Below are 130191 nucleotides of genomic sequence, written 5' to 3' on the forward strand. Positions count from 1 at the left end.
CCTAGGACCCTGGGATCCTGACCTGAGCTGAAGGCAAATGCTTAACAAGTGAGCCACACAGGCGCCCCTCTATAATGTTTTAATGTTCTTTTTTTGCCCAGATTGTTCTGGCTCTTCCTACAAGTTTATTTAATGTGAAACTTTCTATCAGTCTGTGTCCCCCTCCTCAAAAAAGTTACATTGATTTTGAGATTTAGAGGTAATTGACAACTAAAAATACTGTCTTTCTCTCAGAACCACCCTTACCCCCATCTGACAAAAACTTTTCCATTCTACTGATGGAGGAAAATGCTTCTAGCAGTGAAACTTTTTTTTTTTCTTAAAGATTTTATTTGAGAGAGAGCATGAGAGAGGAGAGGGTCAGAGTGGGGAGAAGCAGACTCCCTGTGAAGCTGGGAGCCCATGTGGGACTCCGATCCCGCTACTCCAGGATTATGACCTGAGCCGAAGGCAGTTGCTTAACCAACTAAGCCACCCAGGCGCCCAGCAGTGAAACATTTGATAGGAATTTTCTACAGATACAACAGGTTCAGGTAAGGAATGCCTGAAAGAAACAAAATTTCAAGCATAATCAGTCATTTATTTTAAGTAAACTCCATGCCACACGTGGGACTCAAACTCATGACCCCGTGGTCAGGAGTCGTATGCTCCACCGACTGAGCCAGCCAGGCACCCCATGGTCACTCTTAAATCTAGCTGAAAACTACTTTTTATTTTTAAATAACATTCTCCCTGGTATCTAGAAATAATGTATAGACCAGATAAGTTTTTAAGTATTCTACATTGGGATTGTCTTACTGTTATTGGCACCTTGAGGGGAATTGATAAAGACCACATCATCTTTCTGTGCTCCCACCAGCACTCTGGATGTGTTTTTGAATAAACACACAAAAGGAGCAGGTGTACTTTCTGTGCCCTGTCTCCAAAATGTGCTTGGTAGAGCTAGTGAGACATGGTCCTTTATCCTCAAGAGGCTGATAGTAGAAAAATACACACTCCCAGTATAAAATGGACAAGCTGTCCATAGTATAGTCCCTTCCATTTAGGCAGAAGGGACAGGGAGGAGATACGTTTGGGGGAATTTAGGGGAAGGTATGCAGAGGGAAAAGTGTATTATTGGAGCTGAGATGTGAAGGCGTTTTCAGAAGAAGGTGCATCCTAGGAAGAAGAACAGTATTTGCAAAGAAAGGAAGAGGGAATAGTCAAGGGCTTACACAAGGTTCAGAATTACCAGAAACAGAGAGAAAGAAGAGAAACAGGTTAAGTGAACCGTGGTCAGATTACAAGGCCTTTGAAGGCTATACTTGAGTCCTTAGAAGTCATTCTGGGCAGGGGAAAGGCAGGAAGGACATAAAAGTGGCTAAGGGAGGATCATTCAGAGGTCATCTCTCTTTGGATGTCAGGGTATCTCTGCCCAAGGAATATATAATGTAAGCAGAAAGCATGCGTCTGGTGGAAAAGCTTAGAAGCCCGAGAGGGCTTGTGTGACTGCATGAATTCCATGGAACCTACCTTCTCAAGGAGAAGCAGCTACAGGATATAGGGCATAGCTTATAGTACCATTTTTTTCTGAGCAACACAAGGTCTGAGACTGGGAAGCAGTTTGAAGGGGGGCAGGAGATGACAATGCAGTCCATCTGCACAATGTCTTATTAAAAGGATTGCTGTGGGTTTTGCTCATATTTCTACTTTTGAAGCTGCTGAACCTTAAAACCACCCGGTTAAGTGGCTCACAGAACCACCAGATGAGGTCCGTACTTGTATCTTTCCACAACAGCCAGGTGCAGGGTCTTCCAGTGCTCTGATGAATTCCTGATACTGGGACAAGATGCATGTATTTCCATCTTAATTAGAGACTTGTAAGATTCATGTGGTCTCTAACAGTGCAGAGGCCTGATGAAGAAATCCCGCCTGGGCAGAATAGAAGATCCTGAGGAGTTCTGTGGACAGTGAAGGTATACAGGCAAACTAGGCTTGTTTTGCAGAAGTGGAGCAAGTGGTAACTTGTAGGTCAGAATGCAGAAATAGTACTCAATTCCTGTTGGCCTGGTTGTGTTTTCCCTTGCTTGGAGTGCTTACAGTACTTGTATGACAGAAATGTCACACAACAGACGCCAAGAATCGCAAGAGAAAAGAGTACGTACAAAGCTGTCTGGGCTTCTGTCGCTCTTAGTGTTAACCCCAGGAACTGCACTTCCTCCTCTCTCATGGGGCTGACGGTAGGTCCAGCATCTAGGAGAGGAAGACAAAGGGCAATTTATGCACTCCTACAGGTCTGGTTATCAGATCAATGGTAACCGATGTTAAGCCCAAGCTATGTCCTTAGAATAGAGTCACACAGGTATCCAGAGCGAGCTCATTGCTGAGGTGACGACAGGATGTAGCCCTTTCACTGAACCTGTGAATGAAGGAACGTGGTTGTATTTTTTTTTAAATCTGTCAACAGTTGGAGTAAAGTGGATAATTATTTCTTTTCTGTAGTAATAATTTATGCTTTTTCGGTCATTCAAATATTGGGCCCCTTACATCATGCCAAGCACTGTTTGCAGTCAGTATTGTGTGTTAGACCCTCATGTCCACCTGGAGGTGTGTGCCTAGTTTCTTGCCTCAGGTTGCACAGTTAGTGGTAGGGCTAGGACAAGAATCTAGACTTGCTCTTCCCAGACCAGGGTCTAGTTTCCAGATGTAACATTAATCCTCGGTTCCTTTGATTCATCCTAACAATGTCTGGAGCATTCAAAGAAAATACTGGTTGAATGAATGAATGAAAAAGTAAATATTGGAGAGGCACCTGGGTGGCTCAGTGGGTTAAGCCTTTGCCTTTGGCTAAGGTCATGATCCCAGGGTCCTGAGATCCAGCCCCGCAACGGGCTCTCTGCTCAGCAGGGAGCCTGCTTCCCCCCCCCCCCTGCCCCTCTGCCTGCCTCTCTGCCTACTTGGGATCTCTGTCTGTTAAATAAATAAATAAAATCTTAAATACATACATACATACATACATACATACATACATACATACATACATACTGGAAAGGCAGAGAGGAGGGGAATAAACAAGAAGAAAATAGACTGAAAATGTCCCTCTCACCCTCCGGTTTTAATCCCTCCCAGAGCCACATCTCACCTTCTTCACCTTCTGGCTGGAGACAAGGGTGTGGCCCCCCAGCAGGGTCAGGGAAGCCGTTGCACCGGGCTATAGAAGCAAAGAACTTGGCTGATGCTTTTGGGATTCTTGGAAGAGAAGGGTCCGTGTAGTTCACAAAATGCAGACCAAACCTCTCTGCGAAGCCTGTGGCCCACTCAAAATTGTCCATCACGCTCCAAACCGTGTATCCTCGGAGGTCCACCTTATCCTGCACAGCTGCCCAAATGCAGAGGCCACAGCATGAGCTTCCTTTGTCTTACAAGAGCCCATTCTACCAGGCCTACAGAAGCCACACCTGCCCACAGCTCTCCCACAGTCCCCACCTACAGGTGAAGAGTTGGCCGTGGATGGACTTAGAGCCATCAGCATTTTCCCAGAAAGGCTCAGTCCTGAATGGGAGTGCACGGGTAGACTACATTAATTCTGCTCAGTCACCTGCCATCCTCTCTGTCTCCACATATTGGGATACAAGTCTTGGGGATTGCCTTAAGTGTTCATGCTTTTTCCAAAAGTAAGTAAGTGGCCCTTGGGAAAGATTTCCACTGGACTAGGACTTTCTGACCATTTCTTTCCGCTGCTGCAGCACTCACTCTTTCACTCAGCGTTACTTACAGTCCCTTATCCTAATCCCATCCTATCCCGCCCCATCTTGCTGAGCTGAGGGTCTCAAACTTTCACTTGAGGAACAGAAGACCCTATAGACTGCCCCCGCATCTTCCCCCCTCCTCCCCCCAGTGCCTGCTTTCAGCAGGCCACTACTGTTCAGGGACATCAGACATCAGGGATGATCTGGCAGAGCTGATGACTGCCAGGAATTCAAGTCTCCCTGTATCAGGCAACTGGGTTTGCTTGCTAAACTTACATCTAAGAAGGAGAAGACTCAGAGTGCAGCCTCAAAGAAAAGCTTAAGCCTAACAGGAGGGAGAAGCCACCTCTTTCTCATGATGGGGTCTCGTGGTTGCAGTATTCCCCCAACTGGAGATGTTAGCAGGTGTTTCCAGTGGTAAAAGGTGCACAGGGAGGAGGGGATAGGCTTGTCCTACCTTTGAGGGCTTCGTTGATGTAACTGCGGAGGTAGTAGATTCTTAGGGTGTCATTGAGGTCTGTTTCTCCCCGTTGGGACACTCCATTCTCTGTTACGTAAATTGGGGGGTTGTTGTACTCCTCCTTTAGCCAGTTCAGTATCTTCCTGAAGCCAAAAGGTGTCATCTTCAGCCAAAAGGAACCAGAGTCAGGCCAAGAGCGATCTGTGATGGAGGCCACTCCCCTACAGGTTCAAACACAAGAGATAGGTCTCAATGTGTAAATCCCAAGAGGCCCTTTGCATAAACACAAAGCAGGGTTTATACTAGGAAAAGCATTAGGTTTAGTCTAGACTTAACAGTCATAGCTAACCGCAGATGAGTCAGGTTGCCTCACATTCTTCTCTTTTCATTAGTTCTAGTCGTACTGCTTGTTGCTGGCCTAGCTGTGACAGGCCACCTGAGCTGTTTGCACCTCTACAGATGAACGGCTTCACTCATGGACTGTACCCTCCAAAGGGTGTGAAAGGCTCTGGGATTCCCTGATCACAGTCTCCAGTAGGATTTGAGTGCTGTGTTGGGAGAGAGAATGGGCTTCCCTGCATCAAGGACATCTAGTCAGCACCACAGGTGTGGCCACAGGCACCCATGGTTGGGACCCCCATTTGTGTGAGGACAGGGAACACATAGGCTGGGACCTGCTTTACGTGCCCAAGGCCCTGCCTCTGTCCAATGATGGACCTGGAGAGGGCAACATCTTGTGCCAAAGAAGCAACTGCTGGGGAAAGCACAGAAACTTGAATGTCTCCAGAATCACACTTTTTTTTTTTAATTGTTGTTTAATTTTGCTTAACCTACAATGCAGTATTGGTTTCCACAATAGAATTCAGTGATTCATCACTTGAACACCCAGTGCTCATTACCACAAGTGCCCTCCTTAATCACTCATGCAGCCCATCTCCCACCCATGTACCTCCACCACCCTTCAGTTCTCTTTCGTTAAGAGTCTCCTATGGTTTGTTCCCTCTCCTTTTCTCCCCTTCCCATGTGTTCATCTGTTTTCCTTCTTAAATTTCTCATATGAATGAGATCATCATATGTTATTTGTCTTTCTCTGCAGAGTCATACATTTCAAATAAGGACCAATTGTTTAGATCTTAATGTCCAAATCCTTCAGAAAAAAAAAAATAGTCTTATCAGTAACAATTTCTCTTGCTCAGCTGAACTGGATCCAGAACATTTTTTAAGTGTGAACACAGGTCACAGGGAGACAGTGCCAGGAATCATGAGGCAGCAAGAGTCCTGTGGGTTCTCAGCTCTGTCAGAGTCCAACTCTAGGGGTTGCAGAATGCAGTGGATGGGTAGGTGTTTGTTTTAAAGGAACCTAGATAGATTCACAGCTGATGTGGAAACATGCTTGTTACAAAAGGAGCAAGACAGTGTGTATATATATATATACACATATAATCTCGGTTTTGGGTAATATATTTTTATGTATAAATTCATAACTACATAAACTATACTATATATCTTATATAGTTTATATAATGTATGTACTTACATGTTCTATTTATGAGGAGAAGGAGAGGTAGCTTACCCTCTATACATACACATAAACTTCTGGAATGACACCCACAAGAATTTCCTATTCTTGCTTTCTGATGTTTCCACCATGACTGCATTTGTGTAATGCAGAAATAATAGTTTCACCTTTACCCCAAAGTGGGGTGGGGGAAAACCCAATCTTACTGTTTGATTGAAATGCATCTGATAATTGAAACAAATCTGACCAAAGAAGAAAACCAAGGGAAGAAAAATATTTAAAGTCTTGAACATATTTGACAAAACTCCAAGCATGTCTGTCTCAACAGGAAGCACCTTGGAAATGCTAGCCGGTGTTATCAGCAGACTGACAGAGATTTGATTAGGTGTCTCAGGAGTGGACTCATTGTCAAATTCCAGGATGTATGGCATCAGGAGGCAGCTTTCTAGGCTGTGCAGTTAAGAGCTGGGCAAAGGGGCACCTTGCTGTCTTCTCCAGAGACTGCTCCAGATGCCCTGTGGGCCGACTTACCTGTCTGCATCAAAGGAAGAGATCCAAGAGGCATAGTCAAGGTTGTAGGCCAGGATGGTGGTGTAGTGATTAAACCCAAAAAAGTCATAGGTACCATTGATCCTCCTTTTCTCACTCTCCGTGAACTCTGGGAGCCTGGGTAGAAGGAGCCATGAGACGTGTGGGGCTTAAGCATCATGCTTTGGGGAGAGAATGTCCTGGGGCAGGATTTGGGAGCGCTCTCACTACCCTGCCTGGGCACCTGGCACTTTCATCTTGACCGAGATTTTTGCTGCCAGTAACCTGGTGGATCAAAACCTTCCCCGACTGGGGTTTCTGAAATGTTGGGAGAAAACTAAAGCCTAAACCCCTCATGCCCCTCACTCTCCTGCCCAGGAGCTAGCAGTAGCTCCTTAGGGCTTGTGGCATCAAGGCTGAGGCCCTGTGCCTGGCCTCCAGGCTCTCTGCCCTGTGGCCTTGCCACCGCCCATTGGCCACTGGGCCAATCCCCCCAGCTCTCAATTGCAGGTATCCCACTCATTCCCACCAGGCCAGCGCTCACCCTTCCCCTCAGTTGGAATGCCCTCTGCTCTCCCACACACTTTTCATGGTTAAGACCCAGCTTAACTGGTGTCCCACCTTGTCCATGAAGTCTCTTTGTTCTGCCCACCCTCATCTCATCTCTTGAGTTTTCTTTGTAGGGAGAAATTAGGGAAGAGAACTGTAGTGGTGAGCTTACTCTCTTCCCAGCTGGCATGTCGGCAGCTTGAGGACCCAGACTCGGAAGCCTCTCCTTATACACACCTTACTGACTTGGCCCTGATGTGGGGACATGGTAGGTGCTCAGCAGAGTTGTGTCAGAGAGTGCCAGCTTGCTTAGTGGAGACCAGAGTTAGCACATCAGACCCCGAGGCACAGCCCACTCCACAGAACTTACCCCAACCGGGGCAGGAGTGCGTTGTAAGGATGGGGACTGGATTATTGAGACTGCACAGCTGGGCTACATAAGGGAAAGACTGGCGAGCTATGTTAAGAATTCATACCTTTGGAATTCCTTTTACCCTCCCTGCTCATGGTCCCATGAGTCCCCTTGGAGCTTGTGGGTGTATTCCCATAAGGCCAGGTCACTCCCCTTCCACACAAAACACCTCTAATCCTAGCCAGATGATTCTTAGACTCAGCGTGTGGGCCCTGGAGTCAGCTTGGTTTCAAATCCCAGCTCTAATTCAGTAGCTGGATAATCTTGCCGTAATATTTTTTTTTAAGATTTTATTTATTTGACAGAGATTACAAGTAGGCAGAGAGGCAGGCAGAGAGAGAGCGGGAAGCAGGCTCCCCGCTGAGCAGAGAGCCTGACGTAGGGCTCAATCCCAGGACCCTGGGATCATGACCTGAGCCGAAGGCAGAGGCTTTAACCCACTGAGCCACCCAAGCGCCCAATCTTGCCGTAATCTTTGTGCCTCAGTTTATCCCTCTTTAAATACGACTCAGAGTGCCAATAGAAGATGGATAAATGCTAGGTGTCCCTGTTGCTATTACTCCTTGACTGGAAGAGGAGTGGGCCCGAACTAGGACTACTTTGGTGCAACCATTGCCCCCTACTGGCCAAATGACAGAACGCACATGCCTGGCAGTCACCCACTGCTACCCACATTCACTTGTAAGGTGATGATGATGTAGTAAGTAGGATGAGCTGGAGAGTTTGTCCTTGCATGAGGTTGTGGGTTGCTAAGAAGTGGGTGCCTTTGAGAAAAATTTCCTGTCTACCTTTTGTCAAACACATAGCAAGGCCCTGCCCTGGGCTGAGGGCTTCACATGCACAATCATGTTCAGTCTTCCCAGCAGCCTAAGACCAGCCTCTCTGACCCCAACGGCCACACACTCACCACTGAGCGGTCCACCAGAAGCCACAGTTTGGTATCACAGACCAGACTTCCTCCTGACCTTTTCCTGGCTGAGTGTTTGGGCACCAGGACCTACCGAGACTTGCTGAGGCCTGCGGCCAAGCTTCTGTCACGGATCCGCGTCTTCATCACCTCGTTGTAATCGCCATTCTTGAAAATAGGATGAGCAAACCAGCCTCCCATAAACTGCAGGTGGGGTGGGGGTGAGAGCCTGGGTATTACCGGGGGGTTACACTAGGAGACAGCAGCTCTCCTGCTCACAAGTCATGGACCTCAGAACCCTCCCCTTTCTCCGAACCCCCGCCCCATCCCGGGCTTAAACTCACATCTCCTCTGCAGCTATTTGCATGTTGCAGAGATTCTCAACCCCTGCACCCCAAAAGGAGATGAACTGCACTGAGCACTGCCTCAGGACTCAACAGACTGCCCTTGGCAGGGTCTCGCAGAAGACCAGAGACTAGAAGCCTCCAGGCTGTGGATTTCCTCTCACCACAGAGCAAGTCCTTCCCCATCATCCTGCCTAAGGATCAACCAGAACTCTTTGGGGACGGCGGAGCTGTGAGGCTTTCTTGGCTGCCCAAGGCCAAAAGTTCCCTGTGGAATTTTCCAGCTTATTTTCTTGAAAGGGGTCCAGATCATCCTTACCCTTAGGGTGGATATGTGGCACCCAAATGCTATGATGCTGGGGTACTGAGAGGCTTCTTCAGTCTCTCCTCATCGCCCCCCCACCCCACTGGCTAATGCCTTAAATGTGGGGGAGGGCAGCCCTCCATTCTCAGGCAGCTTTGGAATACACACACCCTGGTGAAAGAGGCTTTGTGCACTCGAGGTAACAAAGTGTTCCTTTCCGTGGAAGCTGATTTTAGGGTATGTGTATACTGTCCTGGGCCTCAGTATCACGGTTCAGCAGGTGGCTCAATCTGATGAAATTAGAGCCTAACCTTTCCTGAGGGTTTGGGGATTTTGATTTCAGGATAATTACTGCTCTAATTTACCAGTTCTGTGAGTCTAAAAGGAGAGATGCATTATTTTTGTCCCAAGAGCTTTTCCCCACCTGGCTAACAAATGGGAAAATTATGCTCTTTTTGCATTCATTAATTTGATTGCTGTTACCAAGTTCTCTTGTGAGAAGTCTGGCAAGCAAAGACCCATGTTTTCGCCTCAGAATACTGCTGCCTTCAAGCTCCTCCACAGAGCCAAAAGTGGGGGCTGGTGTGGAGAAGAGACACTTGCCTTTTCTGATGCTAAAACATGGGAGAGGGTGCTTTCTAACCCCATCGGAGACACTAGCAAGAGCCAGGGAAAAGCTGTGCCTGACAAAGACCATTCTTTTCTCTCCTCACATCAGGGGCACACACTGAAGGAAGGATGGGCTGTTTTGTTGGCGTCTGCTTACTAGTGATTCTACTTTATTATTTTTTTTTTAAGATTTATTTATTTAGAGTGTGAGCAGGGGGAGGGACAGAAAGAGAGGGGAAGAATCTAAAGCAAACTCTGTGCTGAGCACGGAACCCCATACAGGGCTCCATCTCACCACGCTGAGGTCATGACTTGAACCAGAATCAAGAATCTGACACTTAACCAACCGAGCCAGCCATGCACCCTGTGCTAGGAGCAGAGTTCCATGACCAAAGGTGCATGTCCTTATGTTAAACTCACAGAAGTGGAAAATTATGGGCACTAATGAGTTTCGCAGAATCCAAAGGCCCCCAACTCAAGTAATTCTTACACCAAATAAATAAAATCAGATGGTGACACCTACAGGTGAAGTGTGACATTGCAGCCCAGCTCTATCAGCTACTATAGTCAAACCAGAAATTGAAGAGATGGAATTTCTGTTAGTTACCTTCAAACCATGTTGCATGCAGCAAGGACCACAGGTACAAATCATTTTTAAGACTTAAAACTCAACCTCAAAGAACTCTGATCACAGCAAACCTATGATATAGATAGGTCGTCTCCGCTTCATAGATGAGAAAACTAAGGTACGAGAAATGTTTAGGTGATTTTTCCAAAGCTCACAAAATCGGGTAATAGCAAAACGGGGTCTTGAACCTAAATCTTTGTTTTGCCATGTAATTCCATTTCCATTCACTCAAGAATGGAGGGAAAGACATGCAAGACTATTAACGATGCCCAGAGGAAAAACAAACCTGAACGTATCTCCTGGCTGCCTCCACATCCTCCTGGTTGGAGGGATCTCTGGGCTCAGCCCAGTCGCTGCTGATGGTGATGGAAATCACGCCGCCTTGACTGGCACGGTACGTGGTGTTGTACAGATGCCAGGCCTCAGCATGAGCCTTTATTAGGTTGTGGCCAACAATGTAGGGGGCAGTGCCAGGCCTAAAGGAGATTCCTGGAAACACACACACAGTTGTCAACAAAGAATGAACATGACCAAGAATATCACACTCTCCCTACAGATGGTTTCTATGTTGGGGAGAAAGAGTTGTAGATTTTGGTGTTAGAAAGAAGCAAATTCAAGTCCTCGCTGTGTAACTTTGGTTTCTAGCTGGATGTGTAACTTTGGATAATTCAGTCTTTTAGGTTCCTCCTTGGCCAAGTGAGCAATAAGAAAGTTCTTGTGAGAAGGAAATGAGAGCACGTATGTGAAAACCCGAGCAGCACTGTGTCTGGTAAGAAGATACTTGGTAAATGTGGCTCCTACGTCTCAGGCCAGATACCCAGCAGAGTATGTGCCTTCGGAGTTGACATCCTAGCACTGTCTGGGGACCCACAGTGGAAGTGAGGGTTGGAGAATTCAGCTGATGGAAGCAGCTGACGGAGATTCCTTGGGAGAAACGTCATGAGAAAGGCCAACTCTCACGTGTTGCAGGAAGTTGAAGGAATGGTAAACCAAAGCACCAAGGACCAACAGAAGATAAATGTGGTAACAACTTGTGGCTCTTTCCAGCTTTTACACGTGATCCCAAGGAATCATCTGAACACAAATTCACGTCTTGGGCTCAAAATTAGAGAAAGGATTAATTGGATCGTTCTAAAGGGACAAGGATAAATCCACAATCCCTTATTCAAAATCCTTAGGGATTATGTGGTCCAGACGTGTAAGGGTTTTGTGTCTTGGAGAAGTACTACCTGGCAGATAGTATATTTACACAGCACCCCAACCAGATCCAGGAGAGCTCTCCGTAATCAAGGACCCAAACATATCTGTCGCAGAAATGTCTACACTAAGTGAGATCATGTCCATGAGCAGACCCCCATTGGTTCAAGTCAGGATGAGCTCAGGTTGGCCAAATTGATTCTTAGAAACTTGGGTTTTGCAACTGCAGAAAATACACTGTGGACCTGTATAGTCCAACGGCTCATCCTTTCCTACAACCATTAGTCCCTGTCCCTGATCTCAGGAAGCTTTCCATTTGAGGCAGGGCAAAAGAAAAAGCACAAAGAAATGAAGCCATTTGGAGGTATTGACACGTAAAATCCGTATTTCATCAGAAGTGGTGTCAGAAGGGGAAATCTGCTGCATGTCAGGCAGCCTTGAACAAGAGGCAGGGATTCTGAGGCAGTGCCACCAAGCTTTCTTGGCCTCCTCTTTCAGGGCCACCTGGATTTCAAGTCTTGGTGGGGCTCAGAATGCCATGCTCCAAAGAGCTGGCGAGTTGAGACTGGGACCCTCACCTGGAGCTGATGTCCCGTAGCCATAGCCCTGGTTAGCGATGACAAAAGGCTCATTCAGGGTGATCCAAAACTTCACCTTGTTCCCGAGCCTCTGGAAGAGCACATCTGCATACTCTTTAAACCGCTGCACAATGGTCTCATTCTCCCAGCCTCCAACATCCTGCAGTGCCTGGGGCAGATCCCAGTGGTAAATGGTCACCTGTGGAGAAAACAAGGCCAGCAGCTCCATCCATCTGCTTTCAAGGGAAATCACTGCTGCTGCACACATGAGCACAAACGCTACCACAGCTGAGAACGAATGAGGAGACCAAGCAGCTCAAAGGTTCTTTGGTGGGAGGGGGAGGGCAGCAGTGCTGAAGTGAAAGAGTCAACATCCCGGTCAGAGAAGACCCGGTTTGAGTGCCGACTCTGCTGCCTGCCAGCTGTGTGACCCTGGCTCCGGCACGAAGACCTGCACATCACGTACCAGTATGAGGGAAGAAGTCCAGACAGCGCTTTATTGGCCGGGGTGGGGGTGGGGGGGCAGGGGGGTGGATTGTAACCCTGGAGGCGACAGTCTGGCTGCAGTATGTAATCTCAGCAGAGGAAATGCAGACGTGTCCTTAGGCTCACAAGTAAAATTTTGGTGAGAGCCAAGTAAGCTCACAAGTGAGCTTCTGTATCATTATTCATAATAACTCCCAGCTGAAAAACATGTGCCCTTTTGCCCCAGTAACTCTGCTCCTAGAACCACAGCCTACAGATCAATTTATAACAAGGCAAAATTAGGAATGTCTGTGACGACTCACTGCACTAGAGATTAAAATGGCAAAAGACTGGAAACATCACAGGGAAGAGTGCTGCTAAACAGGAAAGTAATTCTAGAGGTAAGGTACAAACAACTGCATGTAACTTTAAAAAAGAATCAGTGAGGAAACTAGATATGGGTCAGAAATAGTTAAATAAAAGCAAGTACTAAGCTGCATATATGTGACCAGTATGAAAAAAGGCGGGAAAGGAACAAACATGCACACATGTATACATCTTCTAGCTAATCAATGTAAAAGAAGGACATGAGAACCTAGCAAACTGGACTGCCTTCTTTAAGCAGGGGAACTGGATGGCTGGGGGTCAGAGATCAAAGGAAAATCTTCACTGTGGACTCTTCTACGTTTAAAATTCTGCACTTTGTGAATTTCTGACAGTTCAAAAACTGAATTGGAAAACAGCATTTTGTTTACGGAATAAAGAGCCCCCAGCTCAGCTGGGTCCCGCACGTGGACTTGACCAGAGCCTGGCTGGGGCCTGACCTCACCTGGGGCTCGATGTTGGCAGCCAGCAGCGCATCAATGAGCCGCTCGTAGTAGTTGAGACCCGCTTCATTGATGTACTTGGTGGTTCCATCCGGGAGGACACGAGACCAGGCAACAGAGAAGCGATAGTGGGATACCCCCAGGTTCTGCAGGGCGACCACGTCCTCAGCAATCTTGTGGTAACTGTCACAGGCCACATCGCCGGTGTCATCATTCCCAATCCTCAGTGGTGTGTGAGAAAACGTGTCCCAAATACTGAGTCCTTTGCCATCTGCTCTCCACGCACCTTCAATCTCAAGGTGACAAGACATGGTCTAGTTAAGTTCTGCAGCCAAGCCCCCACAAGTTCCTTTCTGTCAATGAGGGTGTCACAAGTCAGGATGTAAGTCAGAGTCACCTCCCCTGAGAAAGTTCTCTGGCCACCCTCTGATTTCTGAGCTTCTACAGCCTTCTGTACACACTGTCTGTCCATGCCACACTGTCACACTGCATCATGCAGTTGTGGGCGTGCTGATGGACTTCCCTTGGCATGGGGTCTTTTGGTCTTGGTGTCCCAGCACTTAACAGGGCAGTGTCTGGTGTATGGCAGGGGCTCACTACAAGTCTGAATGAACAATGCCCCATGCCTCCAACCCCAGCCATGGTCAAACAAATACCGGTGATGCCAGCTGTGGAGACAGAATTAATTTCTTTCTTTCTTCCTTTCTCTTCCTTCCTTTCCTTTCTCCTCTTTCTTTTTCTTTCCTTCCAAGATTTTGTCAGAGAGAGAGAGAGCGAGTGAGCGAGCGCACAAGCAAGGGGAGCAGCAGGCAGAGCAGAGGGAGAAGCAGGCTCCCACAGAGTTGGGAGCCCGATGCAGGACTCGATCCCAGGACCCTGGGATCATGACCTGAGCTGAAGGCAGCCGCTTAACCCACTGAGCCACCCAGGTGCCCCTGGAGGCAGAATTCCTAATCAGGACCTGTGTTGTGGCTCCTGTGCCTCCTTTCTTTCCTACCTACCTACCTTATAGGGAAATTGACCATAAGCCACTAGACAAATGCCTACTTACAGACTTAGGTAATGGAACAGGTACAAGTTCTATAATTTACTTTTTTTTAAAATATTGATTCATTTTGGAGACAGAGCAAGCATGCACGAGCCAGGTTGGGGGGCAGGGGCAGAGGGAGAGAAAAAGAGAGAATCCCAAACAGACTCCCTGCCAAGTGAGGAGCCCGACAACAAGGAGCTCGATCCCACAACCCTGAGATCATGACCTGAGCTGAAATCAGGAGTTGGACGCTTAACTGACTGAGTCAGCCAGGAGCCCTTACTTTACTTTAAAGCACTACAGCACAGATGCTGTGATGTTATATGACTGGATGCCGCTAAGGTAGTGCTGGTATCCCAGCCAAGAGCACATGCCCAGGGGTGGCCTGCACAGCCCCCAGGCGAGCAGCGGGCCCAGGGCCAGCAGGCACACACCAGTTCAGGAGATGGCCTTGGTGGCTGGGAGATTAGTTAATGTAGGGAAATGGAGAAAATAAGTGACAGCATTGACGCTCTTAGGAGCTAGATTTTTCACCACTAGAGAAAGGAGATACAAATAAGGGTAATGGAAAGGCTAGCATTAAGCCTGTGGAGTTGGATTGGAATCAGAGGTATCAGTATGAAGTCACTATTTTTCAATCTACTTAGAGATGGGGTGGATGTAGAAATACAAGTGTGTGCGTGTGTGTATGTGCATGCATGCACATGTTCACACTTGTATTTCCTGGCTCTGTCTGCTGCAAGGGCTGAAGAATGCTGACACCTGAGTGGCAGTGAGCACACCCAGCACCTAGACCTTGGGTTCTAAATGCCCACATCCAGTCTAAGAGGCTGGGGCTCATTTGGAAAAGGGATGGTTACAGGACTGGGGCAGAAAAGGCCCAAGATGAGCCTGGAGCATCTTGTACCACAAAGAACTAAGGAAGTGCTCAAAGAATGAGCACATGGCTCAAAGAATGAGCCATGTAGGACACAGGATCTGGCTAAAAGGCAGTAAAATGTGGGAAAATGTGAGCATTAAAATACATAATACTTTAAAAAATGCATAATACTAGCAAAACTATAACTCATTGAATAAAACAGGACTCCACGAGGCCATGCATGCATATTTATAGAGCATGAATAATTAGGGGAAAACCCAAAACTTGACCCTTCTGTTGGATGCTACCTCATAAATATAAGCGGAATGATAAAATGAGAAAATCACTGTTGGCTTTCACTGAATAATCGATTCAGGCAAAATTTATTAACAGTTGCTAGAGTTAGTGGGTAAAATTTGATGAGGAACAGGTTACTTACAAGGTCTCCAAGTAGCTCCCCACAAAATACTTATTATTTATAACTACAGAATACTTACTAATTTTAGAGTAGAGAAACCTGGCCAACACCTTCTCATTCAAGTGATAGAATCAGTTTCATATACATGTATCTGTGTGCATGTATACACATGCACAGAAAATAAGGCAAATGGTAAAATTTTAAACAGTTGAGGAATATGGGGAAAAGGTTTATAGGAGTCCTCTACTATTTTTGCAACTTTTCTCTGTTCAAAAAGATTTCCAAATAAAAGGTTTTAAAAAGAATGCATGTGTAATCAGGGGTATGGGGGTACTGGTGCAGGCAGTTGAGAGTCTTTGACTCTTGGTTTCTGCTCAGGTCCTCATCTCAGGGTTGTGAGATCAAGCCCGGCATTGGACTCCGCGCTCAGTGCAAAGCCTATTTAAGACTGTCTCTCCCTCCCTCTGCTCCTCCCCTCATAAGTGCTCTCTCTCGCGCTCTCTCTCTCAAATAAATCTTTAAGGAAAAAAAAAAAAAGAATGTACAACCAGGTGATATCTAGCCAGATAGCTATAACCCGCACTCTAAGCACTTCACATCAATTTTTATATGTGACACTTTGCTAATTAGACGATTTAAGGTCACAAATGGAGAGAATTGTGCCTGCCAACCACCTATAAATAGAAATGGGGGCTTGCAGATGCTGATTTAATCATTCAAGATGTGGGCTGGCTAAAAGCTTTTTAAGACACTCCTATCCCTTGTACAGACCGCATTGAAGAATCCTGTAGGGTCTGTAGCCTGTGCCCTAGAATCAATTCCTAACCCTTCCTGTGTCCAGCTGTAAACATGTGGGGTAGTGGTTTTCCTCCAGAGGCTATTTTTCCTCTGAAGAGACATTTAGCAACCTCCAGAAACATTTTTAGTTGTTACAAGTTGGGGAGGAATGTCCTGCAATCTAGTGGCTACAGACCAGGGAGGCTTCTAAACACCCAATAGGGTAGAGGAAAGCCCCACAACAAGGAATCATCCATGCCAGTGTCCATCAGGCTGAACTGGGGAAACCCTGGACAGTGGGTTCTGTTGGCCTGAAGTGAAAGTAACAGAATATGGTCTCTGAAATCTTGACATATCTTTCAATGATTCTTTCATGCAAGGTGTTGGCCCTAGCGCTGAAGAGGACCAAGAACTGGGGTTTCTTCCAGCCCACAGAACAGGCTCCATGAAGTTTCTGTGTTTGTACATTTACTTAATCACATCTCAACACGGCAGAATTTGGTCTGAGACTCCACTGTAAACTAGCAGGGCGGTCATCTGGGGGTACCTAACCCTCACCTCCCTCAAAAACATTTTCAGCAGCTCTATCTAGAACACAGCCAAGGGCTAAGAACACCCAGGGTCACATCAGCTCACAGTGCTGATCCTGAGCAGGTCCCACAGGGAGCACACAGATCCCCCACTCCTGCCTCAAAGACAATCAACGGAGGCAGAAGATGTAAAGCAGGGACTCCCCACTAACTGCCTGGGCAAGTCTCTCTTTCTTTTTATCTTTCATTTTTCTGGGGGAAAAGCAAAACCCTTATGTTTTCTGTATCGGTGAGCTTCATTTGGCATGAATAAGCTCACACTGGGATGTCGTCAGGACATCAAAACAGGCCCACGCCCCTGTGACAGCCACTGAGCCAACTGCCTGCTTGGAAGAGACTGGCTGATAAGAGACACATTCTAGCAGAGAAGCATCCTGTTCGCATGTCTCTGCCTAAGTGCTGGTGCTTAACTTTACCTGCTCCATTTTGCCTCCCAACTCCCATCTCAGCACAGCCCTAGAAGCCACGCTGGTCTGCCTGAATTAGGGAATGTGAAGAAGCTGGGCTGCCCAGGGAAAGGACCTCCGTGACTCCCCACATGGCACCTAGTACTTCCCTCCCACAGGTCTATGAGAACCCTGTGCTCTTACCTGACCCTCCCCGCCCTGCCCTTGGCACTGAGCCCACAGCCTGGCACTTAGGAGGTATGCAACAGATGTTGCTGAATGGTCCTGGACTTCTCACCTGATACGCGGCAGAAGCCGCACTCCAGATGAAGCCCTCAGGAAAATGTCCATAGAGAAACTCGTCTTCCCTGGGCAGTGGCATGCCGTTGTTGGTGATGACCTCTGTGTAGTACCTGGCCGAGGCTCTTGCTGTGCGAGGCCTGTTTGTGTTGTTGAAATCAACATGGTACAGTCCAAACTTGACTGTGTAGCCATTTAGCCATTCAAAGTTGTCCATCAGAGACCATGCAGAATAGCCTCTAAGGTCTACACCATCGAGTCTGTAGGCTGGGAACATCCCAAAGAGAGAAGAGAAGAACTTTACACCAGGAGGGTGAGGTTCCCCAAGAAGCCCAGCCAAGACTGGCACCTCATTCAAGACAGTAGTCCTAAACTGTTACCTTCTACACACAAGTAATGTATGCCCAGATAGACAAATCACCTTGTCTTTTTTGCCAGCACCGATGCCCTCAAAACAATGACTAATGGCCAATCTTTGCAAAATCAAATTCTTTTGTTGAGGTAAAGGGACGTGCCTCAAATCAAGAGTCTCAGCCCACTTTAGAAGTTAAACATACAAATGTGAATTAGAGAAGAGTTTCTTGTTCTGGGGTGCATGGAACTCACCAGAATATAAGCTCCATGTTATCTTTTCGTTCACTGAACTTAGAATAGAACTCGTCACACAACAGTTGCTCAGTAAGGAATGGATGGACCCATGAAAAGACTCTGTATGTGTGGGAAGATGACCATAGCTTTTTTTCAGATTTCCAAAGGGATATGTAACCCCAGAAGGGAAAAGAATTATTGAGTTAGGCCCTAAGAGAGACTTGTTGATGGTCTGTAATCCACTCTGCCAAACCATTTCAGGCATGTGACATATGGATGCTGGAAGACTCCGTAAGGGGGACATCAATGCTCACCTACCTTTCAAAGCTTCATTGATGTAGGTTTTGTGGTAAAATATCCTGTCGGTATCTTCCACTTTTGGATTGGTGAGCGCCACTCCATTTTCAGTGATGTAAATGGGGATGTCGCCATACTCTTCCTTGATCCAGTTGAGCAGTCTTCGCGTCCCCCAGGGTGCAGCTCTGTCCATTGCTGTGGCAGGCCATGAAGAGTCCTCCGTCTCGGTTGTCTCCCGGTCATCTTCATAGGAGGGTGGGTTTAACCTGGGTGTCCTGTGCTGCACGATTCTGGAGTAGTAGGTGTTAAGGCAGAACACGTCGGCTGTACCCCTGATGTACCTCTTCTCTTCCTCAGTGAAGCTCGGCAGGCGGGAGGTGGCTAAGTGTTGAAGTTCACTCCTATTGCCCACTTTCCACTTCATGGCATCAGGATAGTCTCCATTTCGGAAAATGGGGTGGGCAAACCAGCCCAGTGAGAACTGCAGTGCTCGGTCAGCTGCCTCCACCTCCCTCGGGATTTCTGGTGACTTGGGCTCTGCCCAGTGCGTACTGAGACTCAAAGAGATTACCCCCTTCTGTTCCTGCCTATATTTCTCATTGTAAGTGTGATAGACTCTGGCATGAGCTTTGATGATTGCATGGCCAATCCTGTAAGGTGCCCAGCCTGGGTCCTTCACCTGTGGAGGAAACTCCCCTGAGCCATAACCTAACCATGCCTGGTATGTGGGCTCATTAAAGGTCATCCAGAACTTTACTCTGTCCCCAAAGGTCTGGAAACAAAAGTCCGCATAGCTGTTAAACAACTCAATCAAGGAAGAATTTTCCCAGCCTCCAATATCCTGGAGAGCCTGGGGCAGGTCCCAATGGTACAGTGTCACCATGGGTGAGATGTTGCTTGCCACCAAGCCATTGATCAGCCTGTTGTAATAATCAACACCGTGTCTGTTGACAGAATTGTTTCTTCCCGTTGGGAAAATCCTAGACCAGGAGAGAGAGAAACGATAGGCCTTCACCTTCAAAGCTCGAAGCATATTCAGATCTGCATCCAGTTGGTTATAGCTGTCACAGGCGATGTCTCCAGTGGCACTGTCTTTCACATTGCTCCCTGGTGTGTGGGTGAAGTTATCCCAGATGCTGGGGCCTTTGCCATCAGCATCCCAAGCACCTTCAATCTGATACGCTGATGAAGACACACCCCACAGAAAGTCATCCCGGAAAGTGCCACGGTAGAACAGATCTCTTTCAAACTTGGGTTGGTTGGAGAACTTTTCCCAAACAACTTTAGCTTTGGAGGGCACATCAGATGGAAAAGTGAAGGCTCTCATTTTAGGTGGAAAGTTTGATGTACTGGGTGATGGCAGTCTCTTTACTACCTTGGGAAGAAAACCATTCTTTTCAATGATGCTGGTGAAAAAATAGGCAGACTTCCTGGGAGTCCTCGGCTTGCTGCTGTCATTGAAGTTGACATGGTGCAGCCCAAACCTCTGGCTGTAACCAGAGGGGCCTTCGAAGCCATCCATGAGGGCACGAGCAATATAAGATCGAACATCCACCAAGTCATCCTTGATAGCTATAGAGAGAAACAAAACTCGGGATTATTTTAAAGTCTCCGTTACTGATGTTGCTATTTAAAGGTTTTCCTTTTGGGGCGCCTGGGTGGCTCAGTGGGTTAAGGCCTCTGCCTTTGGCTCAGGTCATGGTCCCAGGGTCCTGGGATCAAGCCTGGCATTGGGCTCTTTGCTCCTGCTTCCTCCTCTCTCTCTGCCTGCCTCTCTGCCTACTTGTGATCTCTGTCAAATAAATAAAATCTTTAAAAATAATAAAGGTTTTCCTTTTGATATACACAGTTTGGAGGGGACTTGGGTTACCCCAAAAATGCTAACCCTTTTTTCCTTAGAATGAATGAAAGAAAAATCCACAAGGCCCTACAAATCATCAGGCCACATCTGTGGTCATAAATCTCAATCCAGAGGAGCATCCCTGCCTTAAAATGAATACGAGAATGTGTTCCATCTGCTTTTATCAGGACTCCTTGGTTTTTTATAGAATGAAAAATATCTCAAATGTACTTTTGCTTTTCCTTATGTTTAGTAATACTGACATAAAATGATCACACATCCCATCTTAGAAAAGAGAAATAAAGCCTACAGTAAGGTATTCCCTGGTAAGTGGGTTGAATAGAAGTCCTCAAAAAGATATGTCCAAATCTTAACTTCCCATACCAGTGAATGTAATCTTATTTGGAAAAAGGGTCTTTGTAGATGTAATTAAGTTAGGGATCTTAAGACGTGATCATCCTGCAAAACTGGATGAGTCAGAAATCCAATGACAAGAATCCTTAAAAGAGAAACAGAGAAGGTCCACATGAAGATGGAGGCAGAGATCAGGGTGATGCAGCCACTAGCCAGGGAATGCTTAGAGCTACCAGAAGCTGGAAGAGGTGAGGAAGGAGTCTACTTTGGAGACTTTGGAGGGAGAGTAGCCTTACTGACATCTCCATTTTGGACTTCTGGCTTCCAAAACTATGAGAAAAATGAAAGAGAGAGAGAAAGAAAGGAAAATAAAAGAAAGGAAGGAAGGAAGGAAAGAAAGAAAGAAAGAAAAGAAGAAGAAGAAAAAGTCTGGTGAGTCAAGGAAAAACCAGCCTCAGAGTAAAGCAACAGCTTTGGGCTCAAACTGGGAACCAGCAAAGTATTAAGTCCTATTTTTATCAGATTACACAGACTCTCAACAAACACTAACTGTATAAGAGGCATAATTCATATACTATGTATAGTTTACTTAATCATTACTAATTACTAATCATTACTGAATTACTAATCATTCAATAAATAATTTAATAAGCACCTACATTGTCCCAGGCTGTAATAGGCTCTGGAAACAAAGATGAATAGAAGCCTCATAGGTTTGTGGGTATTGCTGAGACAGAAATAAAAAGGCCTCTCACTGGCTGATCAGGCACATCATGTAATCTCTCTGAGCATTAGTTTTCACAATTGTCCCATCAAGATAATATCTGCCCCTACTGTGCCTAGGTGGGTCAGTTGAGCGGCTGCCTTTGGCTCAGGTCATGATCCCAGGATCCTGGGATCAAGCCCCACATTGGTCTCCCTGCTCACTGGGGAGCTTGCTTCTCCCTCCTCCTCTGCCTCTCCCCCAACTCCCGGCTTGTGCACATGCTCTCTCTCAAATAAATCATTTTTAAAAATATGCCCCATTTTCTGCACAAGGATGTTTCAAAGATCACTTGAGATAATCTCTTAAAGGGATTCCAGGATTGTGAAGATTACAGAATTGTAACCGTGATGCTAAGGGTACAAGCAAAGTATAAGAGAGAGTGTCTGGCCTCAGGAACAGTGACTGTGTTTCTCCATTCCTTACTGAAGTTCCTAGGGCAGGTATTACTAATCAACTCTTTCCGTGAATCTAGACAAGGCCTTGAAATCTTCTCAACATAGCCCCCTAGGCAGGTGACTAGCCACTTATCAACTGATTTGCACTGACATATGAGATGAAAACTATTTGCCATTCCTTTTTACTTAGAATAAAAAGGCATATGGGAAAAAGTCTCTTCAACAAATAGCATAGTGAAAGTTAGCTACATGCAAAAGAATGAAACTGGACCAGTTTTCTACACCATACACAAAAATAAACTCAAATGTATTAAAAATGTAAATATGAGACCTGAAACCATAACAATCGTAGAAAAGAGAGAGCATAAGCAGTAATTTCTCTAACATTGGCCATATCTACATCTTTCTAGATGTGTCCTGAGGCAAACAAAACAAACCCAGAAATAAAGTACTGGGCCTACATCAAAATAAAAAGCTTCTGCACAGCAAAGGAAACCATCAACAAAACTAAAAGACAACCTCTGGAATAGGAAAAGATATTTGAAAACTACATATCCAATAAAGAGTTAGTATTCAAAATATATTAAGAACTGATATAACTCAATACCCCAGAAATAAATAATCCAATTTAAAAAATGGGCAGAAAAAAAAATGGGCAGAAGACACAGACATTTCTCCAAAGAAGACATACAGATGGCCAACAGACCCATGAAAAGATGTTCAACATCACTCATCGTCAGGAAAATGTAAATCAAAACTACAATGAAATATCACTTCAGATCCATCAGAATGGCTAAAATAAAAAACACAAGAAACAGCAAGTGCTGGTGAGGATGTGGAGAAAAAGGAACTCTCATGCACTGTTGGTGGGAATGTAAATTACTACAGCCACTGGGGAAAACAGCATGGAGGTTCCTCAAAAAACTAAAAATAGAATTACCCTATGATCCAGTAATTCTACTACTGGGTATTTACCCAAAGAATATAAAAACACTAATTCAAAAAGATATATGTACCCTGTTCATTGCAGCATTAATTACAACAGCCAAATTATGGAAGCAGCCTATGTGTCTATCAAAAGATGGATAAAGATGATGTGGTATTTATATATACAATGCAATATTACCCAACTATAAAAAAGAATGAAATCTTACCAATTGCAACAACATGGGTGGATGGAGGGGGTATAATGCCAAGTGAAACAGGTCAATCAGATAAATACAAATACCATATGTGGAATTTAAGAAACAAAGAATACAAGAGACAAACCAAGACTCTTAGCCACATAGAACAAGCTGATGGTTACCAAAGAGGAGTGGGTGTGGAGATGAGTGAAACAGGTGAAGGAGATTATGAGTACATTTATCATGATAAACACTAAGTAATGTATAGAATTGTCAGATCACTATATTGTATACCTAAAACTGATATAACACTATGTTAACTATACTGGAATTAAATTTTTTAAAAAATTTAAAATACATTTGAAGCTTTGTTAGGCAAGAATGATTCTGTAGGTATGAATTAACTGGATCAAAGTTAATGGTGTGGAATGTAGATGTTATAGCTGGCTAAAGAAGATGGAGATTAATGTGGTCAGAACAATGAAGGAAGATTTAATGGGTTGGAGACCCATCTTACAATGCCATTGTCATCCTATATTGTAACTTCCTGGGTTCCTCTGTAGACTCTGAGTGTCCTCTGGGAAAAGGTGATATTTGTTCAATATTTTACCCCTACAGTCTTGTGCAATGTGTGGCACATAATAGGCACTGAATACATTTTTGTTAAATGAATGCATTAAAAGAAGATGATTCCTAATCAGTGGATAAGACTCAGATGGGCAGAATGGAGAAAGAGGCATTATAGGGAATAAGAACACAGGAGCAAAGACTTGAGGCTTCTGGGGGAGACAGGAGAGTAATGTAAAGGATTCATGCTATTACTACTACTACTACTACTTTTGGCTTCATTTTCTTGGAAGACTATCTTTGTCTCATTAAACAAAACTCTGAAGACTTGGAGAAGTACCACCTACTTTCCAATCACCAACATATCCATCATTCTTACCCTTGAGCACCTCGTTGATATATTTATTGAAGTAGTCCACTCTCGAGGAATCCTCAAAGAGATCTTCGGTCTCCCCTATGGGCATGCCATTCCCAGCCAGGTAGATCGGAACTTTTCCTCTTGTATATTCTAAATATACAAACTGCAACAGTCTCCTTATACCCCAGGGTACCACATAAATCCAAGGGGATGAGGTCTGAGGCCATGCAGGGTCCACATGTTGGGAGAAGCCTCCAATGGTATCATAGCTGGGGATGCAGGAATCTTCTTGGGTCTTGCTGATGAGGCGGGAGGTATAATGAGACAGACCCAGAAAATCAGCGGAGCCTTTCAGAAGCTGCTTCTCTGCTTCAGTGAACTCAGGGAGCTGGACCACAGGACTGGAGCACCGTTGGTTCATCTGTTGGATCTGGGCCTTCAGGGCAGCAGGGTAGTCTCCATCCACAAAGATGGGGTGTGCAAACCAGCCCAGCATGAAATGCAAGAAGCGTTCAGAGGCTGTGAGGTCCTCGGGCCTCTCTGGAGACAGAGGTTCTGCCCAGTCTGAGTTCAACACAATGCCCACACGTCCCTGCTGCTGTAGACGATAGTGACTTTTATAGTGGTGCCAAACTCTGGCATGAGCCTTGAGGACCAAGTGAGCCACCTTGTGAGGAAGAAAGAAGGGCATACAGTGCTTCATAACAATCAACAGCAAAGCCAACAACCATAAGCCAATATCAAGTTTACAACAACATCAACAAGTTAACACCAATGTCAAGGTTACCAATATTAATGACAACATTAACAGTGAAAATGTCCACATCAATAAAAAGAGTAACATAAACAACATCAGCAAGTCATCAGCAAGTTAATGCCAATGTCAACAAGTCAACAATATCAATAAGAAGTTAAGACAGATGTTAATAATGTCAATAAATCAAGGACATGGACATTGTTGACATTGACAACACCATCAACACCAGTGCTGGCAATATCAACAATGCAGACAACAGAGACAGTAAGTCAATGACAATGTCAATGAGTCACCACCACCACAGACAGGTCAATAGCAGCAGCATAAACACCATATTTCATAGTAAACATTGTTAATGAATTCTCTCATGTATTTCTTACAACAACCTTATATGGCAAGTATAATTATTATTACCACTGTACAATGAGGGAAACAAGATCCAGAGAGGGTAGAATGCAGGAAGTCTGACTCTAGGCCTGTATTGTCCCAAACGATGCTATTCTTCCTTTGCCCTCCATAATCCTTGTTGACTAATTCATCAACAACGAATTTGGGGGGATCGCAAGGAATGGGATAATGGGATAATTCTAACCTACCTGTCCTCCTTTCTATAGTAAAATCTAGAAAGAAAACCCATGCCCAGGAATCTCTTTGTAGACTTAACTCAAGGTCTTACAAAAGTCAACAGCTTCCCTTGGCAGAGCACCATGGGAAAATAGGCAAAAGTGGGGTGCCTGGAGTATAATACACATAGATTTTAATCTTGACTTTGTCACTAACTTGCTCAGGAAACTCAATCTTCTCATTCAGTTTCCTTTTCTGCAAGAAGTGGTAATTATGGATCCATTTAGAAGCACTAAAGAAGACTGTGGATATGGGTGCCTGGGTGGCTTAGTCATTGGGCATCTGCCTTCAGCTCAGGTCATGATCCCAGGGTCCTGGGATCGAGCCCCACTTTGGGCTCCCTGCTCAGCTGGGAGCCTGCTTCTTTCTCTCCCACTCAACCTGCTTGTGTTCCCTCTCTCTGTCAAATAAATAAATAAAATCTCTTTTAAAAAGTGTATACAAGCACCAAGTGGAAACCTGGAGTGCAGGCAGGAGCTTGCTGCTGCCTAGCTTCCTTTCCTTTTTCATTTTTATCTTCTGAAGATGATGACACTTATTATTGAAGAATTTCATATCAAAATAGGCCCTAGAAGTGAAATTCCTCACTGCTTCTCATGTTCCAAATGTTAGTCTTTAACGGGGTCCTAAACTCCATGGCAAACTGCTCTCCTTTCCAAAAGATAGGACTGCTTGCCTCCTAAACGAGTCCGTGTAAGGCAGGGGGCTCAGTGGGCTATCAGACCACTAGCAGAACCAGCCACTGTGGCCGCGGAACACAGAAAAGTGTTAATGACAAGTCAAGTGAAAAATGGGCACTGGGTAATTGTGATGTGTCAGTGTAGGGTCATCAAATGTAAAAAAGGTACCATGCTGGTAATGGGCGGTGTTGATAATGGGGGAAGCTGTGTGGGGGGGGGGGCAGACAGTATATGGGAAATCAATGTAACTTCTGTTCAATTTTGCTATGAACTTAGAACTACTATAAAAAATAAAGTCAACTTAAAAAAATGCACTAAATCGAGTACACTGTGAATGCAAGGGAGCCAGGACTGGAAGGAAACATGGGCATAATCAGGAGAGAAACTTTTTCTATGAAATTTTCCCTTAAAGGCATTATACTGTTTTAATTAATACATAAAAGCAAGATGTGAAGGACCAAAGTGAGGTAGGCTTTCCAGGAACCACACTTGTAGGGATAAGAAGCCTAAGGAGAAAAGGTTAGTATGAGTTTTACAATGAAGAGATGAATAGAAAGGTTCCAACCTTCCATTTTCAGAAGTGTTCTCTTTCAGTGTGTACGGTCACTTGCTGAATGAGAACAGAATAGAAGCCTTGACTTCAGTGCTATGATTTTTGGCATTTCATCAAGTCACTGATTCCGATTTTTCTCTCTCATTGTGGACATTTGAAACTGTTCTCTAATTTTCTTTTTTAAGATTTTATTTGTTTGACAGAGAGTAATCACAAATAGGCAGAGAGGCAGGCAGAGAGAGAGAGGAGGAAGCAGGCTCCCCACTGAGCAGAGAGCCCGATGTGGGGCTCAATCCCAGGACCCCAGGATCATGACCTGAGTCAAAGGCAGAGGCTTTAACCCACTGAGCAACCCGGGTGCCCCTGTTCTCTAATTTTCTTATGTGTATTTGTATCATGTCCTCCAAAAAGCTTTAAATCTCAAGGACATGATCCATGGTGTCCTCTTTAACAACCAGTATGGGGCAAAGACTCCTATTTCAGAAGAGAACCCCAAGTGTGGCAGGAGAAGCCAGACTAACCAGTCCATCCTGAAGAAGGCTGCCAGGGAAGGCTGAGATGTTGAAGAAATATGGAAAGGACGGAAAGGACCTATATTAAGCCATTTATGTATTTATTTTTTAAAGATTTTATTTATTTATTTGACAGAGAGATCACAAGCAGGCAGAGAGGCAGGCAGAGAGAGAGGAGGAAGCAGGCTCCCTGCTGAGCAGAGAGCCCGATGCGGGGCTCAATCCCAGGACCCTGAGATCATGACCTGAGCCGAAGGCAGAGGCTTAACCCTCTGAGCCACCCAGGTGCCCCTATTAAGCCATTTAAATTGTTGTCTCCAGTATATACATCCCCTTCTTATGGGACTGCTATGCTGACTAGCCTCTGGAAAGCTGAACCCTTTCTCCCTCCCTTCCTCTCAGGCAGTGTGTGAAGGGTAGAGCTGGCATCGGGGCCCAGACCAGCCAGTGCATTCCAGTCCCCTAGCCTAGACCCAGTGACTGGTTCGGGGACGGGCATGCAACCCAGGCAGCAGCCACAAGACACAGGAAGGCATTTGCTGGGAATGCCAGAAGAGAAAGGCAAACGTGCTTTCCTGCTGGTCTTGAAGGAGGAGAGCAGGGCCGCTGCCATCTGGTTAGCAGGCAGTTCAAGTAGAAAGCCAGTAGGGGGGGCAAGAGAAGAAGAAAAATTGAGTACTAGTGGCATTGTTCTAGGTCTGATCAAGCTCCACTGTGACCAGCTAAAACCCAGACTTTTTGGTTTCCTAGGGAGACAGATTCCCTCTTTGCTTAGGTTAGTCTGGGTTCAGTTTTCTGTCACTTTCCACATGGAGAATGTGCTGGTCCAAATTCTGGCCCCAAACGCCGGCCCTCTACTGATACCATTGGAAGCAGTTTCTGTTCTCCCACCTCCAATTCCCTCAGCCAGCAGCACTGTGCCAAGGACATAATGACTGTTTTCCAAGTACCAGCACAGCGTCTGGACAAAATAAGGTGATTAACAATTTCCAGTGCCTTCCCTCCCCCTTCTGGCTTCTTTTAAAGGACAAAAAGGAAAGTCTTGCTGAAGGGAAGAGAAAATGACTTACACCCAGAGAAATGTCTCCCCAGTGAGGTGGCCTCACAGGGCCCAGACATACCTTGAAAGAGGCCACCCCTGGGTCTGAGAGGCCTGGCGCATGGCGGCCAGTGCCATAGCCGGCGTAGCTCATCACCCACGGCTCGTGGAAGGTCACCCACAGCTTCACGCGGTCCCCGAAGTTGGCGAAGCAGAAAGCCGCGTAGTCCAGGAACGCGTCCACCACGCTGTCATTCTGCCACCCGCCGTGCTCCTGCAGCGCCCGGGGCAGGTCCCAGTGGAAGAGCGTGGCCATGGGCTCGATGCCCGCGGCCAACAAGCTGTCCACGAGCCTGCTGTAGTAGGCGACGCCCTGGGGGCTGGGCCGGTGTCCGCGGCCGCTGGGGAAGATGCGGGACCAGGAGATGGAAAACTTGTACACCTGGGCTCGGAGGCCCCGGAGCAGGGCCACATCGGTGTCCACTTTGTGGTAACTGTCACTGGCCACCTCCGGCGTCACTGCGCCCCGGGCGGGGTTCAGGTGCCCCAACGGGTCCCAGACGCTCGGCCCCCTTCCGCCCTCGGCCCAGCCGCCTTCCACGTTGAAGGCTCCGGTGGAGACTCCCCAGAGGAAGTCTTCAGGGAAAACATCCCGCAGGAAAGCATCTCTCTCAGCCCTGGACTGGTTGGCAAAGGTTGCCCAGACTCTCCGGTAGGCCGAGCCTTGCGGCGCGGAGCCGGCTGCGCGCCCCACGTCCCGCCGCGCCGAGGCCTGAAGGGACCGGCTGCCCCACCAAGAGCAGGGCCCGCTGCAGGGTTGGGAAGACAAAGGGACACAGGGATGACTCTGCGGCTTACTTCCGCCGTGGGACAGATGGATAGCGACAACATGGGACATCAGGGGAGGTTCCAGAAACACGGAGTCAAAAACTATAACCACAAAGTTGTCCAGAGGAAGTGACTGGTGGGTGGGGATATTACTATTATTGCCTGTTCTTAGGTCAGTTATTATTGCTCCTGCAGGAGTCAAACACTGTGCCAACCCTACTGTTCCCTGTATTAGCTTGTCCTTGAGTACTGTCTTTGGTTCTATGCCATTTTTTTTCTTATCATTTATAAAAAACATAGCTAATTGGGGTGCCTCTGTGGCTTCTTGGGCTAAGCAATGGACTCTTATTTCTGCTCGGGGCATGATCTCAGGGTCCTGATATCAAGCCCTGTGCTGGGCTCCTGCTTAAGATTTACTCTCTCGGGTGCCTGGGTGGCTAGTCGTTAAGCCTCTGCCTTCTGCCCAGGTCCTGATCCCAGGGTCCTGGAATTGAGCTCTGCATCCGGCTCCCTGCTCCACGGGAAGCCTGCTTCTCCCTCCCCACTCCCCCTGCTTGTGCTCCCTCTCTTGCTGTGTCTCTCTCAGTCAAATAAGTAAATAAAATCTTGAAAAAAAAAATTTACTCTCCCTCTGCCCCTCCCCCACCTCAGTCTCCATAACTTAATTAACTAAATAAAAACAACATAGCTAATAATAATGATGGCTTTAATTCATTATGCCTTAATTCTGTACTGGCCACTATGATAGGAATGTTGGTCTCTCATTTAATATTTACAGATTTATGAGATAAGTACTACTATGTAGTACGATGTAGTACTATGTATCCTTATCCTGCAGAAAAGGAAACTGAGACTTAAAGAAATGAGTAAGTTCTGGGCATCAGGAGACCAGCACCTATTTACCAGCTGGTACAGAAGCAGTTCAATAATTGAGCTACTGGTATAGCTCTACTGATATGCACTAGCTAAATATTAACTCTAGCCCTTCCACTGGGACCTGCCCTGGGGCACTGCAGGAGCATGGTGAGTGGCAGTCCTTTCTCTATGATGCCTGGACTATGGACATAATAGTAGGAGCTCAAGCATCCATCCTACCATAAGGTAGAAGCCTTACTAAGGATGACAAAACGAGATAGGAGCCTGGATTCCCGATGATTATACCTTCTCTAGATTATCCATCTCCAGCCTTTTTAATGTAAATGAACTCATATCTCATTTTCTTTTACATGAGAACTCCTTGATCACACACTTTGCAAGTCGTAGAGCAAAGTCTGCGCTTTTAGGGGCACCTGGATGTCTCAGTTGGTTAACTGTCTCCCTTTGGCTTGGGTAGTGGTCCCAGGGTCCTAGGATCAAGCCTCGTGTTGGGTTCCTTACTCAACAGGGAGTCTGCTTCTTCCTCTCCCTCTGCTCACCCTCTCTCTCACCCTCTCTCTCAAATAAATAAAATCTTTTTTTAAGATTTTATTTATTGGGACACCTGGGTGGCTCAGTTGGTTAAGCGGCTGCCTTCGGCTCAGGTCATGATCCCAGCGTCCTGGGATCGAGTCCCACATCGGGCTCCTTGCTCTGCAGGGAGCCTGCTTCTCCCTCTGCCACTCTGTCTGCCTGTGCTCACTCACTCTCTCTCTCTGACAAATAAATAAATAAATAAAATCTTTAAAAAAAAAAAAAAAAAAAAAGATTTTATTTATTTATTTGACAGAGAGATATCACAAGTAGGCAAAGAGGCAGGCAGAGAGAGAGGGGGAAGCAAGCTCCCTGCTGAGCAGAGAGCCCGATGCGGGACTCAATCCCAGGACCCTGAGATCATGACCCAAGCCAAAGGCAGAGGCTCAACTCACTGAGCGCCCCTCAAATAAATAAAACCTTTATAAACAAGTGTGCTTTTAACCATATATCACTATATTTGTGTGTATTTATGTATTTTTAATATTTCATATAAATAAATTCAGATAAATATAGATTTGAAATAAAACAGAACATAAAAATGCTATCCTTAAATGAATAGTCTATTTTCTATTTTGTTTTATTTTTAGTCAATTTCTCTCCTTCTGTCTTTCCTCCCTTCGTTTTTTTAAATAAAACATTTTTTTCTAATATTTCAAAACAAATCCTGAATTGATTTCCCAATCTCCAAGTACTGCCCTGCGGGATGGAAAGCACGGTTCAAAAGCATGTGGCAGTAATGGGCAGAGGACATGAACAGACATTTCTGCAAAGAAGACATCCAGATGGCCAACAGACACATAAAAAAGTGCTCCACATCACTCAGCCTCACGGAAATTCAAATCAAAACCACAGTGAGATACCACTTCACACCAGTCAGAATGGCTAAAATTAACAAGTCAGGAAACGACAGATGTTGGCAAGGATGCGGAGAAAGAGGAACCCTCCTCCACTGTTAATGGGAATGCAAGCTGGTACAGCCACTCTGGAAAACAGCATGGAGGTTCCTCAAAAAGTTGAAAATAGAGCTACCCTACAGCCCAGCAATTGCGCTACTGGGTATTTACCCTAAAGATGCAAAAGTAGTGATCTGAAGGGCCATGTGCACCCGAATGTTTATAGCAGCAATGGCCACAATAGCCAAACTGCAGAAAGACCCTATATGTCCATCAACAGATGAATGGATAAAGAAGATGTGGGGTGTGTGTATGTGTGTGTGTGTATGTGTATATACATGTGTATATATATGTATATGTAATGGAATACTATGCAGCCATCAAAAGAAATGAAATCTTGCCATTTGCAACGACGTGGATGGAACTAGAAGGTATTATGCTAAGTGAAATAAGTCAATCAGGGAAAGACAATTATATGATCTCCCTGATATGAGGAATTTGAGAGGCAGAGTGGGGAATTTGTGGGGTAGGAAAGGAAAAATGAAACAAGATGGGATTGGGAGGGAGACAAACCATAAGAGACTCTTAATCTCATGAAACAAACTGAAGGTTGCTGGTGTGGAGAAGGTGGTTGGGTTATGGACATTGGGGAGGGTATGTGCTATGGTGAGTGCTGTGAAATGTGTAAGCCTGACAATTCACAGACCTGTACCCCTGGGGCAAATAATACATTGTATGTTAATAAAAATAATTAATTAATTATAAATAAATATAATAAAATGTTTTTAAAAGCTTGTGGCAGTTATACCACCGGAGGGCAACCTTGAGGAAGGGTCTGTGGAGCTGGGTGTGTTTGGTCCAGGGAAGAAAATACATGGGGTGGGGTGAGGGAGGCCCAAGGACGTGCAGTCCAAGAGCATCTCCTGTCCAAGGGCCATCTTGTGGAGAGAAGATGACATTAGTACTAGGTTGGCACAGAGCACAGAACTGGTAGAAGTGACAGGGACACTGCAGAGGGACCTCCATCCCATGGAGCAAAAACCTCCTGTTTTATGAAGCATTAGCTAATACATTTGCTAAAACAGCAGTAGGGGGGAAATGATCTATAGTTATGGATTATCCATAATATATGCAGGTCTCTGGAGCACAATCAGGACACAAGTGACACCCACTCAGTGAACAGCCTCAGCTGCTCTGACCCAGCCCTCCTGATCCTGTCTGTCCTCCTAGCTTGGAAGGAATTAGGTCTTGAAGAAATAAACAAACAGCCCCTGGACAAAGTACAGTGTGCTCTAAAGGCTTTTCTTTTTTTTTTAAGTTTAAAAATTATTTCAGTAGGGGCGCCTGGGTGGCTCAGTGGGTTAAAGCCTCTGCCTTCGGCTTGGGTCATGATCTCAGGGTCCTGGGATCGAGCCCCACATTGGGCTCTCTGCTCAGCAGGGAGCCTGCTTCCTCTTCTCTCTCTGCCTGCCTCTCTGCCTACTTGTGATCTTTCTCTGTCAAATAAATAAATAAAATTTATTAAAAATAAAAATAAAAAAAAGAAAAAAAAATATTTTAGTAATCTCTATACCCAAAGTGGGGCTGAAACTCACAACCCTGAGATCAAGAGTCACAGGTTTTTCTGACTGAGGTAGCCAGGTGTCCCTCAATTTACTCTAAAGTTGTTTTTTTTTTAAGATTTTATTTTTATGGGCGCCTGGGTGGCTCAGTGGGTTAAGGCCTCTGCCTTCGGCTCAGGTCATGATCCCAGGATCCTGGGATCGAGCCCCGCATCGGGCTCTCTGCTCAGTGGGGAGCCTGCTTCCCTTCCTCTCTCTGCCTTCCTCTCTGCCTGCTTGTGATCTATATGTCAAATAAATAAAATCTTAAAAAAAAAAAGATTTTATTTTTATTTATTTATTTGACAGAGACACAGCAAGAGAGGGAACACAAGCAGGGGGAGTGGGAGAGGGAGAAGCAGGTTTCCCACCAAGCTGGGAGCCCAATGCAAGGCTTGATCTCAGGACCCGGGGGATCATGACCTGAACTGATGACAGGCGCTCAATGACTGAGCCACCTAGGTGCCCCTCTTAAAGGTTTAATGCTGGGAGTCTAGGGTTTGCCTAACTTGGGAAGAGATTTAGCATACAAAGCCTCTATCCCTATGCCCAGGCCTTTCAGGTAGCCCTCCTCCAGCTGTCCCTCCCCTGTCCCCAGCCACCTCGGATCATCCCAGATAATGCTCTTTCTCCCCCATCTGGGGAGCAGTGCTCCTCCCACAGTCTGGCATTAGAGTCATTTGTGGGCCTGTCTCCCCTCTGAGGTCTAAGATTCTCGAAGAGAAAATAATGTTAGTCCTGTTGGAAACCCGCCGTCCCCACTTGTTCCGGCCCCCAGTAGGCTCCACCAATGTCCACCTGAGTGAGGACCCCTGGCTGTCAGGTTAATGTTAGCCAGGGTTGGACTTTTGCTTCAGCCCAAGGTTTAGAGGGAGAACCTTGGAGCAGGTGTTACATGACATCTTGTGGTTTTGCAGGCACTGAGCTTTCAGGGTAGCCCTTCTTTTTATGGCCTCTTGAGTACTATTTTCTGAAAAGATGTGGCCAGCATGCCTCCACTGACTCCAAGCGTGGTCAGGGAGTGGTTCTGACCTGTCTCCTCTTTCCACCGTTCATACTCCCAGGACAAAGCCTCGCATGCAGCAGCTGCTTTGGGCTTGTTGGTGTGACCTGCTGGCTTGAAGTGAGTTGAGAGGACTGAACAACAGGATATACAAGTGCTGGGAGAGGAAAAGGACAAAGAGGTGGTAGCAGCTAAAGTGTATGACCTTGGACTGAGCTGTCCTAAGGTGAAGGACAGAAGTCTAAGGTGAAGGACAAGGAGAGCTCTAGCTGAAAGTCTGGGAAGCCAAATGTTTCTTTCCAGTCTTTGTCCTTTGTCAACAAATGGTGCATAAACTCATGCATGTAACACACCTGTAGAAGGCTGAGGGATCTAGGGAACGACCTGTGGTGTTGCTCACCACACCATCCTTTTCTTGTTCACTTGAGAAGCATATCAGACTATGAGTGTGTGAGGGTGTCATTATGGGGGTAACCTCATATCCAATCTAATTTTTTTAAATATGCCATTTACAAATTTTGGTACTTCAATCATTCAGTAAGAAATTATTTGCAACTGCACCATAGATTAAAACTTTTCAGGGGCACCTGGGTGGCACAGTCTGTTAAATGTCTGACTCTTGGGTTTGGATCAAGTTGTGATCTCATGGGTCATGGGATCAAGCCCCGCATCAAGTTTTGCGCTCAGTGTGGAGTCTGCTTGAATTTCTCTCTCTCCTTCTCCATCTGCTCCCCCGACCATTCACTCCCTCTCTCTAAAACACATAAATAAATCTTAAAAAAAAAAAAAACCTCTCAGAACATCCCTGAGTTAGGCTTCTGCCTCACCGCAACAGCTGAATCTCCAACCTACACTGCTGTCTCCTTGCGGGAAAGTGGTTTCACAGTTCACAGAAGGAAACGGGTGCAGAGAACTCCCCTCACTTGCTCAGGTCATGTAACTTCAATGGGGCAGTCAGATCTATCTTTAACCCAGCCTTCCACAAACACACACTACCTCCAACAAGATCTTCAACTAGAAGGCAGGGGTTCCAATCCCAGCTCTGCTTGCTGTGTGGAGTTGGGCAAACCACCAGGCTCACAAGGGCAGAATGACAAGGGAGGATGCAGAAACACGTGAGCCCAGAGTCCGATGCAGTAGGAGACTGGCTCTCTCGCTGCTGTCCCCTCAGAGCCTTCATTTCTCATCCGGATAAAAATCACTGGCCAAGAGGCAGATGACAAGAATCCCTGCGAGTACACGCGTGAAAGAGCATTCTGCAAGTACCAGCTATTGATAGTTAAACAGGAAATCTAACATTACCTTTTCTTGGAACTTGGTGAACAGCTTAACAGAGTATTAACATCAGAACCAATGGTGAGAACCTGGTGTTCATTTATGGCTGTAAAACAAGAAGTTTAATTAAGGCTCCTGGAAGCCCGGCCAACAGTGTTTATGGCTGCAATCAATTATTTTCTTATTTATTCCACACCCAAGCTCCAAGCAATTATTCTAAGCTCCCTGGAAAATACCATGTGCTATAGAGGTAAGGTCAGAATTGACTCCCATGTAGCTAGAACAGTGGTTCTCAAACTTCCCTGTGCATCTGAATCACCTGCAGACCTTGTTAAACACAGATTGCTGGGCCCACCCCAGAGTTTCTGAGCCAGTGCATTTGATGTGGGGTTCGAGGATTTGAATATCTAGCAATTTCTCAGGGGATGCTGACCCTGCTGGTCTGAAGACCACACATGGAGAACAACTGATTTAGAAGAACTCAAACATCAGAAGGAGATGGAATTTTTAAAATTGTTGTGAACTATGCATAAATAATAAATTGACCATTTTAGCCGTTTAGAAAGGGATGGAATTTAAGAACAGAAATCATTATGCCATCAAATGTGAGTTAGGGTGAGGGTTATTAAATTGTATCTGTGGATGAGTGTCGTGAGGTCTATGAAGCTGGCTCAGCACTGGTTACAAGTAGTAGAAAGGGCATTACTGACCTGTACTCTACCTTATAGGGTGACTGGAATGAATACCAGGACACCCAGGAACCTGCCCCTCTCTAGTAGCCCTCAGCCCCTGATGCCTTAACATAATCCACCTTTCCCTTGATGTGATTGGACCCTGAGTGATCCCCTGATCCATGGTCCACCAATCAGATTCACTCTCATGAATGTGAACTAAGAGACACAGAGAAGATGGTCCATGAGCTGCGGGTCTTAGACCTGAAGGCTTCAGTAAGGTGCTCACCAGGGCCATGTGCAAGTTGAGGTAATGGGGAAAAGAGCAAGGATAAGTGGAGGGTGGCAAAGGTGAGAGATATTAGAGGAAACTGTAATGAAAAGGGACACTCAGGCACAAAGCAGTTCCCATACTTATACCTGAACCTGGAAGCCTGATGGTCTTTATTTCCACAAGACCAAGGCATCTTTGTCATCTTTGTACAGAACCTCTCTTCTTTCTCAAGTCAATGGGGGCTAAGAGACCAAGAATACAAAGGCAAGGGACACTAAGCCCATCTGGGGAGAACTCTCAGACCTCTTCTGGTCCCTCCTCTTACTGGAACCTCAGACTTTAAAAACTGCTACTCCCCAAGCCAGTGCACCAAAAAAAAAAAAAAAAGCAGAACCCTCTTACACTGTTGGTGGTGAAATGCAAACTGGTGTAGCCACTCTGGAAAATGGTATGGAGTTTCCTCAAAAAGTTAAAAATAGAGCTACCCTACAATCTAGCATTGGCACTAGTAGGTATTTACATGAAGGTTACAAAAGCAGTGATTTGAAGGGGCACATGCACCCCAATGTTTATAGCAGCATTATCAACAACAGCCAAATCATGGAAAGAGCCCAAATATCCATCAACCGGTGAATGCATAAAGAAGATGTAGTGTGTATTATTTAGCCATCAAAAAGAATGAAATCTTGTCATTGGCAACAACATGGCTAGAACTAGAGTATATTATGCTAAACAAAATAGGTCAGAGAAAGCCAAATACCATATGATTTTACCCATGCAGAATTTAAGAAACAAAACTGATGAACATAGCAGAAGGGAAGGAAAAATAAAATAAGATAAAAACAGAGAGGCAAACCATGAGACTCTTACCTACAGAGAACAAACTGAGGGTTGATGGAGGGAGGTGGGTGGAAGATGGACTAAATGGGTGATGGGCATTAGGGAGGGCACTAGTTGTGATGAGCTCTGGATGTTCTAGGTAAGTGATAAATCACTCAATTCTACTCCTGAAACCAATACTGCACTGTATTAACTATCTTGAATTGAAATAAAAACTTGGAAGGACAAAAACAAACCTCTCCAGCAATGGTCCACTCACCCTCGAGAAGGCTAAAGAGCAGCCCGGTTGAGTTCTTCCTGGTGGAAGGACAGTCTTGGAATCTCAGATTGAAGATAAAAATTTTCACTTTTGGCTCAATAGTCTGAAAAAGGTCAAAGCCAGCAAGTGAACGGGAGCTGTCTAGAGTAAGTCTTTTGATAACAGGGATAGAGCTCCAAGATGAGAAGCTATAAACACCTGGTTTGAGAAACGTTCTCCAGCCAGGTCAATTAGTGATGGGAGCAGACCCTAGACCCTGAGGGAGAACAGTCTACACTTTTCAGTAACATCAGCCATTCTCCCCATTGACCCCCGGCCAAGAGACAGGTTCAACATCCTTACAAGTCTCCTCCTAGAACCCGGCCCTGTGTTGGGACCAGGAACAAGGCCATCCACTCACGTTAGGGGCCTCTATTATGACAAGAAGCTTAATCAGGTGCCACCATAACAGTATTTATGAATGTCTGGGGTTTGCGTCAGAACAATCTGGCTTGACAGGTGCCTGGGTGGCTCAGTCAGTTAAGTGTCCCGCTCTTGATCTCAGCTCAGGTCTTGATCTTAGGGTCATGAGTTAAAAACAACAAGAGCAACAAGAAAGAAACGCCTAATCTGGCTTGATAAGGGGAAGGTAGGTGATAGATGGAATACAATTAGCCATGAGTCAATAGATTTTGAAGTTGGGGATGGCTTCATGACACTCTCCTGTCTATGTTTGGATATATTTGACATTTCCCATGATAAAAAGCTAAAAGAAGAGGTCTTCATTCAAAAGGAGCAGATGTGACTTTTCTCTCATTTCTAGGCCATTTCACCGTGGAAGGAAACATTTGAAGGTTGGTGTAAGGGCCTACTTAGCCAGAGGGAGCCATTTTGTTGTTTATGCAGTAAACTTAGATTGACCCTGCCCCTCCCAGAGGAACTTGCTTAAAAGCAAGTCGGGGAAACCAGTCCCAGGTAGCAAAGCCCAGATACAAAGGCGGGTCAGGCCAGGTGGAGACATCCAATCAGTGGGGCGCACATACTGTCTCCCTAGCTACTAAGGAGAGTGGGCCCCACCTTTTGGGCGCCAATTCTGACCAAGGTTATAGGCTAGTTCAAATATCTACTAGGGTAAATTGAAATTCAATTGGCCACCCATGTGTGATCTAGCATGACTGTGCAGCTTTCTCTGAGTGTTGCCATCTCATTGGCCACCTGTGTGTGGCCAGGCTCAACCACATGGCCTTTGCTCTAAAAAAGTTAGTCTGTGAGGCTGGGAATCATCGCCTCTTTGCAAGAGACGGCCCTGACTGGTCGGTTTGATTCTCGATGCTTGGCGCGAAATAAAGCTTTGCTTGACCTTCGCTTTGTATCAGTCTCGCTCCTTTGATCATGGACCCATTTTGGGGGGACCAATCTGTTGGCATACCACTTGAATTCACCTTTAATAACCTTTTTTGGGGAGGCTGGCTTTGGTCATTTTCCCCACACCAAGTTTTCCTTCCTCGGAGGAGTTAAAGGTCAGTGAGAGATACCAACACAACCACTTCCAAAGAAGGTGGGCATGTTATTTTCTGAGTCACCTGCAACAGTGTCCCTTCTTCATAGATAAGGGGTCTTCAGCTTGGCAAAGCTAAGTGGCCCAGGACCACAATTAGTGGAGCTGCAGCTCACACAGCCCTTGTCCTTTTCCTGTGCTGGGTCAATGCGGGAAAGCCCAACTATTAAGGAAACAGAGAATTTTCTCTATCCTTAAAGGTCAATACACAGTGGGGGCGGCTTGTACTATCACAGGATGGGAGAGCTGGAGGAGTCTTCTGATGAGCAGAGAATTCCCTGGGTGAACAGAGCCTCTCCTACTAAGAGGATGTGAGAGGCTGCTCACGCACCTCCCGCAGAATTCGGAATTCAGATGTGCTGTGGCTCTTTATCGAGATGCTGGCCCTGAGGATGGCCTCCAGCCCAGAGCACCTGTGTGCTGGTGGGAGGAGCAGTGGCTGCTGGACCCTGAGGCTCAGAGAGGGATGTGCACGTGCTCTGGTGAGAGTGGAGAGAAACGGGAAGGGAGAGCACACCTGCTCCCTGTTGCTCTGCATTCAACCCAGCAGGAGGCAGGGGGCCTGCCCTAAGGAGGGACGGTAGGCACGCGGGGCACACGGTGAAGGAAGCTGTGGATGGTGTGATTTGGGTTCCTGGGTGAGAACTCAGCTGTTCTTCCTGTGCTGGGGGGCTAAGTGTGTGGGAACACTACAGGCTTGTAACCAATGATCATGGAGAGGGCCGGTCTCCTCTCCAGCTCAGTTCTGTCCTCATAGCTGGAAATCCGAGTAGCCATCCGGAATCTCTGGGATGCATCTGAGCTGTCAAGGGCAACACATGGAATTTAATTCCTACCTAAGGAAATAAAAGGAACAAAGAATTGCCACAGGGCAAAACCAAGGGCAGCCGAATTTGTCCAAGGCAGGTTTTACTGTTCGGCTGGCCAGCTGTTGACTCAACGTTACAGCTCTAGCCAGGCACTGGTGAGGGCAGGTCTTCTTGAACATGTTTTGATATAAAGAGGGAAACCCTGTAAACTACATTCTCAAGCAGAAATGAAGCCCAGGCAATGTTGATGGGCTCGCTAAAGCATGCTACGTCTGCATAAGCCAGACAGTTTTAAAATGTCAGCGTTGTCTGAATCCATTCACTGAGCAACAAGCTCTGGCCGAATTCCTTAAGACAAAAGACAGGTTTAGTTATCACAGGCTTCGGAAGGCTTCGAAGATGCTACGTAAGCGGCCCTGAAGGACCAGAAATCTGGCTAGCAAGACCACCAGGGCACACTCTGGGTCAAGGCAATTCGGGTTCAGGAGAGAAGACAGTTACAAAAATAACTAAAATTATACGTGATTTTCAAAAACGCCACCCTCATTATAATGTTCCCAACAAAATGGAATTATTTTTGTTTTGGAGAGGCAGTGTGGTGTCATGAGAATGTCTGCTTCCAATCCCAGCTCTGCTCCCTACCTCGTGTCTGATCTTGGTTAGGTTTCTTATGGGTTTGGGTTTGCTGTGGTGGGGGTGGGGTGGGGGGCGGGTATTGTGAGCATCAAGTATCCCACACAGAGCTGGGCATACAGCGGGCACGAAAACCACAGCGGCTATTACTCAAATGTCTTGCAAATGCATCTGCTGGCTTTGATTATGAGATCATATTCTTTGTAGATAATCAAAGCAGTGGTGCCTGCAAGGGGTGGGAGGAAAATCCAGAGACAAGAGGTAGGAAGGATGCTAATTCATCCACTTCCAGCTTCCAGCCTCAGGTCAAATGGAGATCCCACCAAGCTGCTGCACTGAGGGTTTGACACTGATGAGCTTGGCCTCTCAACAGATAATTCCTCTAACAATCCACCTGGCTTGGCAGTGGGGATGTTGGGATTCAAAACTAGGAGACACAGGGCGGAAAGCAGAGGGGAGCGGCTCTGTGCCCACCCCAGCAGGAGCAAGAGGAAGGCATGGGTGAATGCTGGTGGCCAGACATCCCCAGAGAGGCCTCTGAGAAGGTAGCTCTTCAGGGATAAGTATGGAAATACGCTAGGACTTGGAAGGTACAATCCGTTCTACCCTATCAGGAGGTGGGAGAAACAGTCAGGACTCCTGGGAATTTGGAATTTGTCTTCCACAAGAAGTTGCTCAACAGTGAACAAGCATAAGGGAGAAAGCTAACACATAGGTAGGTGGCAATCAACACACTTTCTCTAACTAGTCACAATCATTATACTCGAGGAAAACAATCCTGGGAACAGGAAGAAAGGGCCTGAGGTTATAGGAAGGTTCTTATGGCTGGCATCTGATTTAGCAGACCTGGGTGTGAAAGGTCTTTTCTTTTTTCTTTTCAATTGTGAAATACATATATAATTTACTATCGTAACCGTTTTCACATGTATAGTTCAATGGCATTAAGTCCACTCACGCTGTTGGGTAACCATGGCCACCATCCATGAAATGCCTTTTTAAATCTTAGAATACTAGAATTTCAATTCTTAGATTTCTACACAAGAGATCACGTAAATACTTACCTTAACAAGATAAGCCTCCTTACCCTTTACAGAGAAGACTGCCGACCTCCGCCCCCCCACCCCTCCTGTTCTCCAGCAATGCGACGAGGGAGATCTCCCTGGTGCAGTTCTGCCTCTCTGCCAGCTGTGGGGGCAAGCTCAGTTTGCCCATCAGCTGGGCATTAAATGTTTAATATGCTGCTGGGAACCGTCTCCATTCATCATCGATATGGGAAATGGCTCAAATTACCTGCAGTTTACTCAGCTTCTGTGGCAAACTCGCCTCACTTTGGCATTCATAAGACAAATCGAGGGAGAGGAAATCGACAGCACCCTAGAAATAAGTAAACAGGGTCATGAGAATGTAAGCAATTTCAAGGCAAACTACTGTTCAGAAATATCCCTTTTTCTTGCTCCTATTCCTAAACGGATACTCTCTGAAGGGAGATTTTCCAAGGGACAAGCATGCAGAGGACAAGTGGGGACAGAATGAGAGTGTGAGTGTGGGATGTGCCTGCCTGTTTTTGGGAATACATCACCAGGTGCTCAGCAAAGTGCTTAGAGCACAGTACGTGCTCGATCAATGTATATGATTAAATGGGTGGATGAATGAAATGCGTCGTGCCAGAAATGGTGGCTTCCCACCAAACAGACGAGCACTAAGGGAGTCAGGCCAGAGCAGCCCTGGTCAGCACCCTCCTCCCAGCCCTCCCATTTTGCTGAGATGGAGAGAGTGGAGCCCTCAGACACCAACAGAACCCTCAGGGATCCCTCCAGACCCTACTGGGATTTGGGGTTTCATTTTAATTATAGGCTATAGACACTGGCTACCATCAGGCCACAGTCTCAAGTCCACCCCAGTGGACCCTAGCTGGGCCCAGAGTCTTATCAGAGAATACAGCTGTCACAGTCCTGGCCATGCCCTTCAGAACGGTCTCTGGCCTCCATACGTTCTAAGAAATTCAGATTCGCAGAGTCTAAACCCATCGAGACACCACTGGGCTTCCCTCTCTACCTTTCTCATAAGTCATCCTATCCTTATCAGGACTAGATATCACCCTGCAGAGATGATATGTTCCCTCAGGACAAAGACCCTAATAATGACAATGGCTTCGGAAGACAACCAAGTGCCCTGTGGACCTTCCGTAACTGACTCACCAGGGTTTCCCTGTGGTTTTCCTAATCAAGTCATCATCAGTGTTCACCAAACAGCCCACGCCTTGCTCCGCTTTGCTTAGTACCACTCCAACCCTTCTCTCCCCACCTCCAGCTCTGACTTTCTTCTGTCGATTGTGTGCGGCACCCAGTCATTGAGTTCCTCCTCTGAAATCACTGTGCTCAGTGCAGTGGTTGAGGATTCACATTTAAAGAGGCATAAGAACCACAAAAGCTTACAAATAGAGAGTGTTAGCAAGTGTGCCAATGACATGAAAAAAACAGAGTTAGAAACATGATAAGCAAAGTCCACCCTAGTGGTCGTCAAACTCACTTGGGAACTGGGGAAGCCTATGAAGACCCAGGACCGTCCCTCCACATTCGGCCGTGGCCCTTACGTGCTTTACTAGCTCTCCAGGTGATTCTGATACACAAGGCTTGGGAAGTGCTGGTCTAAACAAAAGGCTAAGTGTTCCAAATGGAGAGAGAGCACATCAGGTGGAGCAAGGGAGTATTACTAAATAAGGCCTCCCGATGGAGAGCATATGCACATGTACATTGTAAACGAGTAGAATTTTGCTGGAAGAGATTTGAGCAAGGCTGGGATAGGAAGCTCACACGAGCTCGCATGCAAGAGGACAGGAAGAAAGCCTAGCATACACGCTGGGAAAAACAGGAGGGGAGACCTGAGAGAGAGAGCAAGACAGCCCGAGCAAGCCACACTCTGGAAGGCCCTGAGCAATTTGCACTAATTACTGCAACCTGTGGCAAAATGCACATAACATAAAATTTAGCAAGTTCAGGGGCATTAGGTGCATTCACCTTGTTGAGACACCGTCGCCACCATCCACGCAACACTTTTTAAAATCTCAGAGTGAGCACTGAGTGTAGCTTCCCAGGAGAAAACTGATAAAAAACGATTAAAAAACTCTGCACTCAGAAATTCCAGAATCCGTGGGTGTCACCAATTGGAGCAAAGAGACTAGTTCATAGGCTATTGCTCAACAAGCACTTTTCTGATCAGCACTTTGGTCTCCTGAGCTCATAACTGATAGCGGTTATTGCCCCGTGTAAATTAATTTAGACGGCATTCTAGCCATCCAGTCAGCCTCGGAGCTGGTTATTCAGAATCTTATCACATCTGGATTTTAAGTTCCTGAGCTGGTAAATCTGAGGACCGGACCCTGACCCACGGAGCCTGCATCATCACACAGACACTGGTGTCTGTCATATGGCCCCGTGCTATCTACATGGCACCCTGTCAAATGCCACAGAACTACAAAAATCAGCTATTTTTTCTGGTGACCTTCCATACGGCCCAGCTGCCAAACTTACAGAAGCCAAGGCTGTTTAATTCTCAGATTTTTTTTTTTAACTTTTTAAAACTGTAGTTAAAAAGTTATGTTTAGAGGAGGCAGGAACCAACATGGGACTCCAGGGAGCACATTATTTAAAAAAACAAAACAAAACCCTTTACTCTTCCTTGTATCTGTTTGCTACAAACTGGCCACTCCTCTTAAGAAGCTATTTTGGACTCTTAATAAAAAAAATCAGAGCAGGGTGCCTGGGTGGCTCAGTGGGTTAAAGCCTCTGCCTTCAGCTCAGGTCATGATCCCAGGGCCCTGGGATCATGCCCCGCAATGCATCATCGGCTTCTCTGCTCAGCAGGGAGCCTGCTTCCCTTCCTCTCTCTCTGCCTGCCTCTCTGCCTATTTGTGATCTCTGTCAAATAAATAAATAAAATCTTAAAAAAAAAATCAGAGCAAACAGAGGTGTTGGACTTTTGTGCATAGGCAAGAGCTGGGACTGCAACAAATGAGATTTTGTTTGTAAACATGAATCTAGAGAATGGACCACATTCAGAAGAGGCACCTTAAAAAATGTCAAGCCAACAGACGAAAACTTCTCTTGTGCTCTAAAATTAAAATCCCAACTTTCCTCAGAGGTTACAAATGCTCTTTTGAGAGGCTGTCATCACCTTGGCAAGCGAAGATGTGGATGGTTCCAGCAGGAGCTCCGAGACGGCGTCAGCTTGCAAGACCAGAGAGAGCTTTCCACCTAAAACCAACCAGAGGAATCCGCTGCAGGTGAGTGAGGCGGAACGCTGGGACCGTGGGAGCTGCGTGGGGACTCCTTTCCTGTTCTTTAAAAAGGATCTGGCACCTGGGTGGCTCAGTCAGTGAAACGTCTGTCTTTTGCTCAGGTCATGATCCCGGGTCTCAGGACTGAGCCCCGTGTGGGACTTCCTGCTCAGTGGGGAGCCTGCTTCTCCGTCTCCCTCTGCTGCTTGCTACTCCTGGCTTGGGCTCTGTGTCAAGTAAAATAAGTAAAACCTTTAAAAAAGAATGGGGGGAGATTTCTGAAGAAAATCACTGACATGACTTACCCTTGCTGAAAGATTTTGGATAACAAGGTGGCTTTAAAACAGCAAAGTCCCCTTAAAGAATGTTTCTTCTCAAACGGGACCCTGAAACGCAAGACACCTCTACGTCTTTTAGAAAAATAATATCAATGACCACGGCCTGCCCCTTCACAGTGTAGAAGGCTGTGAGGGGAGAACTGCTTCCTCACCTTCTGTTTGAAGGCAGGGTACTCTCTGCAAGCTGCGGTTCCCGGGTCCTCATTCCCTGTACAACAGCCATTCAGCCCCCACTGCGCATGCACGGAGGGGTTAAAAAAACGGAGGAACCGTAAACACGTGAAGCGTGTACCTACGTGCTTTGATATTTGATTACCTGCAGTGGTGCTGGTACACGTGTGCGTCTCAATCCTCTGCGTGCTTGTCGGCAGACAGAGCCCTACAGCGAGTGCACTTCAACGAGCCTCCCAGGTGCTCCTGACAGCGGTCCTCACCCTGCCTTTCCAGGAACACCACCGCGGAGGAGGGCCGCTTCAGCTGTTCACCTTGCGCGCTAGGACTCCTGCATGCGCGTGAGTCTTTCCCACTGCACTGTGTGCTCGCTGAGGAGCAAAATTTAAAACCTTTCCTCAACCCCTCCAGATATCAGCTTCAACACTGGGTGCGTAGCAGACGTGGGGGTTTGGAACCACTAAACAAAAACTGAATAGTACTGGAGTTTGAGAGTTAAACTGTTAGGCTGTCTTCCTGACTTCACTTTGATCCAGATTCTCTACAGGAGGAAGCTGTCCTGAGACAGTGAACCACCACTAACAACTACAAGAGTGCTTGGCTTTGTTTTGTTTTAGTAATCTCTATGCCCAAGATCAAGAGTCGCTCCCTTTTCAAACTGAGCCACCCACGAACCCCCAAATGGGCTTTACTTGGATAAACATGATAGAACTTTGAAATCTTCTGAGTAGGGAATATCACTTAGAGACATTCAGTCCTCGTTCTGATAAGATAGAGTTATTATCTAGTTATTTAGTTATTGTGCCTGATGGGTCCCTTTCCTTTGCACAGATATCCGTGCTTTCATTCTTCATCACGTCAGCGCACATGGAACATACAGTTTGTGCTGAACATTTTAAAATGTACAGCTTAGTGTCATCTCTAGACCAATAAATGAAACAAGAGTACAGTTAATCATTTTTATTTGACTCTGCAAGCTGCTTTTAGAATTAGAGTGAACAAATGTACTTGACGTTCCAGAAATTCTTACATCATACAAAATAATCAAACTTCCCCACCATGGTTGCCAAGCTATTCCCAGTGCAAGCAGTTATACTTTCTAAAATACTGCAAAATGCAGATTGCTCAAAACCAGATTCTCACTCTGAGCTTGCAGTTTATGTTTTGTATGGGTCTGAGAAGGGGGTAATTACTCTGCTTTAGGATAATTTATCCTGCAATTTTTGTTGGATGTAATTAAAGATAGGTGTTCGTGTATATAGAGCTCAAAATTGGTATTTGCTGTGGGTTGAGAATTGTTTAAACCTGTGTATAAAATCACTGCATAGCATCGTGTAAGTTCATGTTCCTTCTAGGTATTGCTAGACCTCACTAAAGGATAAGCTCACCTGTTTCCACCACAAAGGGAAGTCATTCCACTAAAAATCATTGTAGTCTTTTATAGAAAATAACCCCCTTCCTTTTGCTCCTTCCCCCCTTGCCTCAAATGAGCCAATAAAAGTAATCTGGCCAATATTGAACTGTCAATATCAATGCTTCAAGTTACTACTGCTGTTTTGGGCAGGCTGGCATTACTAGTGTTATCCAGGGTTGTGTCCTGCTGTTGTACAAGTGGGGGATGCTGTGTGCAATTCTACTCTTCCCATGAGAGGCAAGTTCCCACTTTCCCCAACCTCCATTTCTTTCTTTTTCTTTTTTTTTTTTTAAAGATTTTATTTATTTGACAGACAGAGATCACAAGTAGGCTGAGAGGCAGGCAGAGAGAGAGAGGCGGAAATAGGCTCCCTGCTGAACAGAGAGTCCGGTGTGCGGCTGGATCAGGACCCTGGTATTGTGACCTGAGCCAAAGGCAGAGGCTTTAACCCACTGAGCCACCCAGGCTCCCCCCCAACTTCCATTTCTGCCAAGAATCCTCTCTTCTTTTGAATCCTTCCCAGTGGAAGCACAGTGAACACATAAATGGGATGTTTATAATAATGAATATAGAAAGATTAGAAAATAATTTTTTTAGGGGCGCCTGGGTGGCTCAGTGGGTTGAAACCTCTGCCTTCGGCTCAGGTCATGGTCCTGGGGTCCTGGGATCGAGCCCCGCATCGGACTCTCTGCACAGCGGGGAGCCTGCTTCCCTTCCTCTCTCTGCCTGCCTCTCTGTCTACTTGTGGTCTCTGTCTGTCAAATAAATAAATAAAATCTTTAAAAAAAAACAAAAGAAAAAAGAAAATTTTTTTTAATGGTAAAACTTATATAACATAAAACTTACCATTAAGTTTTTTTTTTTTTTTAAGATTTTGTTTATTTATTTGACAGAGATCACAAGCAGGCAGAGAGAGAGAGAGGAAGGGAAGCAGGCTCCCGGCTGAGCAGATATCCTGACATGGGGCTTGATCCCAGGACCCCAGGATCATGACCTGAGCCGAAGGCAGTAATTTAATTGACTAAGCCACCCAGGCACCCCCAAAATAACTTTTTTCTGTAAGTATTTTATTTATTTGAGAGCAAGAGAGAGAGAGAGCAGGAGCTGGGGCAGAGGGAGAGGGAGAAGCAGACTCCCTGCTGAACAAGGAGACTGATCCAGGGCTTGATTCCAGGACCCTGCGATCATGACCTCAGCTGAGGGCAGACGCTTAGCCGACAGAACTAGCCAGGTGCCCATAGAAAAGATCTTACAAAAACTACTTATTAGAGAGAGCATAACTTGGGCACCTGGTTGGCTCAGTTGGTAGAGCATCCAGCTCTTTTTTTTTAAACTTTTTTTTTTAAAGATTTTATTTATTCATTTGAGAAAGTGAGAGAGCATAAGCAGGACAGGCAGAGGGAGAGGGAGAAGCGGACTCCCCACTGAGCTGGGAGCCCAAAGTGGGCCTCAATCCCAGGACCCCGAGATCATGACCCTACTAGAAAGCAGACGTTTAACCATCTGTGCAATCCAAGACTCAGAGCATCCAACTCTTGATCTCAGAGTAGTGAGTTTAAGCCCCACATTGGGCATGGAGCCTACTTAGAAAAAATAGAAAAAAAAAAAAAAAAGGTGGAGCATAACTCCTCAATCATTAAGTGTGAGCTGTGTATGGTGACTCCTTTCCAAAGAATGCAGTATGGAAAGGAGGAAAAAAGAGTAACTTTACCCTAGAGATACCTGACAAATACAATCTCAATTAGGTGATCAGGGTCAACATCAACAGTATAAATCATGTTGATAGTATGTAACTTTGATATGATATGATGAAAATAGCATTTTATTCTGTAATCTTCCTTCCTAAAACTCATAATCTCAGCCTTATCCATGAGAGAAATATTCAACAAATCCCATAGAGGTAGTCCCAAAAGACCACATTTTGTATTATTCCATTCATATGAAATGTTCAGAACAGGGAAACCTATAAAGACAGCAAGTTAATTAGTGGTTGTTTAGGGCTGAGATGAGAGAAGGGAATGGAGATAGTAGGATGATAGTTGGAACCCCGTACTGGGTACAGAGACTACTTAAAAATAAAACCTTTAAAGTATACAGTTCAATGGTTTTTAGTATAGTCACAAAGTTGTACAATCATAGCCACTATTTCTTTTTTTCAAAGATTTTTATTTATTTGACAGAGATCACAAGTAGGCAGAGAGGCAGGCAGAGAGAGAGAGAGAGAGGAGGAAGCAGGCTCTCCGCAGAGCGAGAGCCCGATGCGGGGCTCGATCCCAGAACCCTGGGATCATGACCTGAGCCGAAGGCAGAGGCTTTAACCCACTGAGCCACCCAGGCGCCCCTCCACTATTTCTTTTTTTTAAAGATTTTGTTTATTTATTTGCGAGAGAGAGAATGAGACTGAGCGAGCACTAGAGGGGGAAGGGTCAGAGGGAAAAGCAGACTCCGTGCTGAGCAGGGAGTCCGATGCAGGACTCGATCCTGGGACTCCAAGATCATGACTGGAGCCGAAGGCAGTCACTTAACCAACTGAGCCACCCAGGTGCCTCTAATCTAAAACAGTTTCATCACCAAAAAAAGAAATTTCTTATCCATTAGCAGTCACTTTCCATTCTCTCTTCTAGCCCTAGACATTGCTATACTACGGTAGCATCTCTATGCCTAGTCTGGAGATTGAATATAAATGAAATCATATCAGTATGTGGTCTTCTCTGAGTAGCTGCTTTCACTTAGCTTCATGTCTTCAAGGTACACCTGTGTTGTGCCACATATCATTCCTTTTTGGGTATTATGTATACACCACATGTTGTTTATCCATCAGTTGAGGGACAGTAGGGTCATTTCCACTTTGGGTTATTATGAAAAATACTGCTATGAATGTTTGTGCTAAGTTTTCTCCCAGGCATTTGTTTTCATTGCTCTTGGACATATACCTAGGAGACAAATCGTTGAGTCATAGGGTAACTCTGAAGTTTATCTGTTCAAGAAACTGCCAGACTGTTTTCCAAAACAGTTGCTCCACCATTCATTCCCACCATTCATTCCCATTCAGTGGTGTGGGTTCCAATTTCTCTACATCATCACCAACACTTCTTTTTGTATGTTTTGTTTTTTTACAGTCATCCTAGTTGATCTAAGGTGGTATTCTATTTTAATACTATTATATTAATACTACTACATATTAATACTACTATATTAATACTAGTATTAAATACTACCATTTAATACTATTTTAATTCTATTGAGAGGTCATTCCATGGGTATTTGTTATAATATTCTGCTTTTTTTAAAAAAAAGCCTTCAGTAATCTTTTTATAGTATTTTGCTTTTAACCAACATATTTTATACAATTTTTTGTGTATATTAGGCGATATATTTTACAAAGAACAAAAGGCTATGGGATGGACTAAAAAGGGAGAGGAGAATAAGACAGAGAAAGAAGAAAAACCACCTCTCTGAATAGGAAGGAACCTGGAAAGAGAATTTATTTTATGTCCTGCATTATAATGGGGTAGAAAATCTAGTGATATTGATGAAACACAAAATGAAGGATGGGAGGAATGAGCATCAGAAGAAAAGGAAAGTATGAGCTTATGAAACAGTCTTTAGTAACCTGATTAAGATTTAAAATGGGCTCTGCAAACATTTTAATAACATGTTTATATAGTTTTATAATCAAAATAAGTCTATGGAGTTTGTCTTCAAAACAACATAGATTTTCTTCTGTTTGAGATGAACCAAGTTCAGTCTCGCCTTCTTTCAAAGTTCATTTACCCACTGCTTCTTCAATAGAATTACAGCCAACAAACATTTACTTGCTCACCCTCTCCAAGGAGGGTTCCTTCTTCTTTCCAAAGACTCCAGTTTCAAGTTCAGCCTCTCCTCATCTCCCATCCACTACTCCCAGCTCACTAAACTGACTGCTGGGCTGGTCGCTGTCCCCCTGCAGGGGCTCTTCTCTCTGCCTGGAATCCTCTTCTCCTATCCATTTGCTTGCTCCCTCCCTTGCTGTCCTCTCTGAGGACAACCCTCCCGACACCCCTATCTGAAATGGCCCTGTTCACACTCATAATCTTTCTTCTCTTGCCCTGCTTTCATTTTTAATATAGAAAAAAAGAGTTTGATCTCTTTATAATCAAATACATGCAAATGAAGCCTATTAGGAGATAGTAATTTTCAGCTGTCAAATTACCAATAACAGAAATGATTATATCATTGAAGACAGGCTGAATAGGGTCAGAGCAGTTTTCTAGCTATTGGTGTATACTATTAAAACTTTTCTGGAATTTAGCAACATGCTTTAAAGTTCTTAAAGAATGCACGTTTTTTGACCTAGTAATTTCAATTCTAAGAATCAGAAAGAATTAATTGGAAGGTAGGCAAAGATTTATATATAAGAACGTTCATTGTTATGTAATTCATAATGGTGAAAATTAAATAAACTTATGTATAAGTAATATATATGGGGCGCCTGGGTGGCTCAGTTGGTGAAGCCTCTGCCTTCAGCTCAGGTCATGATTCTGGAGTCCCACGATTGAGGCCCTCATCAGTCTTCCCTTGAACAGAGAGTCTGCTTTTCCCTCTGACCCTCTTCCCTTTTGTTCTCCTTCATATAAATAAATAAAATCTTTAAAGAAATAAATATTTCTCTCATTTATATATATATTATTTAATTTATTTTTAAAAAAGATTTTATTTATTTATTTGAGAGAGAGAGAGAGCACAAGCTGGGAGGAGAGGGAGAAGAAGGCTCCCTGTTGAACAGGGAGGCCTACTGGGGGCTTGATCCCAGGATTCTGGGATCATGACCTGAGTTTAACTGACTGAGTCACCCAGGTGCCCCATGAGAGAAATAGTTAAAACTCTGATCCATTCATATGATGAGAATCTATAAGAACACTGAAAATCATGCTCTTGGGGTACCTCAGTGGCTCAGTCGGTTAAGTGTCTGCCTTCAGCTCAGGTCATGATCCCAGCGTCCTGGGATCAGGTCCTGCATCAGGCTCCTTGCTCCTCGGGGAATCTGCTTCTCCCTCTCCCTCCCACTGCCCCTGATTGTGCTCTCTCTGACAAATAAATAAATAAAATCTTTTAAAAAACTCATTCTCTCTTTCAATGAATTTTTAGTAAAATGAGAATATACTCATAAAATACCTTAAGTTTAAAAAGTAGGATATACAAATATGCATATATGTTATTTATTACATATACAAACATACATATAGTACATAATAAAAACCAGAAAGCATATATAATCCAAAACTGGTTCTTAAAATTAGTGTACCTCAGCTTCACCTAGGAATTTATTAAAATCACAAATGTACTGGCCCTGCCCAAACCTACTGAATCAGAACTTGAATCAGAATTAGCTTTGAAGCAGGAATATGGACACTTGCTATTACGTTCTTCTCACCACCTATCAGCATATCACTATTTTATCTGTCCTCTTTGCTGGAATGAAAACTTCAGCTAGAATGCATAACTTGCTTTGCATGAGAAAAAGGAGGGACTGAGGGAGGACAGACAATCTTAAAGCCTTGGAGAGTCGGGAAGGGAGGACTGGAGAAGGAAGGGCAAAAATATACTCTGTGATGGCACGGACTCAAGACTGTGGAAGGAGGGCTTAAAAGATATTTTCAAAGGAAAAGCTGGGCACTATCCAGTCTGAGCCACCTCTGCCTCTCTCCATCGGGAAGTTTTCAGTACCATGTTATTTTCTCACTAATGAATACATACGACACGATTATTGAAGGGGAGTGGGAAGAAATGTCAAGTCCTACTGTAAGGAGGGTGGGAGAAGGTGGGTGATGAAGACTGCCAGTGGGTCAGCCATCAGGGTTGTGTGGACTTACCTTGAGAAGCATATTTTTCATGGTAAATCTCATAGGCTCTTCTGTGGGCATCAGCGAGGGTCTGGAGACGTGAAGATCTTGATTCCTGTTGGGGAAGCTCTTTCATCACCTCTTCCAAGTCACTAAACGTGAACCAGATCTGAACCAGGTCCCCAAAGGAGTGGAAGGCGAATGAGGCATAGTCCGCAAAGAGATCAGCAAAGACTTCACTTCTCTGGACAGTGTTGGGAGGGAGGGTCTGGTGATGCAGAACGACCAGGGGTTGAAGCTGTGCAGTCTTGAGGGTCTCAAGGAACCGCTGGTAGCACTGCACTGTTTTGTTGTCTGGGTTCTCAGAGCTTCCTGCTGGGAGAAGTTGTGCCCATGGCAGAAATACTTTATAATGGGTGATCCCACTGGCATAAACATGCCTGAAGTACTCCGGCAGGAAAGCAGGCAGTGGTTGTTGACAAACATAAATGCTTTCGTCCTCTGCTGCAAATTTAGAACCCTGGGTTCCCAGTGGACTACTCTGGTAGAGCAAGGCATTGGTGAGAGGACCAGCAGCTGAAATGAAGTTTCTATTGGATTCCCAATCTAATCCCCGGCATGAAAAGCTTAGGAGGACAATAAAGACTGCATTCCAAGCCAGCTCCATTTTCAAGGACCTGTTAGGAAGCATATGGAATCCGTACTTTTATAACAACAGCTAGGTTGTAAAATGCTGAGTGATTGTTGACATTTAATATTTAACTGGGTTATCTATGGTAATGAAATCAGGGTGCGGCTTACCAGCAAAATATCAAAAATTTAAAGACCACAGAGATAACACGAAAACCTCAAACATCTCACATAATTTGTGCGGATGAGCCTGGAAAATGTCTGAAGGGAAAAGTTCTCCATGTCTTTTTCTTAATTATGAATTATTTTAAAATTCACTTACATAATAAAACAAAGGTGAGTCCTTTTCAAGCCTTTTCCCCCTTAAAAATATGTAAGTAGGGGCACCTGGGTGACCCAGTTGGTTAAGTGTTAGACTCTTGGTTTTGGCCCAGGTCATGATCTTGGGGTCCTGGGATTGAGCCCCACATCGGACTCTGCACTCAGCAGGGAGTCTGCCTGAGATTCTCTCCCTCTCCCTCTGCTGTCCCCCCTGCTCTAAGACAAAGAGAGAAAATCTTTTAAAAAATTATAAAACTTAAAGAAATATATATAAGTAAATGATGAACACAGTGTGTAAAAAATTCAATTACAGAACCATATATGAAAAACCTGCAAATTCCCCTTCCCCAAGCCCCCTTACCTTCCTTAGGTAAGTACTCTCAACACTATGCTTCCTTCCAGTTTTCTTTCTTTCTGGAGTTTAATGGTTATTCAGGAGTCAGAATGCCTGAGTTTAAATCTTATCTGGTGAAAGTTACTTAGTTTTTCCATGCCTCTGTTTCCTCATTGGTAACAATGGTGAATAGATAAGTTGTGAAATGAGATCATTCTTTAGCATCTTTAGAACAATACAACTCAATGAAAGCTATTACTAAATACATACAAATGCAAATATATGTAAATGTATAACATTTTAAACATATAACTTAACATATATGCAATTATGCCTTATGTATTGTTTCTCTGATTTCTTCTTTTCCACTTAACAGCTCTTGGAACTCTGTCTATATCAGAATATATAGAAATACTTCTTTTTTTTTTTTTTTAAAGATTTTTATTTATTTATGTTGAGAGAGAGAGAGACAGAGTGAGAGAGAGCATGAGAGGGGAGGTCAGAAGGAGAAGCAGACTCCCCATGGAGCTGGGAGTCCAATGTAGGACTCGATCCCAGGACTCTGGGACCATGACCCAAGCCGAAGCAGTCGCTTAACCAACTGAGCCACCCTGATGCCCGAAACACTTCTTTTTAACAGATGCATAGCATTCCACATAAGGATGTACCCTAATTGAACCTCTAGCATATAGAACACTGGTTGATTCCTAATTTTATTTTATTTTTATTTTTTATTATTTTTATTTATTTTTTAAGATTTTATTTATTTATTTGACAGACAGAGATCACAAGTAGGTAGAGAGGCAGGCAGAGAGAAAGGAAGGGAAGCAGGCTCCCTGCAGAGCAGAGAGCCTGATGTGGGGCTCGATCCCAGGACCTTGGAATCATGACCTGAGCCGAAGGCAGAGGCTTAACCCACTGAGCCACCCAGGTGCCCCTATTTTTATTTTTTAAAAGATATTCTTTATTTATTTGAGAGAGTACATGAGTAGGGGAACGGGGGAGCCTACCTGGACAGAGGGAGAGAGAGAAGCAGACTCCCCACTGAGCAGGAAGCCTGATATGGGGCTCTATCCCAGGACCCTGAGATCATGACCTGAGCTGAAGGCAGAGGCTTAACCAGCTGAACCACCCAGGTGCTCCTGATTCCCAATTTTAATGTGTTGCAAATGAATATCTGTATCTATACATCTTTGTCTATATTCATTTCTTTAAGACAGAGTCTTAGAAATTAAGTTCTGGACTCAATGTTAATTATACACATTAGAATTTTGACTAAGTCCAAATAGTTTTCCAAACAGGCTTCTTCAAATTTAAATCCTACCTAACGTTAAAAGGATGCCTAAATCTCTGCTTTGGTATCACCAATTATAAAACTTCATATTTTTGATACTTTGAAACATGAAAATACTATCTCCTTGTTGATTTATCATTTTTCTGCTTAAAGGGGATAGCTAGCTGTTCATGTTATACTGTACACGTGTGGGTTTATTTCTGGGCTATTTTGTTCCATTGACATATGTGTTTTTAGGCCAATACCATACTATTTTGATTAATGTAGCTATGTAATATAGTTTGAAATCAGGGAGTGTGATCCCTCCAGCTTTGTTTTTCTTTCTCAAGATTGCTTTGGCTAGTCAGGGACTTTTTGGGTTCCATATATATTTTAGAATTGTTTGCTCTATTTCTATGAAAAATGCCATTGGAATTTTTATAGGGATTACATTAAATCCACAGATTGGGTAGTATGGACATTTAACAATGTCAGTTCTTCCAATTCATGAGCATGGAATATCTTCCCATTTGTTTGTGTCTTCTTTAATTTATTTCATCAATGTCTTACAGTTTTCCGTGTATAAGTCTTTCACATCTTTGGTTAAATTTATCCCTACGTATTTTATTCTTGATGCAATTGTGAGATTGTTAATTTCTCTTTCCAAAAAAATTTTTTTTTCTCTTTCCGATAGTTCATTGTTAGCATATAGAAATTCAACACATTTTTGCATATTGATTTTGTATGCTACAACTTCACTGGATTTGTTGATTCCTTCCAACAATTTTTTTGGTGGAGTCTCTAGAGTTTTCTTATGTAATATCATATCATGTGAAAACGGTGACTGTTTTACATCCTCCTTTTTGATTTGGATTCCTTTCATTTCATTTCCTTGCCTAATTGCTCTGGCTTGGACTTCTGATACTATATTGAATACAAGAGGTGAGAGTGGGCATCCTTACCTCCTTTCTGACCTTAGGTGAAAAGTTTTCAGCTTTTCACCATTTGAGTATGATGTTAGCTGTGGCCTTATTGTAGGTGGTCTTTATTATGTTGAAATACATTCCCTCTAACACCCACTTTGTTGAGTTTTTATCACAAATGGATGTTGAATTTTGTCAAGTGATTTTTTCTTCATTTTATTAATGTGGAGTATCACATTGATTGATTTGCAGATATTGAACCACCCTTACATCCCTGGAACAAACCCCACTTGATCATGGTGTATGATCCTTTTAATGTATTTTTTTTTTTTTTGAAAAGCAGGCTCCCCGCTGAGCAGAGAACCCTATGTGGGACTCAATCCCAGAACCCTGGGATCATGACCTGAGCTGAAGGCAACAGCTTAACCCACTGAGCCACCCAGGTGCCCCCTTTTAATGTATTTTTTTAATTGGGTGTACTAATATTATGGTAAGGACTTTTGTATCAGCGTTCATCAGAGACATTGCCTGTAATTTTCTTTTCATTTGGTGATCTTGTCTGATTTTGGTATTAGGGTAATGCTGGCCTTATAAAACAAGTTTATGTGTTCCCTCCTCTTCTATTTTTTGGAAGAGTTGGAGGGCTGGCATTAATTTTCTTTAAATGTTTGGTAGAACTCACTATTGAATCTATATAATCCTGGACATTATTGATTCAAACTCCTTACTTGTAATTGGTCTGTTCAGATTTCTATTTATGTCTCAGTCTTGGTAGGTTGTGTATTTCTAAGAATTTCTTCTAGGTTGTTCTATTTGTTGGTGTACAATTGCTCACAGTAATCTCTTAAAATCTTTTGTATTTTTTTTTCTTTATTTGTCAGAGAGAGAGCGAGCGAGAGCGAGCGTGAGCACACAAGCAGGGGGAGCAGCAGGCAGAGGGAAAAACAGGCTCCCTGCCAACCAGGGAGCCTGATGCAGGGCTCGATCCCAGGACTCCGGGATCATGACCTGAGCTGAAGGCAGATGCTTAACCGGCTGAATCACCCAGGCATCACACGATCCTTTGTATTTCTGTGCTATCAGTTTTAATGTCTCCCCTTTCCTTTGGATTTTTTTTTTTTAAAGATTTTATTTATTTGACAGACAGCGATTACAAGTAGGCAGAGAGGCAGGCAGAGAGAGAGGAGGAAGCAGGCTCCCTGCCGAGCAGAGAGCCTGATGCAGGGCTCGATCCAAGACCCTGGAATCACGACCCGAGCCCAAGGCAGGGGCTTTAACCCACGCCACCCAGGCGCCCCTTTCCTTTGGATTTTGAGTCCTATTTTTTTCTTGGTGAGTCTGAGGGTTTGTCTTGTTTCTCTTTTCAAAATCCCGCTGTTTCACTGAGGTTTTCTATTGTCATTTTAGTTCTTTATTTCCTGATATTTCCTTCCTTCTACTAACATTTGTTTTCTAGTTCTTTGAGATGTGAAGTTAGGTTGAGACCTTTATTTCTGGATGTAGCTATTTATTCCTATAAAGTTCCCTCTTAGAGGCGCCTGGCCGGCTCAGTTGGAAGAGTGTATGACTCTTGATCTCTGGGTCATGAATTTGAGCCCCATGTTAGGTATAGAGATTACTTAAATCAATAAAACAACAAAAAAATAAGTTCCCTCTTTGAACTGCTTTTGCTGCATTCCATAATTTTTTGTATGTTGTATTTCCATTTTCATTTCTAAGTATCTTAGAATTTTTTATTTCTTCTTTGAAATTGGTTGTTTGGTAGCATGTTTAATCTCCACATATTTCTTGATTTCCTAGTTTTTCTTTTTTAAAGTTTTATTTGAGAAAGAGAGATTGAGAGAGCGAGCGGTGGTGAGGGGTAGGGAGAGAGGGAAAAGCAGATTCCTTGTGGAGCAGGGAGCCCATCATGGGACTCAATCCCAGGACCCTGGGATCACAACCTGAGTCAAAGGCAGATGTTTATCTGACTGAGCCACCCAGGCATCCCCATTTTCTTCTGTAATTGATTTCTAGTTTCACACTGTATTATGGTCAGAAAAGATGCTTAATGATTTTAATCTTCTTAAACGTATTGACTTATTTTGTTGCATAACATGATTTACCCTGGAGAATGCTCCCTTTGTGCTTAAGAAGAATGTGTGTTATTACTTTTGGATGGACTATCCTGTGTATGCAAGTTAAGTCCATCTGGTCTAATAGGTCTTTTAAAGTCAATGTTTCTTCACAGGTATTTTGTCTGGATTATCTATTCACTAATCAAAGTGGGTACTGAAGCCTCTTACTATTATTATATTGCTACCTATTTTTCCCTTTAGGTGTGTTAATACTAGTTTATATACTTAGGTACTCATATATATATATATATATATATATATATATATGTATATATATATATATTTTCTTATAAAGGTACTCCTATATTTGCATATTTTTTCCCATGTTTCCTGGAGGTATTTCCATTTCAAACATATAGGTTTACCCTATTTTGTTTGAATATCCTACAGTACAGCTGTACCACAATTTATGTAGTCATTTCCGCACTGATGGTATCTGTGGGGATTTCATGGGAAATAATACATTATTGATCAGTTACCTTATAACATTCAAGTCTTCCAATTCAGAAACATGTTAAAGGGATGCCTGGGTGGCTCAGTCAGTTAAGCTGCTGCCTTCAGCTCAGGTCATGATCCCAGGGCCCTGGGATTGAATCCCGTATCGGTCTCCTTGCTCAGCAGGAAGCCTGCTTCTCTCTGCCACTGCCTGCCACTCTGCCTGCTTGTGCTCTGACAAGTAAATAAAATCTTAAAAAAAAAAAAAACCAACCACACACATTACATCTATCCATTTACTTAACATGTGTCTAATTTCTTCATAAGGATCTCTACATGCTCCATCATCCATTAGCCACTTTACCTCCTTGACAAGTAACATGCAGAGGAAAAGAATAAGCACACTTATTCAGACATGCAAAAACTGAGGCTTTATTTATAGTAATGACCTCACTTTGCTCTGGAAGCCCCTACCCAAATGGCGAATTTGGGAAGAGGAGGATTCACCAAAAAACTCATCTTTCCTATGCTTCAAATTCCCTTTTAGGTAAATATTTGATCAAATTAAAGTTCAAATTTCTGTCAGTCGGTTTTTTTTCAGGACCTCCCCATCTCATTTTATCATGTTGGGAGTCAGGGCAGAGAAGGGTTCTTGCTGTCCCAAGTTTTCACTAGCTGTTACTGAATGTCCTGCCTGTTATTTGTCTGTGCCTTATGCTAGCATCTCCTAACTGCCTCAATAGGAAGCTTGATATCCTATACCCTGAAGTTTCCTCTTCCCAACAGCTTCTACCTTCATTAATTAGGAACGTATCTTTGGAAAGGAGTTTATAGTCTGCATCTGCTAACTGTGCAATTTCTCCATCCATTCCCAGTTCTCCTCACTCTATTGTTTTCAAGCCACTGGAGAGTGGTTATTATTAGTGAACTCACATACAACATGTAAACATTCCCTAACTGGTCCTGCAGGCCCCCAAATGCCATCTGTTGTTAAAAGGTGCAACAGTGTGAACTGCTACACCATGAACATTCTAATGATGAGAAAAGTTAGAATAAACTTTTAATTTTATAGACTGTGTTAAAAAACAAAACACAGAACTGAACTTCATTTTGGAAAGTAATCCCTAAAGCCCCTTATCCAGTCATACTAATTCTAATAAGGACTCCTCACAGGAACCTTATCTTAGAGGCTTACAATGCTATACACTTCCACCCACCGGCCTCACGTTAAACAAAAGGGAAAGACTCATGTTTGTGAGTACAGCTGCGCCCCCCTCCACCAATAATTCAAGTTTGAACAGTATGGGTCCATTTATACATGATTTTTTTTCAATAAGTATATTGGAAAATTTTTTAGAGATCTACAATTTGAAAAAACTTGTAGACAAACTTTGTAGCCTGGAAATATTGAAAAAATTTAAGAAAATGTATTACTTTAAGAATACAATATATAATACATATAACATAAAAATGCATGTTAGTCACCTATATAAATTATTAGTAAGGCTTCCAGTCAACAGTAGGCCATTAGTAGTTAAGTGTTTGGGAAGTCAAAAGTTATACACAGATTTTTGACTGTCTGGGAGATCTGGTGCCCCTAACCTCCATGTTTTCCAAGGGTCAACTGCAAATGAAAGCAGTAATTAGAGAAGGGAGGAAATAAATCCAACAGACAACTGCAGGACACATTGTTTTATTCTTATACAAAAAAGCAGTAGCTGGCAATTGTAAAGTTATTCACATACCATAAAAGTACTGGACCTTTTCCTATACATGTGAAAACAAGGTCTTGCTTACAGAAAGCACACACTGGGTTCCAACTTCATTTAGACAAGAAACATAGCTTATGTTAATATAAAAGCATATTATAGGAATGTGACACTCAGGATACCAACTAGGCTCTTATTCCTCCAAATAAATCTTCCTGAACCCTTGCTCCCAGAAACATTTCTCTGGCTAGTAGAGATACATCCGGACTCCAGGCCAAGAAGTAGGGGCCATAATCTCTTGGTTAATTACTTTCAATATTTCAATCTTCAAGCAAGTAATTAGGATTAACTACCAAGTAGGGATCTTCTTCATAGCTCTCACTTCCTTCTGTGGAGCCTTTTAATCCAGCTTGGGTGAGCTCAATTAGAACATGATCCTGTGAACACAAACATGTGTCTTCAGCTTTCCAGCGATATTGCAGAAATGCCCCCATCCATAGAACTTGACCCTCCTGAGTGTTTGGTATTAGCATTTTCTTCCATTTCCCCTTCAGAAGAACTTAGAAAAAGGACTATCCCTGAAAATCTTTACCAAGGTTCTGTTAAAACTCCTTTCCCACTAGGATACAGACCTTTTCATCCCATAAACCTCTTGAAAAATTACAAAATACATAGATAAGCTCAGCAGACATTGTGATTTTAGTAAGGCTTCCTGGCACACTATAGCTTGTAAATATAATCAAAAAAGATAAGACAGGGGCACCTGCATGGTTTAGTCATTTAAGCGTCTGCCTTTGGCTCAGGTCTTGATCCCAGTCCTGGGATCAAGCCCCGCATCAGGCTCACTGCTCAGCAGGAAGCCTGCTTCTCCCTCTCCCTCTGCTTGCTGCTACCCCTATTGCTCACTCTCAGTCTCTCCCTGTCAAATAAATAAATACAATCTTAAAAAAAAAAAAAAAGATACAATGCATGAATTTTAAGATTATGCAACTGTGCAAAATCCTCTTGATAAATATGCTTATCATTGTTTATCACTAAGTGTTTTAATTTCACTTATGTTAATTTTTAATCACTGGCCACTGAACTCTTTCATATACCATCCATTCATAATTCAGTTAGAAGTAGAATCTAAAGATAATTAACATGGAAAAATTTTCACTCTGAGCTATGAGCTAATAAAAGGTAGAATATGCCACATGTACCTATAAGTCACTCTAAACTACGCAAACAAATGAGGGGCACATGGGTGGCTCAGTTGCTTAGGCATCCAAAGACTTTTGATTTCAGCTCAGATCATGATGTCAGAGTTGTGACATCAAACCCCACATCAGGCATGGAGGCTGCTTAAGATTCTCTCTCCTTCTCCCTTTGCCCTTCTCTCCCCCCCTCTCCCCCCAGGGCATGTGTGTTCTCTTTCTCAAAAAACCAAACAAGACAAACCCACAAAGGAGAGGGACTGCCTGCCAAACCCATAGAGAACTCAGGAAATAGTGATTTGATCCAAAGAAGGCAGAAATGCTCCACAGTATGAGCACTACTCTCACGAAGAGGGACTTTCAAGAGCTCACTTTATGTACTAACACACCCTCGTGGTGGGGAACACTTCATCAGCACAGTATAATTTCTCTAGTCTTTTGTAGTGAGCTAGCTCAGGTGGTGTAACCTTAAAAACATAGCCCCAATTTAGATCAGCTAATTTCACCAGGTGTCCCAATGTGGATTTCTTGTGTGGGTTGTTTTATCTTACACTGATCCCAGGAGACATTAGGGAGGAAGGACTGGCCTGGTGCAAACATACTGCCCAGCAGAGAAAGACCTCTGAATGTACACCACCCCAATTTAGCTTTATTTTCATAGATATTATTAAATTCTGATCTGAGCAGCTGTTTTCAACAGGCCCCTTCAAATACACAACCACCTGTAATCATACACTCATATCTACTTCCACAAGTAAATGACTTTACAGATGACACAACCCTGATATGTGACATCCATAATATTTATACAGTGGACACTAAAGTAAACTGTAGGATAGCCGAATCTGCCATTTAAACACAGAAATTCAATCATTCAACAAATATTTGACCTCTCCACATACCAGGCACCACAACAGATCTTGGGGATATAGTAGTTAACAAAACAAAGTTCCTGCCCTCTTGGTGCTTGCATTCTAATGAGACAAACTGAACACCTACCACCAGACAATGATAAGCACTATCAAGTAACATGAAGCAAGATTAGGGATTGATACCAAGGAGGCTCTTATTCTGACAGCCCAGGCAAGAATCACCTCTTTGAGGAGGTAACATATGAGCAGACATCAGAATGGAAGAGGGGATCTGGGTAAAGAGACAAAGGACAAGTGAAATGTCTTCATTATTTTGGTGTGTCTAAGAATAGCAACAAGGTGACCACCCCTGAGTAGCAATAGGAAGAGTCCTATGCAATGAGGTGAACAAGGGATTTGATTGTGTAAGCTTTGCAGGCCATGGTATGGAGACTGGATTTTATTGTAAACATGAGGGAAGGACTGGAAGGTAGGGCCCGAAAACACTTTGATTTGTTAAAAGATCTGTCTGGCTGCTGGACACAGAGCCACTAAACAGGAGGACAGTTAAGATGCTCCTGTCAAGGTCCAGGAAAAGGAGCTAAAGATGTAAAGGTGGGGAGAACAGAACACAGAATACACATACTGAAGGCAGGGCTCACACAGTTTGCTGCTAAAAGGAGAAGCTATGAGGGGAAATTGGAATCACGGATGATTCTAAGGTAGAAGGCTTAGAACAAGTAAGTAAATGGGAATCCTGAGGGGGGAAGAACTGTTTTGAACACAGTGAGTGTGAGATGCCTACAGTTCACAAGTAGGCAGCTGGCTAGACATCTGGAGTTTAAAGAAGAGGTTTAAGAGCTAAATCTGGGAGTCATTAGTGGATGGGCTTAAACTCATAGAACCAAATGAAATCACTCAGGTAATCAATGTAAATAGAAAAGAGGTCTGAGGACTGAAATAGCACTCCATTTAAAAAGTTACAAGATTTGAGAAAAGAGACTAAGTGGAAATAACTAGCGAGATAGTAGAAGAACCAGAATATGATGACTTAGAAGGAGCAATCAAAAGTGACAAGTGCTACTGACAGGCTGAATACAGAGAATGACCAACTGATGTGAGTAGGGAGGAGGTATGCCTGTAATGGTCCCATATGAGAGTGGGAGAAGTCACAGCACTGGGCAGTGCCAGTGTGAGGTTGTAAGATGCAGTAAACGTTGGTCCGTTTGAGATTAGTGGTCATGAATTTAAAGTAGGACATGGCCCGTGATTGTCTGTTTTCTCCAGATACTTTTAACTGCTCAGATGCAGTATAGAAGAATTTTATTTAACCAATGCAGGGTTTTCACCAATCAAGTAAAACAGAGAGATTACAGCTTAAAGTTTGAAAAAAGAGTGATCATTGGGACAGACCACATGTAAGCTGAGTGATGTAGGAGGATATGGGGAAGAAGAAACAGTAAAGAAGAGATGGGGGTCAGAATGCTTGCAGGTTTATGGCTAAGGGAGTAGAAAACAAAAGTTAAAAACACTCAGTAAGATCCTAATTCCACCTTCCCAGATTTAACTTAGGTTCTGCTGTTTCAGCAGAGGAAAGAAGTCAATTAACTGCTGTAAACTCTCTTTTTTAACAACTCATAATTTTGACTAGATCCCAAGAACACACAAAAAATGAACATTTATGAACCAGAGGTATAAGGCATAGACTCCCGCCCTCATTAATAGTTACGCAAGAGTAGTTCTGTACATACATAGTGGGTGAGTCGATGAATGACCTTCTCTATGATTCTCTTTTTATTTATAAGTTCCTCTTCAGAATCTATTTCTGATTCGATTTCCTTCAAGTACCAGTTAACAAGCTCACTCCTCTTTAATGCCGACTCATCCTCTTCTGCAACAAAAAATACATTTCAAAAGGATTAAATTTTCCTTCTAGCAAACTATATTGCCAATCTGTAGGATTTGCATATACAAGATAATGTACAGATTAGATAACCATCAACCTGTCAGAAAGTGTATCTGCTGAAGTAAGATTTGCAATGTTTCAGCATAAGCTTGAAATAACCTGTCATATCACTTGTATTAAATTATGCTTCACTTTACCCTGAGGAAAAAAAATATAATAAAATAGAGATTATAAGAAACAAGTTTCTAAAAGCTATTAGGATTTCAAAGTATGAACGTATTTCCTTCACCTTCTATGCTTCATCACCCATGCGAACGTTTGCCAATAGCAGCTGAAAGCATAAATTAGCAACAGCAACAAAACTTCTTAAACATAACTCTTTCTCTTTGGAACAAGGAAGACTTTATGCAGCTGGGATCAACCAAGAAATGTACTCAAAATAAAAAACTACCAATTTGGGGTACCTGGGTGGCTCAGTGGGTTAAAGCCTCTGCCTCCGGCTCAGGTCATGATCTCAGGGTCCTGGGATCGAGCCCCACATCGGGCTCTCTGCTCCGCAGGGAGCCTGCTTCCTCCTCTCTCTCTGCCTGCCTCTCTGCCTACTTGTGATCTCTGTCTGTCAAATAAATAAATAAAATCTTTAAAAAAAAAAAAACAACTACCAATTTATTTCAGCAAGGTCTATCTACACTGAACGACTGTCTACTTAAGAGTTCAAAGCAGAACTCAAAAGTCATAAGAAAAGTTGGAACTTGGATAATATAACTACTACAGAAACAAAGTATAATAAAAGAAAACTACTTAGTCTTGACTGTAGCTACTGCTAATAAAGTATAAAATCAAAACAAGAAAATTCCAGCTTAAATGACAACGCCTTTGAAAAGTTTTACTATACATGTACTGAAGCTTCATTATCTAAATGTTCTTGGTAAGTGACCTTCTTGGTTTAAGGTTGTGTTCCCTGTACAGGGCACCTGTACAGGGTGGCTTAGATCAGTCTCACATCCCCACATTGGGCTTCCTGCTCAGTGGGGAGTCTGCATCTACCTCTGCCTCTCCCCCCAGCTTGTGCTTGTGCTCCCTCTTGCAAAGATAAGTTAATAAAATCTTAAAAAAAAAAAAGTTGTGCTCCCTGTGCTAGACTAGAAAACAGCTGCCCACCCGAAGACTGAGAATTCATAACTTACTTAACTGGGTGAACAGTATCTTTTTTTTTTTTTTTTAAAGGAAGACCTAGCAGAATTTATCTGTGGAATGCAGATAGTGTCTGGGTGCTAACCATATCTCTGTTCGATTAATGGTTTGCCATGTTTAAAATTCAGTTGCATGGTAAAGAGAAAAATGAAATACAATGTGAACATGAGAACATGTGAACTCCCAAATGTTTTCATGTGAGAAGAGGGTGGGGCTAACACCTGTCTGCCCTAGTGGCTCTTTACTGCCTTCTCTCTTTCCTCCCACTGGCCTACAGTTCTAAGGAAACAAGGGCAAAAACTACAGGGCTCAAATCTTTAGTAAGGTAAAACAATCTGCTTCTCTTCTTCCATCACAGACAGGATACTGATGAGAGTATATTTTGGGAAGACAGCATTTTAAGTAAGAACTACCTGATGGCTAACCACCAAATGAAAAGTTTAAGTTCAACCTCTTGATTTCATCATTTTCCCTTCTGCCTGGGGATTAATGATGGGCATGTTAGAAAAGCACAGTAAAGCAGTCAAGGTAGGAAGTGTGCTAGGGGCGCCTGGGTGGCTCGGAGGGTTAAGCCTCTGCTTCGGCTCAGGTCATGATCTTGGGGTCCTGGGACTGAGCCCCGCATTGGGCTCTCTGCTCAGTGGGGAGCCTGCTCCCCCGCTCCCCCTCCTTCCTCTCTGCCTACTTGTGATCTCTTTCTCTGTCAAATAAATAAATAAAATCTTAAAAAAAAAAAGAAGCGTACTAGTTTCAGATATCACACTTTACCTATGGAGAAACAAGGATTTTACTTCATTTGTAGTAGAAAATAACTGGCTAATATGGTCCTTTCAGTTCAATTACTTGCCTATGAAATATAAATAACCTAGAGTCCATCCATTTGAAGTAAAGTTATTCTAAGGAACACTGATTTTGCATCTGTATAAACATTTGCTAAATGCTTCTTTACATATTATCAGATCCCAACTTCTGCTTTCAAAAAATATTAAAATGGGCTAAGAACATTAAACAAATGACCTTTGACAATGAACTTATGGGTAAACGTTCAGACTGTCAGATATAATGATATCCCAAAGATTTTCTTTGCCAAAATGAGCTTATATAACAATTTATTATCTGACAAAACAAATCTTTAGCAGGAGAATTGGTTTATGCAAATAAAACTTAATGACTGAGCATGTGCACACACTAGGTAGAGCCTTACCTTCCTCCATCTTTCTGAGGTGAAGAACAATTAGGTTAGAGATTCGGCAGTACTCAGGGAAGCTCAGCCTTAGGGATGCTTTAGGAACCAAATCCTGTTTTATGTCTTCACTGTGGCCATTGATTCCATTCACAGGAGCAGGGCTGTCAACATGACCTAAGTGAAATTATCAACCATCTGAATCTTGTTTTTGTGCCTCCAACACTCCCCTCTCAAATGTTTGTAAGTATAATACATCTGTTTTAATACTAACTTCTAAATAAGCATATAGTTATACTTAGTATTTAGTAATTCTACAAATAAATTAGAAGCAAATTTGTAAATGTTACTAGTGAAGACAAAACTAATTTGGAAGGGGTTGCTTGGGTGGCTTAGTCGGTTAAACGTCTGACTCTTGATTTTGGCTCAGGTCATGATCTCAGGGTGGTGAGATTGAGCCCCACGAAGGACTCCATGTGTGGAGTCTCTTTAAGATTCTCACTGTCCCTCTTTCCTCCGTGTGTGGGTGCACTCTCTCCCAACAAAAACAAAAACAAAAACAAAAACAAAAACAAAACAAAGAACAAAAAAAACCTAAATGGGAAGGATGGCAGATACAAAGATTTCATGATCTAAAAGTTCATTTGCAGTATTATACACAAAATTTAAAAACCTGGTATTTGTCTGGTTCAGTGTACTCAAGAACAAGTGTTTAATTCAAAAGCAAAATAACAATAAATAAGGCTGGGGAATTAGGTTCACTCTCACAATTTTGGTGTATTTTCTTTCAGTTTTCAAGCATATATATTTTATATATGTATATATACACATATATAATTTATAATTGTATTTTATTTTGTAAACAGTACAATTCAATATCCATTTTTTCCCCTTTTGCTATACAAGTATACTTTTACCATAACATCTCAGAGAACACTTTGGTCCCTAACTCCAGAACAGTAAATAAGAGTCTCACCATTGATGCCATCTGGGCTCTCATCTACCTCCATCTGGGCCTCTTCTTCTTGATCTAGATTAACATCAGGTGTTTCTACTCGGATGATTGACTTATTCAGTAACCTGAAAGCTTCCTTCACATGTTTAGGCTGGACCTAAACCAATTAAGAGGAAGTAAATCAGAAAGTCAGTGTTCTTGATATACTACACAGATTTTCTCCATACCAAAAAGTAGCATTTTAGTTTTCTCACACACACATAAAACATGAGTTAGCACCATAATTTCACCAGAATGGCTTAAAAAGACTAGTAATATACAGTATTGAAAAGAATGTAGAACAACTTTCATTCACTGCTGGTGGGAATGCAAATTGATACAACCACTATGGAAGCATTTGGCAGTCTCTACTGAACTGAACACACGTACGACCTATAACAATTCTACTTCTAGGTGTATACCCAACAGAAATGTACACACACCTGTATACCATGTAGACCAAAAGACATGTATATCCCAGTAGAACCCAAATCGGAAACTATCCAAACACCCATTAACAGAAGAATAGGTGAATCATTGTGACATACTGACAGAATATTACACAGCAATGAAAATGGGCAAACTACTTCTACACAAAACCTAGATGACATCTTATAGTGTTAATGCTGTATGAAAAGAAACCAGACACAAGGGGGGACATATTCTATGACTGCGCTTATATAAAGTAATGGTTATCCTTAAATCCTCACATATATGGTCAAATTATTATTATTATTATTTTTTAAAGATTTTATTTATTTATTTGACAGACAGAGATCACAAGTAGGCAGAGAGGCAGGCAGAGAGAGAGGAGGAAGCAGGTTCCCGGTTGAGCAGAGAGCCCGATGCGGGGCTCGATCCCAGGACTCTGGGATCATGACCTGAGCCGAAGGCAGAGGCTTAACCCACTGAGCCACCCAGGCGCCCCTGGTCAAACTGTTTTTGACAATGGTGTCAAAACCACTCCTTGGGGAAAGCAGTCTCTTCAAAAAATGGTACTGGAGAAACTGGATATCTTATATAAAAGAATGAAGTTAGACCCCTACCTTATATCACATAAAAAGTTAACTCAAAACAGACTGAAGACCTAAAACTATAAAACATATGTAAGAAAACACAGGAAAAAAAGCCTCAGGACACTGGATTTGATAGTGGTGTCAAAAGCACAGGCAACAAAAGGGAAAAATGACAAAGGAAACAATATACAATTCAAAAACTTCTGAGCATCAAGATAATAAAGTCAAGATAATGACTTTATTAATATACATCCATATGATGATGTAGATACAAATCATGAACACTACTCCATTCCCATACACATAATTGCACACGAGTAGCTCAAGTTCATGGACATAAAAACATACACAGTATCTATTCAGACTTTTTACAGCAGAGGACGGCGTGCTTATATCAGTTAATTGGTAATTATTTTTTCTGTAATTATCTGTGGAAAAAGGAAACTGTGAAACTTAAAGAACCTACAGAATGGGGTAAAATATCTGCATGTTATATATCTGATAAGGGATTAATATCCGAAACATATAAATACCCATGTTCATTGCAGCATTATTCACAAAAGCCAAGAGGTGGAAGTGACCCAAATGTCCACTGATGATCAATGGGTAAATAAAATATGGTACACAGTATACTCTCAGGGATTTTGTTCCAGACCCCCAGGGGATCCCTAAACTACAGGTAGTATTTAACCTTACTTAAACTGTTTTTTTCCTATCCATACATACCTATGATAAAGTTTAATTTATAAATTATAAATTGTAAATTAAATTATAAATTAGGTACAGTAACAGCATAACAATAATGAATAATAAAATGGAACACTACAACAATATACTATAATGAAAGTTATGTGAATGTGGTCTCTCTCCCAAATAACTTACTACACTGTCCTCGCCCTTCCTGTGATGTGATGATGTAACTTTAGTCTACTACTGACTTTCTGACAAAACTTCAGGAGGATCATCTACCTCTTAATGGTAACTCACCTCAATATGTACTCCATAATCTATAAAATGATTATTTCACATTAATCTAACTGTATTCAATATATGCTTAACAGCAACTTTCAAGGGAGAAATCCTAGCATCATGTATCCTATGAGCATTCAACTGTCATACCAAAGATAAAAACATGCTTATAAACCAACAAATCAATTGCACTTTCCTCCCATTATTAAAGTGACTTTGATACCTCGTCACAGCAGTGCATTCGAGCCATTGCTTCAGAGAGACGGATCATGCTCTCAAGCTGTCGCACTGTAATCCTCCACGAAGACTTGGTTACTCCAGAGCCATCCCTCTGGCGAAGACGTTTATACTGTTCCACAATGAAATCCTCTGACTCTTTAGAAATCTGTTTCAGAACATCCCCAAAGTCAGAGCTTTTCTACTTAATGGGAGCTGCATTAAACATAAGTTTAAGAGCCTTCCAGGTTGAGACACTCTGGGGAACTGAGAGGGTCAAAACTTTGAAGTCAACAAAGAATTAACACTGAAATGCATTTTATAAGAAACTAAACTAAGGACACCTGTGAATTTCATATACTAATTTTATAAACAGGAATACAACAGGGTATTTAAGCGAATGCCATTTCTAAAAGACACAAAACAAGCTGAAGCAGTGGAATGGGATGTAATACCTTTTAAGCCCAAGATGCCAAAGCTCATTAAACGAATTAGTGCTCAAACTATTCTTGAAACTCAGTTAATTAACTTACGCTTTGGGAAAAAGAGGTCTATACACTCGCACGTACACACCAGCTGTTTCAGTAAACCTTATTATTCGTTGAATAATAACAAAGTGAGAATACTAAAAGAATACTCAGTTTTTCAGAGTGAGAAACTCAGCCTAATTAAAGAAGCCTGCTAAGGTCACAGGACCGGTACACAGTCATAGAGAACAAAAGCCTCCTTAAACACACATGACCAATAACCCTTAGTTTTAAATGTCTCATTAAGCTTCTTTCAGGACAGTGAGAATCAATCCCAATATTATGGAAAATCAGTGAAGGTGACAGATAATTAAAATCTAAAAGGAACTCCCAAAGTTGAAGCAGACAATTGTGTAAAAACTTCACCCATAATCCAATTTTTCTTTTTTTGGTATTCTGTTTTAGGAAAATGTTGAAAAAAACAAATGGATTACGAAGTTTACTTTTAAAATAAATGTCCTGGATCCAGTATAGATTCAATTAAATGAACTACATCAATTACTGTAAAATATTAAGCCACGTTCATCACAATGACCTAAAGGAACCCAAATTTTTCCTTAGAGAAAGATTCAAGAACATTCAGTAGACTACTGATTTGAGCTCATATAATTTTAAGATTCTTAGGAATAATGACTGAAATAAAAGTATGTTCTACTTTATTTGGTTATCCAAAATTCTTCATCCATTAAAAATTTTTTATTAGCACCTAACAAGAAAAAGAAAATTATTCACATTTTTAGAAAATTTCCTCTTCTCAACTCTCTGAAGAAACATTGTTCTCAAAACAGAAAACCTCAAAAAGAAAAAAACAAGTACAGGTTCAGTTAATTTCCACAGAACCATTTTTAATGCCCTCTTAAATACCCTATTCCAGTACAAAAGGGCAAGTTACCTTGGGTTTAAACTGTCTTGCAAAGAGAAGATACCTCCTGATATCATCAAGAGAATAGACACGATCAATCGAATCCTCAATTCTTGAATGCAAGTCTACTATCCGTCTGGCAATAGCATAATCTGTAACCTAATTCAGAAGAAGAAAATCACTTTGGTCAGTCACAACAATATCCACTCCAGATGATCCCTGGCATTAATAAATTATTTATAGCTAAAAACAAGCTCTAATGTGCCACTAAAAGCTATATTAATGGGTACCAAGTTTCTGAGCAAAGTTTGGTACCAGTTTCATTTAAAATCAAACAGTTTAATACATACCTTTGCCCCACTCTAAGAATATTCTTGAAGAAATTAACGGACTTTAATATTTCTTGATGCTCCGTATATGCCAGGCACTGTTGCCTTAAGTGTGTCAAGAAGCATTTTTTTTTAAAAGATTTTATTTATTTATTTGACAGAGATCACAAGTACACAGAAAGGCAGGCAGAAAGCGAGAGGGGGAGGCAGGCTCTCTGCTCAGCAGAGATGTGGGGCTTGATCCCAGGACCCTGAGATCATGACCTGAGCCAAAGGCAGAGGCTTAACCCACTTAGTGACCTAGGCGCTCCTGTCAAGAAGCATTTACTCATGTAACCCTCACAAAAATCTTATTAGGTAGGTAATATTATCCTTATTTTACAGATAAGTAAATTGAGGCCCAGAGAGGTAAAATAGCTTGTCAGACATCACAATACATAATGGAGCCAGGATTTGAACAGTCTAGGTTCAGAGTTCATGCTCTTAGCCACAACATTATACGGCCACTTGTGACTATATGAAGATAATCAGAGAATTGTTATTAACATAAAAAAAGGGGACACCTAGGTGGCCCAGTTGGCTAAGTGTCTGCCTCTGGCTGAGGTCATGATCCCAGGGCCATTGGATCAAGTCCCACATCTGGCTCCCTGCTCAGCGGAGAGACTGTTTCTCCCTCTGCCTGCTGCTCCCCCTGCTTGTGCTCTCTCTGACAAATAAGTGAGTAAAATCTTAAAAACACACACACACTAAAAACAAGCAACTTTCTCTCCGACAGTACAAAAAAAGCACCATATAGACATGTTAATATGTGAAATAATGGGCACAAGGGTGCTATGTGCACTATTCTATTTCTTGCAACTGTTTTGTAAGTTTGAAATTATTTTCAATTAAAAAGTTTAAAAGCAGGGCGCCTGGGTGGCTCAGTGGGTTAAAGCCTCTGTCTTCGGCTCAGGTCATGATCTCAGGGTCCTGGGATCAAGCCCCACATCGGGCTCTCAGCTCGGCGGGGAGCCTGCTTCCTCCTCTCTCTCTGCCTGCCTCTCTGCCTATTTGTGATCTTTGTCTGTCAAAAAATAAATAAATAAATAAATAAAATCTTAAAAAAAAAAAAAATCTTCAATCAATCAATCAATAAAAAATAAAAAACAGGGACGCCTGGGTGGCTCAGTTGGTTAAGCGGCTGCCTTCAGCTCAGGTCATGATCCCAGCGTCCTGGGATCGAGTCCCACATCGGGCTCCTTGCTCGGCAGGGAGCCTGCTTCTCCCTCTGCCTCTGCCTACCACTCTGTCTGCCTGTGCTCGCTCTCTCTCTCTCTAACAAATAAATAAATTAAAAAAAAAAAAATAAAAAAAAAAATAAAAAACAGTAGCAAAAACAACAAAAAACTCAATATTCCTTAACACAATTAGGAGGAACCAGCAATTAAAGTGACCTTATTTTGATGTGCTTAATAAACGTTTTGCCCAATCTTGTGCCATTCTGAGAGGAATGAAAGTCAGTGTGAACATATGCACCAGCTGTTCGAGAGTACATCCTATAGTCTTGTCTCCTTCAATTAATCAAACTGGAAATAACAAAGGAAGCCAACAGTGACAATTCACAGTTACCTCATTACATTCATCCACAAGTATAAAGAAGAGATCAAATCGGGACATGATGGGAGCTGACAAATTTATATTTTGTTTCAAAGATTTTGATCTGTCATAATGCCCACCAATTGGGTTTGCTGCTGCCAAAATGGATGTCCTGGCATTCAGAGTAGCCTGACCACAAAAGAAATCATTGTTAAAGGTTTAAAGAGACATCTGGAATGGCCAATAAACACAAGACAAAATGCTCAATCTTACTCATAATTAACTAAATGCAAACCAAAATATTAAGGCATCATTTTTCACCTACTGAATCATCAAAACTAAAGTCTGATTGTGTATAGCAAATAGGCACTCCCATATTAATGGCGTTGATACAACACACACACACTCGCTAAGCCAGCAATCTGTTAGGAATTTATCTTGCAGCTAGGTACAGGAAAATGCATGTTCAAGGATGTTTACTACACTATGGCTTATAATCAAAAGGCTGAAAATGACCAGGAATCTAGTAAGCCTAATGAACCAAACTGGGGTACACAGACTTGAAAACCATGTGGTAACATAAATACTAAAATGGATCTAATATGTACTGGTATAGAAAGAGCGCCAAAATAGAATTATGAACCTAAATGAGCAAAGAACTAATTTACATGTATTATACCTATTTATGTATGAAAAATTTCTGCAAGTGCCATAACTTCTGAACATTTATTGGTGACAGGAGTTGCAGGGAAAGATTTCATCCTTTAATTTATATTTTATTCCACTGCTTAAATTTTCCTTACCTACTTGAATGCATTACTTTTATTTTAAGAAGTTTGGTTTCTAAGTTGGTTAAAATACTGTACTTATTATTTTCATTTAAATAATCTACTGACTTTGATTTTTTTTTGTTACAATTGGAAGCACACATTATCAAAGAATACAGAAGCTTGATGGAAATTCTGAGAAGTGAAATGCTAAAAATTTCACCAATACTTTCTCTACTTTCTGTCATAGCAACACATTTTCAAAGTACCCAAAAAGTGCCTGTAATTTGGATTAATAATGCTCAGGGCTATGTTTCCCATTTCAATGATCAGCACTTCATGTTGAAATAAAGCATTTTATCCAAGTGAACGTCTCTAGAGCAACATCAGTCTTTAAGCCTAAGGCATGATGCAGAATAGAAGCGAACGCACATACCTTCACTCCTGCTTTAGTGATGGAGATGGTCTGCTGTTCCATAGCCTCGTGAATAGCAACTTGATCCCGCACATCCATCTTATCAAATTCATCAATACAACATACACCCTTGTAACCAAACGAATTAGCATAAGAAACTGCCTTTGAGATGCCAAATGGCAAACATAAACTCAAGTTTGCTACCGCAGAGACCTTTTCATTCTCTAAATAACTCTAAGGTAAGTAAGAAATCTTAATTTCCTCTACTAGAGTAGGATAGTTCGAGAGATTCCAGAGCTAGAAGACACCATATACATTGACTCATTTTAACCAAGAGCAAGATTACTTATATTCAGTTATACTTATATATGGTTACTTATTGCATTCTTATTCAACATCAAAACCTTGTGTAAATCTCTAGGTCAAATATTCTGGGTCACCTGAGCATTGATTTTAGACTGGGGTAGTGAAGCGTAAAGTTGGAACATAAAGTCTATAAAGCGTCTATAAGCTTTATAAGCCTATTTGCTATAAGTGTCTAGGTATAGCCTATATGCCTTTACAGATCTAACAGATGTCAAATATATGTCAAATATATGTAAAATGCAAGAGACATACCCATAAAGGTGTCATGGTCTGGAAAGGAACAAATGCTGGGAACTATTATTCACGACAAACACAGGCTCAGGGCAGGCAATACATTCCAGAGCAGCTCAGAAAATAATTAATAATTAATGATGACAATCTCAATTAAATTCTAGATTAATTATGAATCGTTTACTAAAAATGTTTTTTTTAAAGGGTATCTCTTTAATAGAAAGTTTTTGATAGCGTAGGGGCTATTCTGATTTCTTTATAACCCAAAGTATAAAATGTTCTTACATTATCAGCCAACATCAAAGCTCCAGCTTCAATAACAAATTCATGAGATTCTTCATCTCTTACAACAGCTGCTGTTAAGCCAGCAGCACTGGATGCTTTGCCACTGGTGTAGACAGCTCTGGGGCTGAACTCCTCCACATGCCTGTTCAAAGTTATCAAATTCATTAACACATGATTACAAGCATCCTTTCTAGAAATGTCAGCCAACAATCTTATGTCAATCAAAAACTTAAATTTCTTAAAGAACATCTGAGAGAGGTATTAAACATAATCAATTCATAAAGATATATATCACAGAATAAACAGAAAGCCTTACATCTCCTTTGGTCTTTTAAATCAACTCTTAAATACATTCCTGTCAAATGGAAGATGAAGTTCATACATGACAAGAACATCATTTTAAAAGAAGTCTTTAATAATAAAGTTTGGCAGGGTGCCTGGGTGACTCAGTGGGTTAAAGCCTCTGCCTTCAGCTCAGGTCATGATCTCAGGGTCCTGGGATCGAGGCCCGCATTGGGCTCTCCGCTCAGCGAGGAGTCTGCTTCCCCCCCAACTTTCTCTCTGCCTGCCTCTCTGCCTAATTGTGATCTCTCTCTCTCTCTCTGTCAAATAAATAAATAAAATCTTAAAAAAAAAAAAAAAAGATTTAAAAAACAAAACAAGGGGCGCCTGGGTGGCTCAGTGGGTTAAAGCCTCTGCCTTCGGCTCAGGTCATGATCCCAGTTCCTGGGATCGAGCCCCACATTGGGCTCTCTGCTCAGCAGGGAGCTTGCTTCCCTTCCTCTCTCTCTGCCTACTTGTGATCTGTCAAATAAATAAACAAAAAAAAAATCTAAAAAACAAAACAAGACAAAACTATACCTGAAATTTATTCCAAAGCAATGGGTTGGTTTAAGATCTAAAAATCAACACTATGCTGTATCAACAGAATAAAGGATAAGAAGGATCTCAACAGATGCAGAAAAAGAATGTGACAAAATCCAACACCTTTTATAATAAAAAGTCAACAAACTATAAATAGAAGAGTATTTCCCACAACTTAATAAGGGCATCTTTGAAAACCCACAGCTAACATCATACTTAATGGTAACAGAATGAATTCTTTCTCCCTAAGTTCAGGAACAAGATACAGATGTTCACTCTTGCGATTTCTATGCAACATTATACTGAAAAGTCTAGCCAGGGCAATTGGGGAAGAAAAACAAAAGGCACCTATATTTGAAAGGAAGAATAACTATCACTATTCCCAGATAACATGACCTTGTAGATAAAAAAAACCCTATGGAATCCACTAAAACAGAATAAATAAGTGCTTGCAAGGTTGCAAGATAAAAGATCCACAATCTATTGTATTTCTATACATCTGCAATGAATAAGCCAAAAATGAAAACAAGAAAATGGTTCTATTTACAATAGCATGAAAAAGAATACTTGTGAACAAATTTAAGAAGCACTAGCTTATACTGTGAACACTATAAAACACTGTTGAAAAAATGGAAAGATATCCTATGTTCATGGATCAAAAGACTTAAAATTGTTAAAAAGACAATATACCTCAAATTGGTCTACAGATTAATGCAATCTCTTAATATCACAACTGGCTTCTTTGTAGAAACTGACAAAGCGAATCCTAAAATTTATGTAGGGAGCACCTGAGTGGCTCAGCTGGTTGGGTGTTTGGTTCTTGATTTCAGCTTGGGTCAGGATCTCAGGGTTGTGAGATTGAGCCCCATACTGGGCTCCAATCTGGGTGTGAAGCCTTCTTGGGATTCTCTTTCTCTCTCTCCCTCTGCTCCTCCCCCTGCCACTCATGTGCGCTCCCTCTAAAACAAACAAACTAAAAAATAAATAAATAAAACAGAATTCATGCGAAAACTCAAGGTACCCAAGATAGCCAAAACAATCTGGAAAAAGAAGAGTTGGATGACTCACAGTTCTGATTTTAAAACTTACTACAACACTACAGTAATCAAGATAGTGTGGTATTGGCCTAAGGACAGACATAGAGATTATGAAATATATCTGAGAGTCTAGAAATAAACCCTGATACTTACAGTCAACTGATTTTCAACAAAGGTGCCAAAAACAATTCAACAGGGTAAAAGAATAGCCTTGGCATTCAAACAACTGGATATCCACATGCAAAAGAATAAAGTTCCCTACCTCATACTATGTAAAAAATTAACTCAAAATGGATCAAGGACCTAATTTATTTGTTTATTTATTTGAGAGAGAGTGAGATAGACCAGTAGTGGGGGCAGGAACAGAGGGAGAGGAAGAAGCAGACTCCCTGCGGAGCACAGAGCCTGATGTGGTGCTGAACCCAGGACTTCAGGATCATAACCTGAGACGAATGTAGATGCTTAACCAACTGAGCCATCTAGGCACCCCAAGGACCTAAATTTTAAGAGCTAAAATTATCCCAAAGAATTGCAAGCAGAGACTTCAACAGATACGTGCACATCAATGTTCATAGCAGTCTTATTCACAAATGTCCATCAACGGATGAAGAGATAAAATAAATGGTGGTAAATCCATACAAGCAATTGTTATTCACTTTTGTAAAAGAAAGGAATTCTAAGATATTCTGCAACATGGATGGCCTCTGAATATTATGCTAAGTGAAATAAACAAGTCACAAAAGGACAAATAGTATAAGATTCCATGTATTTGAGGGACCTAGAACAATCAAATTTAGAGACAGAAAGTAGGATGGTGGTTGCTAGGGGCTGGGACTGGGGTGAATGTGAAGTTACTGTTTATTTAAAATGTTACCTCGATGATCCGGGATCTCATCCTTTTTCCTATTTTTAAGGATTTTTATTTATTTATTTGACAGAGAGGCAGGCAGAGACGGGGTGGGGGTGGTGGTGGAGCAGGCTCCGTGCTCAGCAGAGAGCCCGATGCAGGGCTCGATCCCAGGCCCCTGAGATCATGACCTGAGCCAAAGGCATAGGCTTAACCCACTGAACCACCCAGTTACTTTTTTTTTTCCCCCTGAAGTTACTTTTTTAATGCAGACTTTCAGTTTGGGAGATGAAGGAGTTCTGAAGATCAATGGTGGTGATGACTGCACAATCTGAATGTACTTAATGCCACTGAAATGTACATATAAAGATGCTTACAATGGTAAATGTGATGTATATTTTACAATTTAAAAAAAGGTGAAAACTTATATACTAATAATGTTCATAGTAGCATTGCTTATAAAAGCCAAAGTAAAAATAATCCAAATGCCCATTAACTAATAAATAGATTATTAAGTGTGGTACATACATATGACAGAATATTAGGTAATAAGAGGACATGAAATACCAGCATGCTCCAACATGGCTGAACCTTGAATACATTATGCTAAGTAGAAGCAGCCAGTCACAATGAATCACAAAGTACATGATTACATCTACAGGAAATGTCCAGATAGACGCAAACATAGATTAGTGGTTGCCTATGGCCAGCAGGGAGAATGAAGGCTGCTAGAAGGTACAGGATTTCTTTTTGGGTAATGAATATGTTGTACACTTAGTTTGGAGATGGTCATACAACTCTGTGAATATACTAAAACCACTGAATTGTATAATTTGAAGTGGTGAATTTTATGATATTGAAATTATATCATAATAAAAATGCAAAAAACCTGCACTAGATATAAAAGGCTATTTCTTTTTTTTTTTAATTTTTAAAATACATTTTATTTATTTGACAGAGAGATCACAAGTAGGCAGAGAGCAGGCAGAGAGAGGGAAACAGGCTCCCCATTGAGCAGAGAGCCCAATGCGGGGCTCGATCCCAGGCTCCTGAGATCATGACCTGAGTGAGCCGAAGGCAGAGGCTTAACCCACTGAGCCACCCAGGCGCCCCTAAAAGGCTATTTCAAAGATAACTGTGTACGATACAATTCTGTTACCAGCAGCAACATTGTGGCACATCTTTTTGTGGTGGTGGAGTGGAGGTGGGAAGTGGGAACAGAGGAAATGAAGAGAGAAGAATCCCCCCCGCTCACCTTTTAAAGCCTAGTCCCTGATACACGTGAAGGAAATAATATTTACTTATAAAATTCCAAACCAACTAAAAATGTTCTCAGTTCTAGAACAGTGCCACGTTACAAATTTCTCAAACAAATAAAAGAAAAGCAGCTTCATAAAGTATGAAGAGCACAAGCTTTGCATTCAGATACATCCGAGTACAAATATTTATGGCTTAGCAGTCATGTGTTAGCTATGAGAAGTTGGGTAATTTACTAAGTTTCAGATAAGTTTTGTTTGCCTCCCCCCAGAAAGATGATTATTTTACAAGCCTATGTGGGTGCTTCGAGGACAAGATGGATATACATACACAGCACCAACACAACAGGTGTTTCAAAACTAGTTGCTATTACTTTGAACTCTAAGTTTCTTAAAAGTTTGAAAGTAAGCAAGTATTTGCTATAGCTTCTAAAAATAAGCAAATATTGCTAAAATAGTACACATGCTGTTAAGGTTACCACAACGTGTCTCATTCTTATTGCACTGCTACTGGAAAGCATGTCCTATTTAAAAACCTTAAAAATGTTTGTATTCTTAGTCTCGGCAATCCCACCCTTAGGGATTTCCCCCCAAGGGAAACAAAAAATAAATAAATAAAAATAAGAATTTATACAAATCAAGATGTTCACTGTATAGCTATCCATAATCATTAAAATAAATGAAGACAGACTAGGAAAATAATTTTGTAAGTTATAGTTCACCAACAAAACACGGTGAAAATAAACATGGAAAATTATTTAGGGCAAATTAAAATTAAAAATATCTATGCTGTGATTTAGAACCATGAAAATACATATTCATGCATTCAAAGACATACAAAGATTATACAAAGACATTATACAAGGATTAAAAGAATTCTAAATGGGATTGGGATTATAGGCAATTTTTTCCTGTTCTAAAAAATTGTAAAATGTTGTCATATTCTGTTAAACAAATTAAGGTGACTTAATCTAAGCAAGATATATTTTCAGCAATCTTAATTTATACTCCTATTTTAGTAAAGGCACACTGACTGTATTCTTGGTAGCAGAGAGAGCCTGAAACTATACACACTGTTTTTGCCAATGTACCACCTCAGGCAAACACTTACTTGAGAAACTGGCTCTTAGCTGTACTTGGGTCACCAACAATGCAAACATTTATGTCCCCTCGAAGAGAGGTTCCTTCCCCTGTTGTCTTTGGAACACCACCAAAGAGCATCAGCAAGACACCCCGTTTTACTTCATCATTGCCTAAAAAGAAAACACCAGGTATTTTTCAATATGAGGTTAAACAATTTCACAAGAACCTACAAGGCATGTTTACCAATCAAGAGTTGAGAGAGCTGACGTGAAGTGTAAGACTGAATAAAAATATCTGGTGTCTAATCTTGGTTCTTGCTTTGTGAACTTAAAGCCACCTAACCACTGTCCCAATGTTCTCACCTATACCACAGATGTCACAAATGCTGATGCTCACCATCGTGGGAGCCTTTCCTTATTTATAAGTCCTACTTCCTCACAAAGCCTTTTATGATGTAGTACTTCTCAAATAACTCCATAAATAATCTATGTCCACCACAGCACATTGCACTTGCTAGTTCTAACAGCAGATCTTGCTGTTGTTATCAAGAGTTTGAGGAAACAGCCCATGATTTATGTCTTTTGCATCACCAACAGTGAAGAGTGTTGAATATAAAAACATGACAAACAAACTGCTATGGATCAGATAAGATGCTGAATGTAATTTATGGCTGCTTCTACAAGCTGTTTATGAATCCAATATAAGAAGGAAATGTACAGTAAAAAAACTGGATCTTTAAAAATGTGCTGTTAAAAAACCATTTTTTCTGTGCTAATTATTATGACTTTTTGTGAATTCTATCAACTAAGCACTGGGCACATTTACAAAAACCACACCTTAAAAGCAGAAAAAAAAAATCCATTCCACAAACAAAACTTCTCTGACTTATGATCTTTGAAACAAGTGTGTTGGGAGGCATCATGGTTTTTAAATAGTATACAAATTCTTTGATGTTTTTCACTTGAAAATAGAGCTTAAGTTTCCTCTCTTTAGGAGTGGCTGGACTTCATAACTTGTTTCTAAAAAACAAAGCACATTGATGAAGTGAGGGTGTGTAAATTCTGACTAGGTCCTAAGCCATTTTATTTCCTCCCTGCTTTGCTCTCCTGGATGCATGATCTAGAGGAAGCCAGCTGCTGCGATGTGAGAACACTAAAACAGCCCTATGGAAGAGATTTATGTGGCAAGGAATTGAGCTTCCAACTAACAACTAACACTAACAGGTAAGTCCTTCAGCCTAGTAAAGCTTTCAGATGACTGTGCCCCCAGCTAATGTCTTAGCTGCATTCTCATAGAACACTGAGTAGGAAACCACTCAGCCAGAACCACCCAACTAAGCTTCTCTCAAATTCTGACCCAGACTGTACAAGACACTATTTGTTGTTTGAAGCCACTAAGTTTGGGGGTAATTTGTTATGCACAAATAGATTAATTTCTGGGGGGGTTGGGAGTAGAGGCAGATCAAAATTTGGACACCTACTCATTAAGAGAGGACACTCTAAAATCCATAAGGATTATTAACATAAAGGATTTCAGTTCAATTTCATTGGCCAAATACCTAAATAGAAAAAAAGTTCTTTTAAATAGTTAAATATACCTAAGACAAATACCCATAACCCTATGAGTTCCTGCCATAACTCCAATTCAGTATGAAAGATGGAAAAAAACAAGGGTAAAGCATGAGGCTTGAAAATTTAGTCATATCCTTCAACACACAAAGGGGATTAAGTGATGGTGAGTAACTAGCAACCAAGAGCCAAGGAAACATAAAGGAAGATACCAGTGAAGGTACAGACATAGTACATATAACCAAAAAAATCACGAAATATTGGGAAAAAAATGAGCATATTAATCTAACATATTAAAATATACTGAAGTACAGTTCTACCCTAAAGCCAGAAAAAGAAGCCTAAATGAACTTTTCTCTTTTTAAAAAATCATGGTAAAATATACATAAAATTTAAGTGTACAATTCAGCAGAATTAAATACACTATGTTTTATAACCACCACACTTATCCATCTCCAGAACTTTTCATTATCCTCAAGAGAAACTTTATCCATGAAACCCTAACTCCCCATTTCCCTCAGGTAACCTTTTCCCCCACAGGCAACCTCTTTCTACTTTGTGTCCTTATGAACTTGCCTATTCTTGGTATCTTATTTTAAGTGGAATCATGTAATATCTGTCCTTTTGTAAATGACTTTAATACCTCTTTTAAGTCCATTAAAAATCTTTTCATCTGATTTATGTGCTGTAAGAAATCACTTATTGCTGTTTTAAAAAAAATCTATGTTCTAGTATAGTTAATGTAATATTCCTTGCTGTTTCTTAATCATCATTTTGATTTCAAGTTTATGTCACAAACGGAAGGAACTCTTACCATGTATGGTAGGGAACAGGCTGGTACAGAGATTGTGGTACAGATTTTTATCCTGACTCATTTCAAACACTTTCTCCCACTCCTTCACAGTCATTTGGTTCTTAATGCTCTCAGCAGTCTGTTCCTCATCTCGGAGCTCTTTCCCTCCAAACTGAGGGGTGGAGAAGAAAGGAAAACATACTTGCATGGGAACAGTCAAAGTAAAGTGAAACATAAAGAGCTTCACTACAAACAAAAAAATAGCCTGGGAGGTTATTCAGAGTCTGTTGACTACAAAGGTTTTCAAAAAAAATCCCCCAACTAGTAAGGCCTAAGTTAATCAAGATACTGAAGTTTGTCATTTGTCCAGTGAACTGAAAACAAAAAAGCTAACACTGTTTTAAACTGCTATCTAAATGAATCTGAATGCTCAAGAGATGAGCCATAATAAAATGTTAATCACCAATATGAACATAAAGTAACATAGTATTATTTACCCTTCTTCTTCCAATACTGGACTATTTTCCAAACTTTTTCTCACTGCTTTCCCACTAAGGACACAGAATCAAGTTCTATACAACTACAATACCAGGAATCCATCACTCACAGAAAGTCATTTTACTTTTCAGATCACTAAATTTTTCTATTTGTACTTTCTCCAGAAGCATGATAAGCAACCGTGGTAATCAAAAAACAATAAAATTATACCATGGATATAATCTCTTATCAATGTTCTTAAGGCATTGAGCTCTTAAATATGAAAACAAACAGGTTTTTCCTCAAAGTCAGAAAGACATGAAAAGATCTGCTTTTAAAACTAAAGAATCAGGGGGGCGCCTGGGTGGCTCAGTGGGTTAAAGCTGCTGCCTTCGGCTCGGGTCATGGTCCGGCGTCCTGGGATCGAGCCCCACATCGGGCTCTCTGCTCAGTGGGGAGCCTGCTTCCTCCCTCTCTCTGCCTGCCTCTCTACCTACTTGTGATCTGTCTGTCAAATAAATAAATAAAATCAAAAAAGAAAACAACAACAAAAAAAACACAAAAAACTAAAGAATCAGGGGCACCTGGGTTGCTCAATTGGTTAAGCAACTGCCTTTGGCTCAGGTCATGATCTCAGGATCCTGGGATTGAGCAGGCTCCCTGCTCAGTGGGAGTCCGCTTCTCCCTCTCCTACTGCTCCCCCATGCTTGTGCTCACTCATGCTCGCACATGCGCTTTCTCTCTCGTGTGTGCTCTCTCTCTTGCAAATAAATAAAATCTTAAAAAAAAAAGCCAACACAAAAACTAAAGAATCACCCCCCCCCCCACCCAACCAATAACACTGTCTAGATAAAACTCAGTAGTTTCAGAAGCCTATATTGTGGCAGCCTCAAGGGAGGTCTTTCTCAACCTTTGCTATTCTATTAAGACTCACCCTTGGGTTGGTGGGTGCAACACAGCAGGCAAGAAAGACCAGCCTATATGAGAGATCCCTAACACCAAGAGCCCGGAGTCCTCGAATGCCTTCTGTCTCATATCCATCAACACCACTTACACGGGAATTAGTTTCTGCACGTGCTCCTGAAAGAACAAACAAGAGTTTGTTTCACAGCTCAAATATCAAAGGTGCTGAGAATCAAAATTCCTTAAATAAACAAAACCTATAAATCCAAAGATTTCATTTAGGCATTGAAATTTTTCAGAACAGTACTTTTGGAGGCAAAATCAATTTGTCTCTATTCTTATCATACTTCCTTGCTCACCCTGATGGGTAGCCAAAAATAAGATAAGATTCAAGAAGCTGAATGTTCTGTAGTTTTAGGGAATGAGAATTTGTTAGATTTGAGCCGAAGATTACTGACCTACCTGGTATGCTAAGCTTAGAGACATCTGGCACAACAATGAGAGTCCCTGTAAAGTCACACTTGTCACCAGCTTGAGCTGACTCCACAGCTTCAGCTCTCAAGATCACTTCTAAACTTCGGGGGATACTCCCTCGAGGAAGCTCTGCTTGAGTCTCTTGAATACGAACCTGTAACAATGGCCAAGAAGAAGAGATTATCTTTCAAATATCATATAATCTAAATTAATGCCACAAGTATCAACATATTCCATACTCTAACAATTTGCAGACTTCTGACATTGGCCAAAATTCATCTTAAAAATTCTCTATCCTAATACTCCTTCCAGTTTGGTAAGAGATAACACCTACTTAAAAACTTCACCTTTGGAGGCACCTGGGTGGCTCAGTGGGTTAAGCATCACCTGCTTTCAGCTCATGATCCCAGGACCCTGGGAACAAGTCCCACGTTGGGCTCCCTGCTCAGCAGGGAGTCTGCTTCTCCCTCTAACTCTCTGTGCACGCTCATGCTCTCTCTCAAATAGATAAATGTATCTTTAAAAACAAAAACAGGGGCGCCTGGGTGGCTCAGTGGGTTAAAGGCTCTGCCTTCGGCTCAGGTCATGATCGTCCCAGGGTCCTGGGATCGAGCCCCGCATTGGGCTCTCTGCTCAGCAAGGAGCCTGCTTCCCCGTCTCTCTCTCTCTGCCTGCCTCTCTGCCTACTTGTGATCTCTGTCTGTCAAATAAATAAAATCTTAAAAAAATAAAAATAAGAACAAAAACATAAACAAAAAAAACCCCCTTCACCTTTAGGAGTGCCTGGGTGGTTCAGTTGGTTAAGTGTCCGACTCTTGATTTGAGCTCAGGTCCTGAGCTCAGGGTCACAAGATTGAGCCCCGCATTGGGCTCTGCACTCAGCACCACTCAGCACGGAGCCTGTTTGTTCTTCACCCTCTGTTCCTCCCCTCACTTTCACCCACTCTCAAATAAGTAAATAAAATCTTTTTTGGGGTTTTTTAAAAAAAAGGTTTTGTTTATTTATTTGATACAGAGAGAGAGAGCAAGAGAGGGAATACGAGCAGGGGAGTGGGAGAGGGAGAAGCAGGCTTCCCGCAGAGCAGGGAGCCCATGTGGGGCTCAATCCCACACTCAATCCCATGACCTGAGCCGAAGGCAGACCCTTAATGACTGAGCCACCCAGGTGCCCCGTAAATAAAATCTTTAAAACAACCAAAAAAATCCTTCACCTTCAGTAGACTTATCATGATGAGCACTGAGTTAATATGTGGAACTGTTGGATCACTATATTGCACACCTGAAACTAATTAAATACTATGTTACCTACACTGGAATTAAAATAATAAAAAATAAAAACTTCACTTTTACTCTCATTAAAAAATATTTTCTGCACGGCATCTGCGTGACTCAGTCGTTAGGCCTCTGCCTTCGGCTCAGGTCATGATCCCAGGGTCCTGGGATCAAGCACTGCTTTGAGTTCCCTATTTGGTGGGAGGCCTGTTTCTCCCCCTCCCCCTGCTTGTGTTCCCTCTCTCGCTGTCTCTCTGTCAAATAATTCAATAAAAATCTAAGAAAAAAAAAAGGTTTTCTGGGACACTTGGGTGGCTCAGTTAAACATAAGCCTTCAGCTCAGGTCATGATCCCAGTGTCCTGGGATCGAGTCCCACATTGGGCTCCTTGCTGAGCAAGGAGCCTGCTTTTCCTTCTGCCTGCCACTCCCTTTGCTTGTGCTGTCTCAAGTAAAAATGAAATCTTAAAACAAAACAAAAAAAAAGTTTCCTCCTTGCTCAAAATGACTATGTAGTTAAATTTCCGCTCTGTTCGATCTTCCTCCAAATTTTGGGGGGAAACTTTATGAAAAACTTCACATACTTTATACATGCCACCTCAACATTACGTTGGTATTACTTAGACACATATATATTTCTACTGTATTTGAAAGATGTTATGAAAATCAAGATACTTCACCCCTAACTACTTTAGCACGCATCCCCTAGAAATAAGACCATCTCTTTTGTAACCACGATATTACCACACCAAGACAATTAAGTATTTAATTCCATGAGGTCTGTTATTATCGAGTCCATCCTTAAATTTCCTCAATTGTGAATAATGTCCTTTATTACAACTGTTTGTTTTTTTCCAAACCAAGACCCAATACAGATTTACACTTGTATTTGGTTGTTATATCATGTTCTTTTTCAAATATTATGTACCTCTTATGCAGAGTTGTTGGTAGGGTATATGCTTTATATAAACTAAATCCCAGATTGATATTAAAACAGTAAATAAGGACTAACAACTGAAGCTAATATTAATTATTTTAATCTGGTACTCATTCCCCCATGCTTGAATGCTTGAGGTGCTGCAACTTTTCTTTCCCTACGCCTGTCACAGTTATAGAGTCCTGTGGGGACCTGAGAGGCCCTCCACCCACAACCTTCATCCTTTTGCTACTATCCAGCTCTCGCCCATGTAACTACAACTGCCTAATTATTAGTCTCTTGTTATATACTTCACACCAATGTCCTATTAATCTTCCTTTAAAAAAGAAAAGTTCATATCTCCTGAAAATATATTCCCCTTGTTTATCAAAATAGGTCCAAATTTCCCAACCTGAGATTTTAAGGCTCTGAGAACCTCCATGCCTCACACCAAATCATCCCTCAGATGATCTCCAATTTGGCTCCTCTACTTCAATCATGATAATCTTCACGGCTATCAAAAAACTTGTCCATTTCTGCCTGTCCTTTTATTCATGCATTCCTCTCTAACCACCAATGTGAGGTCTTAAACCAACAAGTTTCCACTTCTTCAAAGTTTTATTAACACTAGTTCTCATTTCTTCATCACCATCATCACCATCATGTTTACCATTTATTTTCTGACAAATACATTTTGTCACAGTCTGAAGGTGCTTCCAATCCAACTTATTAAAGGTTAAAACACATGTATATACTGGTAATTAGAATTTGCATTAAGAGTTTGGGGTTTAAAAAAGAAGTTTTGAGCTTAAATCTGTAGTCACATATAATGATCCTCCATTTACATAAAAACCAAGACTAATACCACCTAAATAAGCTTATGATAACTTCAAGTTCCTAGAGATGAATTATTACCATAAACTGAATCTGAACTGAAGTTAATAAATACCTTTTGAAAATCGACAAATCTTGATTTATTTGTATCCAACAAGAATCTCCTTCTGTTGGCACAAACTGGATTTCGGCAGATGTTTGGCTGTGTATATTTGAACTGCTGTTCTACATCCTTGATCACTGTCTGACAGTCCAAGCACAGGAATGTTCCACTCACAAGCTCTGGGTGAACGGGATGAGTCCGTACCACCTGCCCACTGATGCGAGTGAGCAAACCAATTCTGGATGAGGTGAGTTCTCGAATTCTGTTTAAAGACAGATAATAAATATATTCATTTCCAACCTAAGAAATGTTTCCATTTTAATGAGAGGGTATTCAAAGATAAATTTATGTTAAAACAATCAAAAAGAACAAAAAATGAGAAGGAATTCTTTGGACTCTTCTCCAAAAATGATTTAGTCAATGTGCTCATCCCTAAATTAGACAGTATATGCATTCACAGCAAAAAACCTAATATGAAAACTAAATAAAGACACCAAAGAAATGAAATTACAATTATAAAACAGATGATCCCATTTTATTTTATATGCAAATGTTCTCTGCTTACCTACAATTTCTAAATAATCATGTATTAGTTTCACAGTAAAGTTATCATAGGAAAGTGGTATACTGAGAAGTTCAGAAACACTTCCTTTATATCACAAACTCATTTTACATTAAATTACTTGTTAATTTCACAAATAATTTCATTAAAGTTTTCAAAATATCACTTCAATTTCTCCCAGCAAATTTATTCTTTAAATAATAACTGCTAATGAGAAAAAATGTTTTAAAGTTATGCCATTTAAGCTCTGACAAAAATTTCCAGAGATTCATGTATCTCTGTGACTGTTCTCAGTTTTCCTATTTTCTCACTTGATTGATTTTTCCCCAGATGTCCCAAAAGGCGTCCTGACATATGATAATCTCCAGAAATGTCTTTATTTAACTTACTTCCCATTCCATCTCTCTAGAAAAATGTATTTCTCCAAAACCAAACTTTCTAGATAACTAAGCCTAACTCTTTACACATATAAGACAAAACCTGTGGGAACCTGGGTGGCTCAGTCGATTAAGCGTCTGCCTTCGGCTCAGATTATGAACCTGGGGTCCTGGGATTCTGCCGGGCTCCCTGCTCAGCTGGGAGTTGGCTTCTTCTTTTCCCTCTGCCCCACCTCCCTGTTCATGCTCTCTCTTGCTCACTTGCTCTCTCTCAAGTAAATAAATAAAATCTTAAAAAAACAAAATAAACAAACAAAAGCACCCAACAACTAAACCTCCTGAGTTTTTTAATCATTAAGTGATGCCTATACTGTTCGGTGAATTCCTGTTCTTCCAAAGAAGAGTTTCTTACTTGTGTCTTGTAGGTAGGTCTTGGAATGCAACATAAAAATCCTTGGCAAGAGGAATCTCTTTTCGGTCTTTGACGAAGTTTTTCAAGGCCCGACATAGGTAAGGGTAAACTCTGAAAAGCAAACAAATGAACAAAAAACACATGTCATCTTCAAGAGGCCTACCAAGGTCCAGGGCCCCTTTACCTTTCATGTTTACAAACAGCTGAGACTAAGCAATTTCATCTGGCTACAACCAAGCCTTAAAATTTAACTATGCAGGACACTTCTATTGTCTAGTCTAGGCCTATGGGCCTCTTCCAATCCTCTCCTATCCCACCACAAATAGATCTAAGACAAGAAACACAGAAGATAAAATGCTATACCCTAATATCCACTATCTTTAAATTAGCATTTAGCACCGACACTGCAGGCCACTCCAAGATGAATCTACCTGAACAATCTAGGTGGCTTACAATTCAGCAAGACAGTCTCTCATTTGATGCAAGGCCTGGTATGTTTTTCTAGGTATAATTCTTGATGGATAAGAAATGGATGAAGGGAGAAATCTGTGTACTGACATGAAAGGAAACTGGCAGAAAAATACCACCAAGACACTGAAGTGTCTTGATACATGTTCCCAGTAGTTGTTGCAGCTTGGTTTGTTTAAGCAGTGGGATCTGGACATCTTCTGAACAATGAGCTACCTTTAGGAGACACAACTGCTACACGCCCTGTGCATGAGGTATGGGTATAGGTGTTTCTACATACAACCAGCCTGGATTTCCTAGCTCCCTCTCACTTATCAATACAACTTTTCCTGCTGTGCATTCTCACAAAACTCGGCTGCTTATCCCTGCAACCATTCCTGATGATCAGATATGACTAGAAACACTGAAATAAGTCATCCATCTCCCAGCCCACCACGTAAAGGAGAAGGGCTCTCTCTCATTACTTCTGGGTCTTCATTTTTCTTTCACAACTGTCTGCAATGTTTTTTAACCTGGGTTTATTTATACAGATTGTCACTTTTACTTAATCCAAATGCTGACAAAGATTTGTTTAAAGAGAAGATTCTTATTCTATACAGCAATTAAAAATAAAATGAAAGCCTAAATTATTGTCTAGTTTCTGTCCAAAAGAAATACCATTCAGCTATTAAAATGTTTTCAAGGGACTTTGTATGATATGGAAAATTATGCTATACTATTAAGTGAAAGGGCAAGAGACTATAGTATGATCTCAATAGTTACATATACCCAGAAATAAAACAAAATGTGCCAGAAGATCCTTGGGAAACTCTGCATTTGCAGATCTGCTAATGATGGTTATCTATGGATGGTGAGAATATATATGTAATCCCACTATCTGTAGATATGTATGTATTCCTTCTATTTAACTCTACTTTCTAAACTTCCTACAACATACATATTACTGTCATAATCAGAAAAAAATTAAGCTTTAAGAACAATGTCATTACTTTAAAAAGACACCCCTGGCTCAAGAATAGGATCCACATACTTTCTCAAACACCTACTCCTGGGGGCAAGGAAAAGAATCAAATGAACACAGTAATAGCACTGAATGTCTGATAGAAAGTAAGCGGTCCTCTGAAAACTTGGGAAAACTACATAGAAAGCATAGGTTTTCAACATTCGCATGTGAAAAATATTCAGCTCCACAAAGGCCTAAATTAGTTCAGCTAAAATGACCACTGGCTGTATCAAAGCACCTCTGTGACAGCTGGCTTCTGCCTCAAAAATGAACACTTGCAGTCCCAGAAGAGCTGGATTCACAAGCTCCATGCCTATTTAAAGTAAAGAAGATTAACACCCCATACCTATAGAACTCTTCTTGAATGGTGGTAGAAAGTTGTTGGTTAAATTGCTCCAGGTCCACAAAACTCACAACCAACGTGTTCCTCTCAGGACGAATGAGCTCTTCTGCTAACTGCAAGTACTTAATTTCTCCATCACTGTTCTGGAACCTGCAGGTACGTGCAAGTCAGATTAAATTTAAGAATTAGAAGGTAAAAAGAAGAATCTAAATGTCTGATAATTCAGTGTATTGGTTAAAATTCATCAGCTTTAGGGTCAGACAGGTTCACCTTACTAATTGTGTAACTTGGGGCAAGTTACTTATCCCCCTTTTTTGAGAAAAAAAAAATAAATAAATTAGGACATTGCTTTATCTCATAAGATTACTGTGAATTTTAAACAAGAATGCCTGTAAAATGCTTTCCCCAGAACACAGAAAAACTAGGCCTTTGGATTTTAATCTGCATTTCCTAATTTAATATTTTCTAATAAAATATGCTAACTATTCTTTTGTTATTGTCACATATAATTGAGATTGGAAAATATTAAACCAAGAAATGTAGGTTGAAATCCAAAGATTCTGTTTCTATAGGGAAAACTACAGACTAGCTGTTAATTTGAAAACATGAATAAAAATAAATACAGAGATGAGGTGCTTCACTGCCCAAGTCCTCAGGAAAACAGAAACATCTATACGCACAACATAAAGGATTATCACAAACATTTTTGCTTTTTGTTCTTTTAACATAAATTGCAGATTCATTTTGAGGCAAAAGTCAATTCCTTCTTCAAATATAGCATGTTCTGTGATACATACTAGACATCTACCTGCAAAGCATTATGCCAGATACTTGAAGCTAAAAATGACAGCGTTGTTCCTGCCCTAGAATTGACACTCTCACAGGAGACACTCCTATTAAGAGAGGTAACAAGACAATCTAAACGTCCACAACAAATGAGTAAAGAAAATGTATACACACACAAAGGAACACTACTCAGCCTTAAAAAGTCTGCTATACGTGTCAATAAAAATGAGCTCTGAGGACATCACACTAAATGAAATAAGCCAATCACAGATTGGCTGTATGATCCTACCCATATGAGATATCTAAAACAGTCAAATTGATAGAGTCAGAGTGGAATGAGGGCGGCTGACTGGCTGGCTTAGTTGGTAGACCATGTGACTCATGATCTCAGGGTTAGGAGTTCAAGCCCCAGGTTGGGTGCTGAGCTTACATTAAGTAGATAGACAGCAGAATGGTGGTTGCCAGAGGCGGGAAATGGGGAGGTACTAAACAGGCATAAGGTTTCAGCCAAGTGAGACTGAACAGTCAAGCTTTAAGAGATCTACTGTGTAACACTGTACTTAGAGTCAATGGTAATATATTAAAATTTGTTAAGAGGGTAGATCTCATGTTAATTTTTCCTTCCACAATAAAATCAGGGAAAAAATGGAGGTACAGGAAATGTGCTGTGGGACTATAAACTAATTCTGCCCAACAAGAACATCTAGAAAGACTTCAAGAATTTATTAAAAAAAAATTTTTAAAAACATTTTATTTATTTGACAGATCACAAGCAGGCAGAGAGGCAGGAGGCGGGGGGTGGGGTGGGGGAGAGGAGGCTGAGAGAGAGCAGAGAGCCCGATGTGGGGCTCGATTCCAGGACTCTGAGATCATGACCTGAGCCGAAGGCAGAGGCCTCAAACCACTGAGCCACCCAGGCGCCCCAAGACTTCAAGAATTTAAAAGGTGACATTGGAATTCAGCCTTGAAAGACCTTGAGAATTTGAAAGAAAACAAAAACACCAAAAAAACCCCAGCGGTGGTTAGACTGACTATAGATATTGGCAAGTAAGTGGTTGGGGAAGATGAAACTGGGAAGAGCTGTGAAGAATTTGGGACTTTATTCCATAAACAAGGGCAAATCAAAGTTAGAATTTTGAGAGGAAGTTAATATCTCCCCCCCACCCCATAAAGTGATTATCTGTCTTATTTATCATTATCCCCAGCACCTAGCTGTATGGTAGAGAGGGCAATTATATTCTTTGTTAAAATTAAACGTTAACTGAGGACCTTTGCAATATGGTGTGGTGGTCCGGTGGGGTTAAGGAAGGGATTTACATTCAAGATGAAGTGACTGACGGGTAGATATAAGTTACTCTACAGAGATAATGGAAAATGGTACCTTAGGAGCATAAGGGAAAAACTGACTGGTGCTGACTGAAAGGCTTATCCGGTTTCACAAGGCAGTTGAGTCTTTAGGTGGGCTTTGAAAAATGAGCTGTCAGGCATAGGTAGGGAATGTAAATTAATACTATTTTAAATACACCAGAATTTCATAAGACAGCAGAATTATTCACAGTAGTAGAAGTGTGGAAACAATCCAAAAGTCCATGGATGAATGGACAAAAAGTGGTATACACTGAAATATTCAGCCTTAAGAAGAAATTGACACACACACAAAAAGAAAAGAAACTGACACATCCTGTTTACATGGATGCACCTTGAAGATAACATGGTGGAATAAGCAGGTCACAAAAGGACAAACACTGACTCCAAGAATATGAGGTTCCTAGAATAGTGACATTTATAGTAAGGAGAAGGGTGGTTCCCAGGTGCTGGGGCTGGGGTTACAGTTTAGTGGTTGCAGAGTGTCAGTCTGGGAACACCAAAAAGAGTTCTGGAGATGGATGGTGGTTGATAGTTGCTTATTAAAATGCATGTATGTACTTCACGCCACTCAACTCTACACTTAAAAAAGTTAAATGGTAACTTTTATGTTATGCATATTTTACAAATAAAAAAAATTTCATAAAACAGTCCAAAGTCCATACTCCTAAAGAAAGAAGTGATACATCTGCACTACCTAAGAAAAGTAACTGGCGGCAGTGGCAAAAAGCTCGGCAGGGGAGGTTATGAGAGGCCAGATGCTTGGAAGGTTAGAAGGCAACTGCCAAAAAAACCCCACAAAAAACCGAAAACAAAACAAAAAAAGAAGTGTTCGTGGGGAGGCGGACGGCGGAAGGAAAGGGAGGGAGGGGGTGTGCTCAGACACTTTCAAGCAGGTTGGAACTCCCCCTCCCCCCAGCATCTGTGTACGTGCAGGGTTCACTCCAGTAGTTTTATCCCCATAGGCTCCAGGGGTTGCCCGGGCCCTCGGGGCCCCCAACACGAAGGGGCCTGGCTGTCTGGTCCAATCAGGACTCTGCAGGGATCCCTTCTCGGTCGTGCTACTTATCCTCCCCGAGTCTCAATTTCCGCACCGGTAACCAGGGCCGACGGGACCACCAGCCTTACAGGCGGTGAAGACGGAATGATAGGACCAAAGCGCTGCTTTCAGAGTCTGAAAAATGGCTCCTGGGGAATTTTAGTCCTTCGGGGCAGCCCGGCTAAGCCCCAAGTGGGGCGTGGGGCACTCTGCGAGGCGCGTGGCCCCTCCGGTCCCCAACGCGCTTTTGCTCCACCGCCCCGGGAGCCGCGAGTCGGCAGGCCCTGGGCGCCGGAGCTCCGGAAGCGGGGAGGGGAAGCTCCGGGAAGTTCCGTGAGAAAGGGAAGCCCGCCGACTTACTCCTCCAAGAAATCCAGGAACAGTTTCTGACACTTCTCGGCCACCTCGTCGCGGACTTCCAGGTGCTGGCTGCCGGCAACCGGCTCCGCTGCCGCCGCAAGGTCCATGGCTGCCGAGTGCCGGGGAACAGCAGCCGACACGCTCTATAGCCACCAGCCGCTCCACCACATACCCTATCGCTTTGCGCGCGCCGCCGCCGCCGCCGCCGCCCGCCCCCTCGGCCCACCGGGATGGCCAGAACCAATCGTGGCGCAAGAGCTCGCGGATTTCGCGCCAAACCTGCCCAATGAGTGCGGCTTCTCCCTCAGCCCCGCCCACGGAGCCAGGATTTCGCGCCAAATGCAAAGACCTGGAGGAAGCGCGCGAGTTTTGCCTTTGCGCCTGCGTAGTGTGGCGGTGTCGCGGGAAGTTTGGTTTCTGGAGCAGGTTAAAAGGTTGCATCTCGGTTCGGGTTGTTTTTCAAATGTTCTTCAAATCATTTCACTGATATTAGCTGAGCAGTAGTTTCTCTTCTATGGAAGAGAAAAATGAGTAAGATTCAGACCTGCCTGAGCCGTGTAATTGGAGGAAATAAACTGTAAATCACCCAGTGAAGCTCTGTACCAGAGTCCAAAGAAATGTATACATAGTACCAGGCAGGGGTCGTTGGCAGAGTTGTGGTAGTTGGTGCTGAGTGGGGAAAATCGGCGAAATGTTTGACATTTTTGATGAACTCCTCTCCCAGACGCAACTGTTGGCTTGCATCCTCTGTCCTCTTGATTTTCTTCACTCCCTGGGAATCTTTACCCAACTTCGTTCCACTTGCTTTTTCTCCTGTTTGGCTGTTCTTGGTTATCTTTTGTGGACGCCTCTTCTTCAGTGAGTCCCTTAAGGGGTCTGGCCCCAGGGCCCTTCTTTCTCCTAAAGAAGGTCTGTTGGGTGACCCTCTTCATTCCGGTTGTTGCGGGATCGTTGAGCAAGCCTGGTGAGGAAGGAATTTTTGAGAGGTTTTTATCGTGCAATTTAGCAAGTTTATTTAAGTAGCATGGGGGTAGGACCCATAAGCAGAAAGAGCTGCACCTTTGCTGTATGAAACTGGTGGTTATATATTTAGTGTTCAAGGAGGTGGGGACATGCAGGAAGTATTAGATCACAAATATTTTCTTGGAATTTCTACTCAAAACTACTTTCACAAGAGTTCTCTGGTGCTTATTCAACTTGATACTAACTATTGGCGATATGTACAGGCGGTTATGAGATCCTTTAAGAATGTAGCAACCAGCACTTATTCGATCCTTATCAGAATTAGGCAGGAGATAAATGGCCCAGGAGATAAATGGTAAACATTTTTCTGCTTCCTTTTTTTTTTTTTTAAAGATTTTATTTATTTATTTGACAGAGAGAGAGATCACAAGTAGGCATAGAGGCAGGCAGATAAAGAGGGGGAGGCAAGCTCCCTGCTGAGCAGAAAGCCTGAGGCTGGGCTCTATCCCAGGACCCTGAGACCATGACCTGAGCAGAAGGCAGAGGCCACCCAGGTGCCCCCATTTTTCTGCTTCTATCTCTCATCACCATCGCTTCTGGGTGCTGATGACTTCTACCTTGTGTATCATCAACCAGTACTCTTTCTTGGGCCTCCAAGAGATTAAGGGAAGCCTGGACCACTTCCATTTTTTGAGTTTTCCATACATGAAAATTTTTTTTCTTAATGCGAAACAGGGTGACAGAAGTTACTGTAATTCCTTTAAAACCCCCATGCATGTAAAAATACACTCTTCACAAAAGACAAGGTTTAACAAAAGTGCTCACTGCTGATGTACTGTAGAGTATCTGAGACTGTATGTCTTACCTCATTGGAAAGGAATGGGAGCACTTGTGGCCCTGCACCCCTCAGCTCTTCACAAGCTCTGGACCACTTGTATGGATTTTAGGAACTTCAAACCCCATGTGCTACAGAACAGCCATAACCCTCATACTAATAAAAATGGATCTAGGAGATAGCTAGGAGCAGTTTGCCAACCCGATTTGAGCTCTTCCTCTCCAAAGGTCTTATCTTTCTTATTTTTCCTTTTTGCTGTCCTCTTTCTCTTCTATCCTCAAGGTTGATTTCTCAGAACTTTGTTTCTGACATGAGGTCTCCAAGTGAGGGCTGTGGGGATACTTTCCATAGCAAGAGGAGGGTGTGGGTTATGTAATATCTCTCTGCTATGTCCCAGAAAGTCAAATGCCTGTGTGTGTGTGTGTGTGTGTGTGTGTGTGTGTGTAGGTCTGAGACTGCCATTCCTAGAAAGTCCTGCTTGCAAGGTTGGCCTTTTGCTAGCATTTGGGAGCTTGATGGGTAAAAGTTCCCTACACTGATAAGACACTCTCCCTAAATGATAAGGATAGTTCACTGTGCCTAAAATGTTTGTGCGCACAATGTAGTTTATGCTGAATTTGTTCTAGGAGTCTGGAATCCTGATATTGCTATTTAGAGGGTACCTATGTGACCAGACCCCAGTAAAAACTCTGGGCTTCTCTCATGAGCTTCCCTGGTAGATAGTGTGACATTTGTTGTCAAGTTGGATACTGGGGTGGAATTAAATGCATTCCATATGACTCCATAGGAAGGGGACTCTGGGATGCTTGTGTTTGGTCTCCTTTGGATTGCTCCATGTGCCTTTTCTCTTTGCTGATTTTATTTTCTATACTTTTGCTGTAATAAATGGTAGCTGTGAGTACAATTATATGGTGAGACCTGTGAGCCCTCCTAGGAAATGATCAAAAGTGAGGACCCCCAAACTATATATGTATACATATATAAATACACACACACACACACACACACACACACCTCTTGTAAAGAGAATTTTAAACATACACAAATGTAGACAGAATAGTATAAAGAACTTCCATTATATAACCCCATAACTATCAACATGTGGCCATTCCTGGTCCAACAACACACGTCTCTGCTTTCCTTTCTCCACCATTACTACTGTCCTTAAAAAATCTATTTTAAAATGGTTTAAGACTTACTAAAAGTTGTGCAAGATAGTATATCGATTCTCATATATTCTGTGCCTTGTTTTTCCCTATTGGTAACATCTTACTATAATACATTTGTCATAGCTAAAGAATCAACTCTGTTCTGGTACTATTAGCTAAGCTCCATACTTTATTTAAATTTTGCTAGTTTCCTCCTAATGTCCTTTTTCTTTTCTGGGATTCCATCCAGGACACCATATTACATCACGCTGTCATATCTCCTTGGTCTCCTTGGGTCTGTGACAGTTACTTAGACTTTCCTTGGTTTTGATGACATTGAGAGTTTTGAGGTATACTGCTCAGATATTTTGCAAAACATCTTGCAATTGGGATTTGTCTGATGTTTTTTCTCATGATTAAACTGTACTTATGGGTTTTGGAAGGAAGACCACAGAGGTAAAATATAGTTCTTACCACTCCCTTACAAATTTGAAGCAAATCCTAGATCTATCATTTTATATGTAAACATTTCAAAATGAATCTCTAGTAGATACAGGGTCTTGGAATGTTACTCAGTCATAAAAAAAGAATGAGATCTTGCCATCTGTGACAACATGAATGAACCCGAAGAGTATTTATGCTAGGTGAAATAAGTCAAGCAAAGACATACCATATGGTTTCACTTTTATGTGGGATCTAAAAAACAAAACAAATGAACAAACAGAAACAGAATCATAAATACAGAGAACTGATTGGAAAGGGGATGGGGATGGGTGAAATCAGTGAAGGGGATCAAGAGGTACAAACTCCCAGTTATAAATAAATCATGGAATGAAAGAACAGCACAGAGAATATAGTCAGTGGGATTGTAATAATATATGATGACAGATGGTGACTGTGCTTATCATGGTGAGCACTGAGTAATGTACAGAATTGTTGAGTCACTATGCTGTACACTTGACACTAATACAACATTGCACATCAACTATATTTCAATAAAAAAGGGCTATTTTTCCAGAGATGTTTCTTGGGCTGGGAAGGAAACTTCCTTCAAACAGCTGTAGCAGTATAGATTAATGATGCTGATTCTTTTAAATTAAACTGTAATATCTTCCTGGATTACCAACACTTTATCTCACTTTGAATAAAACTAGCAGGCTAAATTTTGATGATTTATTTTACCTGGTGTGCAATATTCTATAAGATATTTATCAAACATACTATGAGGTATTTTCTTCCAAATATAGTCAATCCCCACCTTGTAAAATGTTTAACATATCATACCTCTTATTAACAAAATTAATTTTATGCTAGCTACTGACCAAATTAGTTTTTAGCAGTATTTGATGAAATGCCTTTTTAGTCATTTGCTTTTCTTCTTAGTTACCTACATATGAGAAGTTTGATCATTATATGTATCAAAAGTAGTGGTGAGGGCAGTGGGAATGATGGCAGTGTTTACCTATTTTTATATGATACTTATTTCATTTTTCCCAAAAGCTAAATATTAGAATTATACAAACACACAGTTACTGAAAAAATATTTAAAAATTTCATCATACTTCTCATTTCACAATTTATTTAAACCATACCTTACATTATATTATTATAAATTAAAAGAATGAGAAACTGTATTTAAATTTACTCTTATTTTTATAGCTATTATAAAAATGGAAACATTGATCACATTGTATCTATGTTATTTTATTTTATTTTATAAAGATTTTATTTATTTATTTGACAGAGACAGAGATCACAAGTAGGCAGAGAGGCAGGCAGAGAGAGAGGGGGAAGCAGGCTCTCTCCTGAGCAGAGCCCAATGCAGGGCTCAATCCCAGGACCCTGCGATCATGACCTGAGCCAAAGGCAGAGGCTTTAACCCACTGAGCCACCCAGGTGCCCTATGTATCTGTGTTATTTTGATATTAATTTGACTGCTTTTAATCATCGCCTTTACAAATTGTGTTCCATACTTTGTCTCCTAGTGGTTATTAGACTATTTCTTTGTTTTTTTAAAAAAGATTTTATTTATTTATTTGAGTGAGAGAGAGATAGTGATTGAGTATGCAAGAGAGAGCACAAATGGGAGGAGGACAGAGGGAGAGGGACCAGCAGGCTCCCTGCTGAGCTGGGAGCCTGACACAGGGCTAGATCCCGGGACCCTGGGATCATGACCTGAGCCAAAGTCAGATGCTTAACTAACCGAACCAACCAGGCACCTCTAGACTATTTTTTGAAACAAGTATTAACACATGTGTTTGAATTGAAAAACAAAGTTGGGTTCTGACAAACAGTAAGTATGATTAAGTTGATTTAGAATGAGGACGAGCTTTGCTTAGTGGGTTAAATGGTGGGCATTTTCCAGAAACGTATTTTGAAAAGATTGTAAAATGGGAACCCTTTGTTTAAAAAATGTATAAATAAAGACGTGTTGAAGCTAACATTTTTTTTCTTCTTCTCATTTTAGAAGAGAGAGATTTGGGCAGCAGAAATAGACTGAGAAATCCTCAGAAGAGATGATGGAGAAACTTTGGAAGTAGATGTAGTCACCCAGGGAGCATCTGACGAAAGAGAAAAGATACATCCAAGCACGAAGCCTGAAGACCAGTAGTGAAGGAGAGGCTGAGGAGGAAATGCCATGGGGGAGACTAAGAAAGAACAGCCAGAGAAATAGGAGGAGAATCTCAAAAGTCAAAAGAGGAGATTCCAGAAGCAATCCTTGTCGATAGACAATGCTGCGGAGCAGTCCCAGCTGATAGCAACTGAACATGGTGAAAGGAGTTTCAGGGACGTGAAAGGGGTGGAAGTCAGATTGCAGGGGGGAGCGGCGAAGGGAGGCCAGGAAGCAGACTGACGGGCAGCCATGTTTATCAAGTGCAATGACAGAGGGACCTGCTCTGCCCTGGGTTGAGAGACCCTTGCCCCAAGTTTGGTGCTGTTGAAACCATCAGCTTTTGGAGCACGAGTGCAGGGAGAGAGAGCCAGCCAGGTCAGCAGTTGCACCTTCCCCTGGCAACCCAGGAGAAGAGGGAAGACTATGTGGCCTCAACTTTTGTGATGAGATGTGTGTCATGCTTTAGGGAGGCTTCCTGCTACTCCCTCTTCCACTCTGATGGCCAAGATCACCAACTGTGGTAGGCAAGGCCTGGGGGATGCTGGAATCCTGACTTCAGCCTTTCACCAAGGAGAAAGGAGAACTTTGTTCCAGAATGCACAGACCCACCAGATGGGCTAGCAGCTTCCCTGCATAGAGCCCATGTCTCTCCAAGGATCTAGGCCTTAACTAATCCCACTTCTCCTTCCCAAAGGCAAACATGGGGGAGGTATTTGCTCTACACGGGTATGGGTGATGAAGGAGTACTCACTTAGAACTTTGCACCAAAATCCGTTTGTATCAGGAAGGACATTTTGTATGTTGAGTAAATGGTATAGCTTAAACAGTTAAGCATATGAGCTCTGGATTGAACTCCTGACTCCACTACTTAAGTGATCCTGGATAAGTTACTTAACCTCTCTGTGCAAGAGGGTTTTATCTGTGGGATAATAATAGTACCTGCTAACCAGGCCGTTGCCGTAAAAATTAAGTGAGAGAATATGTGTAAAGTGCTTCATAATATGTGTGAATATGCCTGGCACAGATATACTCATATTCTATTATTTAACCCCATTCAGGATTGATTAATTAAAGTATATTTATGTACTATAAATTATGGTTTACTATATGTATGATGTGTGTGTATGTGTGTATGTGAAACCTTGCTTTGAGTGCGCTTATGCATGCTCAGCCAAAGAGAGCCACTGCAGCCCTCTGTACCAGGAAATGCTCATTAGCCCACCACACTGCAAAACCACACACCGCCATCTGCTGACGTGGGTATATTCTCACCTCAGCTGTATTTAGGACGAGCAGTTGGAGGCTGGTGGAAGATGATGTTAGGAAGGGCATCATAAACATCGTTGACACCTGGGAGCAGAGACCAAGAATGTGTATGATGTATGCCTGGGAGAAACGATTGGAGTTTTGAAGAGACCAAGATCAAATGCCGGTATTCCAGGAGTGTGTCCCCCTGAGGACTGTGCCTTGAGGACCCATGTGGGACCGATCTGGGGGGCACTCCCATTTGTAGGGATCCATAGTCCCCTTATCAACATGGAATATACACTCATAACTATTAGACCTGTGTCCTTACTGTCCCACCTGCTTTGTGAAGCTTTCTGACCTCCCTACCTGTGATTCTCCCTCTTTTCTCTGAACTCTGCAAACATTACATCACCCAGTAGGCACAAGCAGTTTTCTGCCTTGATCTGGTTGGTTTTCTTTTTAGGTTTTTGGCTTGATGCCAGACACTTTCTTTGAGTGATTAAAAATGGGAACTTGGAAGACTTAAAATCATTTAAGAAATGAAAGAGCACATTTTCTTACATTTTTTGGTGTGCATAATGGAAAAATTTCAAATATATAAAAGAGCAGAGAGAATAGAATTATGTACCCTTATGTTTCCATCATCTAGTCCAAACTTGTTGGATCTATAAGCCTGCCATCTTCTCCTGATGCCAAATTATTTGGAAACAAATTCCTGACATATAATTTCTTTTGTAAATATTCTTGTATGTAACGTATCTTTAAAAGATGAGCATTCTTTAAAAATACATATATGTGTGTGAGTATGAATATATAGTATGTATATATGTATGTGTGTGTTTGTGTCTGTGTTTATATAAAACACACCTCTATCACTATATCAGATGCTTTTATGCATCAGGTCAGATCTTCCCAGGCTCACCCGTTTCTCCTTCCAGCTCCTCGTGGGCTTTGAGCCACTTGAGTGCATCTCCGGCCCTCTGTGCCTGTCAGGTGTCCCTGTTGTCAGCAGTGAGGAACTGGCTCATGCCTCTCAGAACTACCGTAGAGGAGAAATGAAGTGAAGGTCCTAAGAGAATCTTTGATCAATGGAGTCAGTGGTTAAGTTTTTTAACTTATTTAACTTTTAACCAATTTAACTTTTTAAAATTTATTTAATTTTATTTAACTTTTAACCAATCCACTACCAATGGCTATTAGATTAGGTTAGGTTTTACCCCTCTTTTCCTTCCTGAGTTCTTCACCAGAAAAAACAGTGCATTAAACATCTTTGTATGTGCGTGTATTTCTCGATGATAAATTCTTAGAAAGGCCAGCCCTAGGTGAAAGGGAATGGACATTCTACATTTTCATAAACTGCCAAATTAATTTTCAATAAAGTTGTACCAATGTATTTTCTTACCAATGCACAGGGCATTTTCTTTTTTTTTTTTAAGATTATTTGAGAGATTATGTGCAGAAGTGGGGGGAGGGGCAGAGGGAAAGGGAGAGAGAGAAACTCAAGCAGACTCCCCGCTGAGTGGGGAACTCATGCCCCATGAGATCAGCACCTAAGCCAAAATCATGTGTTGGATGCTTAACTGACTGAACCACCCTTGGGCCCAAAGAGCATTTTCATTTTAAGTGAAATAAGAAACTTAAGGTAAATGGGTTCAGTTCTGATCATAGAATTACAGGTTGTAGTCTTCTGATGGAGAAGGATAATTTGGACAATAGAAGCTACCTGTTGCCCCTAAAATTTCAGCAATCCTCTTACTTTGTTCCATTCATTCAATCATGCAACAAATATTTAGTGAGTACCTTCTATATGTTAGTACTGATATAGAAAATATACCTTCTGTTCGTTAGTGCTAAGATACTATAGTGAGCAGACAAAAGTCCCTGCAGGTCATGGAGCTTACATTCTAGGGAGCCAGGCACACTGGAGCATACTGAAGACTTTGATATAATTTATTCCTTTTGCTACTAAGCCTCAACCAGTTAAATTGTTTCTGTTGCAGGTTGGGGCCCAATAATTACCCAGTGTTTCACAAGATAAAACCCATCTCCTTGGCTTGAAACTGAAAAAGGAAATTTCACACCCCATTCTTCAAAGACAGAGAGATTCATACGCTTTGCGTGCAGCTGTGGCAGGCTGTGCCAGCGTCACGGGTTAATTGTCTGTCTTTTATCAGTCCCAGGAGACTCAACCTGGGCGTAGTGGACAGGCAGCTCAGAAAAAGATGCACTTACAAGCAGTTCAGATGGAACCAAATGAAACATTTTTCTGATCTGAGCTGCAAGCCTGACAAGTTATTCTGAAGTAACTAAACGAAACAAAACACAAACACAAAACCAAAAAGGAGCCCATGCTCCTTTCAGCAGTTAATAGAGAGGATTGTATGCCCCATAGCAGGTTTTTAGAAAAGCATTTGGTTGCACAGCACGTGGGAGGCAACAGGATGAAGAGTCTGATTCCCAGCATGACTTCAACGGAAATATCCAAGGGTGTGGTCTCTATGGGTTTTGTGTTGTATTTTAATTAACAGGAACAAACGGCTCTAGTGCTTTGTGCTGCTGGTTCCTTCTGTGCTACTGCTCAGTGCAGCATTACTCTTGACTCATCAAAGTGTTGAAGTATCTTGGAGTGGGCAGCTGTTTTTTGTGGATAGGGCCTTGGAAGGGCACCTGGGTGGCTCAGTTATTTAAGTGTCTGCCTTCAGCTTGGGTTGTGATCCCGGGGTCCTGGGGTTGAGCCCTGAGGAGGGGTCCCTGCTCAGCAGGGACCTGCTTCTCCCTCTGCCTCTGTCCTTCCCTACCACCCTGCTCGTTCTCTCTCTCTCTCCCAAATAAGTAAAATCTTAAAAAAAAAAAAAAAAAAGGTAGGGCCTTAGAAACTTACCTAAAGATGGAGGCAGGATACAAATACAAATTGCAGAAATATGCCGGTATACTATAATACGTAAAGTATAAATTGATACTGATGAGGGAGCAGCAGGCTGGCTGAGGACAAAGCGAAAGCCGGCACCTTGCACCCCCTCTCCACCCACTCCCCTCAGTAATATGTGTGACATTCCTCAGGCACCCCTGACTGCCATAAACGAGAAACAAATAGTTAACTTGCAGAGATCACAATCCTGCAGGACAGGAGTCTCCCTTGGTTTATAAATGTCCTAGAGATCTACAAACAAAGAAGTTACCTTATCAATAGCACAATTTCCAGAGGCAAATAACTCAGTTCCTCAAGCCCTAAATAAAGTTAAATTTCTTCTAAACCCAAATCTCACTAACAAGGACACTTGATAGGAGAAATGTGAAACTTTATCTCTAGATCTCCAAGATAGTGTCGAGAACCATTCCCAAGCATATGGCCCACTGATATACATCTAAAGGGTCTCACAAGAAGATTTTTACTACTAGTAATAAATAACCTTTCTCCCAACAATAGCTGGCCCCTCAAGGTCCTAAAGACCTTGCTTCCAAAATTCCTTAGAGACTAGCATCACCCTCTTTGTTCTCACCTACCCAACTCCTGTGTATATAATCACCCACTCCTCCGGATAACCGGGCAGCAGCTCTTCCTGCCCTCGGGTCCTGTCCCCGTGCTTTAATAAACCACCATTTTGCACCAAAGATGTCTCAAGAATTCTTTCTTGGTCATCGGCTCTGGACCTCACCCCACCGAACCTCACCTAGGTTCAAGAACTTCATCAATACAAAAGAGGAAAGTAGAAGCGGGAGATTCTTATTAGTGTGTTTTCCATAAAATTAGATAATCATTGATTCCTTATTTTATTTTTTAAATATTTTATTTATTTATTTGACAGAAAGAGAGATCACAAGTAGGCAGAGAGGCAGGCAGAGAGAGAGGGGGCAACAGGCTCCCCGCTGAGCAGAGAGCCTGATGTGGGGCTCGATCCCAGGACCCTGAGATCATGACCTGAGCTTAAGGCAGAGGCTTAACCCACTGAGCCACCCAAGTGCCCCTGATTCCTTATTTTATAGTAAATTATAATTTTAACAACTGCAGGTAATACACATTCACAGAAGAGCAGAAATACAGATAAACAAAAAGATTAAAAAAAATGATCTCAAGTTGTATCACACAGAAATATTACTTGTTAACATTTTGGTGATGTACCTCCCTCCATATGAAACACACTATTACCTAAGCTGGTTTTTTTTTTTTTTTTCCCTTTACAATTCAACAGTATATAATGAACATCTTTTCAGTTGGTAAATATATTTCAGTATTATTTTAATGGCTGTCTAGATTACTATGAAGTCCATCTGTGTAGTGTATTTTTACAAATTTAATTAAAATCTTTATTTTTTGAAAGATTTTATTTATTTATTTGAGAGAGAGAGCATGAGCAGGGGGAAGGGGGTAGATTGAGAGAGAGAAGCAGACTCCCCACTGAGTAGGGAGCCTGACATGGGGCTTGATCCCAGGACCCTGGGATCATGATGTGAGTTGAAGGCAGACACTTAATCAACTGAGCCACCCAGATGCCCCAATTTAAATCTTCAGATAATTTTTTGATGAGGAATTAATGAGTCAAAGGGCAAACATTTTAATATTCTTGATATATGTTACTACATTGACCTCCAGAAAACTTGTGTACTCTGTACAGCATTATAGTCGTACCACTGCAATTTTGTTCTTCCTTGTCAATTTAAGATGGAAAAATGGAAAAAACATTTAGTTTTTACACATATTCTAAAGCTTTTATTTTTATTTATCTATTTTTATTTGACAGAGTGAGACATAGTGAGAGAGGAAACACAAGCAGGGGAAGTGGGAGAGGGAGAAGCAGGCTTCCCGCTCAGCAGGGAGCCCAATGCGGGGCTTGATCCCAGGACTCTGGGATCATGACCTGAGCTGAAGGCAGACGCTTAACGACTGAGCCACCCAGATGCCCCGGTTTTACATATATTCTAATCATTTCCTAAGGCACCTTACCAGCTTTCAATAAACACAGTTCAGTGCATTGCACTAAGCCTGGATCTCTTTGTTGCACCATGGCTCGTCCGAGGATACTCTCTCCTGCTGCATTCTATGGGTGCTGGCCTCTGATTGCTGTCCCTCATTGTGTGACTCCTCAGAAAGGGACTCTGAGACACGGATTGTGTGCAGGAGACTTGGGGGGCGTGTGCTCAGGATCAAGACCTAGTGGAGACAAAGAAAGCACAACGGGGTAGTAGGAGAATTTGAACATGATGTGGTTGCAACCAAGACCTCAGCCTGTCCCACAAGGAGCTCTAGAGGTCAGACAGCTCCTCAGAGAGGTCCCAGATCAAGCCAAAGGAACAGGGCTTTAGACTCCAACATCAACCAGTCATTGCATGCAGGTTGCCTCTGTGGAGAAGATGTAACTTGAGGTGAAGCAGCTTCTTTGGGTCAAGGTCAATTCCCAGAAAGGGATCTGGCTGGGAGCCTTCGACAGTCAATACTCCCAGCAGCTATGGGGGATGAGGTCGTAGAGTGGGTATCTGGATGACGTATAATAAAGTGCACTAACACCGACCCTTGCACCTCTAAGAACCACTTGCTTTATATAGCAACTGCATTGCCTCCAGGAACAGCCCTTCCAGGATCCTGGTTGGCTCTTTTCCTGGCAACCTACAAGAGGAAGGTTTGTAGGATGAACTGCAGTTCTTGCAGCTGCAGCTGATCTTGAAGCTACAGCAAGAGTCTCCTCATTCTCAGAAACCAGCACTGTTTACTGGGTGTGGTTTACTGGGTGTGACACAGACCTTTATTCCAAAGGGGCCTGAGCCTTTGGGGTGGTCACCACCGTACCCTTCTCAGGCCATGGCTGAATCTGGTGAGTGGTCATATGAAGAGAAGCCCCACTGGATCCCTCCCCCCAGTGCGTAACAGCTACTGCGAATGAGGTCGGTTAAACCTGCCATATTGTAACTCTTCCTTGCCTCCTAGCTATTGGCATGAGGAGCCTAAAATGGCAGAGCAGCAGCTGTGGTTTCATGTTTATGGGGCTCTACTGTGTCTCTTGGTGAAAGTGTTACTCTCCTGAAGCCAGGACCTCTGGATCCAGGGTCTCAAGCTATGGAGAAGGGAGCACAAATTTTCCAAGGGGATCACTGGAAGAGATGGTGAGCAGGGACACTCCTTCCAACTCTTATATTCTGCACCCTGTATTCCACCTGATGGGCACTGTGCATCTTATGGTGGTTGTTGACTCATGGCATACACATACCATATCCTGGAGGTAGTGCCCCCTCTGTGCACAGTATCTCCATCCTGGCATATTGGTCAAGCCTTCAGAAGGCCCCTCTATCATTCTAGAAGGCTTTAAGCTTCTGGGTGGTGCAGAGTATAATAGAATCAGTGTTGGAAACTCAAGTGAGTTGAGAAAGAGCTGAGCTGCCAAATGTCTGAATAGCTGATTCAAGCAAGAAGCCTAAAATGAAAGACTTAAATCCTTACTACAGTGGTATTAAGCATGATGCTAAAAGTGGAGAAAGCAAAGACTTCTCTGTTGCACTTTTCCCCATGGACTGATGGGTGCTGGAGGGTCAGGTGGATCAGTGTAGTTGCGGGGTTCGTCTCATTATTAAGGTAGCTTTGAACAAAAGGCAATGGTGGGGTGCCTGGGTGGTTAAGTGTCTGCCTTCTGCTCAGGTCATGATCCCAGGGTCCTGGGATCAAGTCCCGCATTGGGCTTCCTGCACTATGGGCAGCCTGTTTCTCTGTCTCCTTCTGCCCACCACTCCCCCTGCTTGTTCTCTCTCTGTCTCTCTCTGTGTGTCAAATAAATAAATAAATAGATAACCTTAAAAAAAAAAAAGGGCAATGGTAAGGGTGCCCGGGTGGCTCAGTTGATTGGGCAGCTGATTCTGGATTTCAGCTCAGGTCATGAGCTCAAGGTCCTGGGATCCAGCCCCCAGTTGGGCTCGGTACTAGGCGGTAATTCTGCCTGAGGATTCTCTCTCTTCTACTCCCTTTGCCCCTCCCCTCACTCATGAGCTCTCTTGCTAGCTCTCTCACTCAAATAAATAAATAAATCTTTAAAAAAGGTGTGGTAGTGTTATGGACATTGAGGTGGAAGGTAGAATGAGGGGGGGAGTACTGAGTTGGTGTAGGAAAAAGTGTCTTCAAGGTTTCCCCCTTCTCTCTTCCATTTTTTTTCTCCCCAAATTTTTATTTACATTCTAGTTAGTTAACATATGGTGCAATATTGGTTTTGGGAGTAGAATTCAGTGGTTCATTAATTACATACAACACCCAGTGTTCATCATAGCAAGTACCCTCCTTAATACCCATTACCTATAACCCATCACTCATCTAACCCATCCCCCACCTACTCCCTCCATCATCCCTCAGTTGTTCTCTATTGTTGAGTCTATTATTGTTTGGTTTGTTTCCCCCCTCCATTCTCTCTCTCCCATATGTTTACCTGTTTTGTTTCTTAAATTCCACATATGACTGATGGTATCTGTCTTTTCTGACTTCTTTCTCTTAACATAATACACGCTAGCTCCATCCTCGTCATTTCAAATGGCAAGATTTCATTCTTTTTAAAGGTTGAGTAATATTCTGCTGTATCTATATGCCACATCTTCTTTATCCGGTTATCAGTCAGTAAACATTTGGGATCTTTCCATAGTTTGGCTATTGTTGATAATGCTGTTATAAATATTGGGGTGCATGTACCCTTCAAATCTGTATTTTTGTATTTGTTGGGTAAATACTTAGTGGTGCAGTTGTTGGGTCCTAGAGTAGTTCTATTTTTAACTTTTTGAGGAACCCATACTGTTTTCCAGAGTGGCTGTATCAGTTTGCTTTCCCACCAACAGTGCAAGAGGAGTCCCCTTTCTCTGCATCCTTGCCAACACCTATTGTTCCCTATGGTTTAATTTTAGTTATTCTGACAAGTGTAAGGTGGTTACTCATCGTGATTTTGATTTGTATTTCCCTAATGATGAATGGTGTTGAGCATCTTTTCATGTGTCTGTTAGCCATCTGGATGTCTTCTTTGCAAAAGTGTCTATTCATGGTTTTTGCCCATTTCTTAAGTGGATTATTTGTTTTTTTGGGTGTTGAATCTGGTAAGTTCTGTATATATTTTGGATACTAACCCTTTATTGGATATGTCGTTTGCAAATATCTTCTCCCATTCTAGAGGCTGCTTTTTAATTTTGTTGATTGTTTCCTTGATGGGCTGTTGATGAAGCCCCAACAGTTCATTTTTGTTTTTGTTTCCCTTGCCTCCAGAGTAGTAAGAAGTTGCTAAGGCTGAGGCTGTCTGTGTTCTCTAGGGTTTTGATGGTTTCCTGTCTCACATTTACATCTTTTATCCATTTTGAATTTATTTTTGTGTATGGTATAAGAAAGTGGTCCAGTCTCATTCTTCTGTAGGTTGCTGTCCAGTTTTCCCAACACCATTTGTTGAAGAGACTGTCTTTTTTCTTTTTTCTAAAAGATTTTATTTATTTATTTGACAGGGAAAGAGAGAGAGAGAGACCACAAGTAGGGAGGGCAGCAGGCAGAGGGAGAGGGAGAAGCAGGCTTCCCACCAAGCAGGGAACCCCAAGTGGGTCTCAACCCCAAGACCCTGGGATCATGACCTGAGCCGAAGGCAGCTGCTTAACTGACAGAGACATCCAGGTGCCCTGAGACTGTCTTTTTGACATTAGATATTCCTTCCTGCTTTGTTGAGGATTAGTTGACCATAGAGTTGTGGGTCCATTTCTGGGTTCTCTGTTCTGTTCCATTGACCTATGTGTCTGTTTTTGTGTCAGTACTATACTGTCTTGATGACTACAGTTTTGCAATATAGCTTGAAGTCTGGAATTGTGGAAGTGTGGAATTGTGATGTCTCCAGCTTTGCTTTTCTTTTTCAAGATTGCTTTGGCTATTTGGGGTGTTTTGTGGTTCCATACAAATTTTAGGAGAGTTCCGTACAAATTTCTAGCACTGTGAAAAATGCTGGTGGTATTTGATAGGGATTGTATTAAATGTATAGGTTGCTTTAGGTAATATAGACATTTTAACAATGTTTGTTCTTCCAGTCCATGAGCATGGAATGTTTTCTCACTTCTTTGTGTCCTCTTCAATTTCTTTCATAAGTGTTTTGTAGTTTTCAGAGTACAGATCTTTCACCTCTTTGGTTTGGTTTATTCCTAGGTATTTTACTGTTTCTGGCATAATTGTAAATGGCATCAATTCCTTGATTTCTTTCTCTGCTGCTTTGTCATTGGTGTATAGAAATGCAATAGATTTCTGTATGTTGATTTTATATCCAGGGACTGCTGAATTCATGTATTAGTTCTAGCAATTTTTTTGGTGGAGTCCTTTGGGTTTTCTATATAGAGTATCATGTTGTCAGCAAATAGTGAAAGTTTGACTTCTTCCTTGCTGATTTGGATGCCTTTTCTTTTTGTTGTCTGACTGCTGAGGCTAAGACTTTCAGTACTATGTTAAATGGTAATGATGAGAGTGGACATCCCTGTCTTGTTCCTGACCATAGAGGAAAAGCTCTCAGTTTTTCCCCATTGAGGATGGTAGTAACCTTTATGATGTCGAAGTATGTTCTATCTATACCTACTTTGCTGAGGGTTTTTATCAAGAATGGTTGCTTTTGGTTAAATGCTTTTTCTACATCTATTGAGAAGATCATATTGTTCTTATCCTTTCTTTCATTAACATTGTGTATCATATTGATGGATTGAATATTGAGCCACCTCTGCAGCCCAGGAATAAATCCCACTTGATCATGGTAACTCCTTTTTTTAAAAAAATATTTTATTTATTTATTTATTTGATAAAAAGAGAGCACAAGCAAGGGGAGTGGGAGGCAGAGGGAAAGGGAGAAGCACGCCCCCACTGCTGAGCAAGGAGCCCGAGGTGGAGCTTGATGCCAGGACCCAGGGATCATGACCTGAGCTGAAGGCAGATGCTTAACCAACTGAGCCACACAGGTGCCCCTGTTCTCTCTCTCTTTTTTTTTTAAAGATTTTATTGATTTACTCATTTTAGTGAGAGAGGGAGAGAGAAAATCTCAAACAGAGAGAAAGAGAGTGAACAAGTGCACCAGTGTGAGGGGCAGAAGGAGAGGGAGAGATAGAATCTCAAGCAGACTCCATGCAGAGCTCAGAACGAATAGGGGGTTGGATGCCGTAACTCCAAGACCATGATGTGAGCCAAAATCAGGAGATGGATGCTCAACTGAGTCCCCAAGTGCCCTGGTGAACAATTCTTTCCATGTACTATTGGAGCTGATTTGCTAAAAGCTTGTTGAGGGGCGCCTGGGTGGCTCAGTGGGTTAAAGCCGCTGCCTTCGGCTCAGGTCATGATCCCGGGGTCCTGGGATCGAGCCCCGTATCGGGCTCTCTGCTCAGCAGGGAGCCTGCTTCCTCCCTTCTCTCTCTGCCTGTCTCTCTGCCTACTTGTGATCTGTCTGTTAAATAAATAAAAAATCTTTAAAAAAAAAAAAAATAAAAGCTTGTTGAGAATTTTTGCATTCATATTCATCAGGGATGTTGGCTTATAATTCTCCCTTTTAGTGGGGTATCTGGTTTTAGAATCAGGGTAATGGTGGTCTCATAAAAGGAGTTTGGTAGTTTTCCTTCCATTTCTACTTTTTGAAACAATTTGAGAAGGGGCACCTGGGTGGCTCATTTGGTTAAGCATCTGACTTTGGCTCAGGTCATGATCATAGGGTCCTGGAATTGAGCCCAGTTTTGGGCTCCCTGTTCATCAGGTGAGTCTTCGGCTCCCTCTCCCTCTGCTCCTGCACTCTCTCTCTTGCTCACTTTCTCTCTAAAATAAGTAAATAAAATCTTAAAAAAATAAAAAAGAGGGGCATCTGGGAGGCTTAGTTGGTTAGGTGTCTGCCTTCAGCTCAGGTCATGATCCCAGAGTCCTGGGATCAAGCCCCACATCAGGCACTCTGCTCAGCGGGGAGCTTTCTTCTCCCTGTCCCTCTGCCTGTCACTCCCACTGCTTGTGCGCTCTCTCCATCTGTCAAATAAATAAATAAAATCTTAAAAAAAGAAAAAAAGGAGAGACAATTGGAGAAAAATAGGTATTAATTCTTCTTTAAATGTCTGGTAGAATTCCCCTAAGAAGCTATCTGGATCTGGACTTTTGTTTATTGGGAGATTTTTGATTACTGATTCAATTTCTTGGCTGATTATGGGTCTGTTCAAATTTCCTATTTCTTCCATTCAGCTTTAGTAGTTTGTATGTTTCTAGGAATTTGTCTATTTCTTTCAGATTGCCCAGTTTTTTGGCATATAATTTCTTTTAATATTCTCTTATAATTGTTTGTTCAGTGGTGGTTGTGATCTCTCCTCTTTTATTCATGATTTTATTTATTGGGGTCCTTTCTCTTTCCTTTTTGATAACTCTGGCTAGGGGTTTATCAATTTTATTAATTCTTTCAAAGAACCAACTCTTGGTTTTATTTGTTCTATTTCTGTTGTTGTTTCTGAATCATTTATTTCTGTTCTAATCTCTATTATTTTCCTTCTTCTACTGACTTTAGGTTTTATTTGCTGTTAGCTTTCTAGTTCTTTTAGGTGTAGGGTTAGGTTATATATTTGAGGCTTTTCTCGCTTCTTGAGGTAGGCCTGTATTGCGATATACTTCCCTCTTGGGACTGCCCTTTCTGCATCCCAAAAGTCTTGGACTGTTGTGTTTTCATTTTCATTTGGTTCCATGGGTTTTTAATTTCTTTTTAATTTTACTGGTTAACCTATTTATTCTTCAGTAAGATGTCCTTTAAACTCCATGTATTTGTGGTCTTACCAAATTTTCTCTTGTGGTTGACTTCAAGTTTCATAGCACTGAGGTCTGAAAATATGCATAGTATGATCTCAATCTTTTTGTACTTCTCAAGGGCTGATTTGTGACCTAGTATGTGATGTATTCTGGAGAATGTTCCATGTGCACTCAAAGAGAATGTGTATTCTTTTTTTTTTTTTTTTTTTTTTTTTTTTGAGAATGTGTATTCTGCTGCTTTGGGATAAAATGTTCTGAATACATCTGTTAAGTCCATCTTGTGCAATGTGTCATTCAAAGCCATTGTTTCCTTGTTGATTTTCTGCTTAGATGATCTGTTCAATGCTATAAATGGGGTGTTAAAGCCCCCTGCTATTATTGTATTATCAATGAGTTTATGTTTATTATTAATTGATTTATATATTTCTATATTTGGTGCTCCCAGGTTGGGGATTATAAATATGTACAATTGTTAGAGCTTTTTTTTTTATATGTATATGTTTTTTAAATTTTTATTTATTTATTTTTTTTTTATTTTCAGCGTAACAGTATTCATTGTTTTTTCACCACACCCAGTGCTCCATGCAATCTGTGCCCTCCCTAATACCCACCACCTGGTTCCCCCAACCTCCCACCCCCCACCCCTTCAAAACCCTCAGGTTGTTTTTCAGAGTCTGGAGTCTCTCATGGTTCACCTCCCCTTCCAATTTCCCTCAACTCCCTTCTCCACTCCATCTCCCCATGTCCTCCATGTTATTTGTTATGCTCCACAAATAAGTGAAACCATATGATACTTGACTCTCTCTGCTTGACTTATTTCACTCAGCATAATCTCTTCCAGTCCTGTCCATGTTGCTACAAAAGTTGGGTATTCGTCCTTTCTGATGGAGGCATAATACTCCATAGTGTATATGGACCACATCTTCCTTATCCATTCATCCGTTGAAGGGCATCTTGGTTCTTTCCACAGTTTGGCGACCGTGGCCATTGCTGCTGTAAACATTGGGGTACAGATGGCCCTTCTTTTCACTACATCTGTATCTTTGGGGTAAATACCCAGTAGTGCAATTGCAGGGTCATAGGGAAGCTCTATTTTTAATTTCCTGAGGAATCTCCACACTGTTCTCCAATGAAGACATACAAATGGCTACCAGACACATGAAAAAATGTTCATCATCACTAGCCATCAGGGAGATTCAAATCAAAACCACATTGAGATACCACCTTACACCAGTTAGAATGGCCAAAATTAGCAAGACAGGAAACAACGTGTGTTGGAGAGAATGTGGAGAAAGGGGAACCCTCTTACACTGTTGGTGGGAATGCAAACTGGTGCAGCCACTTTGTTAGAGCTTTTTGATAGGTAGACCCCTTAATTATGATATAATGTAACTCGTTATAGTCTTTTGTTTAAAATTTAGTTTGTCTGATGTAAGTATGGTTATTCCAGCTTTCTTTTGATATCCATTGCATGATAGATGGTTCTCTACCCCCTCACTTTCCAATCTGCAGCTGTCTTTAGTTCTAAAATAAGTCTCTTGTTGGCAGCATGTAGATGGGTCTTTTCTTTTCTTTTTTTTTTTAATTCATTCCGACACCCTGTGTCTTTTGATTGGGGCATTTAATACATTTATATACAGAATGATTATTGATGGATATAAATTTAGTACCATTGTGTTATCTGTAAAGTTGGTGTTTCTGGTGATGTTCTCTGGTCCTTTCTAGTCTTTGCTGCTTTTGGTCTTTTTTCCCCAAAGAATCCCCTTTAATATTTTCTGCAAGGATGTTATAGTGGTCATGAACTTTAGTTTTTATTTGTCTGGGAAGCTCCTTATCTTTTCTCTTATTCTGAATGACAGCTTTGCTGGATAAAGTATTCCAGGCTGTGCATTTTTCCCATTCAGCACATTGAGTATATCCTTCCACTTTCTTCTGGACTGCCATGTTTCTGTGGACAGATCTGCTGTGAACCTGATTTATTGTCCCTTGTAGATTAAGGACTTTTCTTCCCTTGCTGCTTTCAGGATTCTTTTCTTGTCTATGTATTTTGTGAAATTGACTATCATATGTCTTGGTGATGGCTGGGTTTTGTTTAGTGCGAGTTCTCTTTGTTTCTTGGATTTCAATGTCTGTTTCCTTACCCAGATTAGGGGAGGTTGTAAGCTATAATTTTCTCAACTAAACCTTCTGCCCCTTTATCTCTTTCTTCATCTTCTGGGACTCTTATGATACAAATGTTATTTCATCTTAAGGAGTTCCTGAGTTCCTTAAGTCTACTTTCATGATCCAATACCTTTCTTTCCCTTTTCTCTTCAGCTTCATTATTTTCCATAATTGTATCTTTTTAAAATTATTTATTTATTTATTTTTAAAAAAGATTTTATTTATTTATTTGACAGAGATCACAAGTAGGCAGAGAGGCAGGCAGAAAGAGAGAGGAGGAAGCAGGCTTCCTGCTGAGCAGAGAGCCCGATGCGGGGCCTGATTCCGGGACCCTGGGATCACAACCTGAGCCACAGACAGAGGCCTCAACCCACTGAGCCACCCAGGTGCCCCTGTATTTTTTTTTTTTTTAAGATTTTATTTATTTATTTATTTGGGAGAGAGAAAATGAGAGAGAGAGAGATCACAAGCAGGGGGGGAGGGGTACAGGGAGAAGCAGACTCCCTGCTGAGCAGGGAGCCCAATGCAGGAGTCAATCCCAGACTCCTTTGGCTCATGACCTGAGCCAAAGCCAGATGCTTAACCAACTGAGCCACCCAGGCGTAATTATATCTTCTGTATCACTGATTTATTCTTCTGCTTTGTTCATCCTCATTTTTACGGCATCCATTTGGGTTTGCATCTCAGTTCTAGCATTTTTAATTCCAGCCTGACTAGATTTTAGTTCTTTTATCTCTGTGGTTAGGGATTCTCTAGTGTCATCTATGCTTTTTTCAACGCCAGCCAGTATGTTTATAATTTTTTTTTAAGATTTTATTTATTTGACACAGAGAGAGAGATCACAAGTAGGCAGAGAGGCAGGCAGAGAGAGAGGGGGAAGCAGGCTCCCCGCCAAGCAGAGAGCCCGATGCATGGCTCGATCCCAGGACCCTGAGATCATGACCTGAGCTGAAGGCAGAGGCTTTAACGCACTGAGCCACCCAGGTGTCCCTATAATTGTTGTTTTAAATTCTAGTTCAGACATCTTACTTATATCTGTATTGATTAGGTCCCTGATCGTTACTTCTTCCTGTTCTTTCTTTTGGGGGTGAATGCTTCTGTCTTGTCATTTTGTCCATTGGGGAAAAGGGGACACTAGATCCTAGGTGTGTTTTGGTCTGCTTGTTAAAAGAAGCTAGATCCAGGGCGCCCAGTTGGCTTAGTAGGTAGGTGTCTGCCTTTGGCTCATGTCATGATCCCAGCGTCCTGGGATTGAGCCCCACATTGGGGTCCCTGCTCAGCAGAGAACCCCCTTCTCCCTCTCCCTCTGCTTCTCCAGCTTGTGCTCTCTCTGTCTGTCAAATAAATAAATAAAACCTTTTAAAAAATAAAAGGCAGATCCAAAACAAACAAACAAAAAAAAAACAAAAAAAACAACAGAGGCTAGATCCTATTTCCCCTAGAGCTGAAGCCACGCAGCACTTTATGATCAGTAGACTTGTGCATGTAAGGGGTTTGTGCTGGTCTTCCGGGGGAGGGGCCTGTTGTGTTCTCAGGCAAACTTGTGCTAGTGGAGATGAACCTCTAGGGTGCACCACCCCTCCTCTCTAAGGAGGTCTGAGCAGACCTGTAGAACACTTCTGCCCAAGGCTTCAGATAGAAAAAAACTAAGAATGAAAGTTATGAATAAAAATATGTGAAGAGTATGATCAGCCAAAGGGGTCTGAATCCTTCAGAGATTCATCTCCCTTCAGAGATTGTGATGCACTGGCCATGCACCAGTCTGGTGTGGGGAGGGCAACTTTCTCCTATGAGGCAAGCCAGGTAAGGCCTTTGTAATTACCTATGGTCAGGCCTGAAAAATCACACATAGATTTTTAACCAGGTGCTCAGTAGACCCCATGGTATTGTGCCTATTGTTTTGATATAAAGTAGGACTCTTAGTATGGCTTGTAGTGTGGGATTCCATGTTGATAGATCAAAATTTGTAAACTGCTGGATACTGTTACTAGATGAGGCTTTGTGGAAAGGAAAGACAAAACAATACCTTAAGTATGTGTTGAGTCAAGTCAAGGGTAATTGCTGCCCTTTCTAGGTGGAAGGGTCCTATGTAATCAACTTGCTAATAGGTGAAGGGTTGATTTCCTCAAGAGATGGTGCCATACTGGGGCTCAGTACTGATTTCTGTCACTAACAGATAGGACATTTGACCCTTTCCCATGAATAAATTCTGAATATCCTAGAGCCCTACAAATTATCCTTAACCTACTCTGTCTGTGGTCTATAAACAACAAAACTGGAAGAGAGCACATCCATTTACAACATGTTTTACTGACTACTTTAAGCCCACTGTTCAGACCATCTGTTCAGAACAAAAGATTCCTATAAAAATATTACTGCTTATTGAAAATGTTGCTTGTCAACCAAGAACTGTGATGAAGATGTGTAATGAGATGAATGTTTTCATGCCTGCTAACACAACATCCATTCCATAGCCCATGGATCAAGGAGTAATTTTGACTTTCAAGTCTCATTGTTTAAGAAATACTTTCATAAGGCTGCAGCTGCCATAGATAGTGATTCCCCTGATGGATCTGGGCAAAGACAATTGAAAACCTTCTAAAAAGGAGTCACCACTCCTGATGCCATTAGTGTGTAAGGGCCTACTTAATCAGAGGGAGCCATTTTGTTGTTTATGCAGTAAACTTAGATTGATCCTATGCAGTAAACTTAGATTGACCCTGCCCCTCCCAGAGGAATTTACTCGCAAAGCCCAGAACAAGGGCGGGTCAGGCCAGGTAGAGACATCCAATCAGTGGGGCACGTATATATTTACTAGGGTGAATTGTAATTCAATTGGCCACCCGTGTGTGACCTAATATGACTGTGCAGTTTTCTCTGTGTATTGCAATCTCATTGGCCACCTGTGTATAGCCAGGCTCAACTACCTCTATAAAAGTTAGTCTGTGAGGCTGGGAGGGGTTGCCTCTTTGCAAGAGACGGCCCTGACCGGTCAGTTTGATTCTGGATGCTTGGCGCGAAATAAAGTTTTGCTTGACCTTCGCTTTGTATCAGTCTCGCTCCTTTGATTATGGACCCTAACAATTAGAACATTCATGATTCATAGGAAAGGGTCAAAATATCATCACAAACAAGAGTTTGGAAGAAGTTTATTCCAAACCTCATGGATGACTTTGAGAAGTTCAAACTTCACTGGAGGAAACAGCAAGAACTAGAATTAGAAATGGAATCTAAAGGTGGCTGAATTGCTGTTCTTCTTCTCCCCCACCCCCCACCTTTCCAATGTATCAGATAAAACACTGGCTAATGGTTCAGCTAGATTAATAGGGTTAATCTGATGGGGAAAAATTATGTCATCAGCTGCATTATTGCTTCTACCTTATGATTAAAATTTTATGGATGAGGAGTTCCTTCTTATGGATGAGCAAAGAAAGTGGTTTCTTGAGATGGAATCTATGCCTGCTGAAGATGCTTTGAAGGTTGTTGGAATGACAACAAAGAATTTAAAATATTACATTAATTTCGTTAAAGCAGTGGCACGGTTTGAGAGGACTGTCTCCAATTTTGAAAGAAGTTCAATTGTGGGTAAAATGCTATCAAATAGTGTCATATACTACAGAGAAATTGTTCACAAAGGAGTCAATTGATGCAGCAAGTTTCATTATGGCTTAGTTATAGAAAACTGCCACAGCCACCCCAACCTTTAGTAACCACCACTGTGATCAGAGAGCAGACAGTCAGCAGCTGTCAGACAAGACCCTTTACCAGCAAAAAGGTTATGACTGCCTGAAGATGGTTAGCATTCTTTAGCACCAAAGAACTTTTATTTATTTATTTATTTTTTTTTTTAAAGAGAGAGAGAGAGCAAGCGGAGAGGGTCAGAGGGAGAGAGAAACTTTAGCAGACTCCTTCCTGACTTTGGAGCCTAATATAAGACTTGATGTCATAATGCAGACATCATGACCTGAGCTGAAACCGAGCTGGACGTTTAACCAGCTGTGCCACCCAGGGGCCCCAGCAACAATGTACTTTTAAATTAAGGAATACACATTGTTTTTTTTTTTAAGACATATTGCACACTTAACAGACTACAATATAGTATAAACATAACTTTTATATACACTAAGAAAACAAAAAAGAAAACCCTCATTTGACTTGCTTTATTGAGATATTTACTTTATTTTGGTGGTCTGGAACTGATCTGCAGGATCACCAAGGTATGCCTATAGTTAATTTGAACACTATTTCTGTAAAGATTTAACTAAATTAGAAAAATGGATTAACTATTTCAGAAGCTGAAATAATTTATCAGTGTATGTCATCTACTTATTTTTAAAAGCACACAGGAGGGGTAGGGTGGCTAGGTGATGGACATTGGGGAAGGTATGTGTTATGGTGAGTGCTGTGAATTGTTTAAGACTGATGATTCACAGACCCGTACCCTTGAAACAAATAATACGTTATATGTTAATTAAAAAAAAAAAAGCACATTGGGACACCTGGGTGGCTCAGTGGGTTAAGCCTCTGCCTTCAGCTCAGGTCATGATTTCAGGGTCCTAGGATCGAGCCCTGCATTGGGTTCTCTGCTCAGCGGGGAGCCTGCTTCCCCCCCCCCTCTCTGCCTGCCTCTCTCCCTACTTGTGATCTCTCTCTCTGTCAAATAAATAAATAAAATCTTAAAAAAAAAAAAGCACATGGGAAAAAGGCATAGGGTTAAAAATGATGTTACTGGGTGTCTTTGTGGGGGGGGGGGCTCAGTCGTTAAATGTCTACCTTTGGCTCAGGTCATGATCCCAGGGTCCTGGGATTGAGAGTCACATCAGGCTCCCTGCTTGGTGGGGAGCCTGCTTCTCCCTCTCCCTCTGCCTGTTGCTACCCCTACTTGTACTCTCTGTCAAATAAACAAATAAAATCTTTTAAAGAAATGATGTTACTGTTTATACCCTTTCAGACCTCTCTGAGTGCACACACATAGTTGGATATGTACATATAATTTTCCATAAACAGTGTGACATGGTATCTAGGTTACAGTCCTGATGGGAACCACAGGTATGCTTGAAGACAGTTTTGTCAAATGGTCATAGACAAAGGTTTGGGAAGCTTTAAAGAAAATAGAAAGGGATGGTGATGTACTCTAGAATTAGCAACTATAGGAAGTTATTACGACCTCTAGACCTAAAAGAGCAAAGAGACAGAGTAGTAACTGGAATCTAAGAAGAAGCTGTGGCTATACGGAAGGAGCTGTGATCTTCTGCTCAGCACAGGCTGTGGCCTTCAGGAGAAGAGCAGAAATGGCCGAGACATGGCTCAACAGAGAAGGGAAATAAATATCCTCACCTTTCTTTTCTTCTCCCATTTGATCTCCTATTGATGCTTTCCAAAGACTGAATCCAATTAGAAGCCATTGAGAAGGGTACTTGGGTGGTGCAGTCTATAGAAGTTGGCCTCCCCCGGCACACATCAGAGTGGAAAAGGGCAGAGAATGGGGACAAGGGAGGAGGGGAATAAAGAATGCCCAGCTCACATATAGAACTTTCAATAACAATCACTATAAATATGTATAGTCCTGGCTTTGCATGGTTCTGATATATACGACTCTCAGTTACCACTGTTTTGTTAAATTACACCAGTCTTCTAACAACATGGTTCAAATTCCAGTTATCCTGGTATATTAACTATGAGTAATTGCATAAAATGCAACCTTCACTGCTAGCTCTCCAGTCCACAAATCATTCCACAAATAACAGATGTTCATCATGTTCAGTGATCAATCATCAGAATTCTTTCAAAGTCTGCCAGTGACTGGTCACTGCACATGTTTTTAGTACATATAGACAGCAAAGTATGTAGCTGTGTTGCCTCCTTGTCTCCCACTAATGAACCCACATGACATTTTACAAAAGCAGATAATTGAAAGAGGGACCGGCCAAGAAAGATGAAAGTAAGGCAAAGAGGGACTCCTGGGTGGCTCAATTGGTTAAGCATCTGCCTTTGGCTCAGCTCATGATCCCAGGGTCCTGGGATGGAGTCCCACATAGGGCTCCTTGCTCAGCAGGGAGCCTGCTTCTCCCTCTGTCTGCCTCTCCCCCCACACAAAGGAAAACAGAACTCCCTAAGTGAAATCATAATAGAAATGTACATGGAATCATAAGAACAATAGCTGACCATGGTGACACAGCCCTATTTGAGAAACTGCAGATATGCAGCCAGAGGAACTTAGTAAAAATGAACTTATTGACATAAACAAGGAAAGTAGTTGTGATTGAAAGGATGAAGATATCTCAGAGGAAGTGACAGCAACAAAATGCTTCACCTTCAAGGAACACTTGTGGATATTTCATGACACTACAAGTACAAAGGATAAAGTGTGGAAGGCTATCTGAACTTAGGAAGTAGTATGGTAGTTCACCAAAGCATAGGAGAGATGGTCACTCCTTACTGAAAGTTACTGGAAGTTATATGACTAGAAGAAGAGGAGCACTGTTCAAATTACTCTTGCTAAGTTTTCTTGCAAAGGAATAAAACAACTGAGTTCTCAATATTGTAATGTTTTAAATTAAAACATACTAAATAAACATTAGTTTCCTATTTTTTGTTTGACAAATTTGAAAGGTCATAGAATAATCCTAATTTCCCCCTTTTTAAACATTACTTTGCAATTTAGTTTGTATGGTTATTTTTAGGGTCCCATACAACTGTGCAAAGCAAGGACTGCCTGTATTGTGTTTTCCAATGACTGACTAACATTCTATAACATAGACAATAGCATTATTTAATGGAAATTTTTTTTTTTGCATTTTTTCTACTGGTATAAACAATACTGCAATAAATATCCTTATAACATCTTTTTCTGTGCACCTGTATTCTTAGGAAAAATTCCAACAATGACAGGTCAGAGGCTATGCACCTTCACATTTTAATATGTGCTGCTAAACTGTCTTCCAGACATGCTGGCTGACTGCCAGTTTACACTTCATCAACAGTGACTCCAAGTTTCCAATTCTCCGTCCATGTCATATCATTGTCAGTTTGATATCTTGCTGGTGTTTCAATCTGATTGCCAGAGAAGATGAAAATCTTGAAGAGATAAGGTTTTAAAAAGTTACTTGGGAAAAGAGTTCCCTAAAGATTACTCATGTTGTAAGTAGACAGAATGTTTACTTGCTCTAGGGACATAATGACATCTTGATCTATTAAAAACAACAGCAGCCACCAGTCTACCTCTCTGAGCAGCAATTAAGGGTCTGGTGGTTCATTTTAATTAAGCAAAACAAACAAACAATGATTTGAAGAACGAGTGTACAAAAAACCCAGTAAGACTTTACAAACTTGTGGGTACCACTCTTAGCCAGATGGCTTGTTTAGATCTAAAGTTCTCTGGGTCACACTTTGGTCTTTCAACTAAATAGATACACATATAGTCAGATTTAAATGAATACAATATACTGCCAGATGTGAACGTAAAAATAAATTCTTGGATAAAAACATTTTATCCTGGGCTAATTATTAAGTTTCAGCCCTGAACTACCAAAATTATCCAGTTAATTTATAAATAGTATCAGGCACAAGCCATGTATTCATCATTTTGCTATGAATATAGGGCTACAAAAAGTTTAAGATGTGGTCCTTGCCCTTAGCATTAACAATACCTGCTCAGAGAATATATTTTATATGCATAGAACTACAAAGGAGCTTTTACCTGTGTCTCTTATTTGGTCCCCACAAACCTGCAAGGTAGAAATTAACTACTATACAGATGAAGAGATCTGAGACTCAATTATACACCTATTTCCTACCAGGACTGAACTCAAAGTTTTTTAATTCCCCATTCCTACACCAAATTGTTTAAAAAATCCATTTGGAAAAACAACAGGAATGAAGAGTAACAAGAATTTTAGACAAAAATTAGGTGCAAAACCATGCAGTCTTAATAGTAAAGCGGTATATAGTTTTCTATGGGTTGAATAGCCTGGGGCATAGTCAATTGGATAGATCAATATTTAGACAATCCTGAGCCATCGTGGGTGTGGGATTCACACGTGCCTGGATAGACAATATCTGACTTGTATATGCCTCCCTGGATGGGACTAACTGAAAAGGAAAGGAGGAGTGCCTGGAACGCTGGGCCTCCTTTGAAGTTTCTTGGCTGAAAGCAGCCAGATTCTTACTGCAGCTCAAGGTTCTGATCTAGGGAGTAAATGTTTAAATTTAGAAGAAAAACAGGCACCTGTGGTGGTCATGTACTTTACAAACTCCTTGCCTTGCACACACATCGCAAGCACTGCTTGCCCTTATCACACACAGCCTGACAATCATTGTCCTGACCTTTAAAGTATACTTTCCTTCTTGTTTTGCACTTGCACTTGGTGTATTGATAAGACCCCAATAAAAGTGGAGGCAAAGCTTAGCTCAAGGCCTTTTGCCACTAGAGGATCTAGTCCCCAAACCTCTCCTTTCTCCTGCTAAGGTACCTGGAGTAATCTTTTCATTTGCCATCTCAGGGTTTCCTGTCCAACCCTGACACTTGGGAGCAAAAGAACCATTCTTCTAAATGTGCAGTATCTTGGAAGACAGATGCAAATGTGGGAAAGGAAGGGTTGAAGGAGCTTTTCCAGGGTCCCATGAGATAAAAAGAAAATATTTTATGGCTGAGCAAAGGGAAGGAATGATAAATGCAGCTTGTCTGAAGAAGGGTCAGAACATCAAGGGGCAGATGGTGTGGGCTCTGCTGTGCTGGGGAGGTAATGTATCACACAGTTGAACAAAGGGTTACTCTGACTAGTGAGTTAACCATAGTCCTTTGTGGTTAGTGTTGACATTTGGAACAAAGTGGCAAAATAAAAATGTTTGTTTTAAACAGGGTCTATTGGACTTTTGAGAAACTGAAGCCACCAGATAAAAAATACAACTCAAAATCTAGATTAATCTTCAAATACCAGCAGGGTGAATTAAAACAGAAATTAGGGGAATGTTGTATTTTCTCTACAATTAGTGCTAAAGCCAGTATCACTGAGTCTGTAACTGCAGCCTTAAAAAGAAGACCAGGCTGACCCATGCAAAAGAATATTTTAATGGTGTAAATACTTTCAGATATGTCAATTATATTTCAATAAAACTGGAAGAATAAAGAACGCCCTCCCCCTTAAAAACCACCTTCCAGTGCTTATAGGAGCTTGTTTGCTGAAAAATATATTCTTATGTAACTCAAGTGTATAATAATGTACTATATAGAAACATTTACTTCAAGGAAAAAGAAATTTAGAAGTCTTATACTCATGTTTCAGCCCAAGTTAACTACGAAGTTTTATTTCATAAAGTGCTCTTAACTATAAGTTACAGAAAAAAAAAAAGAAATCTGAAATACAGGGAGTTACGTAATACAAGAGACTGTCCCTGGCAAAAGCCTCATAACAAATCTGATTCTACCCTAGAATCCTTTGTTGCTCCATTCAACAGCCAAAGAGAGAACCTCCTGTGGAGCCTGCTACCCTCAGCCACTGCAAAAGCCAACTGGGCAACAATTCAGTATGAAAACTACTGTGCTAGGAGAGAGCATTTACTTATTGTTCATATATTATTTTCTTCTTTCGTATTATAATCATCCTCCTCAAGATAGTCCATAGGGTTTACATGTGATAAGTCCTATGTGGACATGTCAAGAACAAAAAATAAAACCAGGTAAAAATATTTTGTAGGACAGTATGATAAAACATTTATTGAAAGCATAAATGATGGCATAACTCCCACCAAAACAAAAATAGTCACAAATGAAGTAATTTTAGAAATAAAAAATATAGTCACTGAAAAAATGCAATAAATGGGGTTAACTTTAGACTAGGCATATTTGAAGAGTAAATAAATTAGAAGACAGCACTGAAGAACTCAATCAGAACACAGAACAGAGACAAAGATGAAAAATATGAGAATAGTTAGAGACCTAACAGAATAGTTAGAGGCCCAAATTCAGCTAACCGGAGTTTAATAAAAAATGGAGCAAATGGTAAAGAAGCAATATTGAAGAGATACTAGCTGAGAAGTTTTCATAATTGAAAAATAGATGTGGGTCTTAGACAAAAAGCACATTCATTATATTCATTACTAAGCAAGGTGAGTAACTGTTAAACAGATCACAAACTGGTAGAATATCAAAAATAAAGAGGCAACTTAAAACCTTCCAAGGAAAGAGGTCAGATTACAAAGGAAAAACAAGTATACTGACAGTAAACTGTTCACAGACAACAGGAGATTTTAATAGTATAATATTTTAAAGACCTAAGGGAAAAATAACTGCCAACCTAGAATTTTATACTAAGCCAAACTATCAATCAAGAGGACAGGACTTTTTAGCATTTATAATCAACAGGCTCTAACTTAAAGAAATATTAAAGGGAGGAATACTAAATAATACTAAGTACTAAAGAAGAAAAGTGAACACAGCTGAAACATACAGATATAAAAAATGGCACAAAACTTGACAAAAATAAGTCAGTATATTAACTACAGAATATAAAAACAGAAAGCTTAAACTTAGCAAACTGGGGGGAAAAAAAAACCTTAAAGAAAGCAGAGGGAAGGAAAATGACACAAGAGCAGAAATTAATGAACAACAACAACAACAACAAAAGCCCAGAGAGGATTGATAGGATCAAAAGCTGAAGATATTAGGTGAAGAGATTTAAAAAATAGACAAATGTCTAATAAGACCTTATGGATTAAAGAAAGAGAAAAAAGATACAAGAAGATGAAGTTAAAATTTTTTAAAACCCTAGGAGAAGGTGAAAAAACAATGAATACTGTTATGCTGAAAATAAATAAAAAATTTAATTAAAAAAAAAAAACCCTAGGAGAATACAGTGAACCTTATTCCATTAAATATAAAACTTTCTATCTCAAATAAACTTTTTTTAAAGATTTTATTTGTATATTTACTTATTTATTTAGAGAGAGCAGAGCAGGGGGAGGGGTAGAAGGATAGGGAAAGAGAATGTCAAACAGACTCCACAGTGAGTGCAGTGCCCAACACAGGGCTTGATCTCATGACCTGGAGATCATGACCTGAGCCAAAATCAAGAGTCAGACGCTTAACTGATGGAGCCATCCAGGCGCCCCTCAGACAAACCTTTTCAAAAATCAGAGGCTGATATGCCATAGATATCCAAACTGGAGAAAAAATATAAAAAAGAAAACAATGGCTATAAACAGAGACATAAAATCCTTAAATATAAAATTAGTAAATATTAAGTGGACTATAAAAGTTAAGAATGTACATTATAGTCTCTAGAGCAACCACTAAAAAACAATATAAAGAAGTTCAAATAAAATACCAAGAGGAAAGTAAAATACTAAAAAATATTTAAAGTCATTAAAAAAAAGGCAGGAAAAACAGGAACAAAAACAGAGGAGGCAAGTAGGAAACATTAAATGGTAGATACAAATCTAACCATATAAACAACTACATTTTCAGACAAACTTTCCAATTAAAATGTAGAGATTGTCATGGGGTGCCTGGGTGGCTCAGTGGGTTAAAGCCTCACCTTTGACTTGGGTCATGATTCCGGGGTCCTGGGACTGAGCCCCGCATTGGACTCTCTGCTCAGCAGGGAGCCTGCTTCCCCCTCTCTCTCTGCCTGCCTCTCTGCCTACTTGTGATCTCTGTCTGTCAAATAAATAAATAAAATCTTAAAAAAAAAACTTTATAAAAAAAATGTAGATTGTCAGAATGTGTAAACAAGACCCAACTATATGCTGTGTGTAAGAAACCCACTAAACACAAATACAGGTGGGCTGAAGGTAAATAATGAGGAAAGATCTGTGCAAACAATAAGCACGGGGCGCCTGGGTGGCTCAGTCATTGAGCCTTTGGCTCAGGTCATGATCCCAGGGTACTGAGGTCGAGCCCCACACTGGGCTCCCTGCTAAGTGGGAAGCCTGCTTCTCCTTCTCCCAGTCTCCCTGCTTGTGTTCCCGCTCTCGCTGTTTCCCTGTCAAATAAATAAATAAATAAATAAATAAAATCTTAAAAAAAAAAAATAAGCACAAGAAGATGTTAACAGCTATAAGATCAGATAGAATAGATATTAAGAGAGAGCACTACCACAGTTATAAAGTGACATTTCATCAGCTAAAAGGGTAAATTCATCAGAAATATATAAAAATTGTAATAGTATTAGATGCCTAATAACAGATACAAAGAGCTTCTAAATACTCAAATCAAAATTTTACAGAATTAAAAGGAGAAACAGAAAATTCCAAAATCTTCTGTCCAATTTCTGCAATGGATGGGACTAGACAAAAAACCCAGCAAAGATGGAAATTCTGAACAACACCATCAACACTATTTCTTTTTTTTTTTTTTTTTTTAAAGATTTTATTTATTTATTTGACAGACAGATCACAAGTAGGCAGAGAGGCAGGCAGAGAGAGAAGGGAGGAAGCAGGCTCCCTGCTGAGCAGAGAGCCCGATGCGGGGCTCGATCCCAGGACGCTGGGATCATGACCTGAGCCGAAGGCAGCGGCTTTAACCACTGAGCCACCCAGGCGCCCCCATCAACACTATTTCTATCAGTATACTCAACAAGGACAGAATATACATCTTTTCCAGAAACACACGGTTAGATTTACAGGTATGTGATGAACTAGTACATGGAACACCAAAAACTACAATAAATGCTGCAAGGGGAAATTGAAGACCTAAAAATAAATGGGATGATATTTCATATTCACAGATTAGAAGACTCAAACTGGTAAGATAGCAATTCTCCTCAAATTGATCTATAGAATCAATACAATCCAAATCAAAATCTTAGCAGACTTTTTGAAAAGAAATTGACATGATAGAAAAATTTAAATGAAAAGTCACCGGACTTAGAATAGTTAATTCTGAAAAAGAGGAACAAGACTGGAGGACTTAAACTCCCTGATTCAAGATTTACTTAAAACTACAAAAAGTAAGACACTATAGTAGTTGTGCAAGAATACACAATATTGGTCAATGGAATAGAACAGAGTTTAGAAATAGACCCACACCTATAGGGTCAACTCTTTTCTCAAAGGTGCTAAGGTCATTCTATAGGGAAAGGACAGTCTTCTCAACAAACAGTGCTGAATTAACTAAATATCAGTATGGGGGGTTGGGGTGGGGGAAGAAACTTGACCCTGACAAATACCATATACAAAAATTAACTCAAAATGGATCACAGACCTAAATTTAAGAGCTCAAATTACTAAAATGATAGAAGAAAACATAAAACACTTGTGACATTGGCTGAGACAGAGATTTTTTTTTTAAGATTTTATTTATTTGACAGACAGATTACAAGTAGGCAGAGAGGCAAGCAGAGAGAGAGGGGAAAGCAGGCTCCCTGCAGAGCAGAGAGCCTGATCATGGCTTGATCCCAGGACCCTGGGATCATGACCTGAGCAGAAGGCAGAGGCTTTAACCCACTGAGCCACCCAAGCGCCCCTGAGGCAGAGATTTCTCAAACAGATTACAAGCACAACCATAAAATTAAAAACTTTTGCTCTCTGAAAGGTGGTTAAGAAAAAAAAGGCAAGCCACAGACTGGAAGAAACTAGCTGCCAAACATATATCTGATCTGTCAGAGGACTCATATTCAGAATATATAGAGTTCTTATAACTCAAGTAGAAGAAAAAGTCAACCCAATAAAACAAACGGGCAAAAGCTATGAAGACACTTCCACAAAGATACAGATATAGCCAATAAGCACATGAAAAGATGCTTAACATCATTAACCAGTAGGGAAATGCAAATTAGAGCCACAATGAGATACTACTATACAATCACTACAACAGCTAAAATTAAAAAGCCTGATACTTCTAAGTGTTGGTGATGATGTGGAGCAGCTTAAGTTTTCATTCCCTGCTAGTAGAAATGCAAAATGGCACAGCTACTTTGGAAAACAGAATGGCAGTATCTTACAAAATTAAACATACACTTCCTGTATTACTTAGAAATTTCACTCCTAAGTATGTACAAAAAAAAAAAAGAAAGAAAGAAAGAAAAGAAAACATGTCCACACAGACTTCCAATGTTCATAGGGGCATTATTTATTATATATTAAAATCTGGATACCACTTACATGTCTATCAACTGAATGGGTAAGTAAATTATGGCATATCTATTCTATGGAATACTATTGATCAATATAAAGAGACATATTGGGGCACCTGTGTGGCTCAGTCGGTTGAGCATCTGACTCTTGATTTCAGCTTAGGTCATGATCTCAGGGTTGTAAGATTGAGCCCTGATTTTTTGCTGCACACTGGGTGTGGAGCCTGCTTAAGATTCTCTCCCCTTCTCCCCTTCTACAAAACAAAAACAAAAACAAAAAACTATTAGAACATGCAACATGGATGTATCTCAAAAATATAATGCTTAAAGAAAGAAATCAAGCACAAACGACTATTATATTGTTCCATTTATATGGAATTCTAGAAAAGGCAAAACAATTGTAATTAAAGTAGATCTTTAGTTGCCAGAGGTGGAGACTGACTAGAAAGATGTACTATGGAACTTGCCATGGCAATGAAATGTTCTGCAGTTTGATTATGGTACAGCTTACTTCACTGTATAAAATTACCCAAATTAATAAAAATAACATATTTCAGGTAAGTGAATTTTTGTGTATATATTAGCAAGTTGAATTCAGTAGTACATATAATACATAAAGTAGCATGTAGTGATCAAATACTATTTGTTCTAAAAAATATCAGGAATTTCTATTACTGTAATCTACCATATTCAAACTAAAAGAAAAAAATTGCAAATACAGAAAAAGTATTTGACAAATTCAATTTATAACAGAAACTCTTAACAAGTGGAATCTTCACTAACCTGACAAAAGGCATCTATTAAAAATCTACAGAAAATATCACACTCAATCTTGAGATTTTACAAGTATTTAAATTAAGTAACAACCAAGAAAAGCATGGCCCCATCACTGCTTTTACCCAACCTTCTACTTGAGGGCATAACTAATGTAATAAGTAAATATAAGAATTAGACAGAAGAGATGAAACTCCTTATCTGCCAGACATTAGGTACCAAACAGTTATAAGGGTTTCAGGTGTCTTAAAACCCACAATAGTCCCATGAGATAGGATTATGCAAATGAGGAAATTTGAGGATAAGCAAATTACCCAAGGTTATACAGCTAGTGAACAGCAAAATCAGGATGTGAATCTAGGCAATAGAGCCACAGAATACATACCTTCTATTCCTGTGCCACCCTTCTTCATATCTGTCTACTTTGAAAATACAAGACAGTCAATACAAATTATAGATTCAGGTATGTTGCTGCACACACACAAAAACGTATTAAAAACTGGTAACTGATAGTGTTCTTATGCCTTAGTAACACACAACTAAAAATGTTGGAAAAAATATACCATTCCCAATAGAAGAAAAGTAGTAAGGTACTCCAGCATAAACTAAAAATCAAAGAACAATTTTCAAAGATAGTAAAGAGTACCAATATATTTAACAATTAAAAAAATACCAAAAATGAAGGGTTATACAATGTTTATTCACTGGACTTTTTGATGCCAATCAAAATCCCAGAATAATATCAAATAAATCTGCAAACAATATTAGGTAATATTATTAGAAAGGTAAGTATTTAGTTAAAATATAAGAACATGAAGAAATTAAAAAAAAACCCACTGAATTCATATAATAGTCATGACTATGGTAGGAAAGAATAGGATCAGAGTGGGTACACAGGCTACTTTGTTTCCACAATA

General features: G+C 41.6%; 2 protein-coding genes across 2 annotated transcripts; both read right to left on the minus strand.

The window, feature by feature from the left end:
- Positions 1-2011: 2011 nt before the first annotated feature.
- LCT (lactase) lies at positions 2012-52632 on the minus strand (the record flags this gene model as incomplete). The annotated part of the gene is made up of 17 exons (XM_080798433.1): positions 2012-2232; positions 3131-3358; positions 4186-4409; positions 6239-6373; positions 8198-8307; positions 10275-10477; positions 11764-11962; positions 13058-13348; positions 17414-17682; positions 18322-19872; positions 23726-24371; positions 27952-28678; positions 34949-35027; positions 36966-37068; positions 41235-41318; positions 44118-44197; positions 51996-52632. 17 exons carry the CDS (start codon positions 52630-52632, stop codon positions 2012-2014), a joined length of 5787 nt encoding a protein of 1928 aa, XP_080654559.1.
- Positions 52633-59393: 6761 nt separating this feature from the next.
- MCM6 (minichromosome maintenance complex component 6) lies at positions 59394-93933 on the minus strand. Its single transcript, XM_080798434.1, has 17 exons — positions 93730-93933; positions 90183-90329; positions 88366-88476; positions 87027-87276; positions 83880-84045; positions 83449-83594; positions 82059-82209; positions 79705-79846; positions 74590-74731; positions 73729-73836; positions 72559-72714; positions 70652-70780; positions 69240-69401; positions 67014-67149; positions 66059-66214; positions 63506-63645; positions 59394-60144 (listed from the first exon to the last, which is right to left on the minus strand). Exons 1-17 carry the CDS (start codon positions 93834-93836, stop codon positions 60028-60030), a joined length of 2466 nt encoding a protein of 821 aa, XP_080654560.1. The 5' UTR covers positions 93837-93933; the 3' UTR covers positions 59394-60027.
- Positions 93934-130191: the final 36258 nt, after the last annotated feature.

Source organism: Martes martes (genome assembly GCF_963455335.1).
Source record: "Martes martes genome assembly, chromosome: 3".
Taxonomy (NCBI): domain Eukaryota; kingdom Metazoa; phylum Chordata; class Mammalia; order Carnivora; family Mustelidae; genus Martes; species Martes martes.

Excerpts from the sequence above, each read along its gene's own strand:
- MCM6 (XM_080798434.1), bottom strand. The coding sequence starts at position 93,836 with ATGGACCTTGCGGCGGCAGCGGAGCCGGTTGCCGGCAGCCAGCACCTG. Across the intron at positions 66,215-67,013 it reads GAGCCCAGATGGCATCAATG|GTCATGTTGACAGCCCTGCT; the intron begins GTGAGACTCTTA and ends AATTTCACTTAG. Across the intron at positions 63,646-66,058 it reads CCTCAGAAAGATGGAGGAAG|AAGAGGATGAGTCGGCATTA; the intron begins GTAAGGCTCTAC and ends TTTTTGTTGCAG.